We start from the raw sequence: 141,376 nt of genomic DNA on the forward strand, positions 1-141,376 counted from the left end.
CGGAACATCGGCATCGGCTGCGTGCAGTGGCGTGCGCAGAAATTTTGAAAGGGAGGGGTCAGGCTATGCTTTTTGCCTACTTACAGGGGGAAAGTGACGCAATTTGCCTGCCTTCCAGGTGGCTGTCTAGTGGCCTATGGGGGGCGTGCCCCCGCCCCCCCCCCCTTGCGCACGCCACTGGCTGCGTAGGCAAGGGGCATCAAGGACTCCTGTGTCGACCGGTCTGCATTCGGACATCCGGCCCAAAGCCAATGCAAGCGGGAAGGCGGTGGCGAGCAGTGGCGGATTCAGAGTTCACCCGGGGGGGGGGGGGGCACCCCACAGTGGGCCAGAAGACCGGCGGAGGCGGCCAAAACTCTAGACGCGTTTTGAGCTCCAGAGTCTGCTGTGCTGAACAGGACTCGAACCAAACGTGTGACCCCATCAATGGATTCCTCGTCCGGAGAGCAATCCATTGGTGGGGTCACACGGTCGTTTCGAGTCACATTTAGCGACTCTGGAGCCGCTCGAAACGCGTCTTGAGTTTTGGCCGCCTCCGCCGGTCTTCTGGTCTGGCCCACTGTGCACCTCATGCCTTACAGGGGCAAAGTTTTGTGTTTTGCCTACCTCAGGCGGCTGTGTATGAGGGTCCGGGGAAAAGGGGGGGGGGGGGAATTGTACTCCTGCATCCGCACTTAAGCGAAGCGAAAGGCACTTTGGCGCCACGATGCCCCCCCCCCTCTTCTTCCTCTCTTCTTCCTTTCCGCTGAGCTGATGCGAGTTCGGCGAATGCAGTCGCGCTTGGCGTTGGCTGCGCCAGCCTCGGATCGCCACTACTCTGCAAAAATCAACCCCTTGATAATAAGCCAAAAATTGATAATTAGTCAAAAAAGCGTACCAACCCGGAACTAAAACATGTAAAAGCGGGTTTTGGTTTTTATGGTGCAGTTTGACGTGCTGAACCCAATTCCGAAGAGCCCACCCCCCTTACACCCGCGTATGTCCTTGCAGAGGTTGGCGGTATTCGCTGTAGCGCCGAAACTAAGAATGCTATTGAGACCGGACTGGTGTCAAAATGTGCGGAATGGAACAAGGAACAAATCCACCGCACAGCGAACGTTGCGCGAAAAAAAAAAGTTCATTCTAAGAGTCGATTTGGGTGAAAAATATTAAATTTCACAACGGCGTATCACCTCATGTCTTCCCATCAAGGCGGTGGATCCCAAAATGGTTCAACGCTGTGCGCCCTTTCTTCAGCTACGCGCCGGTATCTTCGGTTTTTGAATCCACCGCTCCGTTCGAAATCTAACAGCAGCGGGTGGAAACTACTTTTCCGAGACGGGCGTGCAGACGTTTTGTTATCCGTTAACATCGGCCGAACCAAGCGAGCTAGGTAAAATCTGCTTACATTTTCGGAATCAGCATAAAATTCGACAGGGAATAGGGTACTTTATAGGTGGCGAATGCAAAATGATCATAGTTATTTTGAAGCCTAAAAACAAACGTGTTGCGAAATATGGCCCTGATAGGCCCTGATCCCATGTCTCGCACTGTCGCGGTTTGCGCAAAATGACTGATTTGGAAACGTTAATGTTAGCGAACGGAGCGTCGCATCACAAATCCGAAAACAGATTTGGAATCCTGAAGACTTTTACCATGGTATAGGCTATATGCGTTGTTTTGAATTTTCAGATTTCATCCTGATAATTGTCGGCGAATTTCAGTCGATTACGTGTTTACAACAAACGCGTGGCTCAAGAACCGACCATTTTCGGGCATCGTTGCCGCAAGAAAGAGTAGCTACCTACTCCATCTATATAGCCTATACATTGGCATTTTTTTTTGAGAATTCCAAATCTGGCCTCGGATTTGTGATACGACACCCCGTTCGTTCACATTAACGTTTTCAAGATGGAAATGTTACTCGACGAGACATGGGATTTTTGGTCTTTTTGAAACAGTTTTGTGTTTAGGCTTCAAAATAACCATGATAATTTTGGTTTCGCCATCTAGAAAGTACTCTATTCCCTGTCAAATTTTGTGCTGATTCCGAAAATGTAAGCAGATTTGACCTAGATTGCTTCGATCGGCCGATGTTAACGGATAACAAAACGCCTGCACGCCCGTTTCGGAAAAGAAGTTTCCACCCGCTGCTAACAGCCTTGAACTGAGGCGGTGCAGATGTCCTCCGCTGCGCGCCGCAGCCGGGGTGCGCGCGGCCCCGCTGCTGCTCCCCCCACTACTCTCGGCCTCGGCCGCGTCTGGAGGCAAGGAGTTTTCACTCTCGCTCCCTTTGAAAAAGCATTAGTGCGGGAACGGTGGTGCATGCCTGCTCTTTCGGAGCCCGGTTGAACGGCTGGCTCCAATGATTTCAACGCGCGATTCCTACTTCTTACTTTTAGTAAACAACTCGCGCTGCTCGCTGGGGGCTCCGCCCCCAGACCCCCGCATGTGTGGGGCGCGTGCCGAAGTATTTTCAGTAAGTCCGTGGTGACCAAAGGCAAATATTCTAAGGAAGTAAATGTGCTGCTTCTTTGAAAGGTCTATTTAACAGCTTTTGACCATATAATTAAGCTACTTTTACTGCCCAAATAGATAGCTTGTGTTGCATTGGCTACTGTGGCAGTCAATGGGTGCATACAAGGTCCGGAAAATATTGAAGACTGCTTTGACAAGGATAGAGGTGAATGGAAAAAACCGCAAGTCTCTACGACCACTCCTTGACCCCAAACATTTCTATGAGTGAGTCAGCGAGTGAGTCGCAGTCAGTCAGTCGGTTTGGGGCTTTATAGGTTCTTGATGACCATTGATGATTGATTTTGAGTATGTTGCCGGTGACGGGGACCCGATTGCGGCACAGTTTCGGAAATGTCTCGACCAGACCTACCGATAGGGCGAATAAAATTTTTTAGTCGGTCGGTCTCCTTTTTTGAAGATTGAGTGGATTTTGTTGAATTTAGGCCTATTTAATCGTTTTTGAAGATGTTGCCGGTGACGGGGACCCGATTGCGGCACAGTTTCGGAAATGTCTCGACCAGACCTACAGATGGGGCGAATAAAAATTTTTAGTCGGTCGGTCCCCTTTTTTGAAGATTGAGTGGATTTTGTTGAATTTAGGCCTATTTAATCGTTTTTGCGGATGTTGCCGGTGACGGGAACCCGATTGCGGCACAGTTTCGGAAATGTCTCGACCAGACCTACCGATGGGGCGAATAAAACTTTTTAGTCGGTCGGTCCCCTTTTTTGAAGATTGAGTGGATTTTGTTGAATTTAGGCCTATTTAATCGTTTTTGAGGATGTTGCCGGTGACGGGGACCCGATTGCGGCACAGTTTCGGAAATGTCTCGACCAGACCTACCGATGGGGCGAATAAAAATTTTTAGTCGGTCGGTCCCCTTTTTTGAAGATTGAGTGGATTTTGTTGAATTTAGGCCTATTTAATCGTTTTTTGAGGATGTTGCCAGTGACGGAGACCGGATTGCGGCACAGATTCGGAAATGTCTCGACCAGACCTACCGATGGGGCGAATAAAAATTTCTAGTCGGTCGGTCCCCTTTTTTGAAGATTGAGTAGGTTTGCTCGGAAACGGTGAGAAATTTGTTCCCCTTTTTTGTAGATAAAGTAGGTTTTCTCGGAAATGGTAAGGAATTTTCGACTTTTGGGATTTTTCCCAATTTTCCCATAAAATTTGGAATCGAATGGAAAAAACCGCAAGTCTCTACGACCACTCCTTCACCCCAAACATTTCTATGAGTCAGTGAGTCAGTCGGATTGGGGCTTTATAGGTTCTTGAAACAAATTTTATTGAAGGAGTGGTTTGTTGAGCTTGGTAGAACGCGACGCGCTCTACAACCTGGTTATTCTTCCACAGTTCTCGGAGGATTTCTCACCCATGTTCAGTACGAAAGGGCCTAACCACGTCCAAAGCCTCTTAACGAAAATGGCGGCACCTAGAAGCGCCGGACCAAAGCCAAATTGACCAGAAAGCAACAAGGAATCGTTTAAGCTTCCACCGATTGAATGCATTGAAATTTTCGGGCAGCGATCTCTATCTGACTATTTTCGCTCATTGTTTTCTTCCCAAGTTCTTCTGCACTGTTGTTTGTAAATGGGGCTGAAATCGCAAAATTGGTCCCGAGAGATCGTCAAGCGCTGGTATCTCAGCTGAATGTACGTGTTTTCAGAAGTTTGCTAAGTGCAAGAGTTGCCGGTGATTTTAGTCGAAAGGCAACAACGCACCGAGCGACGCCACGCCAAGCGGGGCGGAGCGGCGGTCGCGCGTCCGAGAAATGCGGCCTTGCAGCGTCACAACGGGGAGGAAATCTGAAAATCAGCTACACGTGGATGCCTTTGGATTTGAGCTGGGACAAACGGCAGCGGTAAAAATTTCATACAGCCATGACCCGCCAATGCCGCGCAGAATATATTCTGCGCGCTGCGCTGCTGCGTGCGCCGCCAACCTTTGAATTAAGTTTCAACCGCTGCCGTGGTGATAACCTTAGTTTCCTGGACTAAATTTTCCTCGCGGGAACTTCGTGCAATGGTGGACTTGCAGCCAACCCCGCGGGCAACCGCCGGGCAACTCAGGGCCGCTCGCAGGCAACTCCGGGCAACTGCTCGGCAGGTTGAGGCATCACCCGAGCAAAGAGGCCTCATGCGCGCTGCCCTGAGTCTGGCCCCTTGCCTCCGGAAAGTCTACGTTGAAGGAGAAGCAGAGTTGGTGGAAGACGTTGCGTCCATGCTGTCCGCCACTGCTTGCTAGGGTGTTTAGAGGGGTTCGTTTTGCACGAAGGTTCGAAATGTCATGGGGCCCGCTCGGATTCCGGTTCTACGTCCAATTATAAGATTTTTGACACCTTGGTCGACTTGATCAGACCACCGGAAGGGGTCGCACCAGGCCTCGGAAGTTCTAGTCGACGGACACGCCGGTTGCCGACTTTCCAGGGGCTAAACACGCGTAACGCTTCGTTTCTCAGAAAATTTCATAAAATGAAAGTTGTTGGAAATGTAAAAGTACGTTGGACACAAGTTTTTAATATTCAAAAACTCAAAAAAGTTGATTTTTTGTTGCCTACTTACAGGGGGCAAAAGGTCGGAAATCGACATAAAACACGTTACACATAGGAACTGTTACACAAACGTATGTAGGTTAGTAAAAAACAATAATATATAAGTACCCTGTGAGTTCCGTGTATTATAAATAATGTTTTTGTACCATTTTGCAGATTATGGTTACACAGTTCACGAACGCTGCCAAAAGAATTTGCTAAGTCTATCACATTTACGATCCACACTTACAACGAAGAGGAGAAGCTGCATTTTTTCTTCGTCAGTGAGAATCTCGTTTCCCTCGATGAGCCTGGTAACTCATTGCAACCCCACGTCATCTGATTTATTTACATTGTTAAAATTTGAGACCATCACTGTGCTCTCCTGGAAGTTTATGTCGGTATTCAAGCCTGAGGAATCTTTTTTTGGAAAGCTAGTTGCTAACCTCGTAGCTTTAAGAAACCTCAAGAACTGCTTGCATTCACAGTGTCAGCAAGGGTGACTGAGGCCTAAAGAGGTGGCTCATCGTAGCAGCCTACGTCAAATGTAGCTTCTTACAAGGGAACGTTTTTAGGTCATACACTCCGATTTCGACCAAACTTCGGGAAATCGTTCGTTGTTAGACTAGATTAAGATGGGCCATCAAAGTTGGTGCAACAATACATATCTAGAGGGTCAAATGGGGCTTCGAAGTTGAGTTTTTTACACTTGTTTTCCTGCTTTTTGGGCCTTAAAGGGCGAGTTTTGGAGTGGACTCTCCGTGTCAAGATTTACATCATTTCCTATGTGTTTTGGGTCGCTGATGCCGAAAATCACTATTATTTGAACGCCCGATCAAGTTTTCGACCAATTCCGACCAAGTTCCGAACAAATTTGGGCCTTTATTGACGTAAAATTTGCAGAGAGCAGCTCCAGCCAAAAAAAAAAACTTGGCCGGGGACCCCCTCAGATCTGGCTCCCTCCCGTTTTTTTTTGGTTCCTCTAGTAAATGCGAATTGCCGAAACACAAATTGGGCCGGATCCGACACCGATTGGCTTTTTGGTAGAGGTCAAAAACCCCGAAAAATGGCTGTTTTTGAGGGTTTGGGGCTTTTGGGGATCCCGGAACCTGCTAGCCAAAAAATCTACCAAAGTGTCGTTTCCGAAAGAATAAAGTGCGCTCTTTCGAATGCCGGGTCGCACGACGCTCTACGACCTCGGGTTTGGACGCTACGGGCTCTCAAGTTGCTCAATTTCACTATTTTTAACGAAGATTTGACCGTTCGAGGGCCGTTCGAAGCAGACCATCGGCGATTTCGCTCCTCTTTGGCTTAAATGGTGCCTTACCCATAGGTAAACACCCTTACAAAATTTCAGCCATCTCAGGCAATTATTAGAGAAACTGTAAACAATTGAAGTTTTGGGTCATTTTACCACTGAACTTCGGTGGTTTTGGGTCCAGAAAAAATAATTTTTTCAACTATCTCTGTTTGATCAACACCTCTTGAAACGTCTTGAAACTTCAAAACATTTTTTCGATGACAGACTTGTCTTTCTCTAGCTGTGATTAGAACAACTATTTTTTCTGGACCCAAAACCACCGAAGGTCAGTGGCAAATTGACCCAACACTTCAATTGTTCACAGTTTCTCTAATAATTGCCTGAGATGGCTGAAATTTTGTGGGGGTGTTTACCTATGGGTAGGCACCATTTAAGCCAAAGAGGAGCGAAATCGCCGATGGCCTGCTTCCAAAAGCCTTCATACGGTCAAATCTTCGTTAAAAATAGTGAAATTGAGCAACTTTGAGAGCCCGTAGCGTCCAAACCCGACGCCGTAGAGCCTCGCGCGACCCAGCATTCGAAAGAGCGCACTTTATTCTTTCGGAAACGACACTTTGGTAGATTTTTTGGCCAGCAGGTTCCGGGATCCCCAAAAGCCCCAAACCCTCAAAAACAGCCATTTTTCGGGGTTTTTGACCTCTACCAAAAAGCCAATCGGTGTCGGATCCGGCCCAATTTGTGTTTCGGCAATTCGTATTCACTAGAGGAACCAAAAAAACCGGGAGGGAGCCAGATCTGAGGGGGTCCCCGGCCAAGGTTTTTTAGGCTGGAGCTGCTCTCTGCAAATTTTACGTCAAAAAAGGCCCAAATTTGTTCGGAACTTGGTTGGAATTGGTCGAAAACTTGATCGGGCGTTCAAATAATAGTGATTTTCGGCATCAGCGACCCAAAACACATCGGAAATGATGTAAATCTTGACACGGAGAGTCCACTCCAAAACTCGCCCTTAAAGGCCCAAAAAGCAGGAAAACAAGTGTAAAAAACTCAACTTTGAAGCCCCATTTGACCCTCTAGATATGTATTGTTGCACCAACTTTGATGGCCCATCTTAATCTAGTCTAACAACGAACGATTTCCCGAAGTTTGGTCGAAATCGGAGTGTATGACCTAAAAACGTTCCCTTGTTAGTCTCTATTTTCCTCGAAGACCACTTCGATGTTGAAGAGAGAAATTACAAGCTTGGTAGATGAACACCAGTCTTGAATACTGACATAAACTTCCAGGAGAGCCAAATTTTAACAATGTAAATAAATCAGATGACGTGGGGTTGCAATGAGTTACCAGGCTCATCGAGGGAAACGAGATTCTCACTGACGAAGAAGAAATGCAGCTTCTCCTCTTCGTTGTAAGTGTGGATCGTAAATGTGATAGACTTAGCAAATTCTTTTGGCAGCGTTCGTGAACTGTGTAACCATAATCTGCAAAATGGTACAAAAACATTATTTATAATACACGGAACTCACAGGGTACTTATATATTATTGTTTTTTACTAACCTACATACGTTTGTGTAACAGTTCCTATGTGTAACGTGTTTTATGTCGATTTCCGACCTTTTGCCCCCTGTAAGTAGGCAACAAAAAACCATCTTTTTTGAGTTTTTGAATATTAAAAACTTGTGTCCAACGTACTTTTACATTTCCAACAACTTTCATTTTATGAAATTTTCTGAGAAACGAAGCGTTACGCGTGTTTAGCCCCTGGAAAGTCGGCAACCGGCGTGTCCGTCGACTAGAACTTCCGAGGCCTGGTGCGACCCCTTCCGGTGGTCTGATCAAGTCGACCAAGGTGTCAAAAATCTTATAATTGGACGTAGAACCGGAATCCGAGCGGGCCCCATGACATTTCGAACCTTCGTGCAAAACGAACCCCTCTATAGGGTGTTTCAAAAAAATTTGATTTTTGAAAGGAGTCGGTTTTAAGGTTCATGTATGTCCCAAATGACCTCACACCAAATTTGAGCGAAATCGGTTGACATTTACCCGGTGCACACCGCGAGAAAACTATTGGTCTCGCTTGGGAGGGGGACCTCCCCGCGTCTTTCCGCCGCGACTGTGGCGCCATCTGAGATCCGAACTCTCTGAAATTTGGTGGCGATGTTCCTTGGGTCTTCCCCTATCGGCCTGCGTGATTCGGGCTCAGACCCTGCCTCACGTGACTAAGCGACAGGGCCTAAAGTGCATCAAATTGTTTTTTGAGGGGGACGGGGGAAGGAGGTGGGTGGTGTGAAATTGGCATGTGGGTCCCTTCAACCCGTGCGCCAGCTAGAGATATACCTAGTCTGAACACTAAGCGGTTCTCATACTCACAGTAAAAACAAGGAAAATATGGAAAGCATGCTGGGACGCGCCTGGGAGGTACGCAATGTCGGACCATGGTTTGCCTACTTCGAGGCGCGTCCCAGCATGTTTTCCATATTTTTCTTGCTTTTAGTGTGAATAAGTTAACCGCTTAGTGTTCAGACTAGGTATATCTCTAGCTGGCGCACCGGTTGAAGGGACCCACGGGACCTAGATGAACCTAAAAACCAACTCCTTTCAAAAATCAAATTTTTTTGAAACGCCCTACTGCTTGCGTCATAGCTGGGCTGAAGCTGTCGATTTCCGGATCGTCGGGCGCGGCCTTGTCCAGAACCATACTGCAGGCGGTGCACTCGCTCGGTGGTCTGAAAGTGGTTGATTTTGAGACCTCTTCGGCCTTGGATACCACGGATTCTGAACTCCTACACCTGGGTCATTCCACGTTATTTCACCGAGGTCGAGGGATGGACCACCTCAGAACTGGCTGAATTTTTGTGTTTCGCCACCATTTAGGGTCCTAATGAACGGTGTAAAACGGTTTTGGTCTGAGTCAAGTGGTTTGGGAGATATAGGCATAGCTCTTTTTTGGTACATTTCATTAAAAAATTTCAAAGTTTTACAAAAGTGCGCATATCTTTTGAACCATTTGAGATATCGAAAAACCGAGCAAAGCGCGTGAAAGAGGGTAAAATTCCGCTTCTAATGACGTATGAAACATGCCCATCAGGTCAAAATTTATTTTCATGTCATTTTTCACTTTTAATTAACTTTCTTGACCCAAAACACCAATTTCGTATTTTTTGATATTTTTTAAACTTTGCACGAACCTTCCCTTAACATCCCTAAACAACCCCTTAAAATATTGAGCTGTGTATTTGAGAGGCCTGGGAGATATGGGGGTACATGTCCACATCTGCACCCTTGGACCGCCCTAAAAGCCCGTTTCCGTGCGGTCCTCATCAGCGCGCGACGGAAGTATCCCAGATCGGGCAGTATGAGGAGTTCGCATAGTGATATTATCAGTGTCCACTGCGATCAAAACTTACCAAAAGGCTTCTTCTCTTGGTCGGAGTTCCTGCAAGGCTGCAGGTAGGCAACCCACGTACACTGTGGCTAAAAGCTACGGAAAATTCTGTAAACAGCTTGTGGTAGTTCTCCGTAGCCCCCTTGTCGGTATTCTCCGTAGCCCTCTTATCAATATTCTCCGTAGGCTCTTACAGTATTTTCCGTAGGACCGCACAGTATTCTCTGTAGGACCTTCCAGTGTTGTAGGACTATACAGTCTTCCATGCCCTACGGAGAAGACTGAGCGGTCCTACGGAGAATACTGTAAGAGCCTACGGAGAATATTGATAAGAGGGCTACGGAGAATCCTAGCAAAAAATTAACAGAATTTCCCGTACCCTTTTGCCACAGTGTAGCGCGTACACTAGGCGGGCTGGGTGATTCCACGCCAACTGAGTCAGTCACAAAACGGCATGGTCTCGGATCGGGACGAAACTTACGCAAATCGTACGTCTAGTAGTGGGATGACTAAATCCAAAAGCGTTTGGCCGAAAAATATCTAGAAGCCGAGATATTGAGAGGTTTATTATGGTGCTAGGACCGCGACACGGAGACAGTTTTTCGCTCGCAGTTTTGGTAATATCCATCGGATCGAAAAACCAAGCATACCGTTGGAAAGAGGAGAAAATTTCACAAAAAGTACTTCCTTTACTTTCTTTTAAAAAGTAAAAATAGTGTTTGATACCAAATAACCTCACCTTTGATTTATCGTAGAAAGTTAGTTGCACCACCAAATTTGCTGGGAAACGTCTTAAAAAATTCCCCGTGAAACAAAGATAAGGAAAAGATCAACCACAAAAAGTACTATTTCTCGTTCCCGAGATATCTGCATTTAACTATCTTAAATCAGCGTTGCGAGTTTAAGCTCGCGCGGCGGACGAGGTATGAGAAATCCTGCGGCACACTTAGTTGCTTATAGAGTCCAAAAGGCCCTAAAGGGGAGATCCGCGAACCGCGTCTTGACTTTTGACCGATTTCGGTGCTTATACTGACGACCAAAATGTCCGCCATGCGCTTCCGCTTCCGGCTTGCGTTTTTATGATTCGTCTGGCAGAGCCTGAAAACGTCTAAACAGTCTACATCTGACGTTCAAGAACTGCTCAGTTGACTATTTGAGAGAAATGGGGTCTGCACCCTTGGACCGCCCGAAGAGCCCGTTTCCGTGCGGTCCTCATCAGCCCGCGACGGAAGTATCCCAGATCAGGCAGTATGAGGAGTTCGCATAGTGATTATCAGTGCCCACTGCGATCAAAACTTCCTAAAAGGCTTCTTTAGAGTCACAGGGGAACGGAAAACAAACAATTTTCTTGGTCGGAGCGCCTGCAAGGCTGCAGGTAGGCAACCCACGTAGCGCATACACTAGGCGGGCTTAATGCCCTGGCGGGCTGGGTGATTCCACGCCAACTGAGTCAGTCACAAAACGGCCTGGTCTTGGATCTGGACGAAACTTACGCAAATCGTAGGTCTAGTAGTGGGATGACTAAATCCAAAAGCGTTTGGCCGAAAAATATCTAGAAGCCGAGATATTGAGAGGCTTAGTATGGTGCCGGGACAGCGACACGGAGACAGATTTTCGCTCGCAGTTTCGGTAATATCCATCGGATCGAAAAACCAAGCATACCGTTGGAAAGAGGAGAAAATTTCACTAAAAGGTACTTCCTTTACTTTCTTTTAAAAAGTAAAAATAGTGTTTGATTCCAAATAACCTTACCTTTGATTTATCGTAGAAAGTTAGTTGCACCACCAAATTTGCTGGGAAACGTCTTAAAAAATTCCCCGTGAAACAAAGATAAGAAAGAGATCAACCACAAAAAGTACTATTTCTCGTTCCCGAGATATCTGCATTTATCTATCTTGAAGTAGCATTGCGATTTGCGTAAGTTTCGTCCCGATCCGAGACCATGCCGTTTTGTGACTGACTCAGTTGGCGTGGAATCACCCGGGTCTAGGACAACTCGTTCCTGTCGACTCGTTCCCGAGCCAATACGGTCCCGGGATATCTCGTCCCAACCCCAGCTGGGCCCGTCCCAAATCGTCCCAAATTTAAAAAAAAAAATCAATTTTATTGGCCTTTGTCCTAAACCCTCCTGTTTAGAGGTGCACACTGAAAAGTCCAAGTACGGAATTCATTCCATCCTAGGGGAAAGAAACAAAGTCTCGCCATTCTGTGGCGAGAATCAAGAAGTCTCAACGTTCTTTTTTTGCGGCAAACAAAAGTATGACCATTTTTTGGCGAGAAACAAATGTCTCGCTAAAATATGCAACCCCACTATATTGGATACCGGGAAATATCCCAGTCAATTGGTATTACCATATTCTGGCGAGACATTTGTTTCTCGCCAAAAATGGTGAGACCTTTGTTTCTCGCCCATAAAATGGTGAGACATTTGTTTCTCGCGAGACTTTTTTGTCTCACCACGGCCACCTCCTCCTGTTGTAGGTCGTCCAGGATCACGTACAGCGTGGGGTGGTTCTTGCCCACCAGGGCACCCACGCCTAGTGTATGCCTAGTGTATGCGCTACACTGTGGCAAAAGGGTACGGGAAATTCTGTTAATTTTTTGCCAGGATTCTCCGTAGCCCTCATATCAATATTCTCCGTAGGCTCTTACAGTATTCTCCGTAGGACCGCTCAGTCTTCTCCGTAGGGCATGGAAGACTGTATAGTCCTACAACACTGGAAGGTCCTACAGAGAATACTGTGCGGTCCTACGGAAAATACTGTAAGAGCCTACGGAGAATATTGATAAGAGGGCTACGGAGAATACCGACAAGGGGGCTACGGAGAACTACCACAAGCTGTTTACAGAATTTTCCGTAGCTTTTAGCCACAGTGTACGTGGGTTGCCTACCTGCAGCCTTGCAGGAACTCCGACCAAGAGAAGAAGCCTTTTGGTAAGTTTTGATCGCAGTGGACACTGATAATATCACTATGCGAACTCCTCATACTGCCCGATCTGGGATACTTCCGTCGCGCGCTGATGAGGACCGCACGGAAACGGGCTTTTAGGGCGGTCCAAGGGTGCAGATGTGGACATGTACCCCCATATCTCCCAGGCCTCTCAAATACACAGCTCAATATTTTAAGGGGTTGTTTAGGGATGTTAAGGGAAGGTTCGTGCAAAGTTTAAAAAATATCAAAAAATACGAAATTGGTGTTTTGGGTCAAGAAAGTTAATTAAAAGTGAAAAATGACATGAAAATAAATTTTGACCTGATGGGCATGTTTCATACGTCATTAGAAGCGGAATTTTACCCTCTTTCACGCGCTTTGCTCGGTTTTTCGATATCTCAAATGGTTCAAAAGATATGCGCACTTTTGTAAAACTTTGAAATTTTTTAATGAAATGTACCAAAAAAGAGCTATGCCTATATCTCCCAAACCACTTGACTCAGACCAAAACCGTTTTACACCGTTCATTAGGACCCTAAATGGTGGCGAAACACAAAAATTCAGCCAGTTCTGAGGTGGTCCATCCCTCGACCTCGGTGAAATAACGTGGAATGACCCACCTGGTCTACAGCCTTCAGGGTTTGCGTGAACTCAAGATTTTCATCAAACACGATGAAACGCCGCAGCAGGTTCTATTATCGAGACAGGAGCCGTCTCTAACGACGTTTTGGTATTACACATATACAGTGTACTCGGAACCGTGGCTTCATTTGTTCCTGGAGACGCATGCTGCGACATTGGAAGAGGTGGATTTGACAGAACACTACGATGACGGCGAGGTCTACTTGACCTTGAGAACGTTGCCAAAGCTACGTTCCGTAAACTGCCCTCCGGTTCCTGCGGCTCTGGACTTCATTCGTCAGTCGTTGCAGCTCAGATCCGTGTCGTTCACACCAGATATAGTAGAAATCTTTGACTCTCCTACTGCTGCCGCACTCCAGGCCCTATACTAACGGAATCGCACTCTGTCGATGTTCTTGAGGCTCTGGACTTGTATGTCAGAATGTCGGACCAAGACCTCATGGCTGTGGCTGCTTGCCTGCCCCGGTTCCCTGCCTTGCGTCACCTGTCACTATGCAAGTCCCCCTCGGATGACTTCCTGCGGGCAGTGACACCCAAGTCCGCGCCCCGACTCACCACGCTGTCTCTCTCGTGTGACGAAGACTGCCTGCTGGCTTGGGTGCGCAGCGCTGGCATCCGGGACTTGCTCCAGAGGAACCCTCTACTTCACTTGAAAGTCTGGGAAAACCGCTATTCTGACGAGGATAACGAGCGCAATAGTTGTGACTGTTGGTTCTGCGACAAAGAGCGCATCCCCGTTTCGTCGTTCTCATTGCACCGTCGGACTGCCGACTGCCCACGAGGCTGCTTGCAGGTTGCCGAGCTTCCATGTTCCTCCGTTGTCTCTGCTGTCTCCTCCAACGGGGAATGAGCCTTCGCAATCACCACATGTAATTTGAACTTTTTTGATTTTTAAACTTGTTAAATGTCGTTGAATGCACTTACTCTTATGAATGTTTCTACTTATTTTCCGAATGTAGATCAGGTTTCCTGCATCCTTCAATTCCCTCGCATTTAGATGTGAGAACAGATCCAATTTGTGATCTATATTTCAGTTGTCGTATTTATGTAATGTTTGGTCAGTTTTTATAGTTTTGCTATGTCGGATATTTTACTTGATGTCTTAACTTTAAATTCCATCATAGAATCCTGTATTTGTAATGTTTCAAAGTCTGTCATTTTGTTCCTTGAAAAGCCTTAATAAACTTGTTCAATAAAAGGTGCCAGATCCTAGCGTTTCATTGTTCAAGTAGGGCGTTTCTTTGTCAAACCAACGAACTCTTGGAAATACATCTCTTCGGTTTGGCTGGAAATTTTTAAAGGGGCAGGGGTCAGTTTAAAAAGATCTCATGTCAAAGGGATGTCGCGATATCTCGCCCCGTTAAGCTGTGATAATACAGTGAATTTTTCACTTCGGTCAGAATCATGACATTTTCCATATTTTTCTCCTTGCTTCGCTATGCTGCGATAGTTCCGACAGTCCACGCCTGGCGTCCACACCTTGACCTGTTATTATATAAGTGTTTTTGTTTCTCTGTTCTGGTACAACAAAACACAAACTGAAGTGTATACACAGTGTTGAGCTTTTATTCACCAATTAATCTTTACACGGAAACAACATAGTCTTGCATCCATTTAGGATTGTTCCAAGTCGAGTTTCTTACAACTTTCCTTGTTGAGCGAGGCTGTTGGCCTGTTAAATGAACCACACGTCAATATCAACAGTTGCTAGAAGGCCATGTTGTTAAAACCGATAAAAAAAATCGCATTCCTTTACCTGGGCACGCTTGATCAGTTCGTTCTGAGCGGCATTCACGTTCTGAGCCTTGCCACCCCACGCACGCAGAGCCGACGCCTAAAAACACAGGGGTATACATTTGAAATAATTCGCCTGCCGTAAGAAACAGGAAGAAAAGTAAATCGTGATGCTAAAAGTACTGCTGAATTTTTCCGGCAAAATTTATCGTTTGAATCTCGTCAATTTCTCTCATTTCGGTCATGAAGCCACAGGCAGAAGCATAGAAGCTACGATCTCACTGAGATTCCAAACGCTGTGGACATAGCACGTATGGTACAATGCATTGAGATATCGCACGATTCGAGCAATGCTACAGCCTTTTTGCACCGTACAAGCAATGCGTACCGAAAATGCATGGGAAATGGGAAGGCACTGCACTGCACGTACAATACTAAAGCATTGCACCTCTTGACGCAATATTCATAGCGGTCGGATTCTATGCTTCAAGGCTAAACAGCTGGCTTTTAACCCCTTTTACGCCCTCATGGCAAGTTGCTGTCTTTGAAAGGGCGTTAAAATTTTGCCTCGAAGTCCCAGACTGACACGATACACGCCTGATCCAGAAACATAACACTGCAAAGCCTGTGGCAAGTCTGCTTGCCGCAAAATTGGCAAGCCGTTTTGAATGCCTTAAATTGGCAAGCCCGGCCCTGATACACTCCCCAGCTTGCCAAGTATTGGCAAGCTGAGCTAATGAGGATTTCGACAAAACTGCTTGCTAACTTTGTTTTGCAGTGGACCGACGCCGTTCTCGTCCAGGCGCGCTCCACAACATGTAATGGCCCCTGATTGGGCGTAGTTTTTATGCCTTTGTTTCACCTCACAAGAAAAATTCTAAGAAGTATTGCCTCGTAATACGAGGCTAACGCTGGCAACTATGAAATCTACAAAGAAAAGCTTCGTACTCCGAAGCGAATTCGGAGGATTTCTTTTCTTGGTCTCTCACGAGTTTCAGCACGTGCTTTTCGTGGAAATTTGAACGAAATTTCGAACTTGTTTGTGTGATTTTGTGTTCAAATTAATACGAACACATTCGCAGGCAACTGTCTAAAAGGATTTGTCGATTTGTCCCATTTCCTGCAAAATCATTTTCTTTCAAAACCCGAAATAATTCTATAATGCCTGTTCTTTGATCGAAGATACGAGGCAGCTTTTAGAGTGGAGGCCCACACAAAATTACTTACGTAGCTTTTTGGTGCATAGATTTCGCTCAAAATTGAGGTTGCACGTGAAACGCACTAATTCATGCGTTTGCGCACAAATTCGTGCATTTCAAAAGGCATGCACAGTTTTGTGCAAAGCTTATGCACAAAACATTAAGATCTAATTTTATGTGCCCGCACTCTAAAAACCTTTAAATCTATTTTGGGCTATACATGTTAGCTCGTTATAACAAAGCTATAGCTCGTTAACAAAGTACTTTGAGCATACATAGGCTTACAAAGAAAATACTTCGTAACTCACGAACTAATTCTTCGTACAACAAACTAAATACAGATGATACCTCGCATGTGCTCAAAATACTGGGCAAGCACTTAAAATGAAAGAGTCATGATCATGACTAAAATTTTGGGCGAGGAATTCTTTATCACCCAAATTTGGGTGAGGAAGGTTTTCTCACCCAAATTTAGGTCATAATACTATGGAGCCATGTAGGAACACTACAAACCTAACTGTCTACTTAGTACACACTTACAAATGCATGCTTGCAAGTACACACTTGCAAACGCATGCTTGGCGAAGTACACACTTACAAATGCATGCTTCCAAGTAACTCCATGCGTCAAGCATGCGTTTGTAAGTGTGTACTTGGTAGACAGTTAGGTTTGTAGTCAAGCTGATACACCCTCCCTTCCTCACCCAAATTTAGGCAAAAAAGCCCTCCTCGCCCAAATTTGGATGATAAAGTATACCTCGACCAAAATTGGGTATTGATAGTGACTTTGTCATTCCCAGTGAGGTTTTAGACGTGCGGACACAGCACCTGCAGCGCGCGGCCGAAGCAGAAGGTGAGGCTCCACGGCTTCTTGGCCGGGGCCTTGTTGATGGCGTTGAGGAAGCGCGAGGCGTCCTCCTCGGAGAGGCCGCCGGACAGGAAGGCGACGCCGGGCACGGCGGCCGGCACGGTGCGCGAGAGCGCGGCCACCGTGGCCCGCGCCACCTCCTCGGGGGAGTTCTGGCGCGGGCAGGCCGGGCCGGCCGTCACCATGGCCGGCTTGAGGACGGTGCCCTCTAGGAACACGTGGTGGTCGTGCAGGGCCTTGTACACGGCGGCCAGCACGGTCTCGGCGACCTTCTGGGCGCGGTCGATGTCGTGGTCACCGGCGAGGACAATCTGCGGACAGCAAATTAAACTGCACTGTAAAAAAAAACTCCGTATTTTTGACGGAAAATGTACAGAAGAATGCAGTGCGGAGGTACGGAACGTTCGAACTTGCTCCGCACCGCACTCTAAATGTCTTGCTGAGAAATTTTCCATACGAAGGTAATGGCGCAAGCCTCAGACAGAGGTAGGTAGGTTTCCTTCGTATTATGAAGGTTTTCCTTTGATCTTACTTTGGAAATGCTAAAAGGATTCGTATTACGAAGAAATATTGCTTCGTATTATGCTTGCGCCGAATTCTCTGCAACATGGCTCAAATTTCATTGTAAGACATTCAGAGTGCACATGAACGCATGTGCAGAAGTTTCGTACTTGGCAGGTACGGATGGTTCAGACCAATTGTTGCCCAGACTTATTCCGTGTTCTTTTCTCCCGGTGTGCACACCGAAAACCTTGCGAAGTATTTTGAGCATATGGAACGTTCTAATTTTTCAGTTTAGAAGAATCAGTTAGTGAATAAATGACAAAGTACACTGCAGGAAATAAACTCAACAAAAGTACAGATTTCTGGCAAATTTTTTATCGGGAATTTAGTGTACTTTTCAAGTGCAACAATTGTTGTACAAAGTAACCGGCATGAGGAGTGCTGTCCAGTCCAGGGCTCGTTGTGGTTTGTACAAATCTCGTTGTACTTTCTACAATCCGTGTTGTACTTTTATTGTACACTTTGTGTTGTACTTTTGTTGTACTAGCCACACTTTTTCTTGCAGTGTATTCTCTGAGGCTTACATATACAAAAAATACTTTGTAATGACAAGCTACTATTGTTTGTAAAGCCTAAAATTATTTGTAAGGTTTTCAGAGTGTGAGAGCTGTCTCGTCAAGTACATTTCTGGAGTAGATGTGCCCCGAGCTCAGATTGGGTCTTGTGGAGTGGGGAACTCACATCGGGTTCCACGATGGGGACGAGGCCGTTGGCCTGGCAGACGGAGGCGTAGCGTGCCAGGACGTTGGCGTTCTCGAGGATGGCGAGGGGCGACGGAGTGTTGCCGCCGATCCTGATGACGGATCGCCATTTGGCGAAGCGGCAGCCATCCTTCTTGTACTGGACGCATCGCTGTGCCAGGTCGTCCAAGCCTGAGCATGATCGTTGTGGCGTGTTACTTCATGAACAAAACAGTCAGGATAAAATAATGTAAGGAGCTTCACTCCGTAATACTAAGAAGAACAAAGCATATATCAAAATCTACGAAGAAGAGCTTCGCATCAGATAAATCCTTTGGGCGAATCCAGGTCAACTTGAACGGGGTTTGACCCCAACCCCCTCAGAACTTGCTCCAAACAGTCTTAAATCATTGGTCTATACCTAAAATCACCCCCAAAAAAATTTGGTCGAAAAATATTAACATTTGGCTGAGCTGTGGCACTTTTTGTTTTTTGGTCAATTTTAGTGAAATTAGTACAATGAAAATTTGAAAAAACAATTTTTTCTCGAAATGGGGATTTTTGAGGCCTGATTTGTTTGATATGAGTTGTCTTATGATAGACCAATGCAATTCCGGTCATAGACCCCACCTCACTCAACTTGCACTGAAGGCTTAAGAATTTCTAGTAATTTTACCTAAAAATCGAAATATTAAACCTTGCCCCACCTTTCAAAATTCATTTCTATGCATGAAAATCTACCTTAGGGCCCTGGCAACAACATATAAAAAATCTGGGATGGAGTTTTTCATTTTAAGGAAATCGTTCCAGAAAGCGCTACTTTTGACTTGTCGATTTAGCTAAAACGCATGAAATTTCACCAAATATAAAGTACGATGAGGTCAATCTTGCTATTTTAGCCTCTTTGAGCAGTATCAGAGGCCAATGGAGTTTGACGGGAGTAAAAAAGAACATACATACAATTTGCACGTGTACTACGAACACCAACTTCTGAAAGCTTTTGAATAGGAAGCCCAAGAAAATATAATCCGTAATAATCAAGTGGATCTGGGGGAGTTGTTAATCGATTTTTACCATTTACTTCTGCTGTCTGTCTCATTTTAGTCCACTTCTGTCCTGCCGTTTGTGTCTGGAGAGAATGCCAATTCTTATTGTTGAGCCTCCAAATCAGTTTGGTGATGGAACCCAAACAGCCAACTCAACTCGAGACGGAACCAACCATAGAGAGTAATTCCAGCCCATGGTGGAACGAAATCCGGGCTTGGGTCACGGAATCGGTTCAAGCTTTGTTGGTTCAATAGGTACTAGTACGATGCATGTGCTTTGTAACTGACGAAAAATGGAAGGCATTGGAGGATTGCTACGTAATGGGTCACTTAACGAGTGATTATTTTTTTTCATAATGCGAAGCAACTCTTTGTAGATTTGACAATACCCTCGTTTTCCACGTATTACGAAGCGATGCTCTTTCTGTTCAATTACCGAACTTGAGACAATTATTACACTCTAAAAGTTGCACGGTTAAAACGGTACCTGGTTTTCCCAGGAAGCCTATGGTAGAGACATAGGCGATTTCCAGGGAGTTCCTGGGAAAACCGGGAACCATTTTCACCGTGTGTATGATGAAGACTATTGTGAAAATTGTACATATTATGGTGCTGCAGCTGACTTAACATACCATCGAGAATCCACAGTATTTACCTTAAAGATATTTCAACGAATTTTGTTCGTATCGTAACGAACATCTTCACCATAATATAGAAGTGCAGCTTTTCACCGTAAGACGTTTAGAGTGTAACATACAAACGAATGTGACGTCACATCCCCGGAATAACAGTGGTGATTTGAGACAAACCCTGTGTGGTGACCTCATCTTCGGACCCCATGAGGGGCACCAAGCCCTTGTCCACGTTGATGCCTGGAATGATGCCGCGTTTCTGGAGAAGCTCGACAAACGAAGAGCCGTCATCTGCCTTCTGGTGCACCGCCTCCCGAGACAGGATCACTGCGGAGATGTACTCGCCAATCTGCAAGAAAATGAAATAAAAATGATAACGCCTCAAACAAAGGTTTCTGTGAAACGGTTTGCGAAAAAATTCAACTTCATTCCGCTGACGCTCAAATTTAAGCGTAGCCATAAGTTGGAGTTGGAGCGTGGGTGCACAAACCAACATTCCATGTATACCATTCAAAAATTTGTGTGCAACGACACTGGCAAAAAGCTACGGAAAATTCTGTAAACAGCTCGTGGTAAACCACTGTCAAAAATTCCGTACTTAGGTACGGAAAATGTACAGACGAATATAGAACGGAAGTAAGGAAAAAAGTACGGAACGTCCGTAATCGTCCCACAAGAACTTGCGTAAGGAAAAATACATAGTACAAAAGTCACGTTCGTCCGAATAGACACTTCCACCAGATCGCCGAGTGAAGAACAAGAGGAAGAAACGGTACCGGAACCAGTTCCCATAAACGTCTTATTTATAGGTTTTGACGGTTCAAAATCATGAAACTCGTCTTTATCTAATTTTAAACAATTTTTAGAACCCAAATGAACACATAATATGAACAAATGAGCGACTATTATGGACTGTTTCTGGCTTTTGTTATTCTTCTTGTTCTTCACTCGGCGCTCTGGTGAAAGTGTCTATATGGCGTGACATTCGTTCGCATGTTGGTCCACGTTCAAACGAAGGAGACATTCCATTTCATTTTAACGGCCATGCCACGTCCGACACTGAAAATCTATCGGCGTGACTTCGTGCCGCTGCAGGGGCGTGAATAAAGTGTCACGCCAAAAAACGGCATGATAGAAAAGTCACACCAAAAATCGGCGTGACTCAGAACTTCGCGCCAATTTTTGGTGTGACTTTCTGGTCATGCCGCTTTTTGGCATGACTTTCCTCATAAAACGCGTTGTCATTCAGGTCAAATAAGGGCGTAACTCACATGTCACGCCGTTTATCGGCTTAAATTTCGTGTCACGCCAATTTTCGCCGTGACTTTTTGTCACGCTATACACTGCAGGAAATAACCACAACAAAAGTACACAAATTTCTGGCAAATTTTTTGTCAGGGATTTAGTGTACTTCACTGATAAAAATTTTGTCGTAACTTAGCGACACATTTATTCCTAACTTTTTTAGCGACAAGATTTGTTGTGGAACAAATAGCTTGTTAAACCGTAGTCGTATTGGAACTAAGGGATAATTTCACAACGACTAAATTGTAATAACGCACCAACAATAACACATCAACGACAAGTATTGAAAGTCCAAAAGGTATTTTGTAATGTCTGCGACAATATTCATAGAGTACTTTTGTCGCTAGATTTATTTAGCATGGTTTTTTAAACATTAGTAATTTCCCTATGACTTAGAAGAACAAAATAGATGATTATTCATAATTTGCTTTAATTGAGCAGATAATTGCAAAAGATGTTGTTTCCACACAAAATGTATCGTAAAGAGTGATAACAAGAATTTTGTCCTTCAACGACAAAATGTCGCTTACTAGACTCAACGACATTTGTTTCGCTTTGGTTCATGATGAAATTCTATGTTTTGGAACGACTAAATTTTCACTCATCTGATTATTTCTGTACAACCATTTTTTAACAGTGTTTCCAAGTACAACAATTGTTGTACAAAGTACAATGGAACCGGCATGAGGAGTGCTGTGCAGTCCAGGGCTCGTTGTGGTTTGTACAATTCTCGTTGTCTTTTCTACAATCCCTGTTGTACTTTTATTGTACAGTTTCTGTTGTACTTTTGTTGTACTAACTACACTTTTTCTGGCAGTGTAATTTCGCCATGAGTCCGACCATTACGTTTTCAGTGGAACGAGAGTGAAATCGTTCTGCGACGAACGTGACAAAATTAACATGTGGACGAACATGACGTGATTTTTGTTGATCGACAGTGTTGCTGTCGTCCGAAGACGACGTGCATACCTTGGGATCGGCAGAGAACATTATTTGGCGGTAGAGGCGGCGCCCTTCTTCGGTGTTGTCGAGGCCCACGCTCTTGAGGCGGTCGCCCATCCCCTCCAGTGTGTCGTCGGTGGCGAGGATGCCCTTCTTGGGCGCGACCATGGCGACGGCCACCTTGCGCAGCTCCTCTTGCAGCGCGGGGGCCGGGTAGCTGAAGTGGGTCGTCATCCTGAAGGGCTGTGGGTCCTCGGAAAATCCTGAAAGTTGAGAGCGTTGTGAGAACGTACTTTGCCCTTGGTGGACACACTAAATCGACTCCTCCAACGAGAAGCACTGTGGCAAAAGGCCTCGGAAAATTCTGTTAACAACTTGTGATCATTCACTCTCAGATCTATATGGACTTTTTTCTCTCTTGCTTATGGCGGTTTTTGAGCAAACGTTTAATGTTCTATTTTCACACCAACTTTGCACAATTTTGATCCCAATAAAGATAAAATTGTCATCAGATCATGTAGGAGACATTCCATGCCGGTTCGGCCAGGGCCTGAAGGTGACCATTGACGATTTGCGCGCCGCTTTGGCATTTTTTTGTACTCGTCGAGATAGGGCGATTGCCAAATTTTTAGGTCCCTAAGTCCATTTTTGCGCCCAGGGTGGCAATTTTTAGATTTCTCTGAACTTTCTTTAGTGGTTTTGTTGAAATTGCGCTTCTAAGTTCCTTTCTTGGCTCTCCACGGCACAATTTCAACGCTAGCTCAATGATTTTGTGCTTAAAAGATGCGTATTGAATAGAGGAAGAGACTCCAGTGGTCAAATTCTACTTTTGAAGTCATCTTCGTGGTGATCCAAGCGATGTTGCAAATTAAAAACATGTAAAAATGAGGTAATTTTTGCTAACTTTGGCGAGGGATCTTTCGATGACCGACATCGAAATTTGAACTTTTTCTAGCGGATTCTTGAAGGTCTCGAGGAGATCTTTCGAGTTCCGGTGCCAGAAAGTATGGGACCGGCCCTAGTATAGCCGCTACACCGCTCCAAAGTTTCGAAAAATCCCAAATTTGCACTAAATGGTGCAAGGAGTGGACTTTCGCTTGCATGCCCACGGCAATTGCCATGCGAGTCCCAGGCCATCTCGGCCCGACTAAAACTGACCCCTGCAATAACTTCTACTTGATCCCAAGCCCCAGGGTCACTCACCGGCTCGGGGATAAAGGGGAGGGGAGGAAAGAATACAGTGAATTTTCACAAAATTATGCCCTATGCTTATATGTCGTCCTAGCCCCGCATCAGTGGTGATTATGGACCTCAGGCCCAGTATGTTTGACAATACTTGATTCCGCCTCCCGCAACTCCCCCCTCGGGAGAAGCGGGTGCTCTACAGGCGTTCGCTCACATTTGTCCGCGGGGAGCGCCTGCGATTAAGTAGAGAGCAGGTTTATTTAAGAAAAGCAGGACCTTACAACGACCCCCTTAGATTTCGCTGATTTTTTGGTGGTTAGTAGTCCCCCATGGTGGGAGTTCATGGCCAAAATTTCAGACCTCAAAAAAATTTTCTCTGGGAGATATGGGGATTTTTAGTTTTTGGGGTATTTTTACACTAATTTTGGGTATTTCTTATATCTCAGTGACTTTTTGCCCGATTGGTTTCAGATTCGGGTGCTAGCTTCAAAATTGAACGAGGAACACGATCGTGCCGTCAGATTTGACCTAAAATAATTTTTTCATGGGGAAAACTCACTTTTTCTCGAAAAATTACATAAAAAGTCCCAAATCTTGGGATTTTGCAGTTAAAAGTACCCGATCTTTTTGAAACTGGTCTTATCTTACGCAGAAAGGTCCGCTGAATCCAAAAATCACAATCCCAGATTTTTCCGACGAACCGTTCCGGAGATATTCCACTTCAAAGTCAGGCAATTTTTTTTCGGACTAAAAGTTGTGCGATTTTGCTGGGCTTTTCATTCTGAGGCATTGGGCGGTGAGTTCCAGTGACGCTGGCCTTGTGCGCCGGCTGGTTTTCCCTAGCGTGCCCTTTTAGCGCCTGCCAGGTAGGCCAAGCCGTACCGCAACACATGCGTGTCCGACTGGTGGCCTATCTCGCCCCTGACGCAAGCCGCTACCGCCGCAAACAAAGGCACTCCGCGCTCCGTGCGTTCGCTGGCCCAGCCTGAGGCTGGGATTTGCAGACAACAGAGAAGCCTCCCGGAGGGTTGCAAATGACCAGTGGTCTGCCCTTTGCTAGGGCAAAAAAAATTAAACAAAAGTTTGTTTTTCTTAATTTTATAATTGTATTTCTTAAGTTTAAAACTACATTTTGATAATTTTCAAAGACACCAGTCTATTAACTGCAGAGGCAGAAAAAGAACAATTTTCATATGTTTCTATCAGTTGAGTGGTACACAGAGTGTGAGGTATTGGCACTGTTGCTGTCTTCACCTCTGAAGGCCATCCGAAGGCCTTTGATGGCAGTCTGGGCATGAGCAGCGAGATATCCCTTTCTTGTTCCTCATTGTATATGTCTGTTATCAGACCTACATACCGATTCCTTGCAAGTCTGACAACAACATAGGCTCCAGTTGAAATGCACAGCTGCTCCTTTTCAACAACTGGCTTATACAATGGATGAATGAAGGGGCTGACCACTGGTCATTTGCAACCCTCCGGCAGGCTACTCTGTTGTCTGCAAAGCCCAGCCTCAGGCTGGGCCAGCGAACGCACGGAGCGCGGAGTGCCTTTGTTTGCGGCGGTAGCGGCTTGCGTCAGGGGCGAGATAGGCCACCAGTCGGACACGCATGTGTTGCGGTACGGCTTGGCCTACCTGGCAGGCGCTAAAAGGGCACGCTAGGGAAAACCAGCCGGCGCACAAGGCCAGCGTCACTGGAACTCACCGCCCAATGCCTCAGAATGAAAAGCCCAGCAAAATCGCACAACTTTTAGTCCGAAAAAAAAATTGCCTGACTTTGAAGTGGAATATCTCCGGAACGGTTCGTCGGAAAAATCTGGGATTGTGATTTTTGGATTCAGCGGACCTTTCTGCGTAAGATAAGACCAGTTTCAAAAAGATCGGGTACTTTTAACTGCAAAATCCCAAGATTTGGGACTTTTTATGTAATTTTTCGAGAAAAAGTGAGTTTTTCCCATGAAAAATTATTTTAGGTCAAATCTGACGGCACGATCGTGTTCCTCGTTCAATTTTGAAGCTAGCACCCGAATCTGAAACCAATCGGGCAAAAAGTCACTGAGATATAAGAAATACCCAAAATTAGTGTAAAAATACCCAAAAAAACTAAAAATCCCCATATCTCCCAGAGAAAATTTTTTTGAGGTCTGAAATTTTGGCCATGAACTCCCACCATGGGGGACTACTAACCACCAAAAAATCAGCGAAATCCAAGGGGGTCGTTGTAAGGTCCTGCTTTTCTTAAATAAACCTGCTCAGAGCAGGCAGCCCCTGCAGCACGCGTGCCGTTTGGTGGCCTACCTCACAGGCGCTTCGGCCCTGGACCACAGGCCCTAGTACACTTTCTTCGGCCCCCTCTGCTAAAAGCGTCGTCTCAAAACATAACCGCAGTAAAATGGGATTGGAAATTTCAAAGAAAAAGCAAGTTCACCGAAAATGTTGCTCATTGTATTTAGGTCCTTGCAAATTGTTTACCGTGGTTTTAATGACTTCTTCCTTAGCTTGGCTATGTTTTTGATCCTTGAAATTCCGCCCTTGCCTATTGAATACTCTGATGAGGCTTCCTTTGATACTGGGACTGTTCCCAGGACGTTTGGAATGGGTGGCACATGGCCGCTTCAGTCTTCATTCCAGGTGAACTTTGTTGCTGAGATAGGTGGGTAGAGCAGCATCAGGTCAGCTTCTTGTTGCATGTCAATGTCTGTGATGAGATCCACATAGGTTTTTTCTCGCTACTATTACGGCCTCAAAATTATTAATTTCGAAAGTCAGTGGCCTACTGGTTTCGCAGATCTCATGGATGCGGAAAAAGCGTGTGTCAGAGCTTACGCTTTTGCAGCCAGCTGTCGTTTCTAAATCATTTTTCCTCCCTATCTGATATGTTTAAAAAGACAGTCATTTTCTTTTCAATCTCTGTATCTTTTATCTTCATTTAGAAACGACAGCTGGCTGCAAAAGCGTAAGCTCTGACACACGCTTTTTCCGCATCCATGAGATCTGCGAAACCAGTAGGCCACTGACTTTCGAAATTAATAATTTTGAGGCCGTAATAGTAGCGAGAAAAAACCTATGTGGATCTCATCACAGACATTGACATGCAACAAGAAGCTGACCTGATGCTGCTCTACCCACCTATCTCAGCAACAAAGTTCACCTGGAATGAAGACTGAAGCGGCCATGTGCCACCCATTCCAAACGTCCTGGGAACAGTCCCAGTATCAAAGGAAGCCTCATCAGAGTATTCAATAGGCAAGGGTGGAATTTCAAGGATCAAAAACATAGCCAAGCTAAGGAAGAAGTCATTAAAACCACGGTAAACAATTTGCAAGGACCTAAATACAATGAGCAACATTTTCGGTGAACTTGCTTTTTCTTTGAAATTTCCAATCCCATTTTACTGCGGTTATGTTTTGAGACGACGCTTTTAGCAGAGGGGGCCGAAGAAAGTGTACTAGGGCCTGTGGTCCAGGGCCGAAGCGCCTGTGAGGTAGGCCACCAAACGGCACGCGTGCTGCAGGGGCTGCCTGCTCTACTTAATCGCAGGCGCTCCCCGCGGACAAATGTGAGCGAACGCCTGTAGAGCACCCGCTTCTCCCGAGGGGGGAGTTGCGGGAGGCGGAATCAAGTATTGTCAAACATACTGGGCCTGAGGTCCATAATCACCACTGATGCGGGGCTAGGACGACATATAAGCATAGGGCATAATTTTGTGAAAATTCACTGTATTCTTTCCTCCCCTCCCCTTTATCCCCGAGCCGGTGAGTGACCCTGGGGCTTGGGATCAAGTAGACGTTATTGCAGGGGTCAGTTTTAGTCGGGCCGAGATGGCCTGGGACTCGCATGGCAATTGCCGTGGGCATGCAAGCGAAAGTCCACTCCTTGCACCATTTAGTGCAAATTTGGGATTTTTCGAAACTTTGGAGCGGTGTAGCGGCTAAACTAGGGCCGGTCCCATACTTTCTGGCACCGGAACTCGAAAGATCTCCTCGAGACCTTCAAGAATCCGCTAGAAAAAGTTCAAATTTCGATGTCGGTCATCGAAAGATCCCTCGCCAAAGTTAGCAAAAATTACCTCATTTTTACATGTTTTTAATTTGCAACATCGCTTGGATCACCACGAAGATGACTTCAAAAGTAGAATTTGACCACTGGAGTCTCTTCCTCTATTCAATACGCATCTTTTAAGCACAAAATCATTGAGCTAGCGTTGAAATTGTGCCGTGGAGAGCCAAAAAAGGGAAACTTAGAAGCGCAATTTCAACAAAACCACTAAAGAAAGTTCAGAGAAATCTAAAAATTGCCACCCTGGGCGCAAAAATGGACTTAGGGACCTAAAAATTTGGCAATCGCCCTATCTCGACGAGTACAAAAAAATGCCAAAGCGGCGCGCAAATCGTCAATGGTCACCTTCAGGCCCTGGCCGAACCGGCATGGAATGTCTCGTAGGAATTGAAAAGTACATTGAAAATGACAAATAATCCGGTTAAATACATTATACAATGATCAAAAGAGTGCATAGCTAAAGAGAATATAGTACATATTACGTTTGCACGAAAACCTTTACGGCAAGAGATAAAAAGTCAATATGAGTCTGGGAGTGATGTCCGTAGCCCTCTCATCAATATTCTCCGTAGGACCTGACAGTCTTCTCCATAGGACGCTGCAATCTTATGGAAGAGTGTATAGTCCTACGGAGAACACTGTCAGGTCCTACGGAGAATATTGATAAAGGACTACAAAAAAACCTTGGCCAAAAAAAATAAAATATAAAAATTCCGTAGCTTTTTGCCATAGTGAGTATCGTAACCATTAAAGCCGCGCGAGAAATATTTTGTCGACCTCCCGAGTAACGACACCTGCAGTTTTTGTAGGGTCAGGGCGGGGAACAACTGGACAGGGGAAGAACTGGACACCCCATATTTTACTTCAAATACCGTAGGCACAGGACAGGAATAACAACTATCAAAAGTTGTTCCGTGGCATCAGCGGTTCATTACATGACAGTTGTCAGGCCAGTACATACGGCATTTGAAGTAAAATGTGGGGTGCACTGCAGGAAATAACCACAACAAAAGTAAACAAATTTCTGGCAAATTTTTTATCAGGACTTTAGTGTACTTTTCAAGTACAACAACTGTTGTACAAAGTACAATGACACCGGCATAAGGAGTGCTGTGCAGTTCAGGGCTCGTTGTGGTTTGTACAATTCTCGTTGTACTTTCCACAATCTCTGTTGTACTTTTATTGTACAGTTTGTGTTGTACTTTGTTGTACTATCCACACTTTTTCTTGCAGTGTGTCCAGTTCTTCCCCTGTCCAGGTTTTCCCCGCCCTGACCCTAAGTCACGTTGCACTTAACAGCTATTCACCATAATGCGCCAAAAGATTGTCAAAGCAAAGCAAAAGCCCCCCCCCCCCCCCCCCCCGCTTTCGTTTGCCTTTAATATGAGCCTCATTGAATACCTGCGCATTACTGAGAACTGAATATGAGTCTGAATATAAAGAACGCCCAGTTTTGACGTGCACAGTTGTAACGGGACTGTACAGGCGGCTTGGGTGTGCGGAGGCTGCTGCATCAAAAAGCTCGGCGACCTTGAACTTGGTTTTCTTTTTTAGAACGATAAGGGGACCTGGGGACCTTTCGTGGAAACGTTGGTAGAATTCTCTGCCTCCGATAACGCCTGACCTGACTACTGTACTCACCACCTCCCAAAGTAGCGCTTTGCAGAAAGGCACATCTATGAACAATGACAGCTTTGATGTTTGACACAACTAGCTAGGTGTGCACTATTAGAGGTGTCCACTAAGCGACTATATTTTGTACAAATTTGTACACTCTCCCGAACCGTGTACGAAGTATTATGTATTATAGGTATTATATAGAGTATTATAGGTATTATTCCGAATATTATATTTGGATAATTGTGTCGTTGGAAGTGGTTTTCCGTGTACCAAGGGTTTCGAAAATACGCAAGTTAGTTGAAAACACGGATTCCGGCTCCACCCTGAAAAGTGGGTTCTTGTCGTTAGAGTCACTCTTATCACTAGCACCAAATACTCTTGAGTTCAGCGAATATCCATTGTGCCAATGAAATACTCTTGCTGCCGGCCAGAGTATCTCTACGGGCAAGATCACCCTTTTCAGGGTGTCGCGCTCTGAGCCTCAAAATACTGCCGCGCATCTTTAAGAGTCTCAGCACCTAGTTATCAGTCTTAGCGCCATTTTCTTACTTTAACGTTTCGTCTAGGAATCGCTAAACACTTAATCACCACAATTTTTCAAAATTTTCTCATTTTAAAACCGGAACTGCACTAAGCGGCATTTTTTGGTATTATGGATTATAGTATTATACAAGTATTCTAGGGCTGTGTACGAAGTATTATAGGAGTCAGCCCCCCGTAAATTTATACGAAAAGTTCGTGTGCATAAAAAACTGAGATGTCTCGGACAAAATTTGTACAAAAACATTTAGAGTGTACTAACCTCAAGAAAAGGCGGGAGAGCGAGACGGCCGCGGTGCGGGACGGCCTGATGTTGACTGCGAAACAAAGCGGAGCATCGTCTCAGCGAGGTGGCACGACTCGCTATCTCCTGTGTGATTCCGAACAGCGCCTCGTCGCTTTCTCTCTCTCTCTCTCTCTCTCTCTCTCTCTCTCTCTCTCTCTCTCTCTCTCTCTCCACTCGTGTAAATCTTGTCAGAATGTCAGAAACCTCACTGAGAAAACCTTACAAACTATTTTGGGCCTTACAAAGAGTAGTTTGTGTAACAAAGTATTTTGAGCATACGTAAGCTTACAAAGAAAATACTTCGTAATTTACGAACTATTTCTTCGTATAACAAAGTATTTTGGTTTGTTATATGTATGCTCAAAATACTTCGTAAGGTTTTAAGAGTGCTGTCTGAAAACCTGATCAAACTTCGCGCACCTCTGAAAGCTGAAAACATCTCCCGACATTCTGTAGAACTCAAATCATCAGTATCAGAGTAAGTTTTCAGAATTTCAGCTTTCAGAGGTGCGCGAATTCAGATCAGGATTTCAGACATGTTTCTGACATTCTGACAAAATTTGAGTGTCTCTCTCTCTCTCTCTCTCTCTCTCTCGCAACACTATAGAGCACCTTAAGAAGGAAAGAGGGAGAAAGAGAAAAGGAATTAGGGAGAGAGACGAGAGAAAAAGAGAGAGAAGGGGAGAGAGAGAGAGAGAGAGAGAGAGAGAGAGAGAGAACGACGTCAATATAAGGCATCAGCCGGCTGGCCCCTTTCCCCACAGACGCCCTTGAACTTACCCGCACGTCTTTCTTGAGGACAAACAACTCGCATGAGCAGACCGTCCATTTATGTCATTTTTCATCAAGGAGGGACGCTTGCCGCTGCCCTTGCAAGGAATCCGAAATGCTCCATACTTTACCCTGACCCTGGGACACTTATTTTCGGTGTTGATGACGTTACTGTTTCATCCTTGATTACGTTGTAGGGCATACTACACTTTGCAAGGTCACATCTTTGCGGGCAGAGGAAGTAAGAAACGTTAAAGCTCACGCTATTCTCTTGTGGCCTTTTCAAATGCATAATTATGCACTGTTTATGCATTATTGTGCATGCACAGATACGTACGAAAGATGTGTATGGTATTATGCATCGCTGTGTACATTTTACGCATCTTACTGCGTGAAAAGTACACAGTGATACATAATATTATTCACACCTTCTGAACGTATCTGTGCTTGCATATGCGAAACTATGCATAAAAAAGCATAATTATGCATTTAAAAAACAAATTTCTCTGTGTTATGACAGATTTGTGTCGTAAAGTATTAGCACAGTATTATGACTGCACGGCATTTCCCAGTAGAAAATTGGGAGTGTGGCATGATGGAAATGTTACAACCTCGGCGTAGACGTCCTCGGGCATGCCGGAGCGCTTCTGGAACTCGGTGACGATGAGGCCGGGGCTGAGGCAGTTGACTCGCACCCCGCTGGCGCCGCACTCCAGTGCCAGGTTGCGGGTCAGGTGGTCCACGGCGGCCTTGCTGGTGGAGTACGCCAGTGAGTTGACGACCTGCGACAATGTAAGCGATCGTGTACACGGCCGAGTGCAAGGGTGACCCTTTTGAGGATCCGCTTACTCTCGTCTTACCACACAGACAACACACTAAACTCATGTGGACTTATTTTACACTGTAAAAAATTCCGTACTTTGGGCGAGGGGTGAATCACTCAGCGTTCTGGTGTACACATGAGTACGGGTGAGTACACCTAGGTTTTCTCATAAGTTTCACAATTTATAACATTTTCAGGCTTTAATTAGCATTTTTAACGACACTCAACGTCAAATCGGTCGAAAAACTAGAGAATTTCGCCCGTTTTAAACTTGTGAGTACACTGAGTACGGACAAATTTGTACACATGAGTACACTGGTGATTCACCCCTCGACTTTGGGACGGAAATGGTACAGAAAAATATAGTACGGAGGTCCGTATGAACCCATGTTAATGGGTACGGAAAAAAGTACGGAACGTTCCGTAGTTGGCAAGTACGGACGGTCCAGGCAAATTATTGACCGGACATGTTCCCTACTTTTTTCTCACAGTGTAAGCATAAATAGGCATGCTCAGAGACGTACGTAAGGTTTGCATAATATTATGCATCACTGTACACTACAACTACAATAACGTATCGACTTTTCTCCTGACAAATCCTTCTCAACAAAATTTTATTACTGAGATAAAACGTGAATGAATATTGAATATTAAGAGTGAGAGTGTGCTGCGAACGCACTGCACTGCGGGGTCTGTCAAATCAAGGGCGGCCGACCCGCCCGCGAGCCCGCCAGCCGCTGGCTCGGCGCGACGGTATCCGCTCCACCAAACCCCGTGAAATGGCCCCAAAATTGCCACAGGTGATCAACCCGCACATAAGCAGAAAGGGGAAAGTCTAAGAAGTGAAAAGAGATACATTTTTTTTCTCAGAAGCAGTTTAATTGAAAGGATCGCATTTAAAACCTGAATGTCGGGATCGGCATGAGAGCACGGAAGACTGATTCCTAATGTTTTATTTCTTAGACTTAGACCCTGGTAAAAAAATCGCCAAAATTCCAATAAGTAGTATTTTCAAAGTTCATAGATAAAAATGTGCATAGAAGGTTCCAGATTCAACAGGTTGAACACCTTTAAGCTAAGTGGGTAGTTTCTTTATCATTTGGATGGAAATAACATTGAGATCAGTTGTCGTTGGCTTCTACGCTCAACTTTACAGCTTTGCTCAGTCGACAAAAAATTTCGTCGTAGAAAGACTTCCTGCGTTCCTGGTTGACACCTACATGAGTCGTCTTGCATGGACTCTATTCATTGATGACTTGTGAACAAATTTTAGTGACGGAATCTTGATATCAGCCATACTTCTTTTAAAACACACTTAAAAGTTAGAAAAAAGGGGGAAAAATCACTTTTTTTTAAATGTTAAAATTTGAAAACTCATATCTCAGGACAGAAGTTGAATTTGAAAATTCCGTCACTACAATCTCTTCTATACATCTTTAGGCTAACCCAAAAAAATTTCAAGATTTTCCGTCCCAATGAAAGACGCAGAAAGATTTTAGAGACCACTAAATTATGCGCGTGCATAATCGCATATTTTGTTAAAGTATGAGAAAAAGACAAAAGAAAGACAGTTTAACATGTTTTAGGTAGGTCTACACCGGAAACAAGACCGCATAATGACGCATAATTTAAGCACAAACGCAACATAACGCATACTTGCATATTATGCGCATAAAGTCACGTTTTCCCGCATAAACTACCAATAAGGCCTCCAAAATCCCGTAAAATACGCCGATTTACAGCTTTTGACGCGCCACCGATTTAAAAATACGCGCCCTTTGATTCCTGCGCCTTCTCTACTCGTCACGTCGCGCAGTCCACCGCCCCGCCCAGAGGTGAGAAAAGAGACCCGCTCTGACCCGCCTCCATCCGCCAGTCGGGCTGTCTCCTCGTGCGAATACTTTCCGCACGCAGCCGCCACTGCGTCGCCGAGCCCGGCCGGCCTAGCGGGCTGACTTCAACGCGCCCGAAGAGACAGAGGTTCAACACCAGCCGGCGGTAATATCTTTTTCGGCACCAAAATGCAAACTAAGTGTACGCAAAGACAGATAATGGTCTCAGGATGACATTACTACCGCGTTTACGGCAGTTGGGCAATCAGAAAGCCGCCAAAACGGCGTGGCTCCGGCGGGTGTCGTTCCACCGCCCGGCCGGCTAGCGCAGCGGCGCCTACGGAGCGGCGGCTGATGAGCGGGTCAGGCCGCTGCGGTGCGGATCGGGTCCAGGCGGGTCGGATCGGATCGGATCGGATGGAGTCTCCTCAGCAGCGGGTCTGTTCGGGTCCGTTTCGGGTCACTTTTCTCACCTCTGGCCCCGCCCCGCCTCGCCCCCTCCACCCGTCTCGCGTTCTCGCCCGTTCCAGCATGTTCGACGAGGTTATGGACTTCGAGTAGTGAGTGAGTTTGCGGACAGACGCAAGTGTTGTTGATATTGTGGTGGTGTTTTGGGGGCACGGCTTTGCCGGCCGCATCAACATTACAATGGCCCCTGCAACAGCGGCAGCTAGGGCGCTTGCATATCATGATGATGGTATGTACGTGTTTGACAAGAAATTTTTGATGTGCAAATTTTGCGACAAGAGAGTTGACCATGAGCGCAAGAGCACCATTGACAATCACATCAAGGCGGATTTGCACAAAAACAACAGGAAAAAAGTTGAGGCTGAGGCGGCTGCGAAGAAAAAAAGGCAGGCATCTATTTCGGAAAGTATGAGTAATGCCAAGAAGGTAAAGGAAGATAGAGAAGAGTTCATTAAGTCGACAGTGCGAGCGTTTGTTAACGCTAACATACCACTAGAAAAGCTTGACAAGCCTGAAATGAGGAAGTGGTTCAAGAAATACGTTCCTGGTGAGTAAAATATTTCTAAAACGAGGAGCTTACACTCGTCGTTATGTGTATTGGTACCGGTTGAACTGGACCTAACCTCCAAACTACTGCAAGTAAACAACCCTGTATATTTATTTTTTACCCTCTCTTTTCAGGTTCCGGTGATTTGCCGAGTGCTCAGCAGCTTCGAGACAAATATGTTCCCCTTTTGAAAGAAGAATACGACGATTATCTCAAAGATAAAGTGAAGGGAAAGAAAATTGTTGTGCTGTGTGACGAAACAACGAATAGGAGAGGCCAGGCGGTTTTCCTAACCCTCTTCAAGGTGCTACCCTCTAAAGAGAATCCTACATCCCAACTGTTTGTGGCTTCAGTGAAAATTCTTGAGAATGCCAATGCAGACGAATGTTCAAAGGCAATACTGCAGGTTTGTGTATAGTATTAGAATTTATTTTATTGTGTACTTAGATTGAGAGTTAAGTCTTTAACTTTTTCTCTCTCTCTTTTCAGACTGTTCAACACTATGAAGTTGCCCATCTGAACATAGTGGCCATCGGTTCGGACAGTGCTGCCTACATGAACTTGTGTATTCGTCTTCTCAGGACACTCCTTGATAATCCTGGTTTGATACACCTGCAGTGTTGGGCCCACAAGTTGGATAAGGTTGTGAAAATTTTCCCTGAGAAACTGTATAGACTTAATGAATGTGTGTCCAATACTAAGAAACTTTTCAAAAACACCCGAAAAAGGAAACACAGATATGTTACTTTTTTAAAAGAAAAGTATTCTTTTTCTAGAGCTAAAGAAGTGAAACAATTTCCATTACCTGTCATGACCAGATGGGGAACATGGAAAAAATCTGTTGTGTATTTGTCTGAATATGTTGATGATGTAGCTGAATATGTGAAAAAGCAGTTGACTGGGAAGAAGAATGAAACAAAAGCTGTAAAATATTTTTTGAAATTGAAACCTGAGGACCTGTTAATAATTAATAGTCCTGGCGGTACGCGAAAAAAAACCGCAAAAAGGTATAGAAGTGTGAAACTTTGTACACTTGTTCCCAAGACCATTTTAAAGGTTTTGACCCGTTGCTCTTTTCAATTTTTGCATTTGGGTTCAATTTTTGAACATTTTGAACAAAATGGCGGCCAATATTCAAATTTTTTGATAATGGTCCTTTTTTCACCATCCTGGGGTCGTTTCCGAATATTTTGAGGATGCTGAGGCGAATGCCGAGGTTTTTCAAACCCTCCAACCAACGGGTATTCCCCAAATCAGCCATTTTTTTCAAAATGGCGGCTATTTTCACTTTCTAGCCTATTTACACTAATACACCCGTGTTTGGTGTCGTTTCCGACCAATTTTGGGTCGCTGAATACATTTTCGCACTCAAAATTTATGTTAGGTGGTTTTGAACGGATGATCAGATACCAGGTTATGGTCAGTTTCGGTCAAAAATTGAATAGGTGCGTCATGGGTGTCGTTTCCGGCTAAAATGAGGTCGCTGAACACGTTTCTGAACCCTCGCGACCGTTTTGACATCATGTTGAGGGTAAAGCGTTGAACAAGGACAAGAAATATACCGCATTTCGGTTCAAAAGCTGAATGTGTGAGTGATGGTTGTTTTAGTAGGGTAATTTGAGGTCGTTGAACATGTCTGCGTCTCAAATAAATGTTGTCGCTAGGATGAATTTACGTTCTCGGTTCAAAAACCGCATATTTCGGAAGGGATGAAAATGCCTAAATCTCTGCAGTCGAAAAGTTGGTCTTAAATGTTTATTAATGGTTGTGTCGTCCATGTGATGGAATTATTGTCAGTTCCAATACAAACTGAATGAAGGAAGAAACAAAGGATCTCCTTTGTACAAATTAATTACTCTACAAATCCAAAAGCGTACATTGCACGCTGTACCTGGAGCATGCCTGCAAGCACGCTGTCGCTTCCGCATGCCTGCTATGCATGCACTTACCAGTGCATACATGCCATGTACACGCTTCCTGATGCAGACAACTCTCTACCCCATATGCACTAGATGTATGATTCATTTAGCGTGTACATGCACCAGTAAGTGCATGCTTGGCAGGCATGCGCCAGCTAGAGCGTGCTTGCAGGCATGCTCCAGTTAGAGCATACAATGTACGCTTTTGGATTTGTAGAGTACATATCTCTGCAGTGTGTCTACCACTTCTGTTTAAGTGGCTTGCTCTGCTCAAAGCAAGAATGACATTCAGTACTGCTCTCCCTTTCCCAGGTCTCATACATGATCTAGGTTTCCCGACGCGCTCTCATTCCAGGAACGTGACATCACGTTGAAACGAACGTGATAAAATGTCACGTTCGTTTGAGCATTGTGTCACATTCGTTTGGGTGTGAATTGGCCAAAAATCAGCTAGTTCACATTCAAACGAACGTGACACAATGCTCAAACGAACGTGACACTTTGTCACGTTCGTTTGAACGTGATGTCACGTTCCTGGAATGAGAGTGCGGATGCAAAGAATGATTCTGAGTTGAGTGGTAACCTGGGGGATGCTAACGGTAAATGCTTATTGGTTACGGTTACTGAACGGCGCTGCATGTAGGAAATTGTTTCTTTCATAGGTGCTACAATAGCAGTGGCTGTCCGAGGTTATCACATTGTTACTGGGTGCAACTCAGTATTATTCTTTGCATCCGTGCAATGGAACAGTTGAACCATTCCGGACACCACCCTCAGTCATTTGGAGGTGTTGCCGAGAGCTTACTCGCTGTGGTTGCGCGTCTTACTCAGAGATGTCTCTGTACAAGATACGCGTTTTCTTGCTGCAGAGCCTGTAACCAAATGGAAACTAATAGTACTCAAACAAATAGTAAAAAAAACTTGTTAAGAGTTGCCATGAAGTTTATATTAGTAAGAAGTCACTGTTACTTTCCTTGTTCTTACATTCCGACTCTGAGCAGCACATTGGACAACCAGAAGAGGAACGTTATGATACTGATGCCTTTAGTTTTATCGGTACATTTGTTGTTCACATTAATGTTTCTTTTTTAGATTTCGTTCACTGGCACTCTCCAAACTCAAAGTGACGACATAGTACACTGCACCGCTGGAGCCAACCCGGCATGGGCACTCCACCTGGAGTGAACCTGGCATGTACACTCTACCTGGAGTCATCCTGGTACACTGTTGCTGAAGTCCCCTACCATTTGCATGTAAGGCAGAGCAACAGTGTGCTTGAGTTTGAGTTTGTAGAGTAGCCAACGAATGTGACGTCCACGTTACCTTTCACGTGAGAACGGCGATGTTTAATTGAGCGTGACAAACGGTGAAGATTTACAGTCAAACGAATGTGACACACCACACCGCTTTGTCACGTTACTTCGGGTGTGACACACAATCAGGAAGCGAACTGTCACATTCAAACGAATTTGACATATGGTACCCATTGAAACATGTTGTGGCACATCCAAAGGAATATGACCACCTACACTGAAAACGTAATGGTCGGACACATGGTCAAAATTATGGCGTGACACGAAATTCACGCCGAAAACCGGCGTGACATGTGAGTCACGCCCTCATTTGGCGTGAATGGCAACGAGTTTTATGATACAAGTCATGCCAAAAAGCGGCATGACAAGAAATTCACGCCAAAAATTGGCGTGAATTTTTGAGTCACACTTTATTCACGCCCCTGCAGCGGCACGAAGTCACGCCGGTAGATTTTCAGTGTAAGTACTGCCACGTTCGTTTGAATGTGACTCGCCATTGTTGTCAGGTTATGGGGTGTCACGTTCAGTTTACACGGCAGAAAAAATCCCCGGGAAAAGGGACAGGCACAGTCTGGCAGACAATTTGCCTGCTACCGAACCTCAGCCTCACCCTCAGGCTTTTTGGGTACGGAGTACTTACGGTTTTTCATAACATGGGCTCTTATGGGAAGCACGGTTTTTGGGTACAGTTGTTCTGTACACCGTGAGGTACTACGGTCTAGCCTTACCTTTTTCCTTGAAATGTACGGCTCTTTTTAAAAGTGTGACGTGACAAATCGGGTGTGTCACATTCGTTTATTGATTTGACAGTTCACCTGCTGATAGCGTGTCACACCCGAAGAAATGGTAAATTCACCGTCTGTCGCGCTCAACAAACATCGCCGTTTTCTTGTGAAAACGAACGTGACGGTACATTCGTTAGCTACCAGTGACTAAACATTTTAAAACAACTGTCAGCAGAGTAAGCTACTTCCAACCCTTCCGCAGTATACGGTTTTCGAACGGAGAACGTGAATTCATGTTCAACGACCTCAAATTACCCTACTATAACAACCATCACTCACATATTCAACTTTTGAACCGAAATGCTGTATATTTCTTGTCCTTGTTCAACCCTTTACCCTTAACATGATGTCAAAACGGTCGCGAGGGTTCAGAAACGTGTTCAGCTACCTCATTTTAGCCGGAAACGACACCCATGACGCACCTATTCAATTTTTGACCGAAACTGACCATAACCTGGTATCTGGTCATCCGTTCAAAACCACCTAACAGAAATTTTGAGTGCGAAAATGTATTCAGCGACCCAAAATTGGTCGGAAACGACACCAAACACGGGTGCATTAGTGTAAATACGCTAGAAAGCGAAAATAGCCACCATTTTGAAAAAAAATGGCTGATTTGGGGAATACCCGTTGGTCGGGGGGTTTCGAAAACCTCGGCATTCGCCTCAGCATCCTCAAAATATTCGGGAACGACCCCAGGATGATAAAAATAGGACCATTATCAAAAATTTTGAATATTGGCCGCCATTTTGTTAAAAATGTTCAAAAGTTGAACCCAAATGCAAAAATCGAAAAGAGCAACGGGTCAAAACCTTTAAAATGGTCTTAGGAACAAGTGTACCAAGTTTCACACTTCTATACCTTTTTGCGGTTTTTTTCTGGGTTGGGACGTGTACCGCCTAGACTATAAGGCAGAGGCAAAATTTGTTGTAGATTATTGTGGCCCTGTTTGTGATTTGCAGCTGCTAGTAGAGGGTTCTAAATATCCAATGTCTCACTTATTGTATGCTAAGGTAAAAGAGCTGAGTGTGACTATGTCAAGTGTGGCAAAAGCCGGGGATAGTTCTAAAGACATCAAGTCTGTTTTACTTGAGAAGACAAAAGCATGTGTTGATTTAGTTCCTTCCTCTAAACAAAAAACATTGCTTGAAAGAATTAAGCAGGTGTGTGTCTCTTGTGATGACCTGTTGCAATCTCAGATGAAAGATGACACTGCTAGAGAATTTTTTGAGTCATCTAGGCTGCTCTTTAATCCCATTAAGTTAGCTGCTTCTCTTTCTCATGAAAAGATTTCACAGGCAAAAGAGAAAATTAAAATTTTGGATTCCATTCCAACAAACTGTTTTGTAATTTGGCATTCATTACTTTCTGACCATGTAAAGGAAAATAATGCTAATGCTGATCCTATGAAAAAAGTGCCTCATAGGGAGGACCTTGTTGTAAATGCTTTGAATTCTATGATGAAAGACCACAGTGACTTTGCTATTTCTTGTTTGCAAGTACTACATGTGAGTGTGGCAAATGTTGACAGTGAAAGGGGTTTCAGTGCATATGGTGACATATTTTCTCCCAAAAGAACAAATTTGGCTAATGAGAAGGCAGAAGCTATGATGTGCATTTATTTCTGTAATGGAGTTGACTTGAATAATAATGATAAGTGTTCTGAGCAAGTTGATGATGGCGATGATTATGATCAAAATGCACAAAATATAGTGGACGGTGCAGGTGTGGCTGGTGGCGGTGGTGCAGGCACCCACTCTGTGTATTATAATGATGCTGAGGACATGGCATGGAATAATGATTAAAAAATGAATGATAATGATAAATTCATTCTATTGTATCTCTGTATCTGATCTGAATGAAACTAGTCATTTCATTACTTGACTGAATTTTAAAGTGTGTTAACTTGAATAATTTTAATGTGATAATAACATTAAATACTTTTTTATGAGCTAATTCTACTATTTGTCATTCCGCTCCTATTTTCCTCCTTCGCATATTTTTGCATAAAACCACAATTTTACCCGCATAAACCCCGCATAAAACTACATTTTTAGGCGCATAAAGTCCGCATAAATGGGTCAAAATGTGGCGCATAAAATGATGATTCTATATGCATAATTTAGTGGTCTCTAAAGATTTTTCCCCAACGCTCCAAAAAACACTAAAAAGCCACTTTTCTCAGAGACCGCTCAACATATTGGATTGAATTTTGTTTTGGGAACTCACCATAATGAACCTAATAATTAAGCAAAGTTTCAACTTCCTGGGATTATTTTGAAGCCTACTTGAAAGTTTCACCAGGGTCCCCCCTTAAACCGTGGGGTGGACAAGCACATGAAGTGATCTTATATTTTGAAAGGCTTTATTCCGTAGAATGCCTACTTGGGAATTCCACAAAAATTTCTTGTTTTGGAAGACAAAGACAAAACTAGACCTAACACGTCTTGTCTACGGTCGACTCTCGAAACGTTGTGCGCATGCGTGAGGCAGTGCGTTGAGCCGGCGGTTGTTGGCACCATAACCATTGCATTGCATGAGGAGTCGTGTCCAGTAGGTTTGTGGGTTTGTGCGATCCATCATGGAAGATAAGCTGGTTGATTATTCGTTGTGCGATATTAAGTGCAATCTATACTACGCGCGGGTCACGCGGAGGGAGGCGGACATCTACGATAAATGTAAGTAATTCTTTGTAACCTTGCATTGATCTGCTTCAAAGCCCTGTGTCCAAAAAGGTGCGTGAGGAGGGTCTTGAAGGAAGCATCGGGCGAGGCATCAGGCAAGAGTGGCAGGAGTACTCAAAGAAAGAGGCAGCTGCTCTATGACAATCTTGAAGAACAGGTAAACAGTTCTGTTGAACAGCCAGTTGGCGGAAATGGTAACTACGTCATTGAATGGTCTCCAATTAAGGTACCACAAATGATCGCTTTTCCATCAGTAATGAATTCTTTGTGTTTACTCCAGATGACACAACACCAGCTTGTGATGATGCTGGAGTGCGCGGCAAAGGAAGCAACAGCAGCCCAAAAAGAATGCAGCAAGAGGAAAAGAATGATGCAACTGATGAGCATCTCAACACATCATTCGTGGTCCCAAATGTGAGCAATGGTAAATATTTCATGTTATCGCTTCTTAGGTTTAACGAGCCACAAACACTTGCTTCTCTTAGCTCAATGTGTATCCCTATGTTTTAATTAGGTGGTGTAACAGAAGATATTTACATGGATCAGACCTTGCACTGAGAAAAAAGTCTGGTTAAAAGTACCAGACCAATCCTAGTTAAACGAGTACTAGTTACTCATACGAGAATCCTAGTAACTCTCACCAGATGATCAGTTGCAGTAACCAGATCGGGTGTTGTGACATTTACCAGGTGTCTGGTTAATAATCCTGGTAAATTTTACCAGACTGTTCCGTAATTGGCACCATACGTAAAACTTCGAAATATTCGTTTCAATTGAAATGTTCGGGTGTCAAAAAGTAAACTGCAACCGGTTTCGTTATTTTCGGAGTCTTAAATCCGAAAGAAACACTGGGAGTATTTCCCTGAGCCAGACACGTAGGGAGTCACCTGGTGGGGATCCCCTCGACCCACAGGCGACGTGGTGGCGCAGTGGTAACGTGCCCGTCTCACAAGTGTGAGATCCCGGTTCGAATCCGGAGGAGAGGAGGAGGGAAAAAAACAATTCAGAGGTTGTTCGTTAACGAAATCGACGTCACATCAGGTTTCATCACTACGAAAAATTTTTTTATTAAATTTTGGACTTCTTACTTCAGTTTTGTAAGCACATTAACTAACCAGGATGTTTGGTAAAAACTACCAGAAGGGGACCTGGCGGCATTGTGAGGATAACTATGAATCTGGTACGGTTTACTAGACTGAGGCCAACTAGACAGTTTAGTATTTTTTACCAGAATTCTAGTTGAGTTATATTCTATCAGACAGTCTGGTATTTGGTACCAGGATTCTGGTTATCGTTACTAGACTTTTTTTTCAGTGTGGTTGGTGCCAAGTCACCCAGTACGAGGTGTGGCGAGAGGACTGCATCTATTTCTGAGCCTATTGCCAACGGTAGGCACCCACAACAGTGAATCATTCTTAGTTTAATTCTACTCTAGTGTACCTTTAGTGTCATTTAACGCCCAATGTTATTTTTCTCTGGACAGTTGGTGGCCAATCAGAAGCAGAGATCAAGAAAGATCAGACTGCTTCAGAGTCACATTGGAGTGCAACCCTGTCACCTGTCAAGTCACCAGACTCGACGTTATTTTCCAACAAAGTTACTGTTTTTGGACGTAACGAGGGCTTCCAGAATGTAAGGTTTTTGTTCTGTGGTGTCTGTGGTTTTTAACTCATATTAATGAATCTTTAAACTTTATTTTGCATTGGAGTCTGTTCTCTTATACTTTATAAATTTAGCTATGAAAGATCTGTTTGATGATAAACCAGCCATCACATGTCGTGCAATCGACTCAACATCAGCAGAAGTTAAGCTCACCACAACTTTGTTGTGCAAACCAAAATTTTCAAATAGAATTTGAAAAGTGTCTTCATTCTGTATCTTTTACATGTTATGTTTGTGCCTTGGACATGGACATACTGTTTACTTTTCATTTCAGTTCACTTCAGTGCAAGCTGCAGCATCCAGTTGCTTACTTGATATTAGGCAAGGGCGGATCCAGAGACTGGTGGTGGTGGTGGTGGGGGGGGGGGGAGTTGCCTACCCACAGGGGTAATGTGTGACTTGTTGCCTACCTTTCAGGCGGCTTGGCCGCCTTCAAAAGGGGGGGGGGGGGCGCCCCCATCGCCCCCCTCCCCCCGGATCCGCGCCTGATAGGTACGGAAACAGGGAAATCAAGTTGGAACGCAAGATATCCCATACCAATAAAGTGAAAGTAACAGGACTTGAGAAAGATTTTGAGCCTACAAGTATTTTCATGGATGATCTGTGTTTCAATGTGGTGATACGGAACAATGACTTATTTTGAAGTGATGGAAACTTTATCGCTTTGCAGTCTGTCCTACTGTTTCTCCTTGTGTCTAGTAGTTGTAGTTTTAGGTATGTTTTTGGCCCGTCCCGTATATTTTTGTATGGCCCGTCCCGTATATTTTTGTAAAAAAAAGACGGAGGGACGGGCATATAGTATGATGCATGCTGTGCGTCCGTCCGTCCGAGGACTTCCCTTGGTCCGATCTTGACCAAATTTGGTATGCAGCCTCCTTCGGTGACCCTAAGAACTGCCCGGTGGCAGCAAATCCGATCCGAGCCCCGGGGGCGCTGCTGCAGGTGCATCATGGTCTATCGCTACTTTTCCTGTTATTAAGGCGGAAGATCACGACCAAAAATTTTTTAGGTGAATACACCATTTGAAAGGTCTCGCTGAGTACATGAAAGCCCTGATATCGGTTTCTCGAAAGAGTTTTTAGTTTTTCCGGAAAAGCTTGTTAAAGTTGTGAAAATTCACTTACGCGGACATAGACCACTCCTAGAATATGCACATTTGTGTCATTTTTTAGGTATCCCTCGGTTCGTCTTGACCTCCTCTAGGGAATGACATATTTTATATTTCGCGGAAGGGCCTATTTCGCCCTGCAGAGCCCTTGAAAAACCTTGAAAATCGCTCTGTGTTTTGATCTTACGCTGCAAAGCGCCCTGAAGCCTCAGGAGAAAATAAAATACGTCATTCCCTGCGTAAACTAATGCTCCATGCAGCCACCAAGTTTCATCGCAAAATTCCGAGCGGGGCGAAAATGGTCTATGTCCGCGCAAACACTAGCACTCCGGAGCCCCCGACTTTCCTGGATATCTTTGATACCCGCCCGCACAGCACGGGGGGTGGTGGCGGTAAGGTCATATGGAAGATAGGTCTGCGCAACCGAGATGCATGCTGGGAGACCGGGCAGCTAATCCCTCCCGAATCCGTCGCCGGCCGCAGCGGAGGACCGCCTACCTGCCTGCCAGCCTGCCTGCCGGCTTGCCCGGTCTCCCAGCATGCATCTCGGTTGCGCAGACCTATCTTCCATATGACCTTAGGTGGCGGGGGCCGGGGGGCAGGCGACGGCTTGGCTGCGCTCGGCACGGCCAGGGTGCCGCTGCAGCGCGCTGCAGGCAGACAGACCGATCGGCCGGCGGCCGCGTCCAGGCTGGCTGCCTGGCAGGCCAGCACGTCGCTCGCTCCTTGCGCGGAACGAGGGAGTGCAAGGAGGACGGAATGCTGCCCTCCCGGACGCGGCCGCTCGGAGCTTTGGTGCGCTCGCGCGCCGATTCGAATCGTGCGTGCAGCAGTACCAGCCGCCGCAGGGAAGAAATGTGACGCGCAGTTTCGCGCGGACATCGACCATTCAGGCACTGCTTGGAATTTTAGGCTGAAATTTGACAGGGCCGTAGAGGAACAGTGAGCAGAGAGGATGGTGTGATCTAATTTTTGCTGACTCTTTAGGGGCCCACATGGTGAAGGTCTGTCGGCCCGTGGCGCGCAGCCTTAGACTCCATGGTGGCCAGGGAAGTCCGGCGAAGCCGATGCGAGTCGCTGCGAGCTCTCAGATGGAATTCCCTGGTCGCACTTGCGCCAGCAGACCGCATATCAGCAACACGAGATGCGTCATGAGAATTTTTCGATGGGTCCTATGAACAAAGACCGATGTCTTTTGGGTCGCTCGAACAAAGACCGATCTCCTTTGGGTCGCTCGAACAAAGACCGATCTCCATTTCGGCCGTTTCTGCATTCGCCGCTTCTTTATCTTGTGGTTCTCGCAACAGACATCCAACTCAAACAATAGTTTGCAGGTTTTGTTCCAAACATATTAGGGAATGATTATCTAAAACTCATTTGTGTGGAATCAAAACGTAGAGATTGTTCTGGGACTTCAAAATGAACGCGTTGAAAGGTTAGGAAATGGAGATCGGTCTTTGTTTGAGCGACCCAAAGGAGATCGAACTTTGTTCGAGCGACCCAAAGGCCATCGGTCTTTGTTCATAGGACCCATCGTTTTAATTTAATTCGCGGCCGCGGCAGCACCACCGGTCGCCGACACTCGCCAGCTTCGCCCGGCACCATGCTGCATCATTGGCCTAAAATTTTCCTAATTTTGAGATTTGAGTTTAAACACATTTGGCGCATTTTAAAGCGCGTTTCAAGACAGGACATCATATTTAATTCTCCCAGATGAGTGGATGCAGGGAACTGCTCTACTTGAGTACCACGCTGGTTCTTACCACTTGCGCGGACATACAGTTCAAAATTGAATCTGAATTTTTCGAGGGAAATTCGGTAGGGGCGTTTAATGGCTAATGGCGGAGGGGGGATTGTATTTCACTATTCGGTCAAATGTCTAGTCACCACTTGGTGGGCGGTCAGAGTGTCCCCCGAAGCCCGGTCCACAAGAATTGTACCATTTTTTAACTCTCATTTCTTAATATTTATTTCAGTGTCACGCAAGGATTTGAATGTAAAGCGCACTGAGAAAACCTTACAAACTATTTTGGGCCTTACAAAGAAAAGTAGTTTGTATAACAAAGTATTTTGAGCATACGTAAGCTTACAAAGAAAATACTTCGTAATTTACGAACTATTTCTTCGTATAACAAAGTATTTTAGTTTGTTATATGTATGCTCAAAATACTTCGTAAGGTTTTAAGAGTGCGCTACATCCATGTATTTTTTTAGCAGATGATACCTTTACACATTCAATTTAACAAATTAGCACATTTACGAAGTACAGCGCAGGGCTCCATGCAACACTTTGACCTCTCACCAAAAAGAGACAAGACGTCTGAACCTGAAATAAAATATACCACCCCCTCCGCCAATCGCCTTGTAACGCCCCTGTCGAATTTCAGTGAAAACTCTGAAGCGGACTGTGAACTGTTTATGTCCGCGCAACTCATATAGCGCCGAAAACAAATAAAGCATCATCTCCTTCACATAAATCCATCTTGGAGAAATGGGTATAGAAATGATCAGCGTGTCTTGAAACGCGCTTTGGGATAGTATACAAAAATACACAATTTTTGACCCAAATCTCAAAACTTGTAAAATTTCCTGCCACCTGACTGGAGCCCGCTGGAGGCCGACGGACATATCGCCAGGCTCTCCGCTGGGCTGCCGGGTTTCCCTGGGTGGCGTACGGGAAGCTAGTCCCGGCGGTGTCATTGTCCGTCTCTGTCTTTCCCACTTGCTGCTGCCAGTGCGACAAAGACAATGCGGCGACATATGCGGCGGGGCTGACGCACCCCGGCGGCCAGGTAGACGCCGGCAGGCCGGCCGTAGCCGGCCGCGTGCACCGCGCTGGGCTAGCCGGACTACCTGAGGCTCCCCGCCCACCCCACCCCGCCCCGGGCGAGCGGACAGGAAAGTAAACTGCAATGACTTTGCCATTGTTTGGGGAATACTCACAGCAGGTGAACTGTATCGGCCAGAGCGCTACGCAGGCAGCACGTGCCGCCCGGCAGAGCAGCCAGCCCGTCCTTCGGCTGCAGACGGTGGCGCAGCCTGGCGGATTTTAGTTTCGTGCGCGGCGTGATCTTCCGCCTTAAGTAAAGGTATCATCTGCAAAAAAAATATGTATCTCTTTTCACTCCTTAGACTTTCCCCTTTCTGATTATGTTCGGGTTGATCACCTTTGGCGATTTTGGGGCCATTTCACGGGGTTTGGAGCGGACCGTCGCGCTTAGCCCCGAGCCAGCGGCTAGCGGGTCGGCCGCTTTTGACTTGACAGGCCGGCGGGCAGACTAACAGCGCGGATGCCGGCCACGCTGGAAATGTTGACGATGCTGCCCTTGGTCTTCTCCAGGTGGGGGATGGCGAACTTGCAGAGTTGGAACACGGAGCGCACGTTGATGTTGAGCTGCCGGTCGAAGACCTCCACCTCCAGCGTCTGGGAGGTGCCTCGATCAGCGAAGGCGGCGTTGTTGACCTGTAACGCGAGGGCTGGCTAAGTTCGTGACACTCCACTGAGAGTGAGGGTCCTCACTCCGAAACCCTTAAAAACTATTGCGAACACACTAAATGTCATGGGACTTTTTTTGTCCCACGGTTTATGCAATTTTAAGCACATCCGGGGGTGATGCAATTTTGTGTCCGCCAGGCGAGACAAATTGCCTAGTGAAAGTACCAGGTGTTTCAGAAACCCCGTAGAAGTTTGAAGATATGCAACCCGCTCGCCTTCGTGCGGGCGGGCTTGCCTACGCGCTGGTCGGCGGGCGCCGGAGCGATCATGGGTTGCCACTCGTCCACTAGTGCAGCTGGGTGACGTTCCCCTTCCCCTCGCCGCACCGGTTGCACTCGGCTGGCCCGGTCAACTGTCACAGGTGGCGCTAACGTCCTCTATTGGCCGCCAATCAAACCATCTCGGATGATGTCGCTAGCCGGCGAACCACCGATCGGCGAATGTTTGAGAATTTAGCGACAACTTTCTTGATGGTTTGATTGGCGGCCGATAGACGACGCTAGCACCACCCGTGACAGTTGACCGGGCCAGCCGAGCACAACCGGAGCGGCGAGGGGAAGGGGAACGTCACCCAGCTGCACTAGTGGACGAGTGGCAACCCATGATCGCTCCGGCGCCCGCCGACCAGCGCGTAGGCAAGCCCGCCCGCACGACGGCGAGCGGGTTGCATACGTTCAAACTTCTACGGGGTTTCTGAAACACCTGGTACAAGTTGCAGCTGGCGCCGGACAAAATGTGTCACTAGACGGGAACAAAATTGTATCAGCGTCGGATGTGCTTAAAATTGCATAAACCGTGGAACAAAAAAAGTCCCATGACATTTAGTGTGAAGGGGCGAAGGAATGGCAGGGAGTGACCAAGGGAGTGACGCAGACAGATCAGAGCGTCCTTCACGAAAAAAATTTTTTTGTCGTGGCAACGGAAATGTGGGTTGATTTCGGGATAGCAAAAAAAAGAGTTGTTCGGCGTACTAACAATTGTTGTGAGAACGAACACTTTGCTCTGGCGACAAATCATGCGTCAGAAGTACAAACATGTGACTTTTTTCATTTTAGTACTCCTGACGATATTGTTCGTTGTCGGAACGAAATGTTTGTTCTGACAACAATCATTTTTGCTGTCGCAACAAAAATTTTTTTACGTAAACAACAGAGTTCCAGAGCGCATGCGCGCAATTGATCCAGGAATACACCTAATCATGCATCTGTGTCCAAACGACACTAGTAATTTAACCGAACAACCAGTTGAGCGACACAGACGAGTAGACGACACAGGCTCAACAGCAAACTTATCAGCACCCCCTTGATCAGCGCGGCGGGCGAGGGGTGACCCACTGTAAAATTTTGTGTACAATAATTGTGTGAATGTGCAAGAATGTGCAAGATTTGCCACACAGGTTGCCTACTTACAGGCGTTTTTGCCACGTGAATGTGGATTGTGGTCAAATTTTGTACAATGAATGTGAGAAGCTGTGCCCCCCACGGCGGCGGGTATCGTGAGGGCCTTGAGTCATAGTCAGGCAGTCAGAATGTGTTAAAATCCTTAACTTGATACAGCCATTGTCTCTAAATTCTTAAGACTCAGCCTACCTCTCTTCTTTGATTTGGCTAGTTCTTCCTACGGGTGCTCATACTCCTGAGAAACACTCAATACACAAGTAAGGAGCTTTTTTTTCATTGTTTATTAAAATCAGAAACAGTATTGAGGACAAAGCTTCGCTAACCTTGGTCTTCTTTGCATCTAACTCCTTTTGCTACAAATTTTCGTCACCAGCTTTTCTCTTCAGGGATCAAAAGTCCTCGACAAAAATGTAAAAAATAAAATTGTGAAACAATGATATCTCCCATTTACATGTAACATACAAACACACACACCTCAGCTTCTGAAGTCTTCTGGAGCACTTCATGCTAAAATAATATTAAGCCTTCCATGATCTGCAGTGCTCTCAGATTCAACAGTCTTGACGACTAGTTCTTGATGTAGCTTCTGCTTCTCTACTTGAAGAAGTTTGGACTTGAGCATGTCCCACAATCTTGCTATAGATGTGTTATTCTGATCCCATACCGCTATAAAAATTTGCCGTAAATTGTGGAACATTTTGATAACTTTGGGTTTTATTTATGAGTGTTTCTTATAGATTATTAGTTGTCAATGTGATAATCTCAATTCCTTGCCTCTTGTTTCACTGAGAATTTAAACTAATGAACATAGCATCAATTGGTGCAGAGCAATACCATTGCACATGAAGTGTAATGCCTTCTCCTCCCATGCATAATAAGCATGGGGCATTTTCAGGAAGCAATGCACGTAAGGTGCAATATGGCTGTAGTATTGCACGTAGGGTGCAATATCTCAGCGCATTGCACCATACCATATTCATAGCGTTTGGAATCTCAATGTTTCAAGCGGAATGTGAAGTTGATGCTCTTTCGTTTGCTAAAAGCATGCAAAGCAGTTCCAATCCGTGCTCTCACGTTCCAGCTTCGTCCCTTCCCAACCATGGGGTTCAAATGGGGCAGCCGGTACAATGGGAATCTTTCAACTTTGATACACAATGGCGTGGCAACTTGGGCTCGCCTTAAGAAACCTATTAAAAGCTCACGTTACGCCAGTGCGTGTCAGCAGGCGGGAGGGGGAGGAATGATTCGCAAGGGGAAAAGGGGAGGGGGGGGGGGCGGTCGCTGAGACTCGCAAGGGGAGGGGGGTGAGGTGGTCGCCGACAGTTGGGTGGGAGCGGGGGTAGCACTGCAGCCGCTGGACAGACGTAGCAGCGTGATCCTCGAGCGGAGCACTGTCCAGTCCGGTCGGTTAAATTCAGTTCGTGGACGGTCGGTCACCCTAGGGCGCAGACGCGTCTGCTAGGATTTCTGTTCCTAAGGCTGCTGTTGAGGTTGCTGCTCAGCGCTTCAGAGACGTTCGCTCCTTGTTTGATGCCATCAAAACCTTCTCTTCATCGCCCGTTATACTGAAAGGAAGATCAGGTAACAGGATTGTGAGCGTGGATGAGGAAAGATCAATGCCTCCTCTTAGTGTGTGCTTGCATCAATACTTCACTTTCAAGGCAGAATTGTCAGTTTGAAGTTGCTACTCCTGTGAACTTGCATTTGATGTTCCCGGTTTCACTTGTTACTTCTCGTTTAATCTGGCGTTTCGTCGATAATGGACTCGGTTGCTGTTTCCGGTGTCGCGTGAAAAGTTTCTTAACTTAAAGTCTAGCTGTTTCTGGTCTCGCGCACTTGCTTACGAGAATCAGCTTTTGACAACGTTTACGTTTCATACTTTTGTATTCAGAGTGGACGATTGTTTACTGTAAACTATACTTTGAAGCCCAACCGGACTACGCGTAAGTGTTGATTAGTGCTTACTCTCTCATGCCTCTGCCACGCTGTAGTTTCTATACCATTTCTCAATTTATCCTTGTGGTAGTTTTGAGTACAACTCATGAAACGGACCTCGTAGTAGATCTGAGAACATTTCATGTAACGGGCCTTTACAGAGGTAGATCTGAGCACCTTTCATGTAACGGGCCTTTTCAGAGGTAGATCTGAGCACCATGTAACTTACCTTCTCAGAGCATCCTGGTCGTCGGCGAGTGTAGAACATAACGTGTGTAGTTTACCGGAAGTGTTGCTTGCAACTTAGTCCCATCCGAATTACCCGAGGCGGTAATAATTCAAGGTAGTTGAGCCTGTTTCCGGTGCACCTTGTTTTGATTCTGCTTCGATACAAGTTTTCGCAAGACGGTGTCCATCTTCACACTCGTATCAGACCAGAATCTTAAAATAGCTTGAAGGTTACGATAGGTTGAAACGTGCTCGTGCTGTTAAATATTTTCAAAGAGACACTTCCACCAGAACGCCGAGTGAAGAACAAGAGGAAGAAATGGTACCGGAACGAGTTCCCCTAAACGTCTTTTTTATGGGTTTTGACGGTTTACAATCATGAAACTCTTCTTTTTATAATTTTAAACAATTTTTAGATCCCAAATGAACCCCTAATATGATCAAAGGAGCGACTTTTATGGACTGTTTCCGGCTTTTGTTATTCTTCTTGTTCTTCACTCGGCGCTCTGGTGGAAGTGTATCGAACTGAAAAGTACCCCCTTTGCGTTATGTTGCGGAGAACGGCAGTTTTTTCTTTTGCATTATCCATCCTTTTCGATGTTTTAAACCCCCATCTGCACTGCAAATTCAAGTGTGGGACTGTCCCACGCTAACAAGCGGGATATAGTTTCCTCCATGCATGCTTGTCTCTTCCAACAGACCATTAGTCGTGGGTGAGTGAAGAACAAGGTGACAAAAGACAACTTTTAAGCACTTATTCTTTAGATATCTAAGACTCTTTGCTGTAGATGTGAGAATATTTCACAGTAAATGCCTCATATTGTCAGTGAACATATGCACTCTGAATGTCTTGAATGAGTCTTGTGTGATTCTTCTTGTTCTTCATTCGGCCAGGACTAGAATGGTCTACTTGATTCGCAGTGCGGTGTGAGCATTTCAGGGGTGACGCTCCGCCAAGGGGTTGCGGCATAATGTCTTACGTTGTCTATTACGTTTGTTAGACGCTGATAATAGTTGTTTTGAAGTTGAAACTGGGGTTGATCTCACTGGCCTGTACAACAGTTAAAATTTTAAAATTGTTGCTATCGCATATTGCTTTGTTTTTGAAGGTGGCATTTTTAGTGCCTGTTAGCCTAGAGAAGACAAGGCTGCTAGTTTTATTATTGAAGGCTACTACACTGAAAACCTAAATCGTCTCTTAATGACTATTTCAAGGCTAATTTTCCTTACAGGGATGTCATCAAAGCAATTGATGACTTTGTTGTCACGCCCATGCAATAAGTATAGGAGCTCTAATAAAAATGTCGTCAAGTTTCGATGAGATTGACATCATTTGAAAGTGATGAAAATATCATCAATGTTTTTGTCATAAAGTGACTAGAAATTTTCACCGTGAATGCTAACGCAGGTGTGCGCATAACACTCGCGTGTCTAAGTGCGCCTGCATGCGCATTCCCACAAAGACAACCTTCTCTCAAGAACTGTACATTTAATAACAAATACTTTGAAATTTATAGGGCTTTGAAATTTCACTGATTATAGTGATCCATGTTTGGGTCAGACCCAGACATGTATCAACCCCCCTCCCCCACCCACCCACCCACCCCCACCCTCGCGTTTTGACAGGGGCGATCCGATAACTTCCGGTTGCCTAAATTTTTAAAGAGTACACTCTGGTGCCACGAAAAATTTTTGAGACATTTCTGATGAATGGATTCTTTTTAATAACAGTTTAAATTTTGACTCCTAAACTAACCTGAAACCAGGCCGTTTTCGGACCCCTTTTCAGAGGCACTTTTTCACTTGCATACTGTAAGGGTAATGGTAAGATTGATCAGCGCCCCCGCGCGTGATTCTGAAACTTAAAGGTGTAGACTTCATGAAAAACTTTGAAAAAATTAAATTGGTCGATTGGTTTAGCAGTACGGGCTCGCTAACAAAAATGATCAATGATTGGTACCCCGATCCATGTTCGGCACTTTGCCCTACTTTTTATGGGTCTTGGGCACACATTCGAGTCAAGAGAGCGTTGCTGACTTTTTCTCATTAGTTTCGTGTTTGTTTAGGAAAGGGCATTGTACTTTCGAAGTAACAATGACTAATTTCCTTTTTGAAGTTAGTTTACTCCTTAAGAACTCGTGAATAGTTCTCTAAACTAGCGAAAAAGCCTAAATTGAACGATACAGTCGGGTCACAGTGCTTCAGATAGCATACCTCTTCGACATTTTGTTCACGGTAAAAACGGTACCTGGTTTTCCCAAGAAGCCTATAGTGATTTCCTGGGAAAGCCAGGTACCGTTTTCACTGCGTTCTCTCAGTCTCGTCGTCGATATAGGCTACGGTTATTCACTTTTCCCACGGTTACTAACAGCTTTCTTATTTACTGTGTTAGACAGGGCTGAATCATGGCTCAACTTCAGAGGTCGTGCCTGCCCATTGTGGATCAGGGCTGCTGCTGCGATTTGAAGACTTGCTGCAAGGTGCAGGGCTGGCTCCAAGTAGTAAGTACTTTACAGCAAGTTCGATTTCTAACATGGTAGCGCGAATGTTTTATATTAATTCTGTTTCTTTATCTTTGTGTGCAGGTCGGTTGCATTTTGTCAATTATCTCTAGCATCCATGTATTTGCTTCCGTCCCAGCCTTGTGCCAGGATGCTGCAGAGGTGTGTATTGCTCTCATTTTTATGACGGAGCACGCAATCTCATGTAACAAGTTCGTAAGTCCTCAGTTCAAGATATTGTGAAGCGACTATTTAACAGGTTTCAAATTCTCGGGTCAGATGTCTCAATTTGTGGTAGAAAGTTCTTTTCTATTGCATTAACTCCTATACTAGGAGTAGGGCCACACCTCATTTTATTTTCTGACTTATGGATGTTTACGTTAACTTTTAGTCGTTTCTCTCGAAATTGCCTCACGACAGAGGATTGGCTACCCAGTTTTCAGATTTTGGCAATTATGTGTATTTCTGCGTAGGAAATAGCATTGTCCTTTTTTAAAATATTTCCCGTTGATTTCCTGATAAACTTCAATTTAGATCAAAACAGCAAAATCTTTTAAATTTGAAGAAAACTAAAAATGGTCCTGGCATAATAGCTTTTGCAGCATTTTCTGGACTGGCATTTTCAAATTTGCCAATGCTAGCTTTTTCTTATGTCTTTGTAGGTTCAGTTGCTAGAATTTAAGTTTTAAGTACTTTTTCCTTTGTTGTGAGGAGAATGTGGGAAAAACCAACTAAAAGCTTACGTATACCTCCATAACTCGGAAATTATTAGGAGTTAGGGCTTCCAACAATGGGATTTAACTCATCCACTCTAGAAACTGAAGAGAGTGCCCGCAGGGAGTCCCTCAGTACACGCTATCTGGAAAGGGCTTGCAAGCACGCTCTGCTCTACCCAGGAGCATGCTTGGCAAGCACGATCCACGGTGGAGCATGCTTCAAAGAACGCTCAAGGATGAAAGCGTGCCTCTTCGCGTTCTCAGAACCTTGCAAAGAATGTGTTCGCGTTGCAAACTGTTTGGTTTGCAACTTTCTAAGAGTTATCGACCCCTCGATCTAAGTCCGTCTTCTTGATCTGATTAAGAAAATACGGGATTGATCTCTCAGACTCGTACCGATTAATCACATTGTTGTTATAGTGCATTGGGTTGTCCACTAACTAATTCGAACTAATTACCTTAACACTAGAAGCGCCGAACGGGCCAATTTGACCCATTTTGAGTTTTGAACTGAAATTTCCACTTTTGAAAATGAAAGTGGCAGCCTCCTAATTTCTGACTTTTCCTAGAATGATGAAATGCGTCTAAATTCGAAATCTGGACGTTCTCGGACCATATTTGACCGAGATAAAAGGACTTTTACCGTAAAGCGCCAAGCGGGCCAAATTGACCCACACGGCATTTTGACCACATTTTCGCGTTTCTACACAACGTAACGAGCTATTAACTGACTCTTCACCAATAAACATGAATTACGTCATATGAGGAATGCGTTAGGTCCGCGTTTATAACGAAGTAGGCAGCCCGCAATACATTTCCTGGCTGAAGACATCGTGCAGCTTCCTTTGACGTAAACTGCCAATGTCTTGGGCATTTTGGGTGACCCGATTGACTTCTAAACGCCCTAAGGTGTCTCTCGAACACTGAGCCACTAGTCTACCTTCAGTGGCACTCATAGCACGCTCAGCCCGAATCCTTGGGACAAAGGACTACAGCACTTACTCATGCGTAAAGAGATGAATAAAATGCCGATGTCCACTTTGTTGCTCTCGTGTCTAGTGTTTGTTTCAAGGTAATTCACTTGCCTCCATAAATTTTAACTAGTTCGGCAACTATTCATTCCCTGGATGTCTGAACAAGCCGGTCAGGACGATGGGCGACACGGAAACCCATCTCAGGGATACAGCAGGAGCAAAACTGGTTGAGACAGATCACTGAATGCTAGGGATACAGCAGGAGCAAAACTGGTTGAGACAGATCACTGAATGCTAGTTCACGAAAGGACGCAAATTAGAAACCACTACGCGCCTTGCTGGTTATGGCGAGTTTATTGAGTACTCGAGAGTGTTTACACATGTCTTTTACATTCCAGCCTTTTAAGCACACACTCAATCGAGCACTCAATCCTCCTTACTATGAGCTTCTCCGTTGCTATGAATCCTGGTTTCCGGGCATGCCTTGCAGCTATGCATTGAGGGTTTGGCCAGGTCTTAATGGTCGACGGTTCAGTAATTTATAAAATCACTATCTCGATCACAAGGCGATTAGAATTCTGCCATCTATATCATCAAAACGTTTCGGCAACGAGGCACTATAGAAAACACTAAGAACGATCAGGGTTTGCGGGTTGCCTACCTTGTCGCCTGGACCCCTGTGCACCAAATTTTATCCTTGACTTGCTAAGGGTCTACCAATCCGTTTTCGGTTCCCTTTGAGTCAAAATGACGGTTCAAGAGTTGACTTGTACGACGAAAATGCCCTTGGGTCAAATTGGCCCGCTCGGCGCTTTACGGTAATCCGAAAACCCGGCGCTTCTAGTGTTAAGTAACGTTTTTAATCATTGTTGCCATTTTTATCTCGCTTGCAAACGGAATCTAATCAACATGCGCTAACGTCAATGGGAAGCTTACAAAATGACTAGAGAGCACTGCAATTTCCGTGGCAGGTGTGGTGTTGTCCCAATTTGGCAAGCCGTTTTTTATGCCGAAAATTGGCAAGCCTTGGCCTAAAATCTTTATCAGCTTGCATAAATTTGGTGCCTCGGCCAGCTGCACTGCCTAATGTTGGCGAACTGGGAAGTACTTCCGGGCCAGACTTGCCGATTTTGGCATTCAGAACGGCTTGCCATCGGCTTTGCATTGAGCGTGAGAGTGCAAAGTTTTCGATTTCTTGGTCACCCTCCCTGTTTCATCGTTTTGCAGAAAGGCGTCGATTGCTTCGAAGACGAGAAAATGCACAAAATGCGACTCGCCGCTGCTGTCACCATCGAGGGGATCGACGTGGTCATCCAGGTCATCTTCTTGCTCAGCGCCGTTTTCTTCTTAGTGGGCATCTCTCAGGTGAGCTCAGATCCGACAAGGACTACAAGCTCTCTCTTTGTACAATGTCAAAACCAAAGCGTATAGTTCCATGCATCATTCACTCTCATTCCAAGAACGTGACATCACGTTGAAACGAATGAGACGAAAAGGTCACGTTCGTTTGAGCATTGTGTCACGTTCGTTTTGAATGTGAACAAGCTGATTTTTTGCCAATTCACACAATGTGACACAATGCTCAAACGAACTTGACATTTTGTCACGTTCGTTTCAACGGGATGTCACGTTCCTGGAGTTAGAGTGTTCAAGTCAAGCATATCACCACGCTTGAAGGCCCTATGACATTCTCGAAGCACACAGCGCTTCCAGACGATTCGGAGGAGCGCACTATTTTTCTTTTAAGATCATTCAGTTAGGAATGTACTTTGGCAATAGGTACCCGGCTCCCCTAGTCCCTGACCCTCGGTAGCAGCCATTTCTCTTGAGCCCATCTACCTAACCGGGGGCTTGTCCTTTCTTCTCCCAGGGGGTTTTTGCCAGTTCCTTGGCTAGTTCGTACAGGTGTTAAATATTTCTGCATTACGCAGCGAGTACACTCAGTCACCATGTTTTTTTTTGTGCATAAGCTTTGCATTTAATTGTGCATGCGTTAATTTGCGTGAATATGTGTGTAAAACCCTGTTGACAGGACTTCGTGCGTTTCACACGCAAACCTCGCCGGAATTTTGAGTGCAATTATTGATCTGTTTTGCAGGGCGAGCCTAGCAAGATGGTGCACTACATTCGCATGATGTGGATCAACCTCTGCTGGGGCATCATCTTCACTATCGTCAGTGCTGTTGTCGTCACGCCACTGTCCCTGATCTTCTTCGTGCTCCTGGGTTAGTAGGAAGTGTCTGCGTAATGAATGCACTGAGCTTCGAAACGCTATGCGTATGGCACGTATGGTGCAATGCAGCTAAGATATCGCACCATCCGTGCAATGCGATAGCCATATTGCACCTTACATGCCATGCGTCCCGAAAATGCCCTATGCTAATGCATGGGAATGGGGAGGCATTGCACTTCATGTGCAATGCATTTGTGTTGCACCAATTGACGCTATACTCATAGCGTAGCGTTTTGATTCTCAGTGTGTTTCCGTCTAGTCGAAGATCCCCACGATAAGCCGCCTCAGAATTCATTTCGTGATCAACGTCTTACGCGGCCATTGCTTTTCTTTAAACGTGGCCATTTTCATATTTTACTTTCTTCTTAAACATCTCTCAAATCAATGAGTGGCCAATCTGATTATCTAGTTTGCTGAAGGAACAGCAGGAATTGACGTTGTGCACTCCTCATAAAAGAAAGACACCGTCATTGAGGGGAGAGACTTGTCATTCTCCGTCAAAAAAATTAGAGTTTTGTGTTTGAGTTTTTTAATTCTTTGTGTCAAATTGGGTGACTGGCTGGTTTCGAAATTCAATGCCGTTTGGCCAGAGGATGACACTTGGTAATTTATTTTCCATAGGGTAGGTCAGACCGTCCTAACTATGAAGCCGTTTTACTCAGTGTTGCGCGCACGATTTAAGCTAGATCGTATATTGTTTCGACTTCATAATTTTTCCAATGTTTCACCTCCTTATAGCCATCATTCTGCGTTGGAATATCTTCAATCTGGCAAGCGTACACTGAGAACTAAAGGGTCGCCATCATCACCCTCTAAAGGGGTGATGCAAATTCGTTGTCCAATTTTGGGAGACGAAAAATTCATTACCTGAAATTTGGTAACGGGCATTACACTATTCAAAATGGTTGTTCAGTTACAATCAGATGCGTAAAAATTTAGTCATTTCAAAACATAGAATGTCATCTTGAATTAAAGTGTAACAAATGTCGTTGAATCCAGAAAGCGACCCATTCATTCTCAGTGATAAGTGGTCCGAAAACAATTTGTTGAATACTTGTGTTGGTACTCCTGAAAATGTGAATTTGAGACACTGAAAAACCAGCTCTTTCTTTAGTTCAATCTCCTAGTCCAATCTTTAGTGCTAGGAGTTCACGTAAGGAGGAACAAAGACATTTATGATATTATGCCGCTTTCTCTGAACCTGAAATTTGCTAAAATTTTGGTGTCCCCCCTCAAGGTACTCCCTGAAGACTGCTGTTCTGTCCAGTCTTAATTTTTTCATCATTCCGATTATCATTTTTCATAATTAATTGAAGAATTTCAAAAACAATCAGGATGCACAACAGCCTTCAGGAAATAGACTCAACTCTAATTTCTGTTCCCTCGAATTCATGTTGTCCTGTAACCTACTTTGTTGGCAAAGCCAGGGCCAACTCCATTTCAGGAGTGCTGCGTAGCTTGGCAAATGCTCGTTTTGTACACGTTTGCATCTTCACTCTGTCTCGTATTGACTTTATGACTCTGGCCAAAAAGTTTTTTGTGCAATCGTAACATATACTATTTTCTCTTTAGCTATGCACTATTTTGTTCATTGTATAAAATATTTAGTCCATTAAACCTGACTTTTCCTATATGCAATGTAGTTTTCAATTTCTACAAGATCTACTGACAAATTTATCTCTACGATCAATTGTGCATAGTTTAAGAGAAAATAGCACATTATTTACGTTTGCTCAAAAAACTTTGTAAAGAAGAGCGAAAAAAGTCTATACAGGTCTGAGAGTGTACAGCTCGCCCTTCTAAGCTTAGCCGTACACTCTTAAAACCTTACGAAGTATTTTGAGCATACGTAGATCAAACTAAAATACTTTGTTATACGAAGAAATAGTTTGTTAATTATGAATAGTATTTTCTTTGTAAGCTATTGTATGCTCATAATTCTTTGCAATACAAACTTCTTTTCTTTGTAAGGCCCAAAATAGTTTGTAAGGTTTTCTCAGTGTACCCAGTCTCGCAGCTTTTTCTCCGCGGCGCCCTTCTCTCATGGCAATCTTGCAATGTTGTAACCTAGAATTATCCCTTGTCAACAGGTGTTCAAGTCTACTGCCTGATATGCGCCAATTCCCTCCACGTCCAGATGGTGGCAGATCGAAAGGGCCCGTACACTCGTCAAACAGCGTAAAGAAGAAATGATGTTACTGGCCGGATGGTCTCACGTGTATTTTCGTATTTTCCTGGCCACTATTGAAGTTCTTTATTTTTTAGTTTTCGGTCCAAAGTTTAGGCCGAACATTTTCTCATTGCATTCATTATGCAGGATGATTAAATTGTGTTTAAAGTGTGTGAAATAAAAGTTCTTTGACTTAACTTGTGACACCCTTCTGCCTTAAAGTAGATGATTAATACCCTTGTAACGCTGCGCTGCTGGTCTAAGCGCGAGACACACTCACGCTATTTAACCTGAACATGTGGCCCGGGTGATTCCGTGCGTAGGGGCCGTTTTAGCCACCTTAGAAAGTCAAGTAATCAATCTTGCTTGTTCGGCCGGAATTTGGCCTAGATGGCATCAATTGAACCCCAGGAAGACACTCTGAGCGTGGGCGAGCTAAAAGTTGACTTTCGTTTTCTCCCCCTATAAAATATGACGAAATTTACTGAAAGTATGACGGAAATTACAAACAGGAGTTTCTGGCTCACTGCAACTGCATATATGCAACTGCACAGAAATATGCCATAAGTTTGGCACACCAGTTCGACGTCAAGATACATCTTTTCACGTGTAGGATGTCTTTCAAAACCCAATAGGAGAGGAGCGAGATGGGCATACGGAAATTACACCAATTGTTACAACCCACCGATTTCACACACAACTTCCACTCGCACGCTCACCCCCCTCACTTTTTCGCCACCGAAACTCGTTCATATGGTAAACAGACCGTGCTGATTCTAAATACGGCGGTGGTTTTGAGCAGGGAGCACTCCTAGTAGTTTTTTTTTGTGCTTACTTTGAAACCACTAAGGTAAAAGTCGGAGTACGGTGGACATTTAGTACGCGTTCTGAAAGTACAGTTCCAATCAATATACGATCTTCAAATTCAAGCAAGATAGTCACTGTTAGTTAGGGATTTGATGGGTGTGTGTGGAATTCGAAGATTTGAATGGAACGAAGGGTTATAGAGCCGCAAAGTTGGTGTAAGGTACGAATGGACATGACGGAACTTACAAAATCGACCCTTTTGGCCCCTCTCCCACGTCACATGTTAGCTTTGAAAGTCTGTATACAAAGGGAACAAGCTATTCTAGTGCCAAACAAGATTCTTAAGTGTATAAATGGATTGCACTCGAATAAGTTCGCTCTGGGGAGGGTGTGGACACGAAAACGCCCTCTGCGCGCGGAATCACCCGCACGCGCTTTGTCTTGTCTTTCCAGTGTGGGACAAATAAGGCTACTCCTTAAAGCGTGAGCCCTTTTGGTTCACGCTCAGTAGTGTGAGACTGTGTCGCACTTGGACTTGCGGTGTCCCCGAATCGTTGACTTTTGAGCATAAGTCACCACTCGTGCGTCAAATTTTGTAAGATCACGAACTGAAAATGCATCGAGGAATTCTTCTCTTTCGAAATGTACTCAAGCGGGACGAGCTTTGGACCTATCCTGGCTCGAGCACGAATATGGATGTCATTTCCGCCATCACGACCCAGTTAAATTGGATGACATAAACACGGGACATCACTAACGGCGCACACTAAATTATTACATCTTGTTCCTTTCTGCACAGCTTTTGCTCAGAAATGAGCATGCGCGTTGCGCAACAACGCTCACTTTCGCCCAGAGAAGACGAAACACTCACGAGGCAGTCAAAGAACGTCAAAATAATGCCTTTGTTTGTCGAAATTTTGACTAAATTTTGTCATATTGGCATCAAAAAGAAGTCACTGTGAGCAGCGTTTCTTGGTCTTTGGGTGTGCTTAGATACGCCCAAATCCGTGCATTTTAAAACGCATGCACAATTTTGAACACAGCTCGTGCACCAAACACTACGAAATAATTCACTGTGTAGAAATCGACCTCCAACGTTATTTGAACCCCGGTCACACTGATAGAAAAATAACACATTTCAGCTATTCTCGTACCCAAATTAGGGAAGTAGAAACCCTGTGTTGGGTGTGAAACGAACGAGACGAGAACGCGGACGGAACGAGCCCCATCGATTTCGGGAGCAAATCTTTCAAACACGGGCTCACAGGTGGGCGGTCCCAGGGGCGGTCCTAGCTCCCCTCAGGCGACACTCTGAGGGGAAGGGGGGAGGGGGTGCATAATAATTTACGATGCATGGGCATGCCTGGGGCCTTTCTATGCCCAAATAAGGACAGAGCAACAGTTGAGTTCGCTCCTTGTATGGGCAGAACCTCCGGATTGGCTAAACCACCCCTTTTCTCCCCGCATCGGTACTTAAAATGTCACCGCTTGACGGGCATATAAGAAGTCTCCCCTAGCTCCCTAGGTTCGATTCTTAATTCTTACGTATTATTTTCACAATGTAAATAAAAGTGCACTCAAATAATCAGCTCATCTCGATACGCTTATCTGATGTGATTTCAGAAATAGTCATTCTTAGCAGTAAATCTCCCCCCGCACTTCGGCTGGGGGCCACAAACAATGTGGGCTGCGAATACCTGTGCTATAGCCACTAGCCACCTATGTCGCGTACGCCACCCAAAACCACTTCGCAGCGGCCTTTTCGCGGACTTGGCCGGGTGGGGCCCTTCGTATCTCACGTTACGCCAGTGCGTGTCAGCAGGAGGGGAGGGGGAGGGGTGTCGCCGACCGTCGGAGGTGAGGAGGGGGAAGGGGGGATCGCCGACCGTCGGAGGTGAGGAGGGGGAAGGGGGGATCGCCGACCGTCGGCAGAGAGGCGAGGGTGGGGGTAGCACTGCTGCAGCCGCTGGAGAGACGTACGCAGCAGTGTGAACCGCGAGCGTAGTCCAGCCAGTCGGTTTGGTCGAGTTCAGTTCGCGGACGGTCTTCCCAGGGCGCAGGCGTCTGCTGCACTTCCTGTTCCTTACGCTGTTAGTACTGGTTGCTGTCTAGTGCTTCAGAGACATCCTCTCCTCGTCCGTTGCCATCAAGACCTGCTTTTCATCCACCCGATATACTCTACCCGAGATCAGGTAATTAGATCGTGAGCAATGTTTGCTCGCGAATCAGGAAAGATCAACGTCACCTCTCAGCGTGTGCTTGCGTCGATGCTTTAGGATTATCAGTTTGTAGTTGCTTCTCTTGAACTCCACTGCCGAGTTACGATTTACTAATTATTATTTCCGGTTTCACGTACTCTTTACTTTTCGTCTAATCGGGCACCAGAAAGGTTCTCGTTTCTTGCCTGGGTATTTAGAATGAATTTTGTAGGCTCTTGCTGTTTCCGGTGTCCACCTGAAAAGTTTCTCTAGTTGAACTCTGTAGCTGTTTCCGGTCTCACGCATTCATTTTCGTCTGATCAGGGGTTGTGAACGTATACGTTTCTTACTTTTCCTTTCAGAGAGAAAGTTTGATGATTTAAACTTGGCTTTGAAGATCAACCGGACTACGCGTAAGAATGTTTGAGCAGTTGGTATTTTATGCCTCTGCGATGTTTCATCTTACGCCTGTGAGGCTTTGCGTGTATCGTAAAACTGTGGTTGTTTGTATACTATTTTTCAATTTTTTTAATTGTATTTCTGAGTACAATTTATAAAACGAACATGAACAGAGCATCCTGGCCGTCGGCGAGTGAGTGCAGAATATGTAGTAGTTAACCGGAAATGATGCCCGCACCTTAGCGCCCCACAGACCCATACGAATTATTCAAAGCGCCAATCTTTGAGTCTCAGGACAGAAATATATCTGTCTTCACTCCACTCCGAAGCTCCGAAGCTAGGCTCGCTGCCTTTTATTCATGCACTACATTTCCGGTTTCTGTTCGTAAGTCGACGGAGACCAAGGTCTTCTAAGGTAAAAATCAATTACGGATCACAAATTAAATATGGACCATTCTTTTGACGGGCCGCCACAATTCCATGAATGAATGAGCGAATCGATTTCAATTTCGGTTTGGGTCTTTCCTCGACCTTCCTTTATCACCTGAAAATATGGTATTTTAACGAATCCCTAGACCGGAAGTCGTAGAACGAAAGTAAGAATCAAACCGCTTCCGCGCATGCTCAGACGAAAAGTAACAACCAAATTCGCTGTTGCGCGTGCTCAGACGTCCGTCCCCCCCCCCCCCCCCCCCCGGTTTTCCTCGGGTATTGTCTGAAATACTTATTGAATAGCCTTAAAACGTCTAAAATTGTGAAATTTTTTAGTTAGGTGACTTATTTGTGCTCGTGTACTTACGTGTACGTACACCGGAGAGCATAGAGCATATCCCTTCGACATTTTGTTCCCTCAGGCTCATCATCGATGTAGGGTTATTAACTTTTATACCACGGTTACTGACGGCTTTCTCATTTACTGTGTTTGACAGGCTGAATCATGGCTCAACTACAGAGGTCGTGCCTGCCAATTGTGGACCAAGGCTGCTGTTGCGATTTGAAGACTTGCTGCAAGGTGCAGGGCTGGCTCCAAGTAGTAAGTACTTTGCCGCAAGGACGCTTTCTAACTACGCTCTCATCCCAGGAAAGTACCATCACGTTGAAACGAATGTGTCAGAAGTGTCTTCCTTAGAGCATTGTGTCACATTCGTTTCAACGTGGTTAAGCTAATTTATTGCTCACGTCCAAACGAATGTGACATTTTGTGACGTTTGTCTCAACGTCGTTTAACGTGACGACGTTCCCGGGATGAGAGTGAAGGACCACAAATGCTGTATGCTAATTCTGTTTCGTTCTCTTTGTGTGCAGGCTGCTTGTATTTTGTCAATTATCTCCAGCATCCACGAGTTTGTTTCCGTCCCAGCTTTGTGCCAGGATGCTGCAGAGGTATGTATTTCCCTTATTCTTATATCGTGGCTCGCATTCTTATCAAAGAAGTTGTCTATATTCTGAAGTCATAAATCGGGCCAGTTTTCTTACCTTTTTGGGCCTGGATCGTAGTAGCAAGAACTCGTTTCGAACTAGTTTCGAACGCCTCCGCTCTGTTTGGTGTGATCTGCCTTGATCTCGCCGTCGTAGAAGTGTTGCACCCAGAAAAGCGTGCTCTTGTCTCCTCGAGCAGAGGGGTGCTGGAAAATTGCTCTTGACCTAAGATCTTGTCGTAAGGTTCCAATTCCCTTGTCGGCAGTCTTTAATTACAACTGAAATGCAATTGACGCCAAATTCTTGCGATCTGTTTTTTGCACTATCATGCATGTACAGAAATGTACGCTGATATTATGCACATGCACGAAAAAGGCCTCTAAAGCTAAGTGTGCATACTGCATACTCTTTCAGACTGGTATCGATTATTCCGTCAGTGACATATGTTTTATCGTTTGAGTGCTTTAGAAGGGTTGTCTACTAATTTACTACCTTCAGTAAAGTTTTTATTCATTTACGCGTTCACGTTTGTATCTGGCTTGCAAACGGAATCTGATCAATGCGTCCGAATACCAGTGAGTAACTGGTGAAACAAAAAATTAAAATTATGCCCTTCAAGGACGTAAACGATTTACGCCCCTGAATCGGCTTGAACCGTTAGTGTCTTCAGAAGGGCTTGAAAATTTTGCTTGAAAGTCCCATACCATTCACCCCCTTACGGGCGTAAAAAGAAATGTTAATGTCCCAAAGCGCGTAGTTTTTATGCCTTTGTTTTGCCAGTGTAACGAAATGACAATTCAGTGGCAAGTTTTGCTGTCACCAAATTGGCGAGCTGTTTTGAATGCCAAAAATTGGCAAGCCGTGGCCTGAAATCTTATCAGGTTGCATATTTTGGCGCTTCGGCTGCTGCACTGGCAAGCTCGTGGGGAGTATTTTAGGGCCTAGCCTACCAATATTGGCATTCAGAAAGGCTTGCAGTGAGAGAGTAAGTTTTCGATTTTCATGGTCACTCTCCCTGTTATCGTTTTGCAGATTGGCATTGATTGTTTCAATGACGAGAGAATCAAAATGCGACTCGCCGCTGCTGTTGCCTTTGAGGGGATCGACGTGGTCATCCAGGTCATCTTCTTGCTCACCGCCATATTCTTCCTCATAGGCATCTCTGAGGTAAGCTCAGATCGGAAGAGTACTTACACTCTCGGCATGTTACTGACTTTTTCTCATTAATTACGTATTTGTATTTGTAAGCAACAATAATTACTTATTTTTTTCTAAGTAAATATGACTAATTTATTTTGTAAAATTATGTACAAAACCAAATTGTCAGTACGACATTTAAAATTTCCTAAGTAGTTCTTTAAAAAGAAAAAGTATGCATTATGGTTGTACAAATAAAATTAAAACTGACAAAATGAGCAAAAAGTCAGCAACGTGCTGAGAGTGTACAAACTCTCTCTTTGAACTCAGCTAAAACCAAACCGTGCAGTTCCATGCTCCATTCAAGCATATAACCACGCTTGGAGCTCTTAATCCCTTCTGGAAGCTTATTCACTCTCAGCAGGTTACTCACTTTTTGTCACAAAGTATGTATTTGTTTACGCAAGGATAATACTTAGTAGTTTCTAAGTATGACTAATTTCCTTTGTAAAATTAATTACGAAAACAAATTGTCAATACACTATTCAATAAGTACCAAGTAGTTCTTTAAGAAATGAAAAGTACGTATTATGGTTGCACAACTTGCACAAGTACTGACAAATTGAGCGAAAAGTCAGTAAATTACTGAGAGTATGTAGTTCAACCCTTTAAGATGATTTGGAGGAGCGCTCTGTTATCGTAAGGGCATTCATTCAAGACTTGTTTGAGCTAAAGGCACACACTAAATGTTTATGTACAATTTCGTACGTGGTGATGCATAATTTTAAACCTGCGTTTAAAACCTTCTCTGGAATTTTTTGTCCTTTCAAAGTACAACAAGTGATGCACAATGTAGAACAGAACTGGCATGATGAGTGCAGTCCAGGCCTCCTTGTAGTTCGCACGGTTTTCGTAGTTCTTTCCACAATTCTTGTTGTACTTTTTGCATACAGTTTTCGTTGTACTTTTTGTGTACGGTTTTCGTCGTACTTTTGTTACCGTTTTCGTTGTACTTTTGTTGTACTATTCACGCTTTATATTGCAGTGAACTGTGCACGAGATTGTGCGTTTCTCGCGGATGCTCAGCTTTGTTCAAAAGCTATGCCCAAACAAACTACGCAGTAGTTTTGTGTGTGATTAATGATTTGTTTTGCAGGGCAAGCCTAACAAGATGGTGCACTACATTCGCATGATGTGGGTGCAGCTCTGCTGGGGCATCATCTTCACTGTCGTCCTTTCTGTTGTGATCTCACCGCTGTACCTGATCGTCTTCGTGCTCCTGGGTTAGTATGAAGCGTCGCGTGTAATCAATGTTGCCGTACGTCGAAGACACTCCCACATGAGTGAAATCACACTGCTATCCAAGTTGCGATACTTTCAACACGAAAACGTGCGATGATATCCGAAATGTGATTCCCACGAATCATTGCTCCTGAGATGCAATGGCTTCTGTATCGCACACAATTCTGCAAAGATCATCGCAACTTTCTGAAATGAAAATCGGAATTATTTCAAAAAACTGCAATGATGACAACACAAAATCTGGAATCATTGCATTTTTTTGCAATGATCATTGCAAAATTCTGCGATACTGTAGCTCATCACACCTTTTAGCAATGATCATCACAGAAAAGTGCGATGAAATTTGTATTGCGCAGAAAGTGCAGTCTGCATCGCAAGTAAAGTATTCATGGTTCACACCGGTCAGGGAAATCGGGGAAGTCATGGAAAAGTCAGGGAAAATGAAAGGGGCACTGGAAGTCAGGGAAAGTCAGGGAAATTCTATTTTTGGTCAGGGAAAATTGGAAAAGTTGGTCAAAGTGTGGATTCCAAATGCCGCATGTATGAAAGTTGCATGCATTTAGCTCTGGAAGTGCACCTAAATTTTGTAATTAAAGTCAGCGAAAATTGGTCATTTTTAGACTGGATATCAGGGAAAAGTCAGGGAAAACGAAAAAGGGAATCTGGTGTGAACCCTGATTAACAGTGCAGTTCGTGAATTCATTTCAAGTTGTAATTTCTGTTAAGACCGTTAACTGGAAGTACTTATGGCCATTGTATGGCTTCAAACGTGGTCTCATCAATTCTATTTACTACTTTCTCTTCAAACAAATGGATCGTTATTTCTCTTATGAACGAACTGCCAACCCGATTTTCCGGTTTGTTGAATAATAAGAGTTGTGTTTGTGTTCTCTCCCAAGAAAGTTCCGATACTGCTATTCAATGAGATTATTTTTATCATTATTACTAATAGTATTGGTAATACTGAGAAGAATATTAAAACATATTAGGTTGCACAGCAGCTCCTTAATATCAGTGTCAAAATTGTTTTATGTTTTTTATTTGACGTGGCAACTCTAATTTCTGTTACTTCAAAATCACTGAGGCCAGGCCAGGGCCAACTGCATTGCTGGAGTTCTGCGCTAGCTTTTTACAAAGCTCGTTCTGTATACTCAAAATTACTGCCTGTACCTCTCTTGTCCTGGAGCTTCGCACCAAATTGAGCATGCGGTCTGAAATGCAAGAATTTGTGCGCAACTAAGCACGAAAGTGAGCGAGGTTGCGCACAAAATTCGTGCACATCGAAACGCATGGTCAAGTATTTGCAAAGCTTATTCACTGAAAAGTACATGACAATTTAGTGTCGTCTACAGCACAGCTTTGCACTCTTATTAGTGCAGCCTAGCCCAGTCTCGCAGCTTTTTCTCCAGGGCGCCCTTCTCTCATGGTAACGTTGAATTGTTTTAACCTAGGTTTATCCCTTGTCAACAGGTGTCGACATCTACTGTCTGATCTGTGCCAACAGTCTGCACATCCAGATGGCGGCAGATCCAATGGGCCCGTACATCCGCCAAACAGCTTAATGAAGTCATGATTTTTCTGGCTGGACATGGTCTCCGTGTATTTTCGCTCTGCTTTGTTATCGTATTTTCCTGACTAGAGTACACAGGTCGCATATTTTCTACATGCACTTTTGTATAACTTTCTTTTATATTTTTCCGGACCTTGGTTTAGGCCGCACATTTTCTCCGTGCACTATCGCACTCTCTTTTTGTTTCGTTTTTGCTGGCCTTACAGGCCGGACATTTCCTCGTTGCATTATTCTCACATTTTCTTATTGGTCTGGCCGCTTAGACTGTGGGCCTTATGATGGTTAATTATGACAATTTGACAAAATTGTGTGAAATAAATGTTCTCCTGCATAACTTGTGACATTTTCCTGTCTTTGAGATCATTATTGATACCTCTAAAACATTGCACTGCAAATGCAAGCGCGAGACTGTCTCACGCGTTTCAGCGTGTACTAACATATCTCACTATTTTTAGCATGAACCTACATTGTCTCACGCTTTTTGGCGTCAACCAACATGTCTCACGGTTACAAGTATGAACCACGTGCGCGAGACACGCCGTGTCTTGTCTTTGGAAGTGTGGAACAAACAAACGCACTGTTATCCAAGTTCACTCTCATTCCAGGAACGTGACAGAATGTCACGTTTGTTTGAGCATTGTGTCACGTTCCTTTAGTCCTACACTTGGATGCAGTGTGACTGCCAACACCCCTTTCCATCACCGCTACTAGCTTCAGTGACGTTTTTTGTGGAATTTAATATGTGTAAGGATAAAACATGAAGCCAACAGATTTGTTACTTTTCACAAAATGACTGTTTTACAAAACCCCTGCATTTTCGCTTGTGTGCCCCTTTCAGAAATAATTGGGGGGAAAGCATTTCTTGAAACAATCAGTTTTTCCTCATGTCCTTTAGGAAAGTTTCTTAGAGATACAGTCTGCTTTGTAAACTTGCGAGTTGCTTCGTGAACATGAATTTACGCAGTAAACAAAAGGATTTCTTCGTCACTTAAAGACAAAAAACCGGGAAGTAAATTGTGAAATTACGATGGAGATACTGGTAAAACAAAAGCGTAGTGTTACCCTCTGTTTTCAAGCATAATCAGTTGACGCTTGAAATCAAGCGTATCAGGCGCATCGGCCAAAATTCCTCCATCTAAATGCATGTGGGAATTTCCCGAGTATGCTTCATTTCCGAGGGGTGCATTACTCAGCGTTCTGGTGTACACATGAGTACGGGTGAGTACACCCTCTAATACACATTAATTTCACATTTTAAATCGTTTTTTGGCTTTATTGAGCCGTTTAGACAACACACTTCGCCAAATCGTGTAAGAAATGAACGAATTTTGCTCTTTTCAAACTTGTGAGTACACTGAGTACGGGCCAATTTGTACACATGAGTACACGATTGGTTCACCCCTCGTTTATTTCAAGCGTAACGTCCTCAAGCGTAACTTAATGCTTGAGTCAAGCATAGAGCTACGCTTTAGTTCTACCAGTGAAGTTTCGTAAACGAAACGTTTTTAAAGTACAAAATATGATGTAAGTTATCATTTTTTTCCCTGGAGATAAGGACATACTTTTTTTTTAGATTGCAAGACCTATTGCAACATGGATAGGCACTTTTCTCGGTTTCACACAGAAATATTTCGCTAGTAACTTCCAAAAATTTGCGTTTTGTCGCGAATTTGCCCAAACTCGCCCTAAACTCTTCAAAAGTAGTACGGAATGAATAATTTTACTCCGAAACAGCAAAATGGGTAACTGTTACTTGTGTTTGTGGCCTGGAAGGCAATAAGAGTGTACTAAAACACATTTGTACATAAAAAAACTCATTTATTTATTTTAAACTCAAAAGCATTAACAAATGTGTTAAAGAAATCATTACATTTACATCAATATTATGAAAACTGACATGGCACACATATCACAAAGGAACTTTGAAGTACTAAATAGTAATTAAAAAAAACAACTATTGACCAGAAAAGTAATCAATCACAATTCAAAGTCTTATTTTACTGTTCATACACTGCAGGAAATAACCACAACAAAAGTACACAAATTTCTGGCAATTTTTTTTTCAGGAATTTGGTGTACTTTTCAAGTAGAACAATTGTTGTACAAAGTACAATGGAACCGGCATGACAAGTGCTGTGCACTCTAGGGCTCGTTGTGGTTTGTACAATTCTCGTTGTACTTTTATTGTACAGTTTCTGTTGTACTTTTGTTGTACTATCTACACTTTTTCTTGCAGTGTATGCTCCAACAGCTCTTCATCTTCCATTTGATTTTTGTCATCAAATGGATTATATGTTTCGCATTTGTATTGCTCGTTCCTGTTGAAGTAAGTTATATAACTTCTGCATTTTCTTCTTTGAGGCGCCGCCGGAGGTCCGTTACCACGATGTTACGGGATCGAATCGATCTCTCGCTGTTGGCGTTGGCTGGAAATATCCACAAAGATTGCAATGATTTCGAGGCAAATTCATTGTGTTCTATTTTGAGGCCCAGCAACAGATCAACCAGTTTAATGGTCTTGAAGTTTGGTTTTCTTACTTCTTCTTCCACCAGCTCAGACAAGGGTGATTCCACGCGTAGAGGGCGTTTTCGTGTCCACACCCTCCCCAGAGCGAACTTATTCGAGTGCAGTCCATTTATACACTTAAGAATCTTCTTTGGCACTAGAATAGCTTGTTCCCTTTGTTTTCGGACTTTCAAAGCTAACATGTGACGCGGGAGAGGGGCCAAAAGGGTCGATTTTGTAAGTTCCGTCATGTCCATTCGCACCTTACACCAACTTTGCGGCTCTATAACCCTTCGTTCCATTCAAATCTTCGAATTCCACTTACACCCATCAAATCTCTAACTAATAGTGACTATCTTGCTTGAATTTAAAGATCGTATATTGATTGGAACTGTACTTTCAGAACGCGTACTAAATGTCCACCGTACTCCGACTTTTACCTTAGCGGTTTCAAAGTAAGCACCAAAAAAACGACTAGGAGTGCTCCCTGCTCAAAACCACCACCGTATATTTAGAATCAGCACGGTCTGTTTACCACATGAACGAGTTTCGGTGGCGAAAAAGTGAGGGGGGTGAGTGTGCGAGTGGAAGTTGTGTGTGAAATCGGTGGGTTGTAACAATTGATGTAATTTCCGTATGCCCCTCTCGCTCTTCGTCTATTGGGTTTTGAAAGACATCCTACACGTGAAAAGATGTGTCTTGACGTCGAACTAGTGTGCCAAACTTATGGCATATTTCTGTGGCGATATGCAGTTGCAATGAGCCAGAAACACCTGTTTGCAATTTCCGTCAAGCGTAATTTCCGTCATATTTTCAGTAAATTTCGTCATATATTATAGGGGGAGGAAACGAAAGTCAACTTATAGCTCGCCCACGCTCAGAGTTTCTTCCTGGGGTTCAATTGATGCCATCTAGGCCAAATTCCGGCCGAGATTGATTACTTGACTTTCTAAGGTGGCTAAAACGGCCCCTACGCACGGAATCACCCACAAGGCTGACCACCCCGACATGAAGGTGCTCAGAGGGATCGTTTGAGCAAATGACAGATTTTTTAGATGCTGCTTCACCTGCTCTGCTGGGAGGGGTGATCTAGCCAGGTTTTTGGACTAAACAGAGCTTCAAGACGTAAGAGGTAAGATCATGCAGGGTCATTGCAAGCATATTTCAACAGCTGGGTCCTGAATTTGGTGGCAGCTTTCTTCAGCTGGGTGATGTGCTCCTTCTTCTTGGAATTATTGAGGGAATTTAAGTAAGGAAGGCCTTCATCAAAACCAATGCCCTGCTCCCCCAAGTATGCAATTTTTTTTTCAATGACATCAATCTTGGTGTAAATCCGGTGGCTGGTGGGGAACTTGTTGGCCTGGAGGAGCTGAATAACCCTTTGCTTTGGTGGCAATAAATTCAGCCTGCACCCTGATTTTTCCCCTTTCATCAGCATTCAAACTTTTCAGCCATTGAATACTCTTACTATCTTTGCAGTTTTCTTCAATTTCATCATCATCTTCATGGTCATCCTTATCTTCCTGTCTCCCTCCTACAAACTCAATGATGTCATTGAAATGGACTGCAAGGTAATTCACTGATTTTTTTCCAGGAATTCCATTTTTTGTGATGCAAGGAATGGGGAATGCAGTCCACATGCTCTTGTTTTCAGGATATTTATCTTGCAGAAACATGATGTACTCATTCCCTCTTTTTCTAGCATGTAAAAAAAGTTTCTTCACTCTAGTTACTGCTGTATTCACTTCAGGGAGTGTATTCTGGAAGGTATTTGCCGCGTTGTGCAGTTTGTGGGGCCAGCACTGGATGTGTAAAATAGCTGGATTTAAACCTCTGAGAATTCTAGCACATTTGCTCATGTACCTTAAAGAATCTGTAATTATAGCAACAACATCTTTTTTTTCAGATTTGTTAGGGTATTTAAGATGGCATTGGCACATGTTGTGGAGTTCACTGCATCGAGAACAACAGATGCTGCCCCGAAGCACATCGGGTGGTCGGTCGGTCGGGCGGGCGTCGAGAGATCGAATTCTCTCCCCCTTCCGATTGTATTCTGCTCCGTGCTGTTTTGTTTTTGTTTGGAACTTATTGTTTACATATATTTCACGATGGAGGATGGGGATAATCAAAATCGAGTTAATTTAGGACAATAGTGCTAAAGATTGGCCAATTAATATCTGCTGCTCCTTGTATGACTTGCCTACCCCTGGGAACGATTTCCGCTTCCTTGATGTTGGTGGAATTTTCCGTCCCGTCCTTTCCACAACTGCTCTCTCCTCACCCTCCTCATCCTCATCATCTAAAACATAAATTATTTACGTATGCACATAAACTTTGAAGATCCAAAACTTAACAACTTTTGCGGCTCTAAAATGACACTGTTTTCCCAATTTTTTCCCATTGCATCATAAAATGGCCAATTCACAGCCTCCCCCATGTTTGTCCCGGTCAGCCTCAGGGAATCGTATCGCTGTTTAAATTCGCTGGAGAGGTATGCCATGCGGTTAGACAAGTCTTCCACTGCGATATCTGTGTAGCCCTTGGAGTGGAAAACTGATGCTATTCCTGCATAAATCGAACTTGCGCGAGTTTTGTTATCATCAAAAGCAGGCTTTTTCAAGCGGTACTGTGAAATGAGCAGGTCTGTTAACTTGCTGTCTGAAAATTTCTTTTTGTCATCTGGAAGTGATAAGAGTAAGCAATAACTAGTGGATTCACACTACAACACCCCCTAAAAAGTTACAGAATTTTGTATCGCCTTAATTTGTTACATAACACGTGTTCATGAAAGAGTTGCACTGCAGTGTTACAAAATTCTGTGCTTTTTTTGGTTTCAGAGTGACCTACCTATGACTACTGCATCATCACAAACACGAACAACTCCGCCAGTTGCTAATTTGGAAGAGGTGACAGACGTTTTCCGCTTAACAGCACTTGAGGATGATTTCTTTTGATGGGCAGTAGCGATAGCATCTTCAAGTGCAGCTTCATCAATGGGCTGGGATCCTAGGTATGCCCCTACAAAGGCATGGGACTAAGCCACTCAGTCCAGAGTCTGCAGGAGTTGTGTGTAACTCAATTGTGTCAGGTGAATCCCTCTGAAACAATTTTTAATAGATTAGAACTTCTGTCAGAAAACAGCAAATGGGGTTTGAGGAATGAGGAAGGTAACACCTGGAGTGCATAAGAAATTTACCATGGCTACAGCAGCAATGTCAAGTGACGACACAGCACCAGCTTCAACGGTGTCGATGCCTTGGCATGGGGCGAGGGGAGCAGCTGTCGCTGAACAGTCCACCTTGAGTCTCCTCTTCACCGTGCTAGCCTTCTTCCTTGGAGGGGATGAAACATCTGGAAACAGTTTGGTGAGAACATAAAGATTGACCTGACCCATAACAAGCAAAACATCAAACCCCAAGACCATTGTTTGACTTACCACATGAATGATGCTTATAAGGTGAGAGAGAGCCCATAATCTGGCAGGTGTCAGGACAGGCAGCAAACAACAAAATGTTATTAAGTAATTGCACCCGCTCGATAGCAAGAACTTGACAAGCTGCAGCCTCACTCACAAACTGTCATAAATAAAAAAAAAGTGTCAGTTTGGACATGTGGATATTGATAAAACAATCAGATCAAAAGGAAATAACTCCAGCCAAATTTGTACACCAAGATTCATCAAACATGTAAAATTAATTACACTCTAAAAAAAATCAGTACAGAATTTTGTAACATGGTTACGCAGCTTTTTCAATAACATGTGTTACAGAAATTTGTATCACGATGGATACAATTTTTTTCTTCGTAACTTGGTTACAGAATTTCGTAACGGTTACAAAATTTGTAAACAGTCGTTATTCTTCCAAATCAAGCTTCAAAATGAGAATTTTGTTCAAACGTAGTCTCCGTGGGTCTGATTGAAGGTCCTTATGCCATTCTTCGAGTAACAACTTTCCCAGATGTACTCTGAGAAGTCGGGAATCGAACCCCAAACTGCGCTGTGCGGACGCCGTGGAGAGCGCGGCGCAGGTAGCCGGTGACCTGAGACGCGCGCAGTAAGGGACGGAGGCCTTGCCAGCCAAGCATACACGAGACTGAATCTCTTATTCAGAGTCGGGAAAAATAAAAGCACATGAAAACTCTAAGTTTAACTTGTCTCTATGGGCACTGCTGTTCAATTTTGCCGTTAAAACATTATGTTTTTATCTCTGATACAGAATTTAGTATCCAGTTACAATTTTCTGTATCAGTTATGTTACAAACATAATATTGTAACCTTCATGTAACAAATTTCTGTATCAAGGTCCAAAATGATTCATTTTTCTGTAACCGGCACATCTGTTACAAAATTCTATATCACTTATACAAATATTTGTAACCAATGCAGGTGATACAAAATCCTGCATCAAAAATGATACAAAATTCTGTAACTTTTCTTAGAGTGTACACTTCATCGAAATTCGACTGAATTTGATTGGATTTGTACAACGAAATTCACAGTAATTTCCCCTTGAATCAGACACAAAAAAACATTGCAATGCTTTCAGATGGGTACCTGCACTTCTACAGAGCCTAAGTGGCTGCGAGGACCCTCGCCACGCACGTAGTTGTAGCACTTAATTATAGTAGTTTGTAAATGTGGAGCAACACCATGCCTCACTCTCAATTTCTCAATCATTCGTATGAAGAAAGTCTAAAGAAGCAGAGTGAAAAAACAGTTAACAGTTAGTTGAGTTAGGAGAGCACTTACTTAGAAATGAGACAACAAGACTGACTTTACCTCCATAAATAGGTGAGAAACATTTTCCACTTTTATTGTGGTTCTGGATGTGGGCTGGGCTGTACTGGGCTGGGTTGAGGCCCTTTTGACAGGGACAGAACCCTCAACTCCAGGAGAGCATGCGCTGCGTATTCTAAGTGGATATTAGATTAACAAAGTTGCCAATGAACTCAGGCCATAAGAAATTATAAATATTGGACTTACCCATAGCTTCCATAGTCTTGTCGTCGAATGGGACAAACAGGCTCATGTATGTAGAACTCTCGCCGAACAGATGAAAACGAAATCACTGCGCACTGCGCGTGCGTGCGTACGGGTGCGTTTTTCAAATTTTTCAAAAAAAAATTACATGCTGAGTCAGGGGCCGATACCGAATCGATTGATACAACTAAGGTCGAAATCCGAGGACCTCGATTCCAAACCGTCGTTGGATTCACGTGGAATGTCCCACGTCCTCGTCGTGTGAGTCATACAGCAGGAATGGCTCGCCCCACAGCGTAGACGGATACCTAACAATTAAAACATTGAATTTAAAAAATAAATATAAAAAAATTACGCTTTACATAACTTTGTTTTGCACGCTAACCTGGCTGGTATTTCCCCTAACTCCGTCAGGCTCAAAGGGTTGTTTGGCATGTCCTTGCGCCTCGCGGTCCGTATGGATTTCTTTAAGTTCTCCCGCTCCGGCAGTTGGCTGATGATGCCGGAGGAGACGCCAGGCAACTCGGTGCGAAGAAGTTGGGCAGGGGTCACCTCAGGATGTTCGACAGCCTTCCTCTTGATGCGGGCCTTGATGCGCTCCGCCCCAACGGCTTCTTGGTTCGGCGCGTGTTCGTGCCTCCCCTCCTTCTTCACTACGATGTTATTTTGGTCCGTTGTGGTGACTGCCGTGGCTCGACACTCTCCTTTTCGGGTACAGGACCAGTATGTGCTGTTCTTGTTCTTGTCTCTTCTATAGTGTATATGCCCGTTCATCAGTAATTTTGCTCCCCCTGACCCAGACGTAATAATTTCAGGACACGACACGTCCACACCAACAATGGGTGCGCCACTCTCGAATACTAGCGCTGGCAACAATGCTGCCAACCTTGAAAGTAAAATTTCTCGCTAAATATTTTTTAGGTTGTTTTTTTTTCTGTTATGTTTTTTTTTGTTTTGAACATTTTTGCTTTGGAAAATTTGCTTTGGAATTTTTTAAATTTTAATAAAAAAGAAATTGGGAATTTTTTTGGGGGGAAAAAAGGTTTGGGAAAAACGGTCGTGACATCACGTTGAAACGAACGTGACAAAATGCCACGTTCGTTTAAGCATTGTGTCACGTTCGTTTGAGTGGTGAACAAGCTTTTTTTTTTGCCAATTCACACTCACACCCAAACGAATGTGACACGCTCAAACGAACGTGACATTTTGTCACGTTCGTTTCAACGTGATATCACGTTCCTGGATTGAGAGTGCACGTGGCACGTAGTGACAGTCCTTCGGGAATACTCGAGCCTCATGCGGCCTTGTTGTCAAACTAACATTTCTTGCTGATTGAAGGTGCCAAGTCATACATAAGAAAGAAATCCGTTTTCTGTCGGAACTCGGTGAGTGCTCGAAGCTGAGATCAATAAGTCGCCGTCGCTCCGCAGCCAACGTGTCGCTTTTGAAAAGACCTTTCCTGGGATTGCGTCCTAATGGTATGCATGCCATCTCCGAGAAAATCGAAGTCGACTCTGCCGTGGCGCAGTTCAGTCCAGAATGGCTAGTCCGTGTGGCCTGACGTATGTTGCCGCGCTTGCCATGGCCCTCTTGGTACCACCCCAAGCGCTTTCTGCGTGCTGCCCGACCACGCTGCCAGGGACCACAGCCTTGGACGAGGGACGGATCATCCACAGCCTGCTCAAGCCAGCGCTGCTGCGCACCGGGCCCCATCCTCCTCAGTTGGTTGTCGCGGGGAGGCCGCGGTGGCTGGACGCGTTTCTAAGGATGCACGGGACAGCGTCCGTGATCCTGATGCCCAGGCCACGGGGGCCTTGGCCATCACCAAGGATACGAAATACTCTGTCTCTGCCAAGCGCAGTCCTTTTGGTCGCCGAAGATAGAGCATCCGCCCTGATCGGTCTGCTCTCCAGTATAGACAAGCCCGTTGAATGTCGGATCCTACTCTGGACATCATCTGAGTCAGTCTGGACAGAGAAAGATCTAAGCCAAATCGCACCATCTTGGAGCATATTCTGGGTATCACCTATAACGCTCGTAGTTGGACTGACTGGGGAAGCGGATTCAAGCTTGGCTGTTTACAGTGGGCACTTCGAATCTCACTGGCGATCGCCGCCCTCAAGGGTTTGGGTTCAAGGAGCTTTGTCGTTCGCTTCGCCATGCTTTTTTCAAGGAAACGCGTCGCGCAAAGCCACCATGTTCTATCCTTCCGGAAAGGCAAATGTTTTGCAATCCATGTTAAAACGGCACGCAGACACAATCCTGCAGAAGCAAGGAAACATCAGCTTTCTTCAAATAAGTGAAGCAAACAGCTGGCTAGACGGTATTGTCTCCTGCCGATTCGACTTCTTGAGCATGGAAGTTCCGTTTCAGGTTCACAGCGACAGCAAATTCGATGCTTTCCCCTGGGGCATGGACAGCATGGTGGTTCTGGTGCCGGCCGGGATGGGGAAAGGCAACTGTCTCGTCGACAGCATCACACACTAAATTACTATGTAGGTTTTTCTGCGCGCTAATGCACGAAATTGTACATGCACTTCCTAACGCACGAATTTGTGCGCGACAATGCACGATTTCCTGCATACTTGCGCACGAAATCGTGCATTGTCGCGCACCAATTCGTGCGTTACGAAGTGCATGTACAATTTCGTGCATTAGCGCGCAGAAAAACCTACATAGTAATTTAGTGTGCACTGAACAGTTTTCAACGGCGCTCTGGATTGCCACGGCGTTGTCCTCGCTGGGGGTCGCCACCTTACTGCTTGCACTCAGCGGGCGCTCCAGGGCCTTCCTCGACGCGCTGGCCCCTCTGGTCGGCCAGTCCGGCTCGCCGGTCGGCAGGGAAGCGCGGCGTCCGCTGCTGGGCGGATGGCTTCTCGTCTGCGTCGTCCTCTCCTCGGCCTACAGCGGGAAGCTTCTGGCTGGTCTTCTCGGCAAATGCGCCACCGGGGAAATCCAAACTTTGGAAGAACTGGTGGAGTCCAATCTTACTGTCTACACTCAGCCTGGCCTGGCCATGGAGGGCCGTTTCTCACATGACGCGCTTGGCGAAAGGACGTCTGTCTTCGTGGGTCCGACCCAAGATGCTTTGTCTGCGGTTGCGAACCGAAGCGCTGCGTTTCTAGCGTCAAGGGTTTTCGCCACATTCATCGCAGCCGAGCTGGGGTCATTGGACGGTGTGTACCAGTTCAGTCTACCTGGACAATTCATTGTAAGTCTCTTCATGGCGAAGAAAGGCCTGCCTCAAGGGAAAAGCTTTGGGGTCACAATTAACCGGTTTAGGGCCGCCGGCATATACCCCGAGGTTGTGAACCTGTTTCAAAACGCGAAGGACACTCGTCTGTACGCTGCAGAAAGAATCAAGGCAGTGCGAGCACAGCGCACGGTCGAGGCGCTGGACATGGCTAAGGTGTGGGTGTGCTTCGAGGTCTGGATGGCTGGCCTCATCGTGGCGACTGCCGCTTTAGCGGGCGAGCTCGTGGTCTTTTGGTTGAAACGTGCATAGTGTGACAATAAGCACACTGTTCGGGATTATTTTGTGAAATAACGATTGTCTGTTAAATCTGTACCACGAACTGCTCGTAAATTTCAAAAACGATGTGATCATCCATCTTTTTTTCGTCAATTTACAAAAAAATTCTTAAACTTACAAACTTAATCCTCAAATTTTGGACGTTTCAGGCATTTTTTCTTCCTTTATAGTAAGGTAACAACGGACGAAAACGCATGTTTTCAGACTTGCTTTTACAATCATACTTCTAAATTAACGATTTCACCTGTAAATTTAAGAAGCAGTTTGTAAAATGATGAACAATTTGTCAATTTACAATTTACTTTGTAAAAAAAAACAGTGCAGTTCGTGGTACAGATTTAACAGGCAACTATTCATAAAAATAAAGCTCGATTTGTAAGAAAACAAGTTTACGCGTGATAAAACGAGAATAGTCGTAAGATAACGATTTTAGCAGTAAAACTACGATCTTTCGTCAGTAACATTAAGATTTCATCGTAAAATTTCGAATTTATTCCTAAATTTATGAGTAAAGTTTGTCGAAAATATGACAATTGTTCATTTCATGAATCTTGTAGTTATTTTACGAATTATTATTTGTAAAATTACAACACTAATTGTTGGAATTACTGTTTTAAAATAACGACTTCTCTTAACAGTACACATGCGTGTTTTCATAACGGCGGTAACAGAGGTAGCGCTCTGCTCTTTTCGCCCTTTACTTCACACCTGATGAGTTGGTGAGGCATAATGCACCCTTTTAATGTCTTATTTCCATTAAGTGGATCTTTCCCGTGGTGTTCTAGACATTTTTGATTTATTTGTTTAGACCGCCTGTCATAGAAGTTATATATTCAATAATTTTTTTTGTTAGCTTTTTTGTTTGGAGCAGTGCTATTTTGGAGGAATGTTATTTGTGTGTCCATTCTCAGCTGTGTGTGTAATGTCTCTTGTGTCTTTTATGCCATGATTTCTGGTCCATTTTTCGTCGAATGCCTTTAGGCGTTTAGAAACAAATTGTCTTGTCTTCTATCAGTCGTGTAGTGGTTCACTTGTTTTTGTTTAACATTGATTAAAGTTTGTTTTGACAACTGCATACAGCTTGAAAATCAACTTTTTTTTCACTTCCTTCGTGCAACTGTTTGAAAACTGTTTGAAAATATAAAACAGACACTAGGGAATTGGTAACACCCTTCAACTTTTATTTCCTAGCTCATTCCCCATTAAGGTGAGGACATCATCAATACAAAATCTTGCTTCCATCAACTTCTGCTCCTGACTTATCCTCTGTAGATTTCAGATCAGGTATGTTGAGCACGTCAGCAGTAAGGTTGTTGTTCATTATTGAGTTAGCATTGATTGTTTGGACCATTTTCTTTGCAATTGCTTCACTGCGAAACTGTAACAGAGAGTAGATCATGAGGAGCAATGATTGATTTCAATGCAGACGAGTGACCCATTGCATGTGGAAACTCACGTCTACTAATATTTTCGGCTCTTTTTGTCATAATCCCGGAAGGCAACTACCGCAGTTCCAGGAGTGTGGAGTTAAATCTTATGCTCGGTTCTCAAGCTTTTCTAGGTTCAGTATAAAATTTCTCTGAAAAGATTGACATTCAAAGAGAGAGGGAGAGAGAGAGAGAGAGATATGCCAACTGACCTCCAAAACAAGTTTGGGCAGATTACCTACTCCATCAATACCTGAAAATACTCATTTCTGTTAGGAACTTGATCAGATTTAGAAGCTAAGTTTAATAGCAATAATTTTAAAACTTTACCCATGACACTTTCTGAGTGGTGCAGTCCGGGTGCAGTATGGACACTTCACGAGGGGGTATGCGCTCTCTGAACCTGTGTACCGACTATTACGCTATTACGCTCTATTACGCCACAAAGTAATCGGAATGTAGCTAAAAACGGCCTAAAACACACCAAAATTGATAAAATTTTGACAATTTCGGCTATTACGCGTGTTATTGCGCGTGCTATTACAGATAGAGTGAACCGACTATTACGCGAGTGCATACCCCCTCGACACTTCACGTCCTTCTGACCACGCCTCTTCTAGGTCCTCGAGGAACTGGAACTGTTCATAAAAGATTTTCTTGCCAGAGTGATTGAGAATTCCATCTTCCTTATTCTTATCACTGGCACTCAAAATTTTCGTCAGGGGTCCTGCTGACATCCTCTTAGTGATTGTCCTTTGGGCCGCTTTGGGCCTCCCTCTCCACTTCCGAATTTTGCCCTCACCCAACGTTGAACTCCTTGTGCCACCGTTCAGGAATAAGATTTTTATCATACCAGGGAATACCTGGAGAAAGAAGTTAGATCAGCGGTTCTCAACCTTTTTCAGTTCGCGACCCCAAATTTGTAGCCAAAAATTTCCGCGACCCCCAGGAAAAATTTCGTGACCCCACGCGACCCCTCCTTTAGCATGCCTTTGATACAAAGTGCGATAATCCAACTTAGTTTGGAAGCAGTATTGCCGCAAAGTTAATCAAAACGGTCACAAATGTCTTTGAAAAATCGTGTTTTGGACCGACTTTAAGCACCCACTGCGTCTGATCCAAGGCGGTATTTCGTCCTCCCTCAACGGGCAATTGGTCTTTGCATCTTCCTTTAGCACGCCTTTGTTGCGGAGTGCGATTGTCTGACTTAGTTTGGGAGCAGTATTGCCGCAAACTTGATCAAAACGGTCACAAATGTCTGAAAAATCGTGTATTGATCAACTTTGCGGCAATACTGCTCCCAAACTAAGGCAGATAATCGCACTCCGTAACAAACGCTTACTAAAGAAAGGTCCAAAGACCAATTGCCCGTTGAGGGAGGACGAAATACCGCCTTGGATCAGACGCAGTGGCTGCTTAAAGTCGGTCCAAAACACGATTTTTCACAGACATTTGTGACCGTTTTGATCAACTTTGCGCCAATACTGCTCCCAAATTAAGGCAGATAATCGCACTCCGTAACAAAGGCATTATAAAGAAAGGTCTAAAGACCAATTGCTCGTTAATGGAGGACGAAATACCGCCTCGGATCAGACGCAGTGGATGCCTAAAGTCGGCCCAAAACACGAATTTTTAAAGACATTTGTGACCGTTTTGATCAACTTAAAAGTTGTTTCCGCCAGTGCTCGGCGTGTGGGTCAGCTGGGAAACCGCCGCCACCCCAAGCGACCCCAGTTACCTCGCCGCGACCCCTCGAAATTTTTTCGCGACCCCATTTGGGGTCGCGACCCCAAGGTTTAGAGCCGCTGAGTTAGATGCCATCACATTTATTAAGACAAATTACCAAGTACATAATAAAATGATTTGCCAGCTTTTTTCTTCTCAATAATAATGTGCCTGCAGGGGATTCTGATACTTCTGAAAAATATGCATGTGCACTCGTCAGTAGACACACATTGCCTCTCTGGGGCAGGTGATGGCTTCAAAGCCATCTCATATTGTGCACAAAGAATTTTAGCAGCGTGCAAAGTCAGTTCGTTGCAGGCTTTCTGTTGTCACTGCCTTTTCTGTCTCTCTATTTCTATTGACTTAGTCCAGATTGTTTACAATGAGTTTTGACCTAATAAAGTAATAATAATAATAATTGGATCATTGCAGTTTTTAATGTGAACCGTCTTAGTCAAGGTTTCATGGTCTCTGTACCGAAGGGCATCATCCCGATTCCCTCGAATAAGGTCTACAAGCCTGACACGGCTTCGTATAGTGGAGTATCAACATCAGCAACCTGCAATAAAGAAACCAATAGTAAGAAAAAGTTGCCAAGACAACAAATAAAAAGGAAAGCACTTCTCTCTCAATGTAATCAATGATCATTACGTAACGTGCACAATTTTGTGCAAAGCTGGAACAAAAAGCTACTTAGTAATTTAGTGTAGAGAATTGTAACTCCAACGTTATTTGAACCCCGGTCACACTGACAGAAAAATAACACATTGCAGGCATCCGACCAACCGAATTGGGAGAGTTGAAAACATGTAGGCTTAACAAGGGCGCGGGACGAGCTCACCGATTTCGGGAGCAGGTCTACCCACACACTGTAAAAAGTTCCGTACTTTCGTACGGAAATGGTACAGAAAAATATAGTGCGGAGGTACGAAGAAAAGTACGGAACGATCCGTACTTGCTCCATATGAACCCATTTAAATGGGTACGGAAAAAAGGACGGAACGTTCCGTGGTTGGCAAGTACGGACGTTCCAGGCAAATTATTGACCAGAAATGTTCCGTACTTTTTCCGTACTGTTTTCTCACAGTGCACTTGGGGTCTCGCACAGCTAAATTTCCAAAGCTGGAGTGAATTCTTGAAGTTGTTCCAATCGGCATTGTTTTTTAGAAGCAGCTTTGTCTTGACAGGACAAACAAAAAAACATGTCAACACATGTCTTAGGTTTGGGTGGGAAATGGAAAAGTAAAGTCAATGAACAAAGGTCTTCAGGGTAATTTTTTCTTGTTTTGAAGTGAGACAACTTCGTCATTTCCGATCCGAAGCTCTGACATGTGTTGGCAATGTTTTGTTTGTCTCGTCAAGACGAATCTATTTCTGTAAACTAATTTGGACAAACTTCGTAAACTCTCTGAAATTCCTCAAATTTGAACACTCTTCAAAGCTTGTAAAGAAAAGCTCTTCGCAGTGTGAAGTGTTTTCCGGTTTGGTATTGAAAACACTACGAACTTTTTTCTTCGCATTGCCAATAGGATATGTTACACAGAAAAATGTTTGCAACGTTACAAAGCATTTTCTTCGGAACCTGCGAAACCAAATTTGGTGAAAACCAAATTTGGTGAATATTAGGCCACGGGAAGTCCTCGGACGGCGGCACATCTACAGCTCGCATCACCCGGTATTTGTTTTACAAATAAACGGGAGGGGCAAAAAAAAAAGTAATGAGGAAAAGTCAGTAATAGGGCCCTATGTTACGCCAGTCCGTGTGAGCAGACGGGAGGTGGGGGTAGGGGGGTTTCGCCTGCTGGAGGTTGCGTGGGGGGGAGGGAGGGGGGAGGTGACGCGGTCCGTTGGGCGAGAGCGGGGGAGAACGGGGGTGAGCACTACTGCCGCAGGAGCGACGCTGCAACGTGAGCAGTGAATCACGGCCGCAGAACGCAGGTCGCGTCGCAGTCAAGTTCAGTGCGTGGACGGTGTCACAAGGGTGCAGACGTGTCTTCTGCTGAACCGTTGCTTACGCTGCTGTGAGTGAGTTGCTGCTCGTCGCTTCAAATACATCCTCTCATCGTCCATTGCCATCGAGGCTTCTTCTTCGCTCAGGATTGTTCTACATCACTGTTAATCAGGTAACATCAACGCTTTCAGCATTGTTTGTTCTTTGATTAGGAACGATAAACGTAACACCTCGGTTTGTGCTTCCATCATTATTTCATCTTTAAGATACGACTACCCGGTTGAGAGTTACTCTTTACTCTTAGAATAGACTTAACTACTTGTAGTTGCCGTTCTTCGATTCTACTTCTCTGTCAAGGAAGAATTTAATCCGCAACTTTTAACTGCTGTTTCCGGTCTCACGTTTTCCTCATTGGTCGTGTAATCGGGGGTTTGGCAACGTTCACGTTTCGTGCTTTCGTAAGAAGAGTGAAAGTTAATTTGAGTTTAATCTTGGTTGAGGACAATTGCTATCGTAACAGAATGTTCTTGGATCGTTGACCGGAAGTCCTGTTGGACGGGACTTACCTACTGCTTGTAATATCGATGATTGTTATCTGTACGCGGTACCATCACAACATGTGGAGTAGGGATTCAGAAGTATTTCTTACTATCCTAAATGATCGTTACTTTTTGTCGTTGCTTTTGCATTCGACGGTCATCTTCCTGTCATGATTTCTATGTCGGGCTGTGGTTAGTGACTGTAACGTGGCGTCTTTTGACGTCCGGTTCACGTTGGTTATGCTGGGACGAAGGGAATGGGATACACCGGAAACTGTCACCGCTGCCGCTACTCTTTGATAAAGAAGTGTACGATTTGAATTGTGGACAACTTTGTAGTAGCCTAATTTCTACATTTTATTCTTGGTAATTTCTTGACGAGTCTGGTACTGTTTCCGGTGCGCCTTGATTCCCTTCTGCCCCACATGTTTTTCTGAGCGTTTGTCGTCTTCGAATCACAGGACGTCTTGATACTGAGAGGTGAAAAAAAAGGCACAGAATTGTCAGCTAATTTCTTGTTCTGATATTGTGTACCATCAAACCAACATTCTCCGTAGCATCTTGTCAATCTTCTCCCTACACTGGGAGAAAAAGTAAAGGTTGTGTCTATTAATTCTGATGCCACTTCCCACTGTGCATCGAAAGAGTGTGTTTACCGTACCCAGGGATACTGCTGACTCCGTACTTAAGGAGGGAATTCACTGTACCCTGGGACCCAGCGTCCACCGTACTTTCGAAGCTGTTCAGGCACTACATACGGCCTAAATGGAAATTTCAGTTAAAATCCAAAACTCGCGGTAGAAACGGTATAAATTCTTCGCAACAAGACGATCAGAAAATGATAAGCATGATATGGGCTCAGTCACGATATTCAATAGCAGTAGGCGTCAGAGGTCTAAAACAGTCGGACTTTGGACCGTAATTTTTAAGTCCAATATTTTGCAGTTTAAAATCATCTTTCTTAGACTTCGTAGAAACGATTCCATGGTGGAAACGTACCTCCAAGAATCTGGGTCAATAACGAGCAACGGTGTTTATTATTTATGAAGGCCCGTTCGTGAACTTTCTTTTCAGGCTCTCTAAAATATACAACGTTTAAGCAGATGACACTCGTCTGGTCCGTTTCTATGTTGCAGTCCTTGCATCATCGTCTCATGTCCACTGATTTTCTAAGTGTAATAATAAACTAATTTAAAAAGCAATAACATTTTTATTGCAAAAGTTGCACTGCCAATCCAAGTGTGAGACAGTCTCACACTTTTTAGTGCGAACCACGATGTCTCACGCTGACAAGTGTGAGCCACGTTTGTCCCACGCTTGCAAGTGTGAGACATCATTTGTCTCACACTTACAAGTGCGAGACACGGTTTGTCCCACTCTTCCTGCCTATGGTTCCCTGTGGTTTAATGCCACAGGATCCACGCTCGAAAGTGTGAGACAAACCGTGTCTCACGCTTGCAAGTGTAAGACATACCGTGCCTCACACTTGCAAGCGTGGGACACACATGGCTCACACTTGTAAGCGTGAGACATCGTGGTTCGCACTAAATAGTGTGAGACTGTCTCACACTTGGATTGGCAGTGTGCGCCATGAAAAAGTTATTGCATTATAGGTGCAATAATTATTGTATTGCATTAGCGCATTTATCGCTTTATCAGCGTAGTTATCATTTTATCACACCCAAAACTGGGATAGTCTGGGCCCAGACCGGCCAAAACCTAAGAGACTTATTGCATTTTTAGTGCGATAGTTTTTTTATTGCTGCCACAGATGCGATAATTTAAAGGAATCACATTAGCCTTTTTATCGCAGCAAATTTTATGAAACTTATCACATTAGAACTATCAGTGTCATTGATTGTATATAAAATTTATCCCGTGCCGCTTCTGTAGGTTATAATTTTGTTTGTGTCCACGTGATCTATCGGAGTGTACTTGGCAAGTACACATCTATAGGAGTAAACTTGCCAAGTACACATCTACAGGAGTATACTTGCCAAGTACACATCTATAGGAGTATACTTGCCAAGTACACAGTGTACTTGGGCAAGTATACATCTATAGGAGTATACTTGTGAAAGTGGATAGGCGGTCCAAGTACACTCTTATAGGTGTATACTTGCCCAAGTACACTCCTATAGATGGCAAGTACACTCCTAAGTACACAGTGGATTTTGTAGTGCGCCATAGTGGCGACTTTGCGTACTCGGGATCTGTCAACCCTGGAGCCAAACGCTCTCAGAGTCTGTTTTGCTGACCAGCCGAGTGAGCCATTGCCAGTTGGTCCGCGGTCTGCAGCGTCCGTCTGTTAAAAAACTTAAGGCTAAAGTTACTGAACATTCAGTAGGACATTGTTGGTGTGCATGATTACTGACAACTTTCTTATTTACTGTTTTTCACAGGCTCAGTCATGGCTCAGCTACAGAGATCATGCCTTCCTATTGTGGACCAAGGATGCTGCTGCGATTTGAAGACTTGCTGCAAGGTGCAGGGCTGGATCCAAGTAGTAAGTATTCTACAGAAAGTTCGCTTTCGTTCAGAGAAGTTGTGCATTCGAAATGCCATACGCTAATTCTGTTTCCTTGTTTATGTGCGTAGGTTGGTTCTTCACTTTCAATCATCGCCGCCATCAATGACTTTGCCACCACCTCAGCCATTTGCCAAAACGTCGCCATGGTACGTATTTCCTCGACGTTGCAGGGATTCTCCTCCTACTTCACACTTCACTGTCGTATCACTCTACCAAAAATGTCCTGTCAACGCCGTTAATTTATTACCAGTTTTCACTGTAGGTTAATTCACAGCGTTTACTGTGATCTGCTCACGCGATTCACTGTGATCTTGTTCACGGTGTTCACTGTGATCTGGTTCACAGTAAACACTGTGAGTTTGACGCCGCTGAACACCGAAGTGCTGCAAATCAGGCTCCAATTCACGGCGTTTACTGTGGCCAGATCACAGTGAACACTGTAACCGAGATCACAGTGAACGCCGTGAACTAGTTCACAGCAAACGCCGTGAATTGCATAACAGCAAACATTGGTAATAAATTAACGGCGTTGACAGGACATTTTTTGTAGAGTGATCCCACGCGTCTGTCTTTTCAGCCTTAAGTGAAATTGGCCCAATTTTTTCACCTTTCTTCGTCCGGCTCGTACTGAAGCGTAGTATTACCCTCTGTTTTCAAGCGTAATCAGTTCACGCTTGAAACCAAGCTCAAAAGGCTGATCGCCAAGATTCCCCTCATCTAAATGCATGGGGGAGTTCTTAGTGTTGCTTTATTTCAAGCGTAACGTCTCCAAACGTAGCTTTATGTTTGACTTAAACCTCGATTTTGTGCTTGCGTGGAATTTTCACAACATTTTGCGGAAAAATGCAGAAATTTATGCACATTTGAGCACAATTTTATGCAAAACGTTACGCAGGGTGAAAATTAGGCATTATGACCCCCAAAATTGTACTTAAACATTAAGCGTAGCGTGTGCGGAACGCGTTGCTGAGTTTTTTAATTTCATTTTCACCTTCTCTGTTGTTATTCTGCAGGCAGGTGGAGACTGTTCCACTGACGGTCGAATTGCCGCCACCCATGCGATCCAGGGGATCAATTTCATCGCGCACGTCATCTTCTTGGCCGTCGCGATTCTCTTCCTCGCGGGCATCCACAGGGTAAGCCTTCTCTCCACGGGAAAAACGGTCCCTGGCTTTCCCAGGAACTCCCTGGAAATTGCTTATGTCTCCACCATGGGCTTCGTGGAAAAACCAGGTACCGTTTTTACCGCGTCCGTCTCCCTCGGTATGGAATTTTTTTGTCTTTGCTCAAGCTTTACTTGGGTTTCTCTCATCCTCGTCCATTAGGACTGTCTAAGCACCTTAGAAACCAAAAGAAGCATTTGTTTTTGCACTATTTCAACACACTAAATTACTACGTAGGTTTTTCTGCGCCGCAAGGCACGAAATTAAACATGCACTTCGTAACGCACGAATTTTGTGCGCGACAATGCACGATTCCGTGCGTAAGTATGCAGAAAATCGTGCATTGTTGCGCACAAATTTGTGCGTTACGAAGTGCATGTTTAATTTCGTGCATTAGCGCGCAGAAAAACCTACATAGTAATTTAGTGTGAAATGTTAACTGTCTGCTCTTAAGGTTAGAATGACTATCAGTTTGTAGTAAAATTTGACCCTGAATAAGATTACAACTTTTGTTGCATTTTGCTCTGCCTCCAATGGTGAGTCAGATAGAGGCCCACTCTTACGTTACCGAAGTTTATCTCATCAAACGTATTCGTTTAAGCAAGGATAATACTTAGTATTTTCCAAGTAAGAAGGACTAATTTCGTTAGTAAAATTATTTACCTCAACAAATTATTGCTATTTAGTTCTGTATGTATTTTGGATTTGGTTGCACTAGTTACTTGCCTAATTACTGACGAATTGAATAAAGAGACAAAACACTCTCAGAACATTGCGAAGAATGTGTTCGCAATACAAACCATTTGGTTTGCAGCTTGCGAACAGTTTCGCTTGATTGTATTACGAACTGGTAGTTCGCAATTTTGCGAACATTGTTCGCAAGGGTTCGCAACAAGGGTTCGCAATACAAACAGGTTGTTCGCAAATTGCGAAGCACTTGTTCGCAAGTTGCGCACACTAAATTACTATGTAGGTTTTTCTGCGCGCCAATGCACGAAATTCAACATGCACTTCGTAACGCACGAATTTCTGCGCGTCAATGCACGATTTACTGCATACTTGCGCACGAAATCGTGCATTATCGCGCATAAATTCGTGCGTAACGAAGTGCATGTTTAATTTCGTGCATTGGCGCGCAGAAAAACCTACATAGTACTTTAGTGTGGAATTACTGATTCGCAATGCGGATGCGTTTTTCGCGTTGCGAACAAGTATAGCTCTTTGCAAGCTTACAAACACTTTGTTTCGCAAGGTTTTAAGAGTGTAGCGTGCTGAGAGTGTATGGAGCTGGAAGTATTAACAACAGGGTTTGTACAAATCTTGGGATCATTAAAATCGGGGAAATGTCAGGGAATTTCGCTAAATGCCAGGGGAAAATATATTTACTGCGACACTTGTCCTGTTTGCTGGACAACCGCGGAGGAGATCGCGACACACCGGTCGTTCGCGTTCAACTCAATCAGTGTTTTGATGCGCTCAATTGTCAGGGAATTTTGCAATTTCGCCCCAGGAAAACCGGGAAAAGTGAGGGAAAATCTCAATTATTTTTTTTTTCGTACAAACCCTGAACAACCTCCAAGGACTCGTTTTGATCGTTTTGAAGCGATGTCGTTTAAGTCAGCTATCGGCCCGTACCTGGTAACTTCCGATGAAGTAAATAAGGGGCTGAAAGTGCACTGAGAAAACCTTACAAACTATTTTGGGCCTTACAAAGAAAAGTAGTTTGTATAACAAAGTATTTTGAGCATACGTAAGCTTACAAAGAAAATACTTTGTAATTTACGAACTATTTCTTCGTATAACAAAGTATTTTAGTTTGTTATACGTATGCTCAAAATACTTTGTGAGGTTTTAAGAGTGTGTGCGTGTTCTCACACAATTTTGCGCATTCGTGATTTTCGTACTAATTTGTACGATTCTGTGCACTCATTCGCATGAAGTAGTTCGCGTAGTTCAAAAAAACGTGATACCTCGCGATACCTCGCTCAAAATTGCTTAAATACAAGAGTGCTACGGATGGAAGCTTCAAACTGAGATTCTGAGCTGATGCTAGACCAAGTTTTAATTTTTGCCTGAATCCTCTCTACGTTCCAGCGCCTGTTAATTATTATTATTATTATTTTTGTTTGCAGGGTGAGCCTAGCAAGATGGTGCACTACATTCGCATGATATGGGTCCAGCTCTTCTGGTCCAGCATCTTCGCCATCGTCGGTGCTGTTGTAGTCACACCCTTATTCCTTATCACCTTCGTGTTCCTGGGTAAGTATTAAGTTGAAAGTGTTTTGTAATGCATGTTGCTGTTTAGTCGCGGATCCACACGGTAGAAACGTAACCTGGTTTTCCCAGGAAGCATATGGTAGAGACATAGGCGGTTTCCAGGGAGTTCCTGGGAAAACCAGGAACAGTTTTTACCGTATACTGTAATTCAACACATCTGATGTGACGTCTTGGTCGTTAAAACGTAAGTTTGAATTCGATCGAATGATGATCGATGCCTCTTTCTTGACACCTTGATGGGAAGTTCAAACGAGTGTGACATCGAATTCGAACTAACGTGACTATTCAAACGAACGTGACAAAATTCTCAGTCCAAGGAAAATGACGGCATTCGTTGAACAACGGTGCATAGCTCGCCCCGCATAATTTTCATTTAGATTGCTAGCCTAGGGGGCGACCTCGTACACTAGATATCCTGAAAGAGGAGATTTCGTCGAACCTCTCATAATTTGCCGCACTGAGAATCCAAACGCTATGAGTATAGCGTCACACGGCAAAAACGGTACCTGGTTTTCCCAGGATCCCTATGGCGAAGACATAGGCGATTTCCAGGGGGCTCCTGGGAAAACCAGGAACCGTTTTTACCGTGCAATTGGTGCAATACAAAAGCATTGCACATGAAGTGCAATGCCTTCCCATTCCCATGCATCAGCATAGGGCCTTTTTGGGATGCATTGCACGTAAGGTGCAATACGACTGAGGCATTGCACGTATGGTGCAATATCTCAGGTGCATTGCACCATACGTGCTATACTCATAGCGTTTGGAATCTCAGTGCGGTTTACTCTTTTTTTCCTTTTAGGGGATACGTTTCAAATTTCAAGGGACTTCAGATTTCTCAGTGATCATACTAAATTCCGCTGTACCTTTTCAGTACATGGTCTTGCAATGTTAAGCATACGCGCTCTTGTGCAAATCTGTGCGCAATTTGGCACGAATTTGTATGATTCTGCGTTCAAATGTGTGCGAACAAATTCACATGCTTAAAGTTGTGTGAGATCATTTACCAAATTATTCAAGTAGTACATTATCTCTAAGATTTTGTGGTTCGTTGCCCCTAAGTTCATAGCTTAACCTGCGTCGCAGCTTCTCCGTTTCTTCTCTACAGCGCCCTTACCTTATGCCAGCGGAAATGATAACTTTGGCATTTTTCTTCTCAACAGGTATCACCGTCTACTCCCTCATCTGTGCCAACAGCCTGCACATCCTGATGCTAGCAGATCAACAGGGCTCGTACATTCATCGAGTGTAATGCTGCAGAACGGTCATTTTCACCGCGTACTCTCGCAGTGGTTTGTTTCCGCATTTTCTTTACCCTGGTACTTCTCCTAGCATTCTTGCAGTGTTTTTGTTTTCTTATGTATTTTCGTGTTTCGGGGCCTGGCTGTACCTTCTTATCCAGTGCATTGTCGGGGTGACTTTTTTTTATTTTTGTATGTTTCTGGTACTGGTCGGACATTTTCTCCGTGCGTCCTCGCGGGGCTTTTTCTTTATTTTCAATTGTCCTGGTCTTGACCTTTATGTTCTCTAGTTTGAGCTATATGTAGTATGGCAATGTAATCGAATTAAAACGTGGTAAATTAATAATTGTGCTTTATTTGTGACATTCTCCCGCCTTTAACACTTTAAGTCCACATAAAACGTTGACGCCAACGGAAAAGCAGTAACAAGTACAGGAAATGTTAATTTTAACAAAATTTCTACTGCATTAAAATATACTAGCAATCTTTTCTGAGAAACTTCCCTCCAAACAGGACCAATATTTGGAACAGGATAATTGCAAAGTGCTTCTAGTAAGCATTAAGGCGCCATGGCGAGCGAAACAAAAGACACCACACGTTCCGAGCCCAAAGCAGCGAAGGGCTGCGCGACAGACGCAAGGGCAATATCGGCCGTGCGGCCATGTCCTGCAGCTGCACGCCAGCAGCGATGGCCCAAAGCGACGCTACCGTGTAAACTTCGAGGGGTCAATCACTCGGAGTTCTAATGTTCGCATGAGTACGGGTGAGTACACCTTTTAACACTCATAAATTTAACATTTTTAAACATTCTTTGGCTTTTTCTGGCAGTTTGGACGACACACAACGCCAAATCGTGTAAGAAATGAGCGAATTTAGCTCTTTCCAGACATTTGAGTACGGGCCAATTTGTACACGAGTACACTAGTGATTCACCCCTCGGTAAACTCACGCTAGGTGCTTTTTGGTGAAAAAGCTAATAACAGTGAAGAAGGCCAGACCTCTGCGATGAGCGCACGGCGGCCACGGCGGACGTCCGCCGTGGTGAACGCCCGCCTAGGTGAACAGACGGCCAGGGACGGCGGCTGCCCAGCAGGCAGACGGACCGATTCTGACGGCGGCTGCGACGGCCACGGCGGCCACGGCGATCGCTCCGTCTGAACGACGGAGCGTTCGCCGCTCGCCCAGGCGACGCGCGACGGCTGCCTGCCGACTCGTCGACCGGCCGGCCGGCGGTGGACGGCGGACGCACGGCGGACGCCTCGGACGCACGGCGATCGTTCACGGCGAGCGACGGCCGGGCCATGGACGTCCGCCGTCGCTCGTGATCGTGGAATTGGCGCTCGCCGCAGAGGTCTGAAGAAGGCAGTCTGCTTATTAAAGAAAAAATACGATTTCAAGAAATCCTAGGAGTCACGAAGTCAATTTGATTATTGTGTAAGAGTGTGGAGAAAGAAAAGAAGTGGTGTTGTGAAGTTGTGGCTCAGGGGACTACCAATGGCAGTGGTACCAATGTGGTCGATGTGCCACCCGTCGAAATTTAAACTTGACAATAAATAGGAATCAAAATGCTGGTGAATTCAAAAAGTTCCAATGCTAATGTATTCCGCAGTGTTCTAACAATGGAACATCTTTAAAGCCCACCATTATTAAAATGTTCTTAGCAGAAAGAAGGCAGTAAACTAATTTTCACGGGTTGGCAACTAGTTTCTCGGCGTCTACGCCCTTGCGAAAATCGCGAAGCTGAAAGCACCAGCAGTCGCGCATTAAAACTGCCCCTCCATTGTTGCTGACGTTGAATTGTTTGGCTTGTTTCAAAAGGCTTTGGTTCTCTAGTCATGTTTTCTTCAATTCTGTGTAATAGTTCTCCCTTACAACGTATCAACACCACGACGGTTGGTTTGACAAACTTCATAAACTCGGGAGGGATGGTTTCAAAACGCGGGTGAGTCTTGTTCGAGGAACATGAGCACTGCAAGTCGCGAGGTGGAGCGAAGTGGTCCTAGTGCTAACTGAATCACAACAACAACAAAATTGTTTTATTGACAGAAAAAAAAGGAATATTTGAGAAACTATATGTCAGAAAAAAAGAACTTTTGTTTTGCTAATTTTCTGTGAATATTTTTTTAGAAAGTCATCACACAATAATTGAAAATTTGTTGTATATGAATTTTCATAAGCAGGAAACAAAGAAAAAACACGAAAGAGAGCAAAATTAATACAGATTTCAAATGCTACAGTTGGTTAAACAGGTTGCAAACCTACTGCGCATGTCCAAAAACACTCCAATCAAGAAGTATTATTGGATAGTTCTACCCGAAAAACTGCGTTCGAACCGACACCAATTCTATTGTTGCATCTTGTCTACCTGCAGTCAAAGAAATTTTTCATTTCGAACGTGCTGATTTCAGCTTTTGGAGTAAGCTGTACAGACCCAAAAAGAAGCTCGGCTATTGGTCCGCCCCGGCTCGGCTCCCCCCACTCCCTTTTTTTTCCTTTGACGAGTCGAGTTTTGCCATGGAAACGGCGATTTTGACAGCAAATTTCTCAAAATTGGCCACCAACTTTTTAACCAGATTTCAGCATGAGAATCAGCGTTCAAAGTTCTACAAGTCTGCAAAGTCTCATTAAAATCGTATAGAAAATTTCCGAAATGCATAAAGGGCCACACAAATTGAATCTCGGGCCGGCTGAATCCTGGGTATACTATAAGGCTACTTCGCGCCTAAAAATACAGAGACTGTCTCAGGGAACTATTTTAATTGAGCACTCTTTTCTACTTGGACGTTGGATTTGTTCGGTTTTCCGCTGTACAAATTTTGGAAGTCGAGGAGGGAACTGTTTAAAAAGTGCAGGCATGCCTTCACCTTAAACGACAGGAAAAGCTGATGAAAAATGAATTGAATTCTTTGTTGGTTGGAACAGTAATGGAGTGAGAAATAATGGATATGAACACACAAAAAACAAGAATATGATACATTTATTAAAAATAAGATAAAGTTACACAACACTTAATTGAATTCTAACTAATTAAAGTTGTACTCAAAAAATCCAGTAGCGTACTGCTCCAGTTGAAGTGTACATACACTTAAGCTCCATGCATGCCTGGCATGTCCACTGTAGATGACGAATACTGGACCACTAGTACTGCGTTCCGCGTATCTGAATGTGCAACATTGCTCAGTCTCCCAAACATTTGCATGGTAAATCACGGCAACAGTGAACATGACAGGCATGCGCTTCCTGAGGTGACTGCCTGCGTACAGGCCAGGCATGTTCCAGGTGATGGATATTAGAGTCCTAAAGACTTAAGTCTTAAGGACTTGGATATGGAACATATGGATATGAGAACATGCATGCACGCTCCACACATGGAGCATAGTACTTGGAATAACAAGTAAAGAGTACACAACACACTTGAATAAATAAAGTTCATTGTTTAGAGAAAGATTATATAAAAATAAAAACTGAACAATAAAATTTATGACCAATAAAATATATATAAATTGCACTAAATGAGAACTAATAAAAAATCAACAGAAATGCATCTGGTAAGACAAAAGCCTGTACAATAAATTTAAAACTTCGTTTCGAACAATTAACAATAACTTTTTAAAGTACCAAAGACAGTCCCTTACTTCAAGTGCCTCATGGCCAGAGCAGAACGTCCAACACATGTAAGTCACAGTTCCCTGATGTAAATTCTTCGGTAATCAAGCCAAGTCGCAGGACCCACACGGCACTCCTTTGAACAGAAAAGAAAATATGGTGGAGGCAAGAGACAGGATTAAATGCGAAGTTCCCTGTCTGAATAATCCCGCTGAAGAAAAGACACTACGCCTCGGTGGACGTGTGCGCCGACCCCAGTTTGGTCAGCGGCGACGTCGTAATCGGCGTGAGAGAAATTTTACTAACCATAGGGTCTCAAAATTTAGTCAATCACAAGTTAAAACTCATATAAGTGCGCAAAAAGAGCAAGTTGTTTACAAATATATTCGTTAAATACGTAACAGACGATTCACTTTCTGGGGGTTTGATTTTCGGCATCTTAATGAACTACGTCGCCAAGGCGGAGAGAGGGCTGGGGAAGGTAAGGCAAAGTTACGATGAGATAGCAAATTTTGGTCAGGAAAACGCGTTTAGCTCAAGAAAACTTCAGTTTTTCGAGGTATTTTATGATCTGAGACCGTCAGCAACAAAAGTGACATTCGCGCCGATTACGCAGACCGAAGCGGCAGCGTCGCGACCGGTCTGCGCGCATCTCTCCGCCACGGACCTTCTCTCACGGACCACAAAATGGCGAGACTCTTGTGTCTGACCACGGCCTTAAGGCCGTAACCGTCCAGCGCATTACGGCCTTTAGGTGGCGGTCAGACACAAAGGTCTCGCCATTTTGTGGTGAGACACTTGTGTCTAACCGTTTTGTGGCGAAACTTTTATGTCTGACCAAATTTTGGCGACTTTCAGGTCTGACCAAAACTTGGCGAGACTTTTATGTCTCGCCATATTTTGGCGCGAACTCAGCAAACTGAAGTGTGTACATAGTACACTCTTAGAGCATGCTTTCAAGTAAACTCTTATTTACAGCATACTTGCTAGGCGTGTGCCTGGCAAGTACACCCTAAAATACACTCGTTTAGTCCTATCTAAAAGCATGGGCCAGTTTAAGTGTACTTGCCAGGTACACTCTTATTTAGCGTGTACATGCAATGTACACTCTATTTTAGCGTGTTCCTAGCAAGTATGCTGTAAATAAGAGTGTGCTTGGAAGCATGGTCTAATAAGAGTGTACTATGTACACACTTCAGTTTGCAGAGAAGTCTTTCCATCCAGTTTGCAGTGTTAGAAAGCATGTTACCCACATAGAGAGAGGAAGAGAGGCAACATGTGGCATGTCTGGCGAAAATTTGTCGGCTGAGTCATGGCCCAGTAGTGAAAGTGCCTTACCTCGCAGTAGTGGTCCGCAGAATGTGGCACGATGAGGGCGTTCTTGACTCGGACCTTCCCGGCCGCGCCGCCACTGCCTTGCACCTCCAGGCAGCTGCCATGCACTCGGACGTGGAGCGGCTGGTAGTCGTCCATCACGGAGCGCAGCTGCTGCACCCACTTGGAGTCGCAAGGCCGCTCCGACACGGCGGCGGGGTCCCCCAAGGAGAGGAGCTTCAGCGTGGCTGGCAACCGCACCAGGGGCTCCGAGTTCACTCTGCAAAGACAGGCGTCCACAGGGGTCATTTTCTAGCTAACAGAGGCAGTACGTCTTGGGAGTTGATGATTGGTTACAACTGTTGCCAAACACCTGCTTGAATTAAAACCAAGTTCATTTGGTTTACTAAGGGTCCGTCGCGCGGGGAAGAACTGGACGGGGAAAGAACTTAACACGCCACATTTTACTTCGGGTACCGTATGCACAGGCATAACAACCATCAAAAGCTCTTCCGTGGCATCAGCGGTTTGTTTAGCCTGCCCTTAGAGGGCCTGAGCGATTAACGGCGCGGGAACGGTGTGAATCGTTCAATGCCCTTGGAAGGGCGTTAAAATTGGACCTGTAAGTCAACGCCTGGCCTAGGGCATAAAACGTTTCTAGGGCGGTAAAGACGGTTTATGCCCTTAAGGGGGCTCATACATGTTAAAAGCACTTCTTGGAATTTTTTAGCAGATGATACGTTCACGTATCAGCGTGCTTGTACTCTCGTGCAGAGAGTACCGAGTTTCCGGCTAGCCAGGCAGCAGTTGCCTCGTTGCCTCACTAGCAAGCCTAGAAGAGGCCGAGCGCCTCGCTGGCAAGGCAGCGGCTGGCTGGCCTGCCTAGAAGATTATGAGCGGAGGGCCCGCAGCGTGCCGCGCCGCGTTGCGGTCCCGCCGCACCATGAATCGGGGCGGCTGCGGGGGCTCGGGTTGCGCGCGCGGCGTATAACCTCGGGCGTATAAACCCAGCTATCTAGTACTCATGAAGTGCCTCCCTCACGTTGCGCGGTGCCGCTCCCCTTCCTCTCGTCACGAGACGCTGCTACGCATCGCGTAGCTGCCCCCCCGCGCCTCTTCCTCTGCCGAGACGCCACGTCCCGCCGCGCCCCGCCACACCCCGCAACTGTCCACACACACACACACACACCCACTTGAACCGTGAGTGCGTAGAACGCATAGTGCAGCGCCCCCTCGAACCCCTGCCCCTCTCGAGAAGCGGCGCGCCGGCAGTCGGCTGTGTGCGCCACTCTTGCTTATCTATCTTGAGGTCGGGTTCGGGTGGCGCGCCGGCCGGCCGGCCCCGCTTGGAGATGTGGCTGACACGCCGCGTGCCGCAAGGCGCCTTGGCCTAGTACCGAACACAACTTTTACGGGTATTGAGTATTTATGTGATTAGCCACCAAATTGTGCATCTTCGCGTTGAAACAACGAAAATGATACCCAACACAAGTGGTATCGGACATGAGTGTCCCACCGTCATTGCGAACATGTTTAACACAAAACAATGGCACGTTAGAATATTCAAAAGTTATACTAAAATTGACATTTTCATGAATTACCATGTGTAAGAAATTTGTCAAAAAAAGAGTTCCGAGTGTTTACTCTTTGAAAGAAATTGACAAAATGTCACATTCATACATTTCAATAAACATTCTCTTAAGTATCATCTGCTATCACGTTAGCGTTAGCGTTAACGTTTTTTTTATGTAGACGGATCAAGATTTTACAGTTTCTGTGTCGAAGCCTTTTTAGATAATTGAGTAAGCTTCATTTTAGCTTTAAGTAAAGTGATTTTGGACATTTTTTGGAAATTTAGTCGAATCGTTTAAAATTTTGGTTCTGGTAAGATTTTGATTGCATACTTGCTCAGATCTGTGGGGGAAATATCAGGGAGACTCAGTCCTAGCGTAGTGTCATGGAATTGACTAGAATGGGCTTCTTATCTGCAATACACTGTGGCAAAAAGGTACGGAAAATTCTGTTAATTTTTTTTGCCAGGATTCTCCGTAGCCCTCTTATCAATATTCTCCGTAGGCTCTTACAGTATTCTCCGCCGCACAGTATTCTCCGTAGGACCTGGAAGACTGTATAGTCCTACGGAGATCACTGTAAGGTCCTACGGAGAATACTGTGCGGTCCTACGGAAAATACTGTAAGAGCCTACGGAGAATACTGACAAGGGGGCTACGGAGAATTACCACAAGCTGTTTACAGAATTTTCCGTAGCTTTTTGCCACAGTGTAGTTTTAAAGAAGAAAAAATAAAAACAATTTTTTAACAATTTTTTAAACAAAGTTTTGAACAAAAAGTTGTTTTTATTTTTTTCTTAAAAACTATTGCAGATAAGAAGCCCATTCTAGTCAATTCTATGACACTACTAGGGATAAGTCTCCCTGATTTTTTCCCCACAGATCTGAGCAAGTATGCGAACAAAATCTTACGAGAACCAAAATTTTAAACGTTTCGACTAAATCTCCAAGAAATGTCCAAAGTCACTTCCCTTTAAGCCAAAATGAAGCTTACTCAATTATCTAAAAGGGTTTTAACACAGAAATTGTAAAATCTTGATCCGTCTACATCAAAAGAAATTTTTTACAAAGTGCTTTTAACATGTATGAGCCCCCTTAAGCAAAAAAGAAGATTATTCAATTATCTACAAGGGTTTTAACACAGAAATTTAAAATCTTGATCCTTTTACATCAATTTTTTTTTTCAAGAAGTGCTTTTAACAAGTATGAGCAACCTTAAGGGCGTACTTTTTCTGCTTTTGATTTACCAGTGAACGCTGTTGTTCTTGACCGAGTTTTCTCATTTATGAAACAGGACGAGTTTGTTGCTAATTTTTAAACTGCACAAGTCATGACTTGAAGGATCATGCCCCTGTGATTCGAATTTGCCAAAAGTGCCCCCCCCCCCACCCTGATTGGAAATCCTGGATCCGCGCCTGGGCCCACGCAAGTGGATTTTCTCTGAGAACCACTCACCCGCCCGTCGTCCGAGGCAGCAGGGCGTGCAGTGGGAAGGTGCTGGGCTCCACGTCCACGCTCAGCGTCTTGACGTGGCGCAACGTCAGCAGGTCCTTGAGAGCAGTGGGGCCGCACTCCGGGTCCGACAGGGCGCAGCAGACGCCACGCAGTTGCAGCCACTGCAAGGATTCCAAGCGCCCGACGAGCGACAGGAGCGCCAGGCTTTCTGCAGTGCTGCAACCTATATGAGAACAAGCATACAGTCAGCAATTTTGCTAGGATGTTGCACACGAAATTACTATGTACGTTTTTCTGCGCGCCTATGCACGAAATTAAACATGCACTTCGTAACGTACAAATTTGTGCGCGACAATGCACTATTTTCTGCATACTTGCGCACGAAAGTGTGCATTTTCGCGCACAAATCCGTGCGTTACGAAGTGCAAGTTTAATTTCGTGCATTGACGCGCAGAAAAACCTACATACTAGTAATAAAGTGTGTGGCTAGCTTACGTTCATCTGGTAGCACGACCAATTTTGGTTCTCATGAGAAGTCAGTGTAATTTGAGACAATCTGTTCAACTATCCTGGTTTCATTTGATTATTCTCTCCTATTTAACTTCACGTCATCAACATGAGATGTAGCTATTGGCCAAACTGGGGGCTGAACGTGTTACCCCGAATTGTCTCATACTTCTTCGCTTCACTACACGGTAAAAACAGTATCTGGTATACCCAGGTGCTCCCTGGAAATCGCCTACGTCTTTAACATAGGCTTCCTGCACTCTACAAAAAATGTCCTGTCAACGCCGTTAATTTATTACCAATGTTTGCTGTTATGCAATTCACGGCGTTTGCTGTGAACTAGTTCACGGGGTTCACTGCGATCTCGGTTACAGTGTTCACTGTGATCTGGCCACAGTAAACGCCGTGAATTGGAGCCTGATTTGCAGTACTTCGGTGCTCATCGGCGTCAAACTCACAGTGTTTACTGGGGACCAGATCTCAGTGAACACCGCGAACAAGATCACAGTGAATCCCGTGAGCAGATCACAGTAAACGCCGTGAATTGACCTACAATGAAAACTGGTAATAAATTAACGGCATTTACAGGACATTTTTGGTAGAGTGTGGGAAAACCAGGAACCGTTTTCTCCGTGTATAGCCTAGGCGGCCTAGGGTTTCAACACAAGGACTGAAGGAGACAGATTGCACATTCCAGTAAGTCATAATAAAATTCAGTCAACATAGTTACTTCACCGCTAATTCGGCAGAGAAATACACACTAAATTACTATGTAGGTTTTCCGCGCGCCAATGCACGAAATGAAACATGCATTTCGTAACGCACGAATTTGTGCGCGACAGTGCACGATTTCCTGCGCAAGTCTGCAGAAAATCGTGCATTGTCGCGCACAAATTTGTACGTTATGAAGTGCATGTTTAATTTCGTGCATTCGCGCGGAGAAAGGCCTACATAGTAATATAGTGTGTAGGCATTTCAATGAGGCATCCTAGCCAGTCCATGTTGCTCGCCATGTTGTTTGCCCCTACCTGACTTGAAAGTGACATCCAGTTGATACAAGGAACGAATCAAGCGCAAAGAAAGCAGCTGTTTCAAAACTTCGAGAGACTTGTTTAAGTTATCGTACTGGGAATCCAGGAACAAATGACGGAGACCCCACGCCGATTTCAGCACTCTGATCAAGCTGGGCAGCACAACCGCGGAAAGGGTGTATAGATGGCGCGGTACGAAATTCAGCAAACCCTGCTGATCCTGAAAAACAGAAATTAGAGATTTGAAGAAACGAACGCTCCTGACTTCGTCGGTGACGGCATTGTGACCGTTTCACTCGCCCGAACTACTTGCGAACCACGGCCAGAATAGCGTCACCTGAATAATTGGATTGTGTCGCCTACGCAGTCTCATCCTTCAATCGACATTTTATCTTTATTCATTGACATTACTACGCTGACACACTGTCAGAAAATTCCCCCCAAAAAAGGGAAAAATCATTGAGTTTTTCCGAAACTTCTGCATGGAGCTCTGCTTAAAGGCAAACTCTGGACTTTCCCCGAAAAGTTCCGGAATTTTGAACAAAAATGCATGCTTCACTATCAAGAAATGACGAAAAAAAAGGTTTGCAACCAGTTAAAGAAGGAGGGAAAGGTGGACTCTATTTATTAAGCTCAGTTTTCATAATACTAGCCCGGGGAAGGCCTTCGGCCACGCTGCTGAGCTGGATTTTGCTGGAGATGGAAATGCATTTTCATCAGTAGTTGCTGAGCGAAGCCAAGCACCCTGTTTGAGATTTTGAATAGCTCAATTGCCCTTTGGTTTGGTTAGGTTAGGTTCCGTTAGGTTAGGGTAGGCTAGGTTCGTTTAGGTTAGGTCAGGTTACGTTGAATAAGTTAGGTTAGGTTGGGTTCGGTTAGGTTAGGCTAGGTTCATTGGCTGAGCGATAGCGAAGCCTGTTACTCCAGTGGGGTTGAAAAGTTTTGTCTGTCTGTCGGTCTGTCTGTCTGCACTCTAAAAAAAATCAGTACAGAATTTTGTAACATGGTTACGCAGCTTTTTCAATAACATGTGTTACAGAAATTTGTATCACGATGGATACAATTTTTTTCTTCGTAACTTGGTTACAGAATTTCGTAACGGTTACAAAATTTGTAAACAGTCGTTATTCTTCCAAATCAAGCTTCAAAATGAGAATTTTGTTCGAACGTAGTCTCCGTGGGTCTGATTGAAGGTCCTTATGCCATTCTTCGAGTAACAACTTTCCCAGATGTTCTCTGAGAAGTCGGGAATCGAACCCCAAACTCTGGGTTGGCGGCCCGCCACGCTACCAACTGCGCTGTGCGGACGCCGTGGAGGGAGCGGCGCAGGTAGCCGGTGACCTGAGACGCGCGCAGTAAGGGACGGAGGCCTTGCCAGCCAAGCATGCACGAGACTGAATCTCTTATTCAGAGTCGGGAAAAATAAAAGCACATGAAAACTCTAAGTTTAACTTGTCTCTATGGGCACTGCTGTTCAATTTTGCCGTTAAAACATTATGTTTTTATCTCTGATACAGAATTTAGTATCCAGTTACAATTTTCTGTATCAGTTATGTTACAAACATAATATTGTAACCTTCATGTAACAAATTTCTGTATCAAGGTCCAAAATGATTCATTTTTCTGTAACCGGCACATCTGTTACAAAATTCTATATCACTTATACCAATATTTGTAACCAATGCAGGTGATACAAAATCCTGCATCAAAAATGATTCAAAATTCTGTAACTTTTTTTAGAGTGTGTCTGTCGGTCTGTCTGTCTGTCGGTCTGTCTGTCTGTCCGCACTACTCCTCCTGAACGGCTCGGCCGATCTCGGTGAGATTTTGCACACTTCTTAGGTATGTCCTTGGCTCGGCACACGCGAAATTTCACCATCCTAGCTCAACTGGTTCAGTTTTTATAGGCGAAAAACACCTAAAAAACGGCGAAAAATAGAGATTTCTGCAGATAGACCACTTCTGTCTTGGAGAAAGGGGGGTCTGGGGGGCGGAGCCCCCCAGCCCCGACAAGTTAAAAAGTGACAAGGGTCAAGATCGTGTTATCTGTAGATAAAACAACTCTATTTACAATGTAGGGGGGTCTGGGGGGCGGAGCCCCCCAGCATTCAACAAGTTAAAAAATAACCGACAACGGACAAGCCATTGCCTGCCGCAGGCAGGCTAGCGCCGCAGGCCAAGGTAGGTACGCCAGGCGTGGATTGGAGGAACAGGCAGCGAGACATCGCGAAGCCTGTTACGACAAGACGCGGTCTGGCGTAAACCTACCTTGTTTAGGTTAGGTTAGGTTAGGATAGGTTAGGTTAGGTTTGATTAGGTTTCGTTGGGTTAGGCTAGGTTCGTTTAGGTTAGGTTGGGTTAGGTTTTGTTAGGTTAGGCTAGGTTCGTTTAGGTTACACACTACAAAAAATGTCCTGTCAACGCCGTTAATTTATTACCAATGTTTGCTGTCATGCAATTCACGGCGTTTGCTGTGAACTAGTTCACGGCGTTCACTGTGATCTCGGTCGCAGTGTTCACTGTGATCTGGCCACAGTAAACACCGTGAACTGGAGCCTGATTTGCAGTACTTCGGTGCTCAGCGGCGTCAAACTCTCAGTGTTTACTGGGGACCAGATCCAGTGAACACCGCGAACAAGATCACAGTGAATCCCGTGAGCAGATCACAGTAAACGCTGTGAACTGACCTACAGTGAAAACTGGTAATAAATAAACGGCATTGACAGGACATTTTTGGTAGAGTGTATAGGTTGGGTTAGGTTCGTTTAGGTTAGGGAGTATAGAGTGAGATCTGTCATGAGCCCGTTAGGTTAGGTTAGGATTGGTTGGACCATTTAGTTTGAGAATAAGATTTGTCGAGAGTAGGGAAAGATCTGTCACGAGTAGAGTAAGATCTGTCACGAGCCTGTTAGGTTACGATTGGTTGGACAATTTAGTTTTAGATTATTAAATAACCTTCCGTCGATTCAAGGAGAAACCAACAATTGTCGAATCACAATCCTTCGCGCAAATGCGTACTTCCTGGCTATCACCCCCCAAAAGAAAAGAGGCTCATTTTCAAAATAAACACATCCAAATTTACTACTGATGAAAATGCATTTCCATCTCCAGCAGAATCCAGCTCAGCATCGAGGCCGAAGGCCTTCCCCTGGCTAGTAAATTAGGAAGTGATTATTTTGAAAATTATTATTGACCTCGGAGTATTGATCTCGGAGTATTGATCTCGGACTATTGACCTCGGACTATGTATACATATATATAGGTATAAGATTTAGATCAATAATAAGATACCTATGCTAAACTAAAAGTATCCGGGGGGAAGGCGGACAATTCGAACGTTTAAATTCCCAACAGGGTGCTTCGCTTCGCTCAGCAATTAAGGGAAAGCTACAGGATATAAGTCAAATGAGCTCGAAGGACATTGTCCCTTCTTTGGTCATTTCACACTAAAGAATGCTTCAGTGAAGCCCTCCTTAGCATACCTATCTGAGAAAAGACATGTACTTTACCTCCCATCAGGACCCAAGTAATGCTCCGAAGAACATCTGTTGAAGCCCTGAGAAAATCTCTCCGAAAATAAATGGAAAATGACTGGAGTCTCCATGAACGTGATTATAGAGTTTTTCTCCATAAAGTTTCGGAGCTAATTTCGAACAGCGTAAATATGAGAAAAAAAATACGATTTCAAGAAATCCTAGGAGTCACGAAGTCAATATGGTTATTGTGTAGGAGTGTGGAGAGAGGAAGAAAGTTGTGTAAAAGGGGAAGGGGATGGTTTGGGTACGAATGGCAGCGGTACCAATGTGGTCGATGTGGCACCCGTCAAAATTTAAACTTGGCAACAAAAAGAAATCAAAATGCCGTAAAATTCGTAAAATTCCAATGCTAATGTATTCCACAGTGGAACATCTTTGAAGTCAATCATTATTAAAATGTTCGTGGGGGAAAGGAGGCAGCAAATTAATTTTCGCGGGTTGGCAACAATCTTCTCGGCGTCTGCGCCCTTGCGAAAATAGCGAAGCCGAAAACACGAGTAGTCGCGCATTAAAACTGCCCCTCCATTGTAGCTGACGTTGAATTGTTTGGCTTGTTTCAAAAGGCTACGGTTCTCTAGTCATGTTTTCTTCAATTCTGTGTAATAGTTCTCACTCACAACGTAACAACACCATGACGGTTGGTTTGACAAACTTTACAAACTCAGGAGGGATGGTTTCGAATCGTAGGTGAGTCTTGTTCGAGGAACATGAGCACTGAAAGTCGCGAGATGGAGCGATGTGGTCATCGTGCTAACTGAATGAAAAGAACCATCAAACAAAAACTAGAGCTAAGACAAATGTAAGAAATACAATTTTGTTTTATTGATTCAGTAAAAAGTTGATAAATGAAAAAATTGTTCTATTCTTTCAATATTTTTAAATCTTTTCTTCAACATGTGTCCTCAAAATATATTCAGATATAATGTCATAATTTATACAGATTAATTTTGTGGTAGAAAATACACATTGAAAATGAAACGAACACAAAACTCACAATGAGTGTAGGTTTCCATGTTGGTAAGACTGTGTTCTGTTCCGCGCATGAGCAAAGACATTCCCATTAAAAATTTTCATCAGGCAGTGCCAACGAAAAGACTGCGTCCAAAAAACCCTCTTGTGCTATTGTTACATCTGTTCTATCACGGTCGCTGAAAGTTTTTATTCGAACGTCCTTTTTCAAAGAAGCGACCGTTTTTGGGGTAACCTGTACACAAGCGAAAAGGAGCCATGCTATTGGTTGGGTTTGGCTCGGCTCCCCCCTCTCTCTTCCCTTTTCGTTGACGAGTCGAGCTTTGCTATGGAAACAGTGATTTTGACGGCAATTTTCTCAAAATTTATCGCTAAGATTTCAACCATATTCCAGAATTGAAATCACGTCTCAGAATTCTACCAGTCTGCAAAATCTCATCAAAATCGTACAGAGAGGTTTCGACTTGCATAAGGGGCCACGCGATCAAATCCCAGCGAGGCTGAATCCTGGGGGATACTATAAGGCTACTTCGTGCCTAAAAAGTCAGCAACATGCTGAGAAGGGAGGCTACAGAAAATGTTCGGTTGAAAGCACAGAGAATTATGGCAACAAATTGACTAATTTTTCTGTAGTGTTTTGCCACTCAATATAACAAATCTCCCCCCACTTCTATCTCAACTACACCCAATCAGTTACCTGCGGTGAGATATCAACCCTCGTCAGCTGGTGGCGATGAACCGAGAGAAGGGACCGTATCGGGCGGCACAGCCGTCCCCCAAAGCGTGCGTCGTTGAAGACACTAAAGCTGAACTCGTGCAGGGATCCCCTCTTAGGCCAGTCAAATGTAACTCCGTGCAAAATACTGTTCCTGTAAACATTGAAAAAGGGTTACTATTGTTTAGACATGGCATATTAGTGACAACGGATGTCCTGAATCAAACCACCTTTAAGGAAGGATAAGACATTGCTTTTATCTATAAGACCGTGAAAGACATTAACGCGAGGGGGTAAAAGTGAAAGTTGAGATGACTTGGATGACTCTGTTTTCCATTTTAACGGAAAGCCATAAGTAACAGAAATGCTATACGCAGTAAGCTGACACTCCTGATGTTCATCTCAAAATTAAACTTAAGTCTTGAACCTGTTATCATCTATAACAATCCTTTGTTTAGTTTTAGTTTTCCCTGCGAACAGTTTTTAGTTTCTCCTCAAAAATTGTCAAAATGGAGCCATTCCCTTCTTCCGCTTCACTCTTAAAAGCCTACGAAGGATTTGCTTCGTAACTACGAAGAAAATGAAGGCATTGTAGAATTGCTTCGTATTACGAAGAAATGTTTCGTATTACGAAGGATTTTGCTTAATAATACGAAGCATTTCTTCGTAGATTTTACAATGCCTTTATTTTCTTCGTATTACGAAGCGATTCTTCGTAGAGTTTTTACTGTGTTCCTGGATCACTTGAGGATAAAGATATGAGTACCGTGCTAACCACGTTAACAAGACACCTCATGAATTTTTCATGTCGAACATCCAAATCTGAGCAGCGTAGATCGATCCGTGCACACCTAAGGCTTTAGTATGTACCGAGTACACACATACAGCACTAACGTGAGTACTGACCATACCGCTGACTACACACACAAAGCACTTAAGTGTGTTGCACATACTCCCTTGAGTGTTCAGTGCGCTCCCTCGCCTCCGCCCAAAAGTTCTGATAACCTACCGACACATGGTGATGTGCAGTGCGGTGAGTGATGTCTTGCTGGCGATTGCCTCCCAGACAACAAGAGCCTCAGCGACGGTCAGCAGGTCAGCGTTTTCAATTACTCGCAAAACCTTCACGTTGTCTTTGACTAGATTTCGTAGGCAGAGCAGATGCATCAGGGACGACGAGGTGCCAATCTTCAAAGTTTCGGCGTTATCCTGGAAACACGGATTTGACATTTTATGGATACGCTTCTGTCCCGTCGTGAGAGAAAGAAACTTAATCCTGGCTCAGAGCGGTTAAGGTCTGAACTGAAAACACTCCACACATGAGATGGAGAAAATAACTGAGATAAAAGGGATTTACGGTTTTCAACTCGCCTCGATCGCCAGAAATAGTGACTAGAAGTACACTCAAGACTCCTTACGGACACCATGTATCCGCAATAGCCTACTTATGTCAGATGTCTCAATTTATAGGTAAAAGTTCCTTTCTATTACATTACATAAAGTCATGCCCTAAGTCTAGGGCCGCAACTCCAATAGGTTTTTGAGCTATGGAAGTTTATGTAAACTTTTAGTCGTTTCTCCCAAATTCTCCTCACGTCAAAGGATTAGCTACCCAGTCATCAAATTCTGGCAATTTGATCTATTTTTGCATAGGAAAAAGATAGCGTTGCCTGTTTTTTAATATGTGCCTTAGCTTTCCTGAAAAAACCAAAAACATCAAAATGTGGCAAAATCTCTCAAATTTGAAGAAAAATAAAAAAGGCCTGGTAAAATAGCTTTTACAGCCTCTTCTCGATCTCGACTGATATCTTCAAATCTGCCAATGCTATCTTTTTCCGATGCAAAAAGAGATACAATTGCCAGAATCTCAAGACTGGGTAGCTAATCCTGTGTCGTGGAGAGAGGAGAAATTGGGAGAAACAACTGAAAGTGAACGTAAACGTCCATAAATAACTGAGAAACTAAAAGTAGTTGGGGCCCCTAACTTTGAGACTAAGTTCATCTTATAATAGTGCTTGAATTTTGACCACAAAATGATCTTTCTGTGACAAATATTTCTAGGACATGCTAGTTTCACTTTGCAGTATCCTCTGAGAAAAGATTACAGACAGAAGAACAGTAAAACTCTGATCTGTCGTTTCAGTACACACACTTGATTGCTTTCATTGAGCACAAACTTTGCACGAAATTGTGCATGCGTAGCACGATTTTCATGCACAACAACGCACATTATCGTGCACTGTGGCAAAAAGGTACGGAAAATCCTGTTAATTTTTTTGCCAGGATTCTCCGTAGCCCTCTTATCAATGTTCTCCGTAGGCTCTTACAGTATTCTCCGTAGGGCCGTACAGTAATCTCCGTAGGACCGCACAGTCTTCTCCATAGGGCCTGGAAGACTGTACAGTCCTACGGAGATCACTGTAAGGTCCTACGGAGAAGACTGTGCGGTCCTACGGAAAATACTGTAAGAGCCTACGGAGAATACTGACAAGGGGGCTACGGAGAATCAGCACAAGTTGTTTACAGAATTTTCCGTATCTTTTTGCCACAGTGTGCGTAGTTGCGCACAAAATCGTGCATTTTGGTACGTATGAACAGTTTTGAGCAAAGCTTATGCACAAAACACTTCATAGTAAATTCACACAGTAAAAACACCAAGAAATCGCTTCGCAATACGAAGAAAATGAAGGCATATTGTAAAATGCACGAAGAAATGCTTCGTATTATGAAGCAAAATCCTTCTTAGTACGAAACGTTTCTTCATAATACGAAGCAATTTACAATGCCTTCACTTTCTTTGTTGTTTTGAAGCAAATGCTTCGTAGGCTTTTATGAGTGTAGTGTACACTGAGAATAATGCGTTGTATACTACGTCTGCGGTGTACCGAGTTTAGGTTTTCGTGATCTTACCTCGAACGATATGCTCACTGGCGGCCAAGTATAGCCTATGGAAAGGGTGACTTTGGTGTAGGGGACCACACCGTGAGTGCGTCGCAGCAGGCGCACCACGCCCAGGAACTCCTTCTGAGCAGAGTCGTGATGTTCAAATGTTCGTGAAGACCATAGCCGCCTTGAAGAGCAGAGGTCCCGCCAGCGAGAGCACACCTGAGGATCAAGTTGGTTAGGCCACAAAGAAATCACACTTGGTTGCACTGAAAACCTACATGTGAACACACTAAATTCCCGTGAATTCCTTTCCACAATTTTGAGCATCGCTTTTCGTGCGAATATGTTCGCATGTTAAATATTGTGAGAGACGCCGCGCGCAGAACTGTTCAAATACATTTATACATTTAAATAATGCTACAACTACTAAATGGCGAAAAGTAACAAGCTGGTCTAGTAAATAAAATTAAAATGTTGGGTATTTGTGTGGATTACTCACCTGCGATGCTTGTACCAGGTCGGATGTATCCAAGAACGAAAACACCAGTTCCAGGGAAAGGTCACTCAGGGCGTCAATCGAAGTCTGCAAATTCCATTCCTCATCTCAACAGGAAGCTACACAAGCATACGTTTCAAAATGCACGAATTGTGACACTGTGTGCGCCCCAAAGTGCGTCCTCACTAAATTACTGCGTACAATGCTTCCTGTGCATAGCTTCTGCACAAAATTGAGCATGCACGTGAAACGCACGGTATCGTGCGCTGCGCAACAAGGCGACTTTAGAGCCTTTTTACGCCCAAATGCGTGCACTTAACACATGACTAATTTAGTGCAAAGCTTCTGCAAAAAAAAAAAAAACTACATAAGGCCGGGAAGAATCGAGCACTGTAGGAGCGGCGAAAAATCGCACACCTCAATTTCGGTCTGAACATTCACATTCCGATACTCGGAAATACTTTTTACTGGTTATGGAAACCCCTCACTAACGTGCAAACAGTATTCAATTCGTTAGTCTCATCACTGTAAATCCAACGGCAATACTTTAAGTACCTTTTTTTGCGATACAATTGAGTATCGCCAATAACGGCCTTACGGAAAAGTATTGCCTTTAAACGGCGATCAAACCAAAAATTGCCAATTTGGCGATACTTAGTATCAAAATTGCAACAGTATTGCCAAAATTTGGCGATACTTTGGAGTATTGCCAAAATTTGGCGATACTTTGGAGTATTGCCAAAATTTGGCGATACTTTGGAGTATTGCCACGATTTGGCAATTAACGTCGAACAAATCAAGGGGACAAGACCTTTCTTTAATGCCGTGGTTTTGGCAATAAGGGAGTATGGGGCGATTTGTAACAGGGGCGATTTGTAACAGGGGCGATTCGTAACAAATGCGTTTATTAATTTAAGTGGAGGGAGCAGAGGAAAATCTGAGTATGGCCCCTCTTTCGCTTCAAGTACAGGGTCCTTGGACAATCGAAGCGGATGTGATCGGTGCTCAGGTATAGTTTTGGAGGGGGTCTGCAATATAGGGTACACCGAAATTTCGGCAAAACAAAATACAAAAATTTTTCGAGTTCTAGGAAGTTTCTGTCTGAGGCTCCCCAGGTATGAATCACCATCGAAGTACCGTTGGGGCCTTGAAGCGTGACCCCTTTTTCAATGTAAACACGTGGCATAAGTTGCTTCTACTTTTTCCAGTGATAGTTAGGGACGGATTTCTTGCGTAACAGGCATTTGGGGTGATTCGTAACAGACCCGTATAAAAACAAGAATTTAAGGGGGCAATACACTAAAAATGGCCAAAAACTGACTTGTGCGATTGCTTCCATACGCGTTGTTGAGCGTTGTTTAATCTTTTCATGTGTCAAGACCTTAAAAAATGAAGCATTTTAAGCCCAGAATGGCGTCGATCGGACGTCAGGGAGCGGAGCGGCGCCCAATCAAATTTTCGTCAAAAGTCGAACTGGCGGGCATCCCTCAGTCCGCAAGAATGAAGATATCTTGACCCCGTTTGCACCAAAATGTAGGTAATTAAAGCGGCTACACTGGTAGCCGACGAATGTGACATCACATTCGTTTGAACGTGAAAACTACGATGTCAGATTGAACATGACAAACAGAGAAAATTCATACTCAAACGAATGTGACACGCCGCACCGCTTTGTCACATTACTTCGGGTGTGACACGAAATCAGCAGGCAAACTGTCACATTAAAACGAATGTGACACATGGTACCCATTGACATACATCGTGTCACATCCCAACGAATGTGAAACCCATATGCTGTCACGTTCGTTTGAATGTGACATGCCCGAATTGTCACATTCAAACGAACGTGACACGCCCCGGACACGCCATAAGTGTCAGGTTATGGCGTGTCACGTTCAATTGAATGTGACAATTCAAAATTGCAAAATCCTCAAAAAGTGTTTTTGGATGAAACACTCTACCAAAAATGTCCTGTAAATGCCGTTAATTTATTACCAGTTTTCACTGTAGGTCAATTCACAGCGTTTACTGTGATCTGCTCACGGGATTCACTGTGATCTTGTTCGCGGTGTTCACCGTGATCTGGTCCCCAGTAAACACTGTAAGTTTGACGCCGCTGAGCACCGAAGGACTGCAAATCTGGCTCCAATTCACGGCGTTTACTGTGGCCAGATCACAGTGAACACTGTAACCGAGATCACAGTGAACGCCGTGAACTAGTTCACAGCAAACGCCGTGAATTGCATAACAGCAAACATTGGTAATAAATTAACGGCGTTGACAGGACATTTTTTGTAGAGTGAATTTTGTACTTTCGGTTGCTCGATGTTCATAATCCTAGTTTGCGCTATAGCCGCTTTAATTGCCTACATTTTGGTGCAAACGGGGTCAAGATATCTTCATTTTTGCGGACTGAGGGATGCCCGCCAGTTCGACTTTTGACGAAAATTTGATTGGGCGCTGCTCCGCTCCCTGACGTCCAATCGATGCCATTCTGGGCTTAAAATGCTTCTTTTTGTAAGGTCTTGACACATGAAAAGTTTGAACAACGCTCAACAACGCGTATGGAAGCAATCGCACAAGTCAGTTTTTGGCCATATTCAGTGTATTGCCCCCTTAAGTAGTTTTTCCTGTTAAATGCTTGAATTATTTCTCGAATCATCTGCTGTTTTATTCCAATACATTTACACAGCTCGAAATGCATTTTAAAGCGAGTTATTCTATGCTTTCCTCAAAAATTGAAAAAAGTGAGGTTAGGATTGACATAGCCGATCAGTTAATGCTGAGGCGGTCAACGGCAGCTTGTAATGTAGATTTTTAGACGTCTGCAGGACACCCGAAGAACAACTGGTGGAGGAGATAACATTCCCAACGATGTTTCATTTAATGTGTAGGATGTTATGAAAAGCCCCATGGCTGTTACAAATCACCCCATGCTGGGGCGATTCGTAACAGCATGCAAGGGTTTGGAAAACGTCTTAGATTTCAAACATTACGGACTCCAGATTGATCCAATGGAGCTGCACAGTCTAGATGAAGGGCCAGACTGCTCAACTGGCACAAGTCTGACACCGATATGCAGAATGTTCTTAATTTTGTACAGAGAATTCCGAAATCTGTTCCAAATCGCCCCATACTCCCTTACCCAAAAGCATCGCCAAATTTTAGCGATACTTCTGTGTATCGCCGTTCTGAAGGCAATACTTTTCCGTAAGGCCGTTTTTTGGCGATACTCATTTGTATCGCCAAAAAATGTACTTTAGTATCGCCTTTGCAATTGCAGTGATAATAAGGAAATCCACCCTTAAAATAGAGTGACCTATTTCTCCCCGTCCCTGAGGTGTTCGGTTCTTCCCCGCCCCTTACCCTAGAAATTAAGAACACTAAATTACTATGTACATTCTCATGCATAAGCTTCGCACAAACTTAGGCACACATTTCTGGACAACGTAGCGCATGTTCAATTTCATACGTTTCGTATACATAAAAACCTTCACTTTCAGCACGTCACTGACTTTTTTCTCATTAATTACGTTCATATAAGCAACAGCAATAGTTACTTAGCATTTTCTAAGTATGACCAAATTTCTTTGTAAAATTATGAACAAAACCAAATTGAAAGTACATTATTTAATATTTCCTGAGTAGTTCTTTGAAAAAGGAAAAGTACGTGTTATGGTTGCAAAAATTACTTGCATAAGTACTGACAAATAGAGCAAAAAGTCAGTAACGTGCTGAGAATGTACAGAGTAATTTAGTGTGTCCTCAGTGTTACGCCAAGATATGCACTTCAGGGCGTTTCCTGAGCTTGCATTGAACTTAAAAACAAGAAAGTAACATACTTCCGTCCTCTTGCCTGAGGAGCGTGTTGAGACGGCTGCACGAACCCCCACGGAATCGTCGAAAGTTGAGCACTTGTTCCCTTCTAACTTCAGTTTCAACGTCAATACCCATAGCCAGCAGGTGTGGACTTACCGCTGAGACTTCGACGAGTTGTTCTCCGAGAGCCACCCTCCGCAACTTGGCTTGTCGCCGAGTCAGCATGATGATGGGAAATCACCGACACGGAAAGCAGCAACTGGGGTGCTTGAGTCTGCCCCGAGATGACGTCTCTACCGCACGCCCCAGCACACCTGCAGCAATGAGATGTCTTTACGTAACGTCGAGAAGTAGGGTACTCCGCCTCACATCCAGTTTGGCGTAGTGGATAGACCATTTCGCTGGATCCACTTCGATCCCGCGAAAAAACAAATGCGCCGGAAGTCGGGTAGCGTCAACCAATCAGGAGCCTCCTTTCAAGGTAGCGCCTAGCCTTGATGAAAGGAGGCTTCTGATTGGCCGACGCGACTCGACTTCCGGTGCATTTGTTTGCTCGAGGGATCGAAGTGGATCCAGCGAAATAGTCTATTGTGGACAGACGACGGTTGGTGCTGTTATAAGGCGCTGAATGCATGCAACGTTGCCATTTAGTTTTGTTTATTTGTTTCTGAATTGAATAAATGAATCTTCACATCCTAATTTACTAAACCGTGATAAATATGGCATAAGAACGAGTAACTGATTGAATTTAGCGAGTATAAGAAGATTTAGAGTTGAGTACGGAGCACGAGACTAGCAGACGACGTACCGAGTGGCGACGTTGCATGCAGTCAGCGCCTTGTGACCTAGCACCAACCGTCCACTGTCCCTTAAGGGAGTATGGGGCGATTTGTAACAGGGGCGATTCGTAACAAATGCGTTTATGAATTTAAGTGGAGGGAGCAGAGGAAAATCTGAGTAAGGCCCCTCTTTCGCTTCAAGTACAGGGTCCTTGAACAATCGAAGCGGATGTGATCGGTGCTCAGGCATAGTTTTGGAGGGCGTCTGAAATATAGGATACACCGAAATTTCGGCAAACAGGCAAATCTTTTATTTACCTATTTACCCTGTTTACCTATGTAAATTACACACTGTGTTGGTGTTAGGTCACTGTGTTAGGTCACATCGTGCAACTCGCACGATTTTGTGCATACGTGGAATATGCATAAAAGCGTGCGTGAAAATGTATGGATTCATGCTAATTCACGCACAATCATATGCACGCTGGTACGCAGGTTTAATAAAATTATGCATCACCACGTACAAAATTGTATATCTTCACCAAAGCGAACCTACTGAGGAGGAGGAAACGGTCGGGAAACCCCCTCGCCTGTATCGGCGACCTCCTCGGTTGGTGTTACTCTGCGGCAACAAAAAGTGACCTCACCGTAGCTTTGGAAAACTACGAACTGATTCAATCCCAACTAGGTGGTATATTTGCGGCCTTTGATGAAGAAATTAATGTTACTAATGTCACTAACCACAATACTCTAGAATGGATCAATTTAGTTGGTAATGTCCGTGATAAATTTCTAATCATTAATAATGCTTTGTCCAAAATTCTGAATTCAAACAAATGGATGACTGATTGGTTCACGCACGTTACGCTCCGGTCGATATCAAGCACCACTGAGATGGTAATTAAGCTCCTGATGACGGAACGCCTGGGTCAAATCTATAGTTCTTGCACTCAAAACCACTAAATATTATTCCGCCGGAAATGTTAAAGCAGAATTAGAAACCCTCAATACTAAATGAGGCCCAAAGGCGGAAATTGCTGTAACCAGCTCCGCTCTCTACAAACTAAAAATTGTGAACTGCGTGTTGAAGGAAGGATAAATCCCTAGAAGAAGTTGTTAAATTTCCGGTACGGCGTAAGGGTGAGAATTGTAAAATAGTAGACATCGTTCCGACACCGTTTGCTTACAAGAATTTCACATGCAAAATTTTGACAAAACCAACAATGATTGTGGCGAACTCCTCGAATGTCCGCATCCTTTCTCATCAACAACGGTCAGACTGTATCAACAGTCTGATTTGCCCCTTACCTGGAGAAACGTCGTACAACGCGGATCTCGGCAGCTGCATTAATAATCTCTATCAAAATAAAAATAGAAATTTGGAGTCCATACGTAAGACTTGTCAATTACAGTGCACACCATACTTCGGACCGGAATTTCTCAGTTTAGGTTTGAATGATTATGTAACTGTTACATCCTAAACATGATCTGGTAGTTGACCAGGTAATGCAATCTTTTTGACAGCTGTGCCTGTAGGTGCCAGTAAAGTTAACACACCCTGTGAATGCGTGCTGCGACACGACCAAAATATACTGATTGATACCCAATTTCCCTGTGACCCTCGTTTAAGAAATGTGTTCAATAGAACCGTCATATTACCGTCATTATGGTCCAAGACAAACAAACCGTGGAGTGCCGAGCCAGAAAAATATGTGCACCCAGCTCGAAAAGTTTCGAATGTCATATCGAAGAATTTGTCTTTCACTTTACCAGGTTTTGTGGTGATGAACGGCCCGCAGAAGCCAACGGACAGAATCTAAACGTCTTTATCTTCTGACAGAATTGTAGTGTATGTATTTTGCGGAATTTTATTTGGAATTCAAACTGGGCTTCTTATTTGGATGGCATTCATCCAGAGGTCAATGAGTTGTACATGCTATAAGAAAGCCCCTAAACCGGCGCTAACGCGCACAACTCGTAGGAAAGGGCGAAATGTAGAAGCCCAGGACGAGGATCTAGATACAATTAAATTAGACAATTTCAGGACAAGGAACGCCCATAGAATTGAGTGATTAGTGAATATTGTAATATAGAGTAGGGTACTGGCTGGCGCCGTGTGCCTGGGAGCCTCACTCCTGTGTGACTCATGCTTCTTCGAGACACGGCGAGACGAGTCCAGAATCATCGAGGAGAGGAGTTTCGTCGAGAACTTCAAATTCAGGATCGCCAAATTCAACATTTCTCTCAAATTGCCGAGTCATACAATGTGGAGGCACAGTCGTTGGCGTGGCCACGACTGCCCAAGCCAAGTCCTTCGGGAGGCGGCCGGACAGAACTGGGAAGGCGTTTGGCGCACCCTATCTTAGCCGAGGGATGTGAGGAAATTTTTGTTCTTTTTAAATTTCACAACAAAATTTTCGTCGTAAAAGCGTTGGTCTTAAGTCCAGGCGCATGACTTACAGCTTCAGGAGTCGCGCGAGCTGCGGACAGGTGCAACGCATCTGTGTCATCTGTGTCATCTACGCAGATGACACAACGATCTATGAGTCCTCAAGAAACGCCAAAGTCATGAAAACCAAACTGCAAACACAGCTCACCAACACCTCTGAGTACATGAAGAAAAGCCGAATCCTCATAAATGCAGGAAAGACACAGGCGCTCCAAGTCACACGGAGGAAGAAGTGGACCTCCCCTGAGGGCAACCTCAAAATCGACGGCACCGAAGTCAACTGGGTGACAGAAGCCAAGCAGAGAGAGAAGAAAGCAGGAATTGGGACATGGGCGATTGGTGCACCAATGGTGAATGGTGCGGCGCGGAGTGGTGGCTCGAGTGGTGCAGGTATTGGGACTGGTGGTGTCGGTTGGGTGGCCTACCCTCCCGGCGCTATGGGGGGGGGGGGCTGGGTGGAGTGGTGGCGCTAGAGGTGTCTCCAGGGGCGCGCGGTGTCGCATGGGTTGCCTACGTTCCCGGTGCAGGGAAGGAAAATGGGGGAGCAGAGGGGTGGGTTGGCGGATGAGGTTGGGTGCCTACTTTCAGGGGGGGGGGGGGGGGGGGGGGCGCCTTCCGTTTCTTCTTGTGTCTCTGTCTCATCGTCAAGGGCCTATCTGAAGGAATGAGATGTCATGTGAGGGAAGATGGAAGCCTACCTTCACGGGGTAGGTGACTGCACTCTGATTTTACTGGATTGAGGTCGATGCTCGTTGTCGATGGAAAAAACTGATGTGTGCAACCCGATGTGGAAAGGGGCACGTGCTGAGCGCAGAAAAGAAAAATGCTGACAAAACAGAAGGCTGTCGGCCGCGGTTCAAGTTTGTACCGAGCCAGCAGTCAGTGGTTTTCGGCGACTGAGACAAGGTGTGCGTGTGGTGCGACAAGACGTGTGAGTGGACAGTGAAGAGAAGTGGTGGTTAGAAGATTTTGGAAGTGGGCTTGATCGAGAAAAAGAGGTAAGAGACAAGAATGAGAGTGTGCTCAGAGTCTATAGTGTCATAAAAATGAGGAGAAATAATGGGTTTTTGTAGTGTGTGTGTGTGTGTGTGTGTGTGTGTAGGAAACTATGGGAGTCCAATGTGTGTGGTGCGGCGAAACTGTGGGTGGGGAACAACAGTTGCTCACTCACATTTTGCAAAGGCACGCTCCAGGAGCAAGTGACACTCCTTCAACTGTGCCGACACCTGGAGCGGGTCCTAGCGGAACATCGCCGAGTGCTGCCAGGAGTGCTCCACTAAGAAGGAAGGCAGGGCTCAAGGAGCTGGTGACGAAGAAAAATCCTACTATGCTAAAAAACAGTAAGAATAGTGTGAAGTGTGAAGAGTGTAAAAAGGAATACAAGCATAAGCGGTCTTTACTACGGCATCGCAACGAGAGTCATAGTGTACAAAAGTACGAGTGTTCAAACTGTAAAAAAGTGTTCAAAAACAAAAGAACTTTTAAACAGCACAGGATGAAGCAACACTGTAACAAAAAAAGGAGATGTTGCTAAAAAAATTAATCGTTGTCGAAAATGTAAGAAAGTGTATAAGAGTGTGAAAGATTTGTATGTTCACAAGCAATTGGAACATCCAAATCGCTGTGAAAGATATGTGTGTCGTGGATGTTTCCGCCGATTCCGCATTCCAGGAACGTGGCAGTGGCACATTCGTTACTGTAAGGATATTAGATCTAAATTGGCTCGGTTTCATGAGTTGAGGAAAAAGCGTTTGTACTTGTCACGCAGGAAGCGTGTTGAGGAACATGTCAGTGAAATTGTGTCAACAGATTCTAATTGGGAAACAGAAATGGCAATAAATGGAGATGCACGTGTGCACACTCTTAATGTGAGTGATAGTTTTGATGTTCAATTGACGCTCTTAAAGCAAAAAGAAAAAATGTTGGAGCTTTTGCAAAAAGATATGTGTGATTTGAGGCGCATGAAATGGTATCTGGTGGCACAAATTTATTGTCATGTTCCCGGTGATGATACTGAAAAGTCAGATCCAGTAGTAAAATATCTGAGAAGCAACACAGAAACATCTCTTGCTGAGTATGATTTGGAAGGCAAACTTGAAATGGCAATTTTATCATGTGTGAATTCCTATGATAAAGCGCAAGTTGAGGGGTCAAAGCTTTTGTTTGAGAGAGTGGATAAAATAGAGTTACGAGTTGCAAAATATTCACCTTTGAAAGGATCTTCGTTTCTTCCTCTCCCAAAATGGTTGAGACTTCCATGTAAAGGACTAATTAATATTCAAAATTATGCTGATAATCGCTGCTTCTTGTGGAGTTGTCTTGCAGGAGTAAGCCTTCCCAAAATTCATCCAGAACGTGTATCCCACTACAAGTCCAGACAGAAAGAGTTAAATATGAAAAATATCAAATATCCAGTTAAGGTTAAAGATGTGGACAAATTTGAAAAACAAAATAAAGGAATAAGTGTCAGTGTGTTTGGGTTAGAGGAAGATGATACGATTGTACCACTTCGAGTCACTCCTAAATTGAAAACACGTCACATTAACCTCTTACTCCTGCAAGATGGCGATGATTATCACTATGTGTTAATTAAAAATATAAGTAGATTTCTCAGTCACCTTACTACTCGCAAAAAGAGGTTGTTTTGGTGTGAAAATTGCTTACCTGTTACCTGTTTGTGTTTCTTACAGAATGGCTGGCGTACCACAAGAAGTGTTACCTGTTGCTCAGGAAGCGATAAATGAATTTAACCTCCTCCACCCGCGCCAAGAAGAATACATAACGTGTCAAAAACTGCAAGAGGGTAGTAAATACCCTACTGTTAAGTGGTCTCACATAGAGACCAAATACGGAACTCGTGTCCTGGTGCAATTGAAAGACGTCACGTCTGACGAAATTCTCTCTCTCATTCTCCCAGAGAGATACGCTATTTTATCTTTAGCAACTTTGTCAAACTACACAACTTTAGCCGAGGCGGGGTTTGCGCCTATACTTCACTATAAAGGTAAAGTGGGGCGAGCGTACTCATTGGAAATCCATTTTCCCCAGACGGAATGACAGGTTTTTTTTTGTGAGCTTTTTCATGAATAAAAGGGTGTAATGCTAATTGCCCCCCCCCCTAAACGGAAATCCTGGATCTGCGCCTGAGAGCAGCGTGTTCGAGCTTCAGTGTGAGCGCTGTCGTCGAAGTGAAAACAAGAGTGAAGTGAACGAGTGTTAGAACAAAATGGACGTTAAATCTACTCCCATTGAGCGCGAGGACGTAAAGGAATGTGTTGAACGAGAGGGTAAGTTCAAACTTCGTCAGTGATTTAAAAAATATGCAATGGGACGAAAAGGATCATGAATGAAAATGTGTGTATGTGTGTGTCAGGTGGAGAGGGTGCAGGAGAAGTCAAGGAGTCAAGGAGGAAGCAAACTCATCCCCGGCCGAGTGCTGCATGGATAGAGGAAAACAATTACGAAAAACAAAGGAGAGGGGTGGAAAAAAGTGACAGTGAAGACAGTGATTCCAAGTTTCCTATTACGGGTGCCACTGTGAGCGGTAGGTAAAATCATGCATTGAAACAAAAAGTATGGCAGTGAGCAATGTAAAATTAGAAAAAATGAGAATGTGTGTGTGTGTGTGTGTGTGTGTGTGTTTTGCAGGTGTGCCAGCCATGGAGTTTACGGAATATTTTGGTGACCTTTTCACCGCAAACATGTCAAAGTGTCATGCAGTGAGCGCCGACCATCGGCAAAATGCAGGAATTGCTCGTGAGTTCCGACGACGATATGGACGCATTGATGAATTGATAGCGCAAAAAAACCATGTGGGTGAGGTGGCTTATTTTAAGGTGAAAGAAGGAGAGTTTGTATTTACCATAATTACAAAATTGATGTTTTGGCATAAGCCGACATATGAAAGCATGCAGCAAAGTTTGAAAGAACTTGCACGAACATGTAAAGAGTTAGGAGTTTGGGAATTGGCGATGCCCCGTGTAGGGTGTGGTTTGGATCGATTGATGTGGGAGAAGGTGAAAAATATTATTAAGGAAGTATGGAAGGGAACTCCCATGAGAATTTATGTGTATTATTTGTAAAAAACACATTTTGGAATGTAAAGAGCAATGAAAATAAATAAATAAATAATTTTATGAAAAATGAGAAAAACAAACATGCCGTTTGTCGTCTTTTTCCCCAAACAATGAAAACCTTTGCCATGAACCGATCCGCACTAGCTGGAGACAGGCTGAGAGAGAGAGAGAGAGAGAGAGAGAGAGAGAGAGAGAGAGAGAGGTGAGAGTTAACGCACACGTAGACGAAGTGAAAGTGGGAACATGTGACAGTCGACGGAGTGCTTGCAGTCAGTGTGTTGCTACGTGTTGGAGAGTGAAGTTGACTCAAGTGTGTACTGGTTGGTGTGAGTGTGTCCTAACCTCAAAATGCCCAACATAACCTCTCAGAGTATGGAGCAGCAGCAGGTGGTGGATTAGGGGAGTATGTCTCCTGATGAAATAGCAAAGTTGTTGTGGGGTGTTGAAGCTTCTAAAATAGTGCTAAATGCACCTCCTCATGGTAAGTAAAGAATATAAAAAAAAGTGAGGTTATATTGTTCGTAAGACAAAAAATGTAATATCTTAAAAATCTTGAAATTTCAGAGGAGGAAGTTACTATATTGAGCAGCGGACCAACTCGGTGTGGGATGGAACAAAGTAGAGGTAAGTGTCCAAAATCAAAAATTAAATCCATCCATCAATGATAATAAAAGTTAATAAGGTTATGTTTTCTGTGCAGACCGTGGCAACCGAAAAGCGAAACGAGGAGGAAAAAGGGACTCTCCCAATAGGAGTCAGAATCATCGTTGCAAGAAGTTAATCAAAGAGTCTCCTCAAGTAAAATGTGAACATATTGAAAACTTCATTGAAAAACTAATTGAGTTGAAAATAAAAATGTGTCCTGTGTGTCAAAAAAAATGAAGCATAAAATTGGCGTGGTTATAATAATCTGAGAGAGCAGGAGGAAAACAAAAGCAAAACAACTACTTTTGGCAGAAGTGTATCACAGGTTGCCTACATACAGGGGCATGATCGCCGATATTGAGACGTTCCGCCGCATTGACCGTTAAAAGAGTATAGTGGGCCATTCTCGCAGCAAAGTACGCGTTTGAAAACTCTTAATCGAAGTGTGAGTGGATAGCAGGTTTTGAACTATACAAGTCGCGTGTTTTGCGGCGAGCAAAGCGAGCCGCAAGCTACCGACCTTGTTTAAATTTGGGCTGAATTTTTGTTCTTTTTTAAGGTTTTTATGTGAAAACAACAAAGCAGAGCGAGCCACGGGAAGCTGATGTGATTGTCATCCTCCCGTCGCGCTTCTCCGCGATGGGCGACGAGGTTCTAAGCGGGATAAATGCAATGGCCGATGCAGGTCACCCTTACAATTTAAGTTTCAATGGTCGTGATGGAAACGCCTTCAAAGTGTCTCTTTCTTGAATTTACAATAAACCATCATCATTACCATGTTTTTTTGCAATCGTTTCTTGACTTATCATCTCCCGGTTTCCACTTGTTCAATGACACACAACGTTTCAGATTTTAATTCTCCTTATTTTACTGATGAACTTTTGATAGAGTTTTTGAGCCTCGATCACATTTATCAAGTTTTCCAACACAATTTTCAAGTGCAGGGGCGTAGGAACGGGGGGGGGCAGGGGGGGCAATGCCCCTCCCTGGGCGCCTCGGAGGGGCGCCGAAGGCGCCCCGCAGGGGCGCCAAAACTGCGCTCCAGCGGGGGCGTCAACGGCGCCCCGCAGGGGCGCCACAAGAGTGCCTCATGAGAAGGCGCCTGAAGAGTCAGCGCCCGTCAAAGCGGGTGTCGTGGGAGGGCGCCTAACAGTTAAAAAATCGTTAATTGTGCAATACTTTTAGCAGCGTGTAACATTTAACCCGAAGACAAATTAGATAATCAAAGGCAATTGCTCGATTTGTCAGGTCGCCAGCTTTCCAAAAACATACAAAATGTTATTTTTATCATCTTGAAGGATGCGACCGCAAGAGGGAATTACATTCACCTGTTGGAATGGATGCACGAAAATCTGAACATGTTTCGAGTTTAGAGCTCCGTAGGGGCTCACCCACGTGTCAAATTGTCAATTCAATTAGTGTTCTGGGTAGCCTAGACCTTTCTTTCCAACATCCAAAAGTTTGAAGGACCCACCACTCAGTTATAAAAATACCACTTGTGACCACTTTTAGCGCGTTTCGTCCCACTGTGCGGCGACGCGTCGCAGATTAAAGGGTTAATCTGTGACAAACTGCTTTAACAAGTTTCAATTAAAAGTTAAAAAAACGGCACTGGAAAATCACATTTTGAGGATTGTCCCCCCCCCTCCCGGGAGGATGGGGGCGCAATTCGGCCAAAGGGGGGCGCCAGAAAGAGTGCCCCCCCTTGGCCGTAAAACGTTCCTACGCCCCTGTTCAAGTGAGGGCAGTCCCCCAATTTACAACCATCCGCTATTGGTGCAGCTATTGGTACTAGCGTCAGGGAGGACCAGTGCATGCCGTATACGGACCGACGAGCGGCGGACAGCGACCTCGCCTGCCAAGCTCCTCCACAGGACTGCCGCTCCGAGGCAGGCCGGCCAGCCGCGCTGGCCAGGACGTGCCGAGTAGGGTTGGAAGAACAGATGATCGATTAATCGATTGTTCGAACAATCCGTTTCGATTAACGATTAATCGTCACCGATCGAGGAACAACGATCAACTCAGTTAATCGAACAAATGACGCGGTTAATCGAAAATTCACCCTTTCAAGAAAATGATGTAAACGCATGGAGCTGCGCAGGAATACTGACTCCTGTCCTGCCTGCAGTTCGAGTTTGAGCGAGCGAGTGCGGGGCAAGGGCGAGAAGGGGGAGGAGAGGAGGAGCGGCGACGATGGGGACGATGGTGGGGGACCAGCTTCGTCTCCCTCCCCTCCCCCCTTCCCTGCTCTGCGTGCTGCTACATGCTCGTGCTGCGTGCTGCGTGTGTGTTAGTGTGGTGTGTCCAGTCAGCCGGTCTAGTTCAGTCATTCATTCGGTTAGGTTCTTGATTGCGTCTTGGCTGTGTGTTGAGGCTTGCAGTGAAATAGGGTATTCCGATGGATCTGAACCGGAACCCCGAGCAGTAGAAATATCTGGATCCGGTATGAGAAATCTGGTGTGCGGAGGTCATTCGCACACCCGATTTTGCATACTTTCAGTCCTCCGCACACCTGATTTCTCATACCGGATCCAGATATTTCTACTGCTCGGGGTTCCGGTTCAGATCCATCGGAATACCCTATTTCACTGCAAGCCTCAACACACAGCCAAGACGCAATCAAGAACCTAACCGAATGAATGACTGAACTAGACCGGCTGACTGGACACACCACACTAACACACACGCAGCACGCAGCACGAGCATGTAGCAGCACGCAGAGCAGGGAAGGGGGGAGGGGAGGGAGACGAAGCTGGTCCCCCACCATCGTCCCCATCGTCGCCGCTCCTCCTCTCCTCCCCCTTCTCGCCCTTGCCCCGCACTCGCTCGCTCAAACTCGAACTGCAGGCAGGACAGGAGTCAGTATTCCTGCGCAGCTCCATGCGTTTACATCATTTTCTTGAAAGGGTGAATTTTCGATTAACCGCGTCATTTGTTCGATTAACTGAGTTGATCGTTGTTCCTCGATCGGTGACGATTAATCGTTAATCGAAACGGATTGTTCGAACAATCGATTAATCGATCATCTGTTCTTCCAACCCTACTCGGCACGTCCTGGCCAGCGCGGCTGGCCGGCCTGCCTCGGAGCGGCAGTCCTGTGGAGGAGCTTGGCAGGCGAGGTCGCTGTCCGCCGCTCGTCGGTCCGTATACGGCATGCACTGGTCCTCCCTGACGCTAGTACCAATAGCTGCACCAATAGCGGATGGTTGTAAATTGGGGGACTGCCCTCACTTGAACAGGGGCGTAGGAACGTTTTACGGCCAAGGGGGGGCACTCTTTCTGGCGCCCCCCTTTGGCCGAATTGCGCCCCCATCCTCCCGGGAGGGGGGGGGACAATCCTCAAAATGTGATTTTCCAGTGCCGTTTTTTTAACTTTTAATTGAAACTTGTTAAAGCAGTTTGTCACAGATTAACCCTTTAATCTGCGACGCGTCGCCGCACAGTGGGACGAAACGCGCTAAAAGTGGTCACAAGTGGTATTTTTATAACTGAGTGGTGGGTCCTTCAAACTTTTGGATGTTGGAAAGAAAGGTCTAGGCTACCCAGAACACTAATTGAATTGACAATTTGACACGTGGGTGAGCCCCTACGGAGCTCTAAACTCGAAACATGTTCAGATTTTCGTGCATCCATTCCAACAGGTGAATGTAATTCCCTCTTGCGGTCGCATCCTTCAAGATGATAAAAATAACATTTTGTATGTTTTTGGAAAGCTGGCGACCTGACAAATCGAGCAATTGCCTTTGATTATCTAATTTGTCTTCGGGTTAAATGTTACACGCTGCTAAAAGTATTGCACAATTAACGATTTTTTAACTGTTAGGCGCCCTCCCACGACACCCGCTTTGACGGGCGCTGACTCTTCAGGCGCCTTCTCATGAGGCACTCTTGTGGCGCCCCTGCGGGGCGCCGTTGACGCCCCCGCTGGAGCGCAGTTTTGGCGCCCCTGCGGGGCGCCTTCGGCGCCCCTCCGAGGCGCCCAGGGAGGGGCATTGCCCCCCCTGCCCCCCCCCGTTCCTACGCCCCTGGTCCCTAGCCTTAAGTAAATTAGTAGAATGCTCTAATACAAAACCAAGACCGCGCCCAGGCGTGGAAACTAGCCAAGCGCGGCTTCGGCTCTGGAGAGGCCGAAGCCGCACCCCTAGCTCTAGTGTAATAAGCCCTAAACGGCCTCTTCGAATTTAGCATAGAACTTAGCAGTAACAATAAGACTTAAAATGCAGTAAGCATAGTAAACGTAGTAAACATGGGTAAGGCCGCAAGGCAGACCCAAAAACCCGCAAAAGTGTAAAGTGTAACTGTAACACTGCAGAAAGGATCAATAAATCTCTTCAAAAAGTAAAAAAAAAGTTGGCAACCGTCGAGCAGAGCAGACGTTCCGCCTCGCCGGTCCGCGACTCGCTCCGACAGCCCGCAGTGCCGCCCCGCTGCGTGCCGCGCATCGCGTCGCGCACCGCGCCCACCGCGTTACCACGTGTGCTGGCTCCTATGTACGCGACCCAGTGCCCGCATGGAAGAACCACCCGAAACGGACTTGCAACCGAGCCTGACAGCTGGTCCCTGTGGGATTGGAACCCACGACTTGCTGAGGAGCCACCAAGGACTTCGTCCGACCAGGCGTGCTAACCCGCCCGGAGGCCTTAGTGCTCCCCCCCCAACCCCCCCGGATTCCCCCTGCCTCGCCGCGACTTAGAACCGAGGGGGTAACGATTGGTTAATTTCGTGTCAGCAGGATTACGGATTACCCGGATTACCCGCGGATTACCTCCGGGGCTGGAGCTGGCAGGCGCTTGGCCGGGCCAGGGTTACACTTTTCCCTGAAAACCTGTCCGTCCTTTGGAGCCACGTATTTGCTAATTTTTAACCAACTTATTTGTGACAGGAAAATGGCCTATCGAGATAACAAGGGATTGTCTGGGTATAAGGCTTGTTATGATGAGCTTGAGAATAAAAGACGACAATCCGAAAGAAAAAATAAAGAAGACAGAAAGAGAAAAGAAGATGAAGACAACCGAAACAGGCGCGGATCCAGGATTTCCGTTTAGGGGGGGCACTTTTGGCAGAAGTGTATCACAGGTTGCCTACATACAGGGGCATGATCGCCGATATTGAGACATTCCGCCGCATTGACCGTTAAAAGAGTATAGTGGGTCATTCTCGCAGCAAAGTACGCGTTTGAATACTCTTAATCGAAGTGTGAGTGGATAGCAGGTTTTGAACTATACAAGTCGCGTGTTTTGCGGCGAGCAAAGCGAGCCGCAAGCTACCGACCTTGTTTAAATTTGGGCTGAATTTTTGTTCTTTTTTAAGGTTTTTATGTGAAAACAACAAAGCAGAGCGAGCCACGCTGCTCTACGACACTGCTAACCCCCTTTTCGTTGACATTGCACTCCCCTACCCCCACTCAGTATTGTGAATAGCTGGCAAGTCTCCTTAGACACAAAATGGAGGTAAAAGATTTTCATAAACCACTCCTTTCTCTCACACCGTTTACACATTTTGAATGCTGCTCAAAAAAAAGTACAACCGTTACACATGGGCGCCTTCACTGAGATTCGATCCTCCGTCTTCCTCTCTCGAACTCACAATGATTACTGATTTACCCCCTTGTCTAACGCTTGTACTTGCCTCCTCACATCTCTACACCATCACTTGCTTGAAAAACCCATAAGGACAATGAGATAGAGACACAAGAAGAAACAGAAGGCGCGCGCGCGCCCCCCCCGTGAAAGTAGGCACCCAACCTCATCCGCCAACCCACCCCTCTGCTCCCCCATTTTCCTTCCCTGCACCGGGAACCTAGGCAACCCATGCGACACCGCGCGCCCCTGGAGACACCTCTAGCGCCACCACTCCACCCAGCCCCCCCCAGCGCCGGGAGGGTAGGCCACCCAACCGACACCACCAGTCCCAATACCGGCACCACTCGAGCCACCACTCCGCGCCGCACCATTCACCATTGGTGCACCAATCGCCCATGTCCCAATTCCTGCTTTCTTCTCTCTCTCAAGCTGCTACACTGAGACAAGGTGGTGCCCTCAAACTGACCGACTAAGTCGCCCGCCCCAGTTTTTAGGGCGACTTGAGTCGCCTACTTTCTGGGCGACACAGTCGCCTAATTTCTGGGCGACACAGTCGCCTAGTTTTAGGGCATCTTGGTCGTAAATACAGAGCTTACTTATCAATGCTGGCCCAAGGCGCCCACAACCTGAGCACCTTCGGGGTGGTCCGACCTAATGTAAACCACTGCTGCCCAGATTCGGGGCACCTATTGCGCCTAGATTCGGGGCATCTCTGACGCCACCCAAAGGTGAAATCCATTGAGTTTATCCTTGTGCAGGCAAACTTGTGTGCAATGCCTTGGGCCAGCATAGATAAGTAAGCTCTGTATTTGCGACCAAGATGCCCTAAAACTAGACGACTCTGTCGCCCAGAAACTAGGCGACTGTGTCGCCCAGGAAGTAGGCGACTCAAGTCGCCCTAAAAACTGGGGCGGGCGACTTAGTCGGTCAGTTTCAGGGCACCACCTTGTCTCAGTGTAGGCGTATGGTTCAACAAGGCACACACCTTTGAAACACACGTCAAAAAGACCCTACAAAAAGCAACGGCCGCCTGCAACACACTCTACCCGTTTTGGAACAAGAACTCCACCCTCCCCACCAAAACAAAAATCAGAATGTACACAACCTATGTACGACCGATCCTGACCTACGGGGCACCAGCTTGGGTGGCTAAAACTGTCCCCTACCTCATCAAAAGCCTCCGCGCAGTACAAACAAAATGCCTTAGGATGGCCTTCAACACCTCGAGAGCCTCAATCAATACTCTCAACGCCGATGCACAACTCCCCTCACTGGAGGAATTCATGAAGAAGCTGACATCTGACTTCTTCCAAAAACTTTCCAACGCTGAGGACCACCTGGCTGAGATTGGCAACTACGACCCAACCAACCTCAAGACTAAAGGACACAGAGCCCGCTATCGATCATGCAAGAACAACATTTAACGCGCTTGCACACTACACCTGCAAACAGCCGCCACGGCTTCGGCGCGCCTCCCGCTCAACAACCAAGCACAAACACAACGCACGCCTACGCAAGTGTGCCAAGGTCGAAGCACTTGCACCCTAGGGATGTGCGAATCAAGGATTTTCATTTCGAATCGAATCGAATCGAATCTCAAAAAAAAAGTTTCGAATCGAACTCGAATCGAATCTGGAAAAAGTTGTCGAATCGAATCGAACTTTTAAAGATTCAGAATCGAATCGAATCCGAACTGAAACTTTAAAAAAATAGTGCGTTTCAAAACACATTTTCTGTAATAAAGGAACGGCATAGAGCAGGAATACAAAAAGAAGAAAAATCAAGTATCTGATCTTGCTTTGGCATAAAAACAACGCGAAATTCAACCGTTCCCGTGCAATCGATTCGAAGACGAACCACTGTCGATTCGAAAATTTCGAATATTCGGGGTCGAAGCAAAGAGATCCGTCCCCGAATCGAATCGAATCAGGGGTGATTCGATTCGATTCGATGCCGAACTATTCGCACATTCCTATTGCACCCTCTACGCGCCGACACCTCGCCGAGCGCCCGACTCAAAACAAACAACACACTGCGCCGCCCCAAGCAGCGAACGGCCGTACAACCCGCTGTGAAGACCTCACCAGTCTACCGCCAACCTCCGAGACCGGCAGCCGACATGGCTCCCCGCTGTGCCCTCGTCGCCGTGCTCGTGGTCCTCCTCGCAAGTGCCCCCACGCCTACATCACCGCTGAACTTCTCTGCCTTCGACTGCAGCGACGCCGCCACCTACACCAGGACAGCCCTAACACAAGTTGGACCCTGCCCTAAACCGGACAACCTGCCTGAACCAAACTAAATGACAACTAAAACAAAACGTGGTTTGGCATTCCTTGGCAGTTTGTTTTCATTTTGCTGTGATGTGATGACAGAACAAGCTATGTCACCGGTTCTCACCGGACCTTCAAAATTTTCACACTTCAATGAAACAATTAGCTTCAGCTCAAGCAGTACTAGAAAATAATCTCGCGAGCACTGTCAAAACATTCCAAAATTTTGCCCATGGCGTGGAATTAGGTTTCCAGCAGCTACCCCAGGAAATACAAACAGCCAGGGTTTGTCGTACATAGTACACCCCTGTATTGGATTACACTCAATACGGCAGGCCCTGACTCTAGGCCCATTGCCACCCCCTGGGGAGAAATACTGCTGCCGGCGCTCTGGTCAGTACACGCGGCGACAGACCTTGGCTCCCTTGCAGGACTCGCGGAGCCGGTCTTCCACAACCTGTCGGCTCGTCGACCCGGGCTGGTCAGCACACGCAGCGCGGTTCGTCGCGTGTTGTTGTAGAGGCAATTTCTCATAAGTATGGTAAGAGGTAATTTCTCATATGTACGAGTCAAGGTCGGAGGGAATACCACACTGGTCGGTGCGTGCTGGCCCTTTTGTCTCAGTGGTGATTCATGGTTTATGTATGTGTGCGACGCAGTTCTTGTGTGCGCAATAAAAGCGAGTAGTTTCGTGAGTACATCTGTGTTTCAATACTAGAAACTTCCCAAACCTGGCGCAATTACAACAGTGCACCGGGCGGTCGTGGATCTGCCGGACCTGGAGGAGGTCCCCGTCCACCCCTGCCGATTCTTCCCTGGGGAGGAATGTGTCCTCGTGGCCACGCTGGCCGCGCTGGGCGTGACCAATGTCGGGGCCATCTGGGTGATTTCCATCCTCGCCTGCCGGGGCCCGCAGCCACGTGCCGAGGCGGCGCCAGCGACTCCAACCGAACCATCGCCTCTCGCCGCTGCATGGACGGCTGCCGCCGCCCTGGAGGGCGTGCCGCCCAACCGGCCCCGGTCCATCGCTCTGGTCGCCCTGGGTGAGATCGTTTCGCCGGGTCGCAGTCGTCCCAACTCGGCTATCCTGTTCGAGGCGTCGGAGCCGCTGCTGACGAGGCTAGGGATGAAAATGCCCGGAAAGTTTCCGGAAACATTGGAAAAAAACAGTGTTTTTTTCCGTTTTTTTCCCTGGCTTCGGAAAAATTGGAAAGATTCAGCCTGAAAAGTAGGCAAAGAGTCGGGCATTTCGCCTGAAAGTAGGCTAAAAGCATACCTTTATCCCTATGTGAACACGATTCTTGGTGCACTCATACTAATTTTACCTGTTATGATTCCTTCTCGAGCGGTTTTTGAGCTTGGTGTTGTGAATCTCGGGTTGTCATTGTAAGTGAAGTTGTAACAAAGCACAAAAGTTGTAGATTTCATGTTCATAGTGCTTAGAAACTAATTTTTCCTATTTTTCCTTTTTTTCCAAATTTTCTGGGGTTTTTTTTCCCAAATTTTCCGGTTTTTTTCCGACCCTTTGAAAATTTCCGGAAAATTTGCATCTCTAGACGAGGCGGGCCGGCGTCTACGGAGGCGACGACGCGCCTGCCGCTCCCGTTCCCGCTGCCCCAGCGGCCGTAGACGCGGCGCTAACACCCCCCCCCCACTTCCGTTTGGGTGGCCGCAGCCGAGGCCCGGCCCTTGTGTCGGTGCGGCTAGAAGAGGAGCCTGCCCTGCGGCCACCCCGCGCTCTAGGCTGTCCTTCTTGCACGCTTTCTCGGTCTCTTTGTATTAACCTTTGGCGCCAGCCCTCCATAGCTCCTGCTGGTCTGCGGGGTAACGAACACCCTTGACCCCTGGGACCGCCCCTCCGCTCCTCCTGTCCGGTTGCCTTGCTACAGAGCGGTTGCCGCCCTGGCAGGACCCGCACCGACGCCCTGCCCAGAGACCAGCGGGGCAGGCACCGACGCAGCGGAGGGCGCGCGCTCGCACGGGCTTACCAAGGGCGCCGCCAGCGGTTTGGACTCAACCTTCGGGCGCGCACCACACCGAGCGCGCCGTGCCGGCATTTCCATCCGAACGCCCGGGACGTCACCAAGGGCGCCGCCGCGGCCTTGGCCTTCAAGCGCGCACTACTCCAAGCGCACCGTGCCGGACTCACCCTTCCGACGCCTGGGCCGCCTCCGCCGGCGCAGCCGGCCACCCATGGACTACGAGATTGGACGACCCCTTGGCCCGCGACAGACGCGGCGCCCGCCTTCTTCCGGCATCGAGACGCGGGCGCCGCGTCACTCCGAGGACGACGTGTTGTGCGTGTTTTGAAAATGCCATGACGGTAGTTGTCCTGGGAACAAGGACTTTCTTTTTGCCCAGTGATTACTGTCACCCTCCATAGATCTTTTGCCATGTGCCGCGGGACACTAACTTTGACAACGTGCCGACCAGCCTAACAGCACTTTTTCCTGACAGCGAGGTGCTAACGCAAGAGTGTAACCCGCGGTGGTAAAAACGGTACCTGGTTTTCTTAGGAGCCCTATGGCGAAGACATAGGCGATTTCCAGGGGGTTCCTGGGAAAACCAGGAACCGTTTTTACCGTGCACACCACTTGTCGAACCAATCGTTACGGGGAACGGGGACGGCAGGCTTTCAGTAATCACCGCACCGGGCTTTCCCCTGACAGTGGCGTGCCAAAATGGCGACTTAACAATGCCGGACGAGCGAGTGGGAGCCTCACAGCTGAAATTACCATGTGACTGTGAGCTCCGATGCCAGGACAAGGTGCTGGTCCAGAAAAGACTCTTGTGTAATGGACAAAAGGAGCCAATTTCCGTTGAAAACTTGGCTCCAGTGCAGTGGCTGAAGACTAAAAGATTCGCACCATTTTTGTCTCTGATAAAGCAGGCACAGACGGTGACGAAAACGGATTTAGAACTCACAGCAAGACAAGTAATTAATGAACAGAAGTTTGAATTTCCAAAGTGGGCAAAGGATTCGGTTATGATGATCGGAGCGATGCTACTCATGACACTGACGAGAGTGGTTTGCACGCTTTGGAAAAGATGTTTGGCCAAACGTAACAGGAGCAGTGAAACTATATACGCGCAGACACTGGACCAAAGGGGCTCTGTCGCACATCGCCTCGCTCGTCAGGACCGCCCGTCTGCCTGTCTGCTGGCCCTCGCCTTTGTGGCCTCCGCGGCGCTCATACGGTGAGTCTTGCTCTCTTTCGCCGCCCGCTCTTTTTGCGGTGTAGGGTTTGTTTTGCTGACAGCTGCTCTTCTACTTTCAGTTCGCTGTTGCGTCGTCGCCTGGTCTCCGTCCCTGCCGGGGTCGCTGCTGGCTGAGATCTCATTTTCTTCACCGCGGTTTTCCCTGATCGTGAGTATGCGTCGGGTTGCGTTCGCCTCTTTGACGCCGTTTCGCCTGCTGACTCCCCCTTCTCTTTCTCACGCAGCCCTTCGCCGCGATGTGCCGTTACTGCCGCCCCGCAAGCCCTCCTACTCCCTCGCAGTCCGTCGGCGTGGTCGTGGTGGGCACCTTGGAGGACCGGCTGGCCACCCACCTCATCCGCCTCGCCAACCATACTGCGTCCGACTGCGAGTGGGGCCTGGTGGCGCTGCGGCTGGCGGCCGCTCTCCTCCAGGACACTCAGGGGGATCCGCGGAGGGTCCCCAGTTTCCTGGTGGCGCTTGCCCGGCGTCACATGGACGCCATCCCGTGGGACGTCGGGGAGGCGTTTAACCAGGAGGACTGGGGGCGCGTCTCCGAGGTTCGGCGCGCCGTAGATGAAGTTTACGAGAGCGAGTTTTCCTGGTTGTGACTCAGGGGGAGGGGGGGGGGGGTGATCGCTCTGTGACCCGGCCACTTGGCAAAGAAATAAAAAGGAAACTTGATGTTTGCGGTTCTTCCCTCGTGCTTTCCTCGCCCCCCTCATTTTCCTTGCCTTTCCCTTACAGCTCTGCGCCGTTGTGGCACAATTTCAGGTCCTCTACGTGTACTTTCAGTGGGGCTTTCTCTGCCCCCTGCACCATTACGATCCGTTTACTGATTATTTCGCACACTTCGTACGGCCCCTTGTACTTCGGGGCGAGGCTTGCTGCGAACCGCGCGCTTAGGTCTGATTTCGGCGTGTTCCTCACGTATACCAATTGCCCCACGGTCAGCTCTATGTCCACGCGCTTCTTATTCTGCCGCTCCAGCAGTTTCTCGTACTTGGCGTGTATCGCCTGTCTGGCTGCCGCGACGGCTCTGCTTATCTGTTCTTTCCTTACCTCGTAGAATTTTTCCACGGTCAGCTCTTCCACCGGGGTCAGCGCGATGTCCTGTCCGTCGCACGGTGCCAACTTCTTTCCGCAAATCAGCTCTGCTGGCGCGAAGCCCGTGGTCGTGCATGTGCGGTTCCGCAGATACCTGCATATTGCCGGGACGTATTCGTCCCATGTGCCGTGGCTTTTCTTGTCCTGCAGGAAAATTCTTAACAGCACTTTGGCCGATTGAATCTGGCGTTCTACTGGATTCGAACATTGATGTCTCGGAGGAGAAGCAGCGTGTTGTGCTCCTATCGTTTTGCAAAAATTCGTAAAGTCCGTCCCGAGGAATACCTGGTCGTTGTCCGTGATAATTTTCTTCGGGGGTCTGCCCCGGGCAGGTATTGGTTTTCCAGTATTTTAATCGCCCGCGCCGCCGTGTTGTCTGGGGTTGCGAACATGTGGACGTAATTTGAGAAAACGTCCTGGATGACCAGCAGGTATCTGTTTTTCCTGGGTCTCGCTGGAAAAGGTCCGAAAAGGCCCGACGTCTCGTTCGGAGGATCGCCCGCGCCCTCGGCGTCCGTCCACCCGGTGACTCGAAGCAGCCCGTCTGTCTCCAGGCGGCCGAACGCGCCTGCAGCAGCCACCCCGACGCCGTCTTCGGGGGACCGCCACCGCAACATCGGCGTCCGTCCGCCCGTCGACTGGGAACGGTCCGTCTGTCTCCAGACGGCCGAGCAGCAGCCCCGCCCGGCCCCCGGAGAGCAACGCACTCACACGCTCCCTCCCCACGCCAAGGTCGCCTCCCCCCCCTCTCTAGCCCTGCAGCGGCAAGGTGCCTCCGCCCACGCGCCGCCACGCCCCAACACGTGGGGACGGTCCCAGCCGCTCGCCGGATGCATTCGGGCCTGCCGAAACGCCGCTGCGCAGGCAAGGACCTAAATAGTTTTTTTAGCACTAGGATGAGGGCGGATGAGGGGAAGAGTGAAAGGGTGCAGAAGTCAAATCTGGAGACTGCAGCCCAGCAGCCCTTTAGCGCTACCCTGCACTCTACCAAAAATGTACTGTCAATGCCGTTAATTTATTACCAGTTTTCACTGTAGATCAATTCACAGTGTTTATTGTGATCTGCTCACGCGATTCACTGTGATCTGGTCTAGAGTAAACACTGTGAGTTTGACGCCGCTGAGCACCGAAGTACTGCAAATCAGGCTCCAATTCACGGTGTTTACTGTGGCCAGATCACAGTGAACACTGTAACCGAGATCACAATGAACGTCGTGAACTAGTTGTGTAGTGCGCGAGCAAAGAGCTTGAGTGAGAGTGTTGTGCAATTGTCTTAGGCGATAACTGTGCATCGGAAAGAAAAAAAAGTGAACTGTGCTAACTTTAGAAATGGAACGTTCTCCGTTCGAACCGCCGTCCGCATTCGAGCAGGTGCTGCGTATCCACGAGGGGTACGTCGCGCACATTCGAACAGATAGGGCAAGGAGAACCCAACTGAAAAGATTCAGGGACGTTATATAATATGGGTATACTCAGTATTTTCAGTACTGTGCGGCCGGGATTTGGCTATCAAAAACATTCACTTGTGGAACGAAGTCCTTATTATCCGGTGGGCTCCTCAAATCCTATGCCCACCAAGTGAAGTAACAAACGGCTACGTGTGTTCCAAAGTCATTGCAAATATCTACAGCGACATGAACTGGCGGGTCGAATTTACGACGGAACATGGAATAATAGTGAGGCAGAACACCGGCACGGATTTTGAAGACTGTTGCGTTCTGTCGCAACGGGGCACGGCCCGAACCCCAAGTCCAAATTGTCATGTAAGCAAGAATGCGCCGAGCAACCGCGCCGCGAGCCCGCCTGACCGAGCGGAGCTCACCAGTCGGTAAAAGCCAGCTGAGGGGCATAGAGCGGTCCGAGGGAGGTCTGGGACACACCGGAGCAGCGCCGAGCTACATCAGGTGATCCAGGCGTCTTCATTCCCCACAACCCTTCAAACCTTAAAGGTCCCCCAGACCAGAACTGGGCTATTCCCCGCAAGCCCAAGCACTGTTCTCTAAACAGCCTGAGGGCGGTGCCTGGACTTGCACATGGTGGAGGTGCGGTTTTGAAGGGTGGAGTTCAAAAACCTGTCTTGTGTCTCGCAGCTTACGGCTCAATTAGGTTTAAGTCTCACACTGTCGCGTGCTTTGGGTCTCAGCAGGCACGTGGCGGTTGTGTTTTTTGTCATAATTACGGTTCAGGGTAACCAAAATAGTGTAATTTAGTGGTTGTTTTTTTTAGTGTGTAAGATGGATTAGTGCAAGATGGTCTCTTGTGAAATTTTTCCATGCCCTAGTTTAAGTTTTGTTTTTTTTTTAGTTATAAGTTCTTAGTGTTAGTCTAGTGTCGTGTGGCCGACACTCTAGCCGCCGAGCCCAACACCGTGCTAGAGGCGACGCTGGCCGCCGTCTCGTGCGCATTTCGGTGGCAACGGGGTCGCTAGCTTTTAGCTGCCCGCCGCCTCGGTGACTCTGCTCCCATCATCACCATGGAGGTGCCACCGCCACCAGACCCGCTGTACGGCGGGGCTGCAGATGGCGACCCGGCAGCGTTCATCGAGGAGCAGGAGAGTGTTTCGGCCATGTACCGAATGTCTCCTGCACACAGTGTGACGCTTTTTGAGCAGTGCGTCACCTCCAACGCTAGGACGTATTTCCACACACTGTTGTCTATTTACGGGCGGGATCCATCCATGTGGGGTCAAATTAAAAAGGAGTTCATTGAGAGGTTCCGGTGTCGAAAGACATTTGTCGAGCGCGTCAGAGACATGAACGAGAGAAAACAGCTTGAGGGTGAGCATGTAGCTACTTATGTCAGTTTCAAGGAGACTTGGTGTAGGAAAATTTCTCCGGATTGGTCAGAGACCGAGATCTGCTTCGCCATCAAGGAGGGCTTCCGAGCGACGCCGCACGCCGTCGACGAGCGCCCCGTCGCCATGCACCACCGGGCGGCGTCTCCGACAACGTCGCCGGGCGTCTCCCTGGGTCGACGAGCGTCGCGAAGCCTCCGAGCGTCTTCCTGGGTCGACGAGCGTCACCAGGGCCTCCGAGCGTCTCCCTGGATCGCCGAGCGTCGCAGAGGGCCTCCGAGCGTTTCCCTGGATCGACGAGCGTCGCAGAGGGCCTCCGAGCGTCTTCCTGGGTCGTCGAGCGTCGCAGAGGGCCTCCGAGCGACAGTTGGGATCGTCGTAGAGCGGCCATTCCCCGTCATCTTATCGTCTTAACATTTCACCCCTCCGTCTCTCCTACTTCGTCTTTCTCTTTGCCACCTTTTGAATAAAATATTGTTTCTCTTGTGTGTCATATTCCTCCCTTAGGCTGTGTGCCACCGCCTTCGAAGTTCAGGGGCATGAGGATTTTTCTAGTAATTCTATGGTAGAGATCAATTTATTCCATGTATCATTAGCAGCATTTTCAATTTCAGTAATATACCAGTTTAGCCGTTAGGGATCCAGTTGTCCAGTACATAGTTCATTAATATATTTAGCTTCAGCCAGATCAAATTAGCGCGTGCTCCTGAACTTTGGGGTGGTTCGTGCGAGGTTCCCGTGCAATGGACACACTGAGAATGAAAGAGTCACCACCATCGCCCTTTTATTCGGTGACGCACACATCGTCGCTCAAATTTGGGTAACGAGCTAGCGGTGATCAAATTTTGGGCAGTCATAAAATCGTTGCCTAAATTTGGGTAGTGTCGTCGGCGACGCCGTAAGGTCCTCGATGACGTTGTACCGGGGCCACCACGATGACCGCCATGTGGCGGTGAGGCCTCCGGTCATCGTACACTGTTATCGTGCTGTAATTAAACAAGACACTTGTAACCTGACAACAATATATGTTTTAAGATTGCAAAAGGCTGTTTCTAAACATGAAACCTGTTCAACGACAACGCAACTATTTTGAATGACGATTACATTCGGTACTGACTCGGGCCTCGGCGACGTCCTGGCGTACGGGCCACACGCCCTCGCTCGGCTGCTCAGCTGGCTGTCGGCAGGGGCAGCAACGGCGATGGCCCTAGCCGTGTTTGGGGTCGCTGCTGCGTGCTGCTGTCTGCGCTGGCGCCCGTCGCCCGCCTCGCGGTTCCGCTGATGCAGCACCCTCGGCGGTATAAAGCGGCAGGAGCCACCGGGGCTGGCACCAGTCGCCCCTTGCCTTGCCATGTAGCCACGACGCCACACCGCCCTCGCCCCCGGCGCCGCCGACGTCCACAACGCTGCCCACGCCAACGCCCACGACGCCCACGTCCACCGACGCCCCCCCCACGGTGACTATCACTGCAGCCGCCGCCCTGGACCGACCCGCCATCACCAGACCCCCCCTGGCCCAGATCTTGCGATGGACGGCAGCCATGCTGCTGTCCCTCGTCTCGCACACCCACGGCCAGGGACCGGGCAACGGCTTCGGGGAGGCGCTACGAACGACGGCGGGGGTCCTCCAGGGGATCGCTCGCCACGGGGTCCCGGCACCGTCTCGAGCCACCGGACAACCACTCGCCGTCCCCATCGTGGAGCCGCCCCCAGTGCGGATCCTGGACCCCTCGCCCGCCGCTATAAAGGTATTTCGCCAGGTGGTCGCCAGGTGGAGAAGCGCTCGTAAAATTCTCCGACAACATCACCGAGGCCCTCAATCTAATCCAAAACTTCGGGGCGGTGCTCCTCGATGCCACAAAAGCTTTCCCAACGATGAACCACCTGCTCCTGTTTAAAAAAACTCGCTAAACTTCGCCTTAACCCAGCACTCCTGCGCCTACTACAGAGCTACCTCCGCCGCCGGCCATTCCTGGTTGTAGTGGGTAACGAAAAATCAGACATCAAAACCATGGCCAATGGGACCCCACAAGGATCGGTCCTAGGACCACTCTTATTCATAATTTATCTCAACGACATCCAGGACATACCTGGCAAGCAAATCATCTTCGCAGATGACACAACGATCTATGAGTCCTCAAGAAACGCCAAAGTCATGAAAGCCAAACTGCAGACGCAGCTCACCAACACCTCTGAGTACATGAAGAAAAACCGAATCCTCATAAATGCAGGAAAGACACAGGCGCTCCAAGTCACAAGGAGGAAGAAGTGGACCTCCCCTGAGGGCAACCTCAAAATCGACGGCACCGAAGTCAATTAGGTGACAGAAGCCAAGCTGCTAGGCGTATGGTTCAACAAGGCACACACCTTTGAAACACACGTCAAAAGACCCTACAAAAAGCAACGGCCGCCTGCAACACACTCTACCCGTTTTGGAACAAGAACTCCACCCTCCCCACCAAAACAAAAATCAGAATGTACACAACCTATGTACGACCGGTCCTGACCTACGGGGCACCAGCTTGGGTGGCCAAAACTGCCCCCTGCCTCATCAACGCCTCCGCGCAGTACAAACAAAATGCCTTAGGATGGCCTTCAACACCTGGAGAGCCTCAATCAATACCCTCAACGCCGATGCACAACTCCCCTCACTGGAGGAATTCATGAAGAAGCTGACATCTGACTTCTTCCGAAAACTTTCCAACGCTGAGGATCACCTGGCTGAGATTGGCAACTACGACCCCGCCAACCTCAAGACTAAAGGACACAGAGCCCGCTATCGATCATGCAAGAACAACGTTTAACGCACTTGCAAAGGTATTTCGCCAGGTGGTCGAGGTGCTGGGCGCACTGGGGCGGCTCGAGTTTTCCACCTCCCAGGCGGACGCCCTGGTCTTGACCAGGGGCGTCCTCGACGCGATCGTCCGGGACGGGGAGCGCCGCCTCCGCGACGGGGCACCCGGGAGCCCGTCGCACAGTGGGCGATTGGACCCCAAAACCGCGACAAAAATCAGGCGTAACTTTTATCGATCTGAAACTTAGTATCCAATTGTTTTCGGCATTGCTTAGTTCATTGGCGGTATTGGTTTTCCAGGAAAAAAAAAATTTTTGAAAAAAATTTTCGAACATTAAAATAGTTTGTTTTGTGTGTTTTCTAACGTTTTATGCTGAATTGATTATGATGCCATTCATAAAATATATGATAAAGTCATTCTTATACAATATTTCAACAAAATAAGAGACGTTAGCAGACGGCTGGCTGGTCGCAACTAGTGCAAAATAAACGATTGCTAACAAAAAGGGGGGCAGACATGAGCAGCTAATCTCACTTGGAGAACAATAAACACGGTCTCAGCTATCGACTCATGCCGAGTTTTTAATACGAGTCGACGCGAGTCAAAAGATATCTTAATTTAAAGATAACGACGGAACCTAACCTCGCAGTCGCATTACGACTGGTTTTGAAGTTACAATTTTAAACTCTTTCTCAGCTTGTCAGTAGGTTCATTACAGTTCAAAATGTAGCCAGTACTTCAAATTATCATCACCCAGCCAATGAATACACTAAGTTCCTTATTTTCACGACGGCGAGCCCGAAAAGAAATCTACCCGTTCGAGTGCCGCTGCACTGTTACGCAAGAGGGTAAGAAACAATAAGTCGCTACGAGCGATCGAACCCGTGCGAAGGTTCGAAACCATGCGGGAGAGGTGGCTAGAGGGGTTATCTACAGATGGGCAACCAGAGAATTTATGTATAGTAACATTTCTTTTTTTATCTTTTGTCGCGATTTGGGGGTCCAATCGCCCACTGTGCGTCGGCAGCTACGCCAGTAACGCCGGCTCCCGATTCGCCTCGTCCGCCGTCGACCCAGGGAGCGGCGCCGACAGCAGTGCCGCAGCCGGCACCCGCCCCCGCGTCGCCAGCAGCACCTCCCCGGCGCCGCGGACCACCGCCCTGCCGAGGGTGCACACCTCCGCAGGCCCCTGTCCGCACGCTCCGGCCAGCGTGCAGCCGCACGCCATGGCCAGCGTCTCCCCGGCGCCACGGACCAGCGCCGCCCTCGCCCTGCCAAGGGCACACGCCTCCGCGGACCCCTGCCCGCACGCTGCGGCCGGCGCGTGCCCGGCCCCATGGACCACCAACACCCTCGCCCTGCCCGGGGCGCGGGCCTCCGCAGCCGGCGCCTCCCCGGCGCCCCGGACCGCCGCCCCCCTGAACCGGACGCGTGCCGCCGAGCGTCCTCGCGGCTCTCCGGGAAGCTCAGAGTCTGAGCCACGGTCAGCTGCCGAGTGGGCTCAGCGCTCCGCCGCCAACGCCGCCCGGGTCACTGACGCCGCCACCCGGGCCCTGGCGGACTGGTCCGCCTCCATGGGCAGGTACGGCGTCCGACCTAC

General features: G+C 45.6%; 8 protein-coding genes across 40 annotated transcripts; 6 read left to right on the forward strand and 2 right to left on the reverse strand.

Annotated features, from left to right (window-relative positions):
- Positions 1–4,631: 4,631 nt before the first annotated feature.
- LOC117646971 lies at positions 4,632–13,617 on the forward strand. The gene is made up of 3 exons (XM_034388385.1): positions 4,632–4,729; positions 8,914–9,079; positions 13,229–13,617. The coding sequence occupies exons 1-3, from the start codon at positions 4,634–4,636 to the stop codon at positions 13,615–13,617; spliced, it is 651 nt and encodes a 216-aa protein (XP_034244276.1). The 5' UTR covers positions 4,632–4,633.
- Positions 13,618–14,785: 1,168 nt separating this feature from the next.
- On the reverse strand, positions 14,786–29,957 carry LOC117646825 (fructose-bisphosphate aldolase-like). Its single transcript, XM_034388065.1, has 7 exons — positions 29,884–29,957; positions 22,244–22,479; positions 20,147–20,318; positions 18,293–18,483; positions 17,008–17,358; positions 15,003–15,080; positions 14,786–14,918 (listed from the first exon to the last, which is right to left on the reverse strand). The coding sequence occupies exons 2-7, from the start codon at positions 22,448–22,450 to the stop codon at positions 14,886–14,888; spliced, it is 1,032 nt and encodes a 343-aa protein (XP_034243956.1). The 5' UTR covers positions 22,451–22,479; positions 29,884–29,957; the 3' UTR covers positions 14,786–14,885.
- Positions 29,958–33,865: 3,908 nt separating this feature from the next.
- Positions 33,866–40,170, forward strand: LOC117647709. Its single transcript, XM_034389605.1, has 4 exons — positions 33,866–34,348; positions 34,483–34,754; positions 34,838–35,330; positions 39,269–40,170. The coding sequence occupies exons 1-4, from the start codon at positions 33,982–33,984 to the stop codon at positions 40,168–40,170; spliced, it is 2,034 nt and encodes a 677-aa protein (XP_034245496.1). The 5' UTR covers positions 33,866–33,981.
- Positions 40,171–50,041: 9,871 nt separating this feature from the next.
- On the forward strand, positions 50,042–59,676 carry LOC117646826. 10 transcript variants are annotated; one of them, XM_034388066.1, is made up of 6 exons: positions 50,042–50,296; positions 53,271–53,379; positions 53,464–53,541; positions 56,297–56,434; positions 57,168–57,294; positions 59,393–59,676. In XM_034388066.1, exons 2-6 carry the CDS (start codon positions 53,284–53,286, stop codon positions 59,482–59,484), a joined length of 531 nt encoding a protein of 176 aa, XP_034243957.1. In that variant the 5' UTR covers positions 50,042–50,296; positions 53,271–53,283; the 3' UTR covers positions 59,485–59,676. The 10 variants fall into 10 exon arrangements, with proteins under 10 accessions (XP_034243957.1, XP_034243958.1, XP_034243959.1 ...); XM_034388067.1 differs by having other exon boundaries at positions 53,275–53,379; XM_034388068.1 differs by lacking the exon at positions 50,042–50,296 and adding an exon at positions 50,409–50,658.
- A 2,528-nt stretch (positions 59,677–62,204) lies between these two features.
- Positions 62,205–68,645, forward strand: LOC117646827. 3 transcript variants are annotated; one of them, XM_034388077.1, is made up of 6 exons: positions 62,205–62,471; positions 63,806–63,909; positions 64,182–64,259; positions 65,328–65,462; positions 66,589–66,715; positions 68,205–68,645. In XM_034388077.1, the coding sequence occupies exons 2-6, from the start codon at positions 63,814–63,816 to the stop codon at positions 68,294–68,296; spliced, it is 528 nt and encodes a 175-aa protein (XP_034243968.1). In that variant the 5' UTR covers positions 62,205–62,471; positions 63,806–63,813; the 3' UTR covers positions 68,297–68,645. The 3 variants fall into 3 exon arrangements, with proteins under 3 accessions (XP_034243968.1, XP_034243970.1, XP_034243969.1); XM_034388079.1 differs by lacking the exon at positions 62,205–62,471 and adding an exon at positions 62,541–62,563; XM_034388078.1 differs by lacking the exon at positions 62,205–62,471 and adding an exon at positions 62,840–62,890.
- A 14,279-nt stretch (positions 68,646–82,924) lies between these two features.
- On the forward strand, positions 82,925–92,519 carry LOC117647232. 7 transcript variants are annotated; one of them, XM_034388877.1, is made up of 6 exons: positions 82,925–83,054; positions 87,368–87,471; positions 87,564–87,641; positions 88,509–88,631; positions 90,791–90,917; positions 92,099–92,519. In XM_034388877.1, the coding sequence occupies exons 1-6, from the start codon at positions 82,940–82,942 to the stop codon at positions 92,185–92,187; spliced, it is 636 nt and encodes a 211-aa protein (XP_034244768.1). In that variant the 5' UTR covers positions 82,925–82,939; the 3' UTR covers positions 92,188–92,519. The 7 variants fall into 7 exon arrangements, with proteins under 7 accessions (XP_034244768.1, XP_034244772.1, XP_034244774.1 ...); XM_034388881.1 differs by lacking the exon at positions 82,925–83,054 and adding an exon at positions 84,324–84,598; XM_034388883.1 differs by lacking the exon at positions 82,925–83,054 and adding an exon at positions 84,636–84,660.
- A 3,068-nt stretch (positions 92,520–95,587) lies between these two features.
- LOC117646978 lies at positions 95,588–120,374 on the reverse strand. Of its 16 annotated transcripts, XM_034388420.1 has the most exons (11): positions 116,169–116,442; positions 114,238–114,395; positions 110,464–110,607; positions 110,266–110,349; positions 109,791–109,985; positions 107,890–108,089; positions 106,863–107,034; positions 101,658–101,880; positions 100,123–100,345; positions 97,121–97,376; positions 95,588–95,918 (listed from the first exon to the last, which is right to left on the reverse strand). In XM_034388420.1, exons 3-11 carry the CDS (start codon positions 110,500–110,502, stop codon positions 95,856–95,858), a joined length of 1,455 nt encoding a protein of 484 aa, XP_034244311.1. In that variant the 5' UTR covers positions 110,503–110,607; positions 114,238–114,395; positions 116,169–116,442; the 3' UTR covers positions 95,588–95,855. The 16 variants fall into 16 exon arrangements, with proteins under 16 accessions (XP_034244311.1, XP_034244296.1, XP_034244312.1 ...); XM_034388405.1 differs by lacking the exons at positions 110,464–110,607; positions 116,169–116,442 and adding an exon at positions 119,974–120,374; XM_034388421.1 differs by lacking the exon at positions 110,464–110,607 and having other exon boundaries at positions 101,756–101,880; positions 116,169–116,444.
- LOC117646980 lies at positions 119,358–120,118 on the forward strand. The gene has a single exon (XM_034388422.1). It carries the CDS (start codon positions 119,409–119,411, stop codon positions 120,051–120,053), a length of 645 nt encoding a protein of 214 aa, XP_034244313.1. The 5' UTR covers positions 119,358–119,408; the 3' UTR covers positions 120,054–120,118.
- Positions 120,375–141,376: the final 21,002 nt, after the last annotated feature.

The sequence above is a fragment of the Thrips palmi genome, unplaced genomic scaffold (genome assembly GCF_012932325.1).
Source record: "Thrips palmi isolate BJ-2018 unplaced genomic scaffold, TpBJ-2018v1 HiC_scaffold_2, whole genome shotgun sequence".
Classification (NCBI taxonomy): domain Eukaryota; kingdom Metazoa; phylum Arthropoda; class Insecta; order Thysanoptera; family Thripidae; genus Thrips; species Thrips palmi.

Coding starts and splice junctions, on each gene's coding strand:
- LOC117646971 (XM_034388385.1), top strand. CDS start 4,634: ATGCGCGCTGCCCTGAGTCTGGCCCCTTGCCTCCGGAAAGTCTACGTT. Junction 4,730..8,913: donor TTGCGTCCATGCTGTCCGCC/ACTGCTTGCTAG, acceptor TTGAAACGCCCT/ACTGCTTGCGTCATAGCTGG. Junction 9,080..13,228: donor TTCTGAACTCCTACACCTGG/GTCATTCCACGT, acceptor TGACCCACCTGG/TCTACAGCCTTCAGGGTTTG.
- LOC117646825 (XM_034388065.1), bottom strand. CDS start 22,450: ATGACGACCCACTTCAGCTACCCGGCCCCCGCGCTGCAAGAGGAGCTG. Junction 18,484..20,146: donor AGATGAGGTCACCACACAGG/GTTTGTCTCAAA, acceptor GATCATGCTCAG/GCTTGGACGACCTGGCACAG. Junction 14,919..15,002: donor AACTGATCAAGCGTGCCCAG/GTAAAGGAATGC, acceptor TTCATTTAACAG/GCCAACAGCCTCGCTCAACA.
- LOC117647709 (XM_034389605.1), top strand. CDS start 33,982: ATGGCCCCTGCAACAGCGGCAGCTAGGGCGCTTGCATATCATGATGAT. Junction 34,349..34,482: donor GTTCAAGAAATACGTTCCTG/GTGAGTAAAATA, acceptor CTCTCTTTTCAG/GTTCCGGTGATTTGCCGAGT. Junction 35,331..39,268: donor AATAATTAATAGTCCTGGCG/GTACGCGAAAAA, acceptor TGTACCGCCTAG/ACTATAAGGCAGAGGCAAAA.
- LOC117646826 (XM_034388066.1), top strand. CDS start 53,284: ATGGCTCAACTTCAGAGGTCGTGCCTGCCCATTGTGGATCAGGGCTGC. Junction 53,380..53,463: donor TGCAGGGCTGGCTCCAAGTA/GTAAGTACTTTA, acceptor CTTTGTGTGCAG/GTCGGTTGCATTTTGTCAAT. Junction 57,295..59,392: donor GATCTTCTTCGTGCTCCTGG/GTTAGTAGGAAG, acceptor CCTTGTCAACAG/GTGTTCAAGTCTACTGCCTG.
- LOC117646827 (XM_034388077.1), top strand. CDS start 63,814: ATGGCTCAACTACAGAGGTCGTGCCTGCCAATTGTGGACCAAGGCTGC. Junction 64,260..65,327: donor TGTGCCAGGATGCTGCAGAG/GTATGTATTTCC, acceptor ATCGTTTTGCAG/ATTGGCATTGATTGTTTCAA. Junction 66,716..68,204: donor GATCGTCTTCGTGCTCCTGG/GTTAGTATGAAG, acceptor CCTTGTCAACAG/GTGTCGACATCTACTGTCTG.
- LOC117647232 (XM_034388877.1), top strand. CDS start 82,940: ATGGTCTCTGTACCGAAGGGCATCATCCCGATTCCCTCGAATAAGGTC. Junction 88,632..90,790: donor TCCTCGCGGGCATCCACAGG/GTAAGCCTTCTC, acceptor TTTTGTTTGCAG/GGTGAGCCTAGCAAGATGGT. Junction 90,918..92,098: donor TATCACCTTCGTGTTCCTGG/GTAAGTATTAAG, acceptor TCTTCTCAACAG/GTATCACCGTCTACTCCCTC.
- LOC117646978 (XM_034388405.1), bottom strand. CDS start 114,306: ATGCTGACTCGGCGACAAGCCAAGTTGCGGAGGGTGGCTCTCGGAGAA. Junction 100,346..101,657: donor GGATGTCACTTTCAAGTCAG/GTAGGGGCAAAC, acceptor GTTCTCATATAG/GTTGCAGCACTGCAGAAAGC. Junction 95,919..97,120: donor CTGCGGACCACTACTGCGAG/GTAAGGCACTTT, acceptor TTCTGTTCAAAG/GAGTGCCGTGTGGGTCCTGC.
- LOC117646980 (XM_034388422.1), top strand. CDS start 119,409: ATGGCAATTTTATCATGTGTGAATTCCTATGATAAAGCGCAAGTTGAG.